The following is a 144,179-nucleotide window of genomic DNA, read 5'->3' on the forward strand; positions in this document are numbered from 1 at the left end:
GTCCAGTGGCTACTGCCATAGGCGGAAAGTTGTCATTTTTCCAGGGCGGGGGAATTGCTTCTAGGTTGGTTTTTTTTTTCTTCTTAATATTGTCGGTCAAGTTGGGCGTGCGGCCCTTACACGGGTGTGACTCTTACACGGATTTATACGGTAAGAATCTCCCTTCGTGTAATTGTCTCATAAACTTCGTTATCACTAATACTGCTTCACTTTTCCGGAAAACTTCGCAGGGGGCTCGGACACCGGAGCCCCCCGTAGTCGGCGCCTATATGGCTACGGCGTTGTGCTGCGGAGCTCGAAGTCGCGGGCTTGATCCCGGTCGTGGCAGCCGCATTCCCATGGGGGAGAAATGGGAAGAACGGCCATACACTTACATTTAGGCGCCAGTTAGAAACACTGGAACCCGCCGTGGTTGCTCAGTGGCTATGGTGTTGGGCTGCTGAGCACGAGTTGGCGGGATCGAATCCCGGCCACCGCGGCCGCATTTCGATGGGGGGAAAATGCGAAAACACCCGTGTACTTAGATTTAGGTGCACCTTAAAGAACCCCAGTGTAAGGTCGCTCTGATTGTTCGGGTTCTTAAGTGTCACGAATCGGCCACGTGCGTTGTGCATAGAGAGGGGGTTCACTTGCCCCCGTGTCAGCCGGGCGACAGTTGCTGTGTTATGTGGGGTCACAGGCACCGCGCGGTGTTGGGTGACGCGTCGCGGCAGGTGCCAGGTGGGCGAGTGCCGATTCCGGGAAGTCGGCATTGTGCGCACGGTGTTGGCAGTCCGCCGACGGTCACACGAGTCCACACAGACCAGCCTTGAAAGGGACCGCTGTACAAGGTATTGTGAGTGTGGCTCCCGAGTGCCTGACTAATTGGAGGCGCCGCCGAGGTTAAGAAGGGCTTAGCAACTCTGACCCCGTTCCGCAGCAGTGAGCATGGACCTAATCTTCTACGCGTCCGGAACGCAATCGCCAGCCTTGTTGTTGGGTGCGACTGCCTGTGTGGTGTCGAAGGCCAGCTTACAGTGCACGCTGCAGGAATGCGGGGCACACGTAAAGAGTGCGTTCGGACGACGGCGTCTTGGAAACACGCACTCGAAGAACTTTGTCTTGTAGACAATAACTCTGAAGTACAAGGAGGGCCATCAGTCTCCCACGCGGACAAACTTTGAGTACGGCCGCACTACGTGGTATCGATGCCCCTGCTTCCGAGACATTTGCGGCCTAGACGCCGTTGGGATTTGAAACGGTCTAGCGATAACTTGTTCGGGCCTGGCGTGTTTTGCTGACCCCGTCACTAACTACGGAGAAATGAGAGGGCATCGGAGTTTTAGGGAAGAAGGAAAATAGCTTTGTTTTCCAATATGTTTATTTTGAAGAGTAAGCCCATCCCTGTGGGTTGTGGCTTAACAAACGGTTGACTCTGATTGGCAACTGAACCTGTGGGACGGGCCAACGGCCCTACCGCCTTTTTTTTTCTTTGTGTAATTGGGCTATAAAAATCGGGACGACATGCTGTCCCTCAGACTTGGCTGAAATCAGGATTGCTGATAGATCAGTGAGGCTCCGTGCTATGTACGTTAAAACGAGTCTGGGCTCTAACAGTCATTGAGACAGTCGAAGAGTGAGACTTTGTTTCTCAATTGTTCAACTTTGTAATGTATTTGTTTTACCTGCCATGTATATAGAAAAGTTTGCGTATAAATATTTCTTGTACATCTGATCTGCATCGCTTCCTGTCTGCGTTTGATCAACAACTGCCGATCATCGTCCGAGAAGCTTCAAGTTCCAACGGTGAAGCGAGGACGGAGAACGAACGAAACTTTACTGGCGCAGCACGACAGGATCGGCAAGCCCCACAACGAGCAGCGAGCCAGGCGCAAGGCATCAGAGGGCCACCAGCGAATTCCGCAAGGGTTGCAATTCATCTGGACGAGGACGTCAGGCGGCGCCCCCAGCAGCAACGGGTGAGCGGGATTCCTTGCGTTTTGTCTAGGTTGGCATGGCTGTTGTTCAGTGAGGTTAATGGTGTTCACGCGCAGAACAGCAAACGCGATTGAGGCTAACGTAAACATTGATACTGCATTTGAACAAAGAGAGGGTCAGAGACGGCAGGAACTGCAACGCGTCGGAGAGACCGAGTCTGAGACGTCGGATACTGAAATGGATAGTGAGACGCAAGGCGCTGCTCAGGCTCCGAGCACGACAGATCCAGAGGCCATGGCGGTGAGACGCCTGGAGCTGGAGCTGGAAAAGGTGCGCCTACAGCTAGAGTGCGAGCGCATTGCTCTACGGAGAGTGGAGCTCGAGCAGTCGAGCAGGCCGCCTTCGGTGTCGGAAGGAAGCGATCGGCGCGGTGCCATCACGGATGGAATAGCACAATGTGCTAAAGTGCTTAAGGCATACCGGTTGCCGTGTGACGCTGACGTTCCGATATGGTTTGATGAGGTCGAAAAGTTGTTTGCATCTTTTCAAGTACCAGCACATAGCCGTGTACATTTGATCATGCCTGCGCTGGCCGAGCGGGTTCGTTATCTGTTGCGTGGCCTCAATGACGAGGAATGTACAGATTATGAGACTGTAAAGAAGGCGGTATTAGATGAACTTAAGCTCACGCCAGCTAAATACTTGGAGAGGTTTGAAAAGGCATCTAAACGAAAGGAGGAAACTTGGGCTCAGTTCGCGTCTCGCGGGAGAACTTATTTGGCCTATTACCTTCAATCTCGAAATGCAAACACCAAAGAAGCTATGACGGAGCTTATGGTCGCTGACCGCATGAAAGCCAGTCTAAGCTCAGAAGCCCTTGAATATGTTCTTTTGCGAGAGGGCGAAGATTGGTTTAAGCCAGTGGAGGTAGCGAAAGTGCTCGAGACTTTCGAGCAAGCTAAAGGGAAAGGACGAGCAACTAAGCCAGCCGCAACAGCCTCACTGCTGCAACACTCAAAACTAGCTAGCCCGCAGAGGACAAACTTAAAATGCCACGTGTGTCATGTACAGGGTCACCTAGCCAGAGACTGCCCAAAAGCTTCAAATAAAGAACAGCAGGGGAAGGCACCGACTGTGCAAAAACAAAGGGTACAGAAGGTTGCTGTTGTAAGTGAAGAACCTCCACCAGAGCAAGAAAGGGTGCTAAGCGCTAGAGTGCAAGTCTTAGCTCAAAATGCTAGTTCAGGGAGGTCAAAGCTGGACCTTATCTCTATCATGTGCGGGAATATAGCAACAGAAGCTGTGTTGGACACAGGTAGTGAGATAACGGTCGTCCGTAAAAGTATGTTGCCGGTCGTTTTACAGGAGCCATCGGGAACAGTAAGGCTCGAGTCGGCATTCGGAAAGACCATTCGAGCTAACCTAGCTACGCTGCCCGTAGGCATGCATCGCCCAGGGGCTGTGATACAACCGCAGAGGATCGATCTGGTGTGCGCGGTTACAGACGAACTTGCAAACGGGGTTGACTGCCTGCTGTCAAAGGAAGATTGGGAACTACTACAGGCGCAGGAAAAAGAGGAGTTTGGAGAGGAAAATATTCCGCGGGTAGCCAATTCCGTTCGGGTCCGATCAGTCGAAATGGTCGATAACACTGAGCCAGACTGCGGTCTAAGTTGCGAAGAAATGACAGATGAAATCCCTAAATTGCAAGGGAATAGTTTGATACAAGATATCAATGGGGTGCCCAGTCAGCGGGAGGAATTTCGAGCTGCTCAGATAGCCGATGAAAGCCTGAAAAAGGCCTCGGATGATGCGAGAAATGGAAAAGCTAGCATGTTCATGTCAGACGGACTTTTGTACCATTGGGATTCCTTAGCGGGAGTCAAGGTCAGACAACTGGTCCTACCAGAAGAAAGACGCAATGAGGTAGTGCCGCTCCGATCCCTGACAGCGAGGGCCGCATGCGAGGCTTTACTGGAAATTCTCAGTCGTATTGGAGTGTCGGGAACGATCTGTTCAGACAAAGGTACTAACTTTAAATCTCAACTGACACAGTTAATGTTAGAAAAACTGGGCTGTTCACCCAGGTTCTCCACTGCCGAACACCTTGAGGGCAACGGAGTGGTTGAGAGATGGAACAGAGTCCTCAAAAATATGTTGTATACTGTAATGGAACGGGACCGAAGAAAGTGGGACAAGCTGATCCCATTTGTTCTGTGGGCGTATCACGAAGTGCCGCATGATACCACCGGGGTGGCTCCGTTCAGGCTATTGTACGGTAGAAACCCAAATGGGTCCCTATCAATATTGCAGCAAACTTGGACGGGTGAAATTGCGGTGCCCTCAACTCTGAGAGAGAACTACGCCGACGTTGGGAGCCCGCTTACAACTTTGACAAGGCGAGGGGTTCCTAATTCAATTCCATGGTCAGAAGATACGCAGTGCACGTTCGAAAGTCAAAAGTTAACTCTCTGTCAGGCTGTCGCCATGAACACTCCTGAGCCTCATCAGCCGTACTGGCTATTCACTGATGCGTCGGCGACGGTGGCTGGTGCCTGTTTAGCTCAAATGTCAGCGGACGGAAAAGAAAAGCCGATCGCTTTTGCTAGCCATCGCTTTAACCCGACACAGGCGCGCTGTTCGACTATAGAGAGAGAAGCCTTTGCTATTATTTGGGCACTCAAGAAATTTGACTACTGGCTTTTCGGAGCAGTGGTGAATGTTGTCTCTGACCATAACCCATTGTCATATTTGACAACCAGCACCCCGCAGGGGGCCAAGTTAGCAAGATGGGCGCTTTCACTACAGCGCTACAATGTAACGGTGCGTCACCGGAAAGGAACAAGTAACGCCAACGCTGATGCATTGTCAAGGCTCTCGAATCGTTCATGGGAGCCAACCGAGTAAAGAGCAGAAAAGAAAGGATAGACAGAAACAGCCATGCCAGCTACGACAGGCGTGAATGTTCCCGTTCACTCGAAGGACGTGTGCGTGGGACAGTTCAGCCTTGATGGAACTTTCGATGGTTGTTGTCGTCCATGTGTGTGAGGGTTATAAGACTGTGTACATACTATGTATATACCCTGTATATGTCATTTTTCTGCTGTTGTGCAGTGCAGCGCGTTGCAAAGTGTTCCTGTACTTACATGAGTATTTCTTTCGCATGCTCACTGCCATGAATGTGTTGAGCCTTCGCCCTTTTCTTTTATCGCTGTGAGAAAATTGTTTTTTTTTTTTTGCGTGGTCCTTTTAGTTCATTTTCCTGTTCCTTACGGGCTCCGCAGCACCCGTGTTGGGCAGCGTATGTCAATTTTCTTTGACGGAACCTTCAGAGCCTAAATTTTACGATACAGCGCCCTTTGGCTCTTGTAGTATAGCTGGGCACATTGTGAGCCCAGTATACTCTTTAGGAGGGACGTGTAAGGTCGCTCTGATTGTTCGGGTTCTTAAGTGTCACGAATCGGCCACGTGCGTTGTGCATAGAGAGGGGGTTCACTTGCCCCCGTGTCAGCCGGGCGACAGTTGCTGTGTTATGTGGGGTCACAGGCACCGCGCGGTGTTGGGTGACGCGTCGCGGCAGGTGCCAGGTGGGCGAGTGCCGATTCCGGGAAGTCGGCATTGTGCGCACGGTGTTGGCAGTCCGCCGACGGTCACACGAGTCCACACAGACCAGCCTTGAAAGGGACCGCTGTACAAGGTATTGTGAGTGTGGCTCCCGAGTGCCTGACTAATTGGAGGCGCCGCCGAGGTTAAGAAGGGCTTAGCAACTCTGACCCCGTTCCGCAGCAGTGAGCATGGACCTAATCTTCTACGCGTCCGGAACGCAATCGCCAGCCTTGTTGTTGGGTGCGACTGCCTGTGTGGTGTCGAAGGCCAGCTTACAGTGCACGCTGCAGGAATGCGGGGCACACGTAAAGAGTGCGTTCGGACGACGGCGTCTTGGAAACACGCACTCGAAGAACTTTGTCTTGTAGACAATAACTCTGAAGTACAAGGAGGGCCATCAGTCTCCCACGCGGACAAACTTTGAGTACGGCCGCACTACGTGGTATCGATGCCCCTGCTTCCGAGACATTTGCGGCCTAGACGCCGTTGGGATTTGAAACGGTCTAGCGATAACTTGTTCGGGCCTGGCGTGTTTTGCTGACCCCGTCACTAACTACGGAGAAATGAGAGGGCATCGGAGTTTTAGGGAAGAAGGAAAATAGCTTTGTTTTCCAATATGTTTATTTTGAAGAGTAAGCCCATCCCTGTGGGTTGTGGCTTAACAAACGGTTGACTCTGATTGGCAACTGAACCTGTGGGACGGGCCAACGGCCCTACCGCCTTTTTTTTTCTTTGTGTAATTGGGCTATAAAAATCGGGACGACATGCTGTCCCTCAGACTTGGCTGAAATCAGGATTGCTGATAGATCAGTGAGGCTCCGTGCTATGTACGTTAAAACGAGTCTGGGCTCTAACAGTCATTGAGACAGTCGAAGAGTGAGACTTTGTTTCTCAATTGTTCAACTTTGTAATGTATTTGTTTTACCTGCCATGTATATAGAAAAGTTTGCGTATAAATATTTCTTGTACATCTGATCTGCATCGCTTCCTGTCTGCGTTTGATCAACAACTGCCGATCATCGTCCGAGAAGCTTCAAGTTCCAACGGTGAAGCGAGGACGGAGAACGAACGAAACTTTACTCCCAGCTTGTCAATGTTTCCGGAGTCCTCCACTACGGCGTGCCTCATAAAGTGGTTTTGGCACGTGAAACCCCATAATTTAGTTTTTAATTTTAGAAACACCGGATGGTCAAAATTAGGCTGTAGTACTTTGCATATGGGGGGGGGGGGGGGCGTCATCAACAGAGCATGGTTTTGGCACCTAAAATCCCAGAAATATTTTTTTTTTTTTTACGCGGACAGCAAGTGGGGTGGGAGCAGGTGGGTAAAAGACAAGAAGAGGGGATAGCAGCGACAACAGAATAGACGGAGGAAAATATATCACTCATTTGCAAGGGAGATACCTCGTCATCGCAAAATATTTTTTCACCTACGGTATCACTTCGGTGAGCGTCACACAATGTTTGTTTACGCAAGGAGTGAAGCGCCCGCACGCCGTCACTGTTTGTTACAGTGACATAGACTGTGCGTTTTCGTAACGACTGTGTCGTCCCGCGTTATTGACAAAATAGGACATACATACGAAAAGGCCATTTTCTGTCAGCTACTTTTCATAGCCGTGGCGGACATTCCGAATTTTTGGCGATAATTGTGGAGTGGAGGACTAACGCCATTTTACCTCATGCTTTAATTTCCCGAATATGATGCTATATACACATGGTCCCTATAGCAAAAGGCTATACGTTGAGTACTGTCTGACCTCGCTTCTGCAACGGCAACAGATCCACTGCAGTTATTGAATAAACGTTTAGGGATATATTGCTAATTAACGATTATACTATTAGATTTCCGCACTCTGTGATAATTCAAAACGGTAAAGTGTTGACTGGAAGGAGCACTAAATTCGGCGAGATATTGAGGCGGTATATAGAGCATACAAAGAAACACGCATTTGCTACAAACATTTTTCATACTTAAAGAATAGTAGTTGGTGTTTAAGTGTATGGAACACCAATTTATCAGTAGCTGAGGCAATAGTGTTGTCGAGAACACACAACGAAGCACAATCAACGTAATACACTTGTCAGATGCACAATAAATGTGCTACAGTTTAACCCTAAAGCGGAAAAGGCCTAAAAATGAAATTGACAGACAACGTCAGAAGTGCCACATGGCGAGAGAAAAAAAAGTTAGCGTTGTAATGGTACATATGTCTAAGAACACAACCCGATATTGTATGCATTTTGTCTGCAGATTTGAAAAAAGTTCGTTTTCATACATATCTAGGGTATATAGGAGTCATTGCACAATCGCATTCGATGGTCAGATCTGTAAGATCCTTTGTCCGTTTCTTTTTTTTTTCAAGGTGATAGGATATTTAAACTGCAACGCTATATATGTCGACTAGCTCTGGATAGAGATTAAATAGTTCCGCGGCGAGGCATCAAAGACAATCCTCGCTGCTAAAGCAGGGGCTACTTATTAAAAAAAAACTATTACTCGCGTGGGCACTATATCGAGGAAATATATTTCGCCTAGACGATGGTTTTGTTAGATTTTCCAGAAGGCAGCCGACAGCGCCCGCTTTCAAAACTGTGTGTTGGGAGGGGGCAATTGACATTTGGCGCACGCCCTCCCCCCTCCCCCCCCGTACTTCTGAAAGAGAGTGGGGGTGCAAATAGTCCCCTTGCCCGCCCCCCCCTTTCCGCGGTTAATGCGCCTATGCGCTCGCTTCGTGGGCATCCCATACGTCGGCGGAGTATATAGTTCCGTTCAGGAATCTCAGACAGTGCTATGGATTGCCTAACGAAAAAAAAGAAAGCTATTTCTATTGCTCACCTCTTTAAAGCGCCCTTTAACAGGTTTCAGCCTTCAATCGGAGGAGCCCCGTGCCTGACGATTCATGCCTGCAAACTACGTATCCAAACTGACGTGCAGCCTTTGTCAAAAATATACGGGCTATTCCGCGCCTTCATCGTATACGTATATGGCTGAGATAGCTGAGGCTCAGGAGAGGACGCAGATGGTGCGTCTCTCTACGACTAGCACGGGTCGGCAGATTCTGAGAGAGTTAGGTGTTCCTCAGGAGAAGATTTCGCAGCCTCATGTCGGTATTACCTTGAAAGTCCGTAATCGGTATCACGTCGAGCCTGTTTCCAGGAACATGCATCCGGAGCGAAATGTTGGTAGAAGAAAGGCCAGGGGGGCTTGCCAGCTGAGACTCATTCGTGATGAGAATCAGAAAGTTGGCTTCGTCGATGCTTCTTTTAAGGAGGAGAGGAAGGTGTTTACCACAGTTGTCGTGGACAATGAGGGCAGTGTCGTTAACACTGCTACCGTTCAGACTCATAGGCCAGAGGTCGCGGAGCAAGCGGCTATTGCGCTCGCCCTGGTTGACAGGCGCAGGTCTTTTGTATATAGCGATTCAAAGTCGGCCGTTAGGACCTTTGAGAAGGGCTCGGTGGCTAAGGTTGCTTTTAAAATTACGCAGACATGTGAGATCTCTCAACACTACTTATGTTGGTTCCCTGCTCACCTTGGGATGATCGAGGGAGCCCCTCCGAATCTCAATGAGTCCGCTCATGAGGCAGCGCGAGATCTTACCCTCCGCTCTGCCCCGCACAACGGCGTGGCGGTACTCCCCGAGAATAGAGACTTCCCTTCCACATACAATGAAATCACGAAGTATTACCTTCTTAATCGCAGGGTTTACAGTGTGCCGCATTCTAAACTAAACAGGGCTCAGGCACTTACATTACGCTTACTACAGACTGGTACTTATCCTTGCCCACGGAGACTGAACATGTTTTATCCAGAGACGTATACAGAGCCTTATTGCCAAGATTGTGGTGCTTTAGCCACACTCGAACACATGATCTGGTCTTGCGAAAGAATTGAAGACTCGGCGATCAAGGATGCGTCCAGGTGGGAGGCTGCACTTCGCAGCCCGGACCTGGATGAACAATTCTGGACTGTCCAGCAGGCTCACGACGTGGCCGTGAGGCTTGGCCTTCCGGTCCCGACGTGGAAGTGGCTCGCTTAGTGGTTAATTGTCACTACTTGCAGGACCAAATAAAGTTTTCCTTCCTTCACCGTATATGTATTGCTCGACTGTGTGGTGCGGTACTCGTGGCGCTCCTGACACTCCGGACGTCTGGTTCGTGAGTTTACGAGAGTTTTCTTGGTTCCTTGGAGGCAATGGAACTTGAGGTATACCACAGAAACCCTCTTAAGCAGCCTCAATTGTAAGACAGGTGGTCGCAGGCAGCATGACCCGCATACTTTTGACAAAGAGTGTATATCGCAGGCGCGAGCTCGGACTTTATGCGAATGCAAGGGCGCCCTTTTTCTCGCAGGAGCCATTCTCCCCGCCAGCAGCGTATTACGTCGCTAGTGCCGCCTCTGCGTCATATAGGCGCAGACGGAATCGCAAAAGTAGCCAGCAGCAACAAAAACATCCTGGGTGCCTGTGAAACGAGGAGCTGGTAAAAGTGCGATAGTAAATGCGCCATGCAGTGAAAAGAAGGAAGACAAACAGACGGGTGTCCAGAGCAGTGCCGGAATCTTGCTATGCGACTACCGAAGGCGAAAGGAAAGAGCTAGCACTGGGCAAAGATGGCGAGGAGGGTGGAGTTGCGTTTTGGCTCTTTGCCGCAAGACGACCACATGTCTGAGTTTGACAAAGTTGCGCGCGTGTTAAAAAAAGGAATTGCAGACGACGCGCTCAATCCGCTTGCTTACACCAATGTTTTCACTGTCGCTACCACCATTAAATAATGTTGGCAGTATGAACAAGCCAAAAGCCGCCGAGTGACGCAGCAGTTCGCACGGCTTCCAAACACGGCTGCAACTTCGTCATGTGACGCCCCCCGGCAGCCGCCCACCTATGACAATGACACGAGCATTTCCCGTCGCAAGCATTGAAGGTGTCTATCCCTCACCCATTCAACCGCCCGTTTTTCCACCGCACACCTACGACCCACCGATGCCGTCGGTATCCGTGATTCAATTGGTGGTGAGACAAGAGTGTGTGAATCTCGGCCACCCATCCATTGGCTCAGTAACGCGTCCGGATGATCGACCATGCACTACGGTTGCCACTCGTCATACCCAAAACCCTCCTTTGCCATTTTGGAATCATTCAGAATGGAGAACGCCCGACGACCAACTCATCTCGCTATTGCCGTCGCCGTTGGAGCTCCTCGACCCAGCCCAGCTACCCTGCCAACTACGCCCTACCAGTTTCAAACGTCCATCCGCGCCTACTTGCCGCTCTTCGGCCTTCCACGAGCCCCTTACCACTGACGCCCCTATCACTGTCAGCCGTTATACTTCAGATCCCCATCGCCTCAATGGCGTCAATCCCGCTCTCTTCAGCTTCGCCGCTTTTCCTCCCGGCATTCTCTAGACGCTCGCAGCCGGAAAACCAGACAGTGCAGCGTATGGAGTGTCGCCTTTACCAATTCAAGGTCATGCCGTTTGGCCTGTGCGATGCGGCAACAACATTTGAAAGCATGATGTACACGCTGCTTTAAGCATTCAAATGATCCACTTGCTTATGTTACCTGGACGACGTGATAGTATTCTCCACCACTTTCGCGACACTCCTTGACCGTCTGTCGACAATTCTGGCTATTTTCCGGCGAGCTGGAGTTAAGTTCTTCAAAGTGTCGCTTCGCTCTTCGACATATTACAGTGCTTGACCATCTGGTTGACGCTTCCGGTGTCCGACCAGATCTGGAGAAAATTCGCACCGTCACGAATTTCCCCGTTGCGTGCTCTGCCAACGATGTCCTTAGTTTTGTGGGGATATTCTCCTATTTCCGGCGTTTCATAAGAGGCTTTACGGCCCTTGTACACCGTTTTACAGACCTCCTTAAACAATACCTTTCATTTTGTTGGGGTCCTACACAAGCCTGTGCATTCTTTCAGCTAATTGCCCTTCTAATTACTGCACCAATCCTCACCCATTTGGACGCCGCTGCTCCCACAGAAGTGTGCACGGATGCTAGCGGCCGTGACATCGGCGCAGTCTTGGCCCAACAACTAGGTATTGACCGCGTTATTGCGTGCGCCAGTCGCCTACTATCAAAATCGGAGCGCATCTACTGTATTAAAGAGCGGAACGTTAGGTGGCGCTGACTTGCTCCGCAGAGCACCGTCACCGCGCTCTAGGCAAGGCTGCTCACCACTGTACGCTCGTCTTTTTCACGGCGTTTCCGCATCGGCACAGGCAGCATTCAATCGACTCGCAGAATATTCATGTGCGCGCGCTGCGCGTTGCTGTCGCTGCCTCCATTGCCCCTAACTTCCCCAACCTGCTAGAGTTGAGTGGTTCTAGGCTACTGGTGGGCTTAGGCTTGCAGTTGCTGCGGGCAATTGCTCCACCGTAGCGATACTTAAAATAAATAAATCACATAAATCAGACACAGACCTCACAATTACAAATAGTCACTCCTAAGGTCCCCACGTGGACATCAAATCCGTGTCCTGCAGGTAAATTAAAAGGCGAGAAACCTGCTTCCTACACAACTGGTTCCCGTGCGGGAAAACAATGTCGTGAAGAGAACTGTAAGGAACTCTTGTCTTCTTGAGGGATGCGAATAGCACACTCTTTTCCGCGTTATACAGAGTATAGCACATAAGGTAATGTTGTATGTCACCGCACACAGCACACTTTGAACATAATGGAGAAAACGCCAGGCCAGTCTTATACTTCCACTCAGGGGTACGAGCAGAGCCCGTGCGAATGCGAAGCAGTAAAGTGCCTTGGTTTCTTTAGAGGCTTTTGGTCACAGAGCTCCACAAAGAACTGAAGTGGCACAACACCGCTTCTCTGAAGAGTCTCTTGTCCTCTTGAGGCACCTTTCTGAATGAATTCCCAGACAGCGCTCTATGGGCGAGGCTGTCCGCCATCTCGCTGCCTATGATACCCATGTGCGAGGGCACCCATGGGAAGCGTATGGAGAAGCCTTTGACATGGAGATTGTGCACCGAGCCTAGGGAGCTAAGACATAAGGCATCTGTAGGGAACCCGTGCTCTAACCTTTGAAGGGCAGAGTTTGAATCTGTAAGAATGACAACAGGTTGAGGCGTACAAAACCGTAGCTTCTTTAGAGCTGCACCAATGGCAACGCTTTCGGCCGATGTGGAGGACATGACTGCAGTGAAGCGAACAAATCAATCATACTTCAAAGAGGGAATGTGAAAAGCAGCTGCACTAGGTCCTCTGACCTTGTCCACAGAGCCATCAGTAAAAACTTGAAGGTGACGTGCATATTCAGTCTCAAGATGTTCCAGTATGAGCGAAAGCGTTGCCGCCAAAGGAGAACTCCGCTTAGCGCGAACGTGAGGAATTGTCAACGAACCATCGAGGCTCGCGAAGAAACAAGGTGGTTTCAACCTCTTAGTTCGACCTTTAGCGTCCAGACCCAGGTAACCAAGAGTATTAAGGGCCAACTAAGCTCAGGACTCAGATCTCTTTCGAAGGCGATGTAGAAGGGCTCGCCCGGTTACTGTCTGTTTGAGGAGTCCAATTTACATCAATACCCTTTGTGAAGCGACTAGGCTAAGAGGTCTCGGTAGATACTCATAAAGTACTGCTTTGTTAGGAACAGTCTGCGGAACGCTAAGAGCCCTCCTTGGGCCCGTTCTGTGCAAAACATCAAGTCTTTCCAGCTGTGATAGCGAGGGGGAAATTAAAGGGAGCTGGTACATTATTCCACTCGTCACCAGTGCATCGTGTAGCCTGATCATTGAAGAAGGGTGATTTCCCATTGCTCACTTGCAACTCTACAGATCACATTGAGACGCGAAGATAGTGGTGTCACAATCGCGTCCACAGCTCGTCGCCACTGTAGACGGTAGTCAATAATGGCGCTCAAAAAGCGCTTGTGCTTCAATTGACGAAGGCAAGATTGATCAAGGTCTATCTTCAGCCGCGCATATCGTCTTCCTCTACCTGGAAACATGATGAAGCCAGATTTTTCCAGGGAGAGAGTCAACCTAACACCTTGAAGGTAATATAGAACTGAAAGTAATGCCTGCCGAGCTATCAGAGCTAAACGCTTGTGTTGATATCCGGCTATACCAAATACAAATAGTTTTGAGGTAGCGGCTGTGAGGATACGGCTCGGCTTCCGAACGCTTTCGTTGCATCCGTATACGTGTCTCCGCGGAAGAAGGTAGCAATGGATTATTTCTCCAGCAGCTTTGTGACTGTGGCCCAGCGCCCCGAATAATCTGCGGTGACTTCCAACTCCGCAACCTGCTCTCTCCACGTGAGCGAAACACCTGCCCAAACCGCCCACACACACACACACACGCAAACGAAAGACCCCCAACGCGTGCGTCCGCACGCTCCTCTCGAATTACATGACGAGCAACCCTCGTCATGCGCATAATGAGCGTGACCCAGTCCGGCGGCCGCGCTGCAGACGTCGTGCGCGCAAGTGCCAGGAGAACGCGCGTCGAGCCCGGTGAGGCGGAAAATTGCGCACAGGATGCAGTCTGGACGGGAAGGGGCCGAGATCGGGTTGCGCGACCCGCAGTCCGGCAGAGTGCGAGGCGAAGGTAGGCGAGAAAAGGGTAGGCAAGAAGTGCTTTACGCGAGTATACAGGGTGCGTGTCCTATAGGGAAAAGAGGTCTGCAGAAACAGGAGGAGAAGCTTCGGCGCGCAATTGTCAGAAAGCCTCGCGCCAAGCAAGGTGCCGAAATGCCTTTTCGAAAGCAGGAATGCTCTAGGTGAAGGACGTACACAACAATGTGGGCCAAATTCACAGATATTTTCGTTCGTAAGTGTTACTTATTTGCCACTGGCCGGTCACCCTACTCCACTAATATGTCCACAATCGGGATTGGCTGGAATTTTCTCTTACAAACAATTATAACGTAAGGAATCCTAGTGAACACCGACCCTAAACGGCGTCGCGTGCAGGCGAAAATCCAGTCTGACAACGAAGTGAACGTGAAAGCTGGACTTAGGCGAGGCATATACCTAATACGTACGTATATACCTATATGGGTAAATTAAGGTTATAAACAGGGACAGGGTGCCTCAGAAAGGCTGGCCAACGTTTCTATAGGGAAAAGTCAGGAAAGTCTCTCCCTTTACAACCAGCCGCCACCGACAACAACCGCACGTGACGTCACTTTACTAACCCTTTAAACTAGCATGCCGAGGATGACGAGCACTCCTTTGACGATGATAGGTCCTCCTATGGAAACGTTGGCCAGCCTTTCTGAGGCACCTTATCCCTGTTTATAACCTTTATACCACAGTGTGCTATTCCATCTGTGAGCCCCTTTCTTGATTTTGGCTACATACAGATTTACAGAGATATTTTTTACTGCTCGCCTTTCAAGTAGCACGCTTTCAGATTGTCACCCCTGTGGGGATATCGCAGGATCGACATGCATACGTTGTGGCTACAAATGGGATTGTAATTATAGATATGGCAGAATCAGTTACTGCCTGCAAGAATACCATGCATCTCAGGTTGATGTTATGACATATTACCTTCAAAATAATAGTTAACGTACAGATCCTATGTTAAAACATTCGTTGTCTTCCGATCGAGTTGCGGGTGCTAGCGGCTCTCTTGCCGAGTATACAAAAATTGGCGGTTCATTCATCCTTTGGAGATGATTGATAGCTTTAATGATATTATCAATATATCTTATGCATGGTGCGCAATTGCTGACGATATGTTATACATGATTATTATTATGCAACAAACCCAGTTATCCAAATGCATCCCAGTTGAATAATGAAGAGCATTACATACCCAGTGGCAAAGAACATGAGGGCGAAGTTGGCGTCAAAGTATGTATGGGTCATTGAAGAGCGACACATAGACAATGTCACATACGCTAATGCCCCATGTATGCGTGAAAGAGGGCCATTGAAGAGCAACACATATCCAGTCACACATACCCGGTGACCGAAGTTGACGTCAGGGAGATTCGTTTAGGAGCACCACATACCCAGAATTACATACGCAGTGTCCGAAGTTCACTTGACGTCGTTTTTAACGCGATTTATCGTTAAGGGCCCCATGGCCGCAGAAAACCCCGAGCCGGCACCGGCGTCACCAGCCGAGAACGTGAGCTCGAACCACGCACCCTGATCCACGCATTAAGGCCCTCCGCGTGGCTCAGAGGCGTGACTGAAATAATTGAATTAACTTACACACAGCCTACAGACATGACAGCGTCGAACTGTAATTTGAACATACGAGAAATCAGAATTCTGTTACGCGGAAACTCAAATACAAACCCCTTTTCCAGTTCAAGAGCGACACAGTGTTCCCATTCCTCTTTCGAGGAGAGTCACCTGGCACGCAAGCTCTCTTTAACAGAGTGGAACACCCCAAAAATAAGGCGCACCAGGTTGTACGCACTGAACCCTGCGCTCCAACTCCGACCTTCACCCGGCCTTCACCGACGTGAGGCATCGCTTCTATACCGGCTGTGGTTGGGAGTGGCTTTCACGAAGGCGTACACTACTTTGATTGGAATGACCGACAGTGCTGCATTCGACGCCTGCGGGGTGGAAGAGAACATCGAACACTTATTGTGCCATTGTCGTCGGTTTCAGTCGGAAAGACAAACATTATCTGTCGCATTGCGACGACTGGACGATCGGCCATTGTCTGTGCAGGTGTTCCTTGAAGGCTGTCCCCATCGCTCGTCGGCCCACAAAGTTATGAAGGAGCTTGTGTCTTTCTCGAGGACGACTGGCCTATGTGAACGCCTTTGACTCGCTCAGGCCCTCCGCATGCGTGCGCGAGCTCAATGCGGGTTTCCTCTCCCTCTCTCTCTCTTATCTTTCCATTCCCTCTTTCCCGTCCCCTAGAGTAGGGTAGCCAACCAGACGCATTTTCGGTTAACATCCCTGCCTTCCCTCTTTATTTCCTCCTCCTCCTCCTCCTCCTCCTCCTCCTTTTCCAGCTACTGTTTCAGGTCTGTCTTAAAAGGAGCGGCGCCACCCACTCGGTTCCTTGCAGTACCATCAAAAAAAGACGCAGGAAGCTCGCCTTCGTGCATAGCGTTCGCTGCCATGTAGGTGAAGAATTTGGAGACAGTGCTATGATCCATGCCGATGTTCATGGATATGATTTGCACGTCACCTCCACGCCAAAGCTCTCGTGGCCTGCAGGACCTGATTAAAGTTGATTTCCTTCCTTCCTTCCTTTCAGTCAAATTGTCGGGTACTGCCAAGCAAAAGCGGATAACTGAAAATAATAATGTTATACGGTTAACTGGAAATATGGGCAATGCTATTTCAAGAGGCGAATGCCATTCAAGCTTCGCCACACTTCATTGGCGGTTGCTACCAGTCGATTTTCGGTCAAATGGTAGCTGGTGGTGATAACTAAAACGAAAAACTATAAATCACTTTCTTATTCTCTCCCATGGTCCCCTTGCCTAATAAATCTTTCTTGATAGTAGTAACTCGGGCCATGTTGATATATATATATATATATATATATATATATATATATATATATATATATATATATATATATATATATATTTCTTTCAAGTCTTGCCTCGTATTTACACCCATAAAATATTTACATCTGAGAAATTATACATCCCACGTGACATGCAACATCCTGCGTGAGGGTAGTTTGTACAAAGAATTATTTAAGAAAGACAATCACATTATAACACACGTAGGTCAAGGAGGTTTGAACTTTCTTGCCTACGGTGACTTGAGATTGTTATTGGTGTAATTACAAAGTGATGCGCTTCGGGCCGGAATGAGATTATCTTTAGAAAAAATCGTACGCTTTTGTTTGAGGGATTAGGCCACCTAAAATAGAAACAGCAAAGACATGGTGTAACGGTGACTGCAGCAGCGCCACAGCGCATACACGGATTAGCGCAGTGTCACTTATTACCGCCAAATTATAGTATCGTGACTGCGCTAAACGCGTGCACTATACAATGTGCATAAGAACAGTAAGAAAAAATTGAAGTTGTAGCCCTGTTGGTGCCGAGCTCAGCGGACGTATCCACGTCGGCTCCCGCGTTCTGAACTGTTTTTGGGCGTCTTTCCAAGAAGAACCCTGGATATATATACCTCACCGGAACCGCCAAGTTTCAAGGAATCCGCCGATGCTAGAGTTTTATCGGTGGGTGGACTTTTCGTCCTATTCTGAGGCTTTTGCTCTACGATCCCGCCGACGAGGGAGCTAGCCCTAACCGGCACAGCCTGCTCTCGGCGCGGCCGTGCAGGCAGGCCTGCCTGTAGAGGCAGTCCCACGCTTGCGTTTTGCCGTCTCTGTGCGCGACTGAAGCGACGACACGTGCGTTCATCGAAAGCGACGCCATGCCCGAAGTCGTAACTGTGGAAGGCATGGACGTAAACCAGGAAGATCTCAACGGTGCTGGGTGGATCACCGCCCTCGGCAACCGTAGAAAGCAGGAGACGAATAGGCCGCCATCACGAGATGGCCAACGTGGTACCGTGAACAAGCCGGCTGGCTGCCGCACTGCCAAGGGACCGGCTAAAAGTCTGTTGTCGCAAGTAACGGCAGCTTCGCGACTTCCGAAGCTCCCGAAGGAACAGATCAAGATTATCGTGCGCCCCAAGGGAGGTCTCGACGTATCAAAAGCCGCCGTAGTACTGCTCGCTCAAGCCCTGGCCATGGCGGCGGCCCTGCCTGAGCATCAAACGAAGGAAGACACCGTGTGCCCGAACAAGGCCCAGAATATTTTAATCATCTCTACTCCGCACGCCGCAAATGCAAGGGCCTATGCGAGACTAAATAAAATTCATACTAAGTACGGCGCCTACGAAGTCTCGGCGTACGTCGCCGCCCCCGAAGTTACGCGCAAAGGCGTAATAAGGCACATCGACACCTGTCACGATGAAGGCACGCTTAGAAACATGATTGTGAACGAAAGAAATCCCACGGCACTAGAAGCCAGAATAATCAAGAACTCGCATGTAGTCGTGATTCTATTCAGAGGCATGCGTGTGCCCAACCACGTGATCTGCGGCACGGCCTTGTTGCCATGTTCTTTATACCGACGCCAAGTCGACGTTTGCCATGCTCGCGGCCACGTAGGCCACCGTGCCGACGTTTGCATCAGCAGCGAGGAAGAGAGAAACAAATGCCGCGGTTGCGGAAAAGCAAAAGCGGAGGACGAAGAACATCAAAGCTCCCCCAAGTGCGAAGCGTACGGCGGGCCCCACGTCACCGGAGACCGAACGTGCAAAAAGCGCTATCAAATTCCATACACCGTACGACGCCGACGCCGAAGACGCCGACAAAGAGCAAGGAAGGCACAACTGGACGAAGAATCTGACGTCACCGACGCAATTGGCGACATCTCGTTGGCTGCACCAGCTGCGCGGAGCGGTTCCATCCTAGGTACCCGATCTCTATCCGGAGGGCGCTCACGCTCGAGAAGGAGAGAATCCAAACCGAGGCAAGGAGAACGCTCCTCCAGATCGAGATCCCGGTCTCGCTCCCAGTCCGTCAAGCGGGCCACGTGGGCCGACAAGGTCAAGGGAGCGACACAGCCGTCTGGGAAGAAGAACGCATCAAGCAAAGTAACGACAGGTGAGGCACAGCCAGAGCATAGGCCGTATAAGCGTGTAAACATTCTCTTACTAGCAAAATAACAATCACAGTGTCACGCGCACATAGGTAAACCTGAACACGTCGCACTCGATAACCGCGCAAACTCGCAATCAGAACGCGGCAGCAGCAGCGAGCAAAGTGACCTTCGTGCTGCCTCTCGCTTCAACGCAAAAGCGCTGCGAACACAGGGCATACGAAACTACCAGCACTCGGTGCACTATAGTCCACATCGCAGTTCGCTCTGAAATGAGGTCCACGCGACCGCGCACTTTGTCCAAATCGCAGATCGCTTTCAAGATACGGCGCCCTCGCCGTACACAGCAGCCGTCGGAGTAGAACGCACCCTCGCCCGTCCTTCCCTCCCCCCTGTACCGCGCGCGCGATCGCCTTCCGCGCTTTCGTCTGTGCGCCCGCGATTTTGAGCCGCGATCGTCGGGTGACCCTCGCAAGTTTCACTCTCACATACAGCATATGGCGCGCGGCGACGATGTTATCCTGCTTGGACTTTATACGGAACATTACGGCGACGGCGATGGCAGAAAAGCGCCTGGAGTGTCCATATAGTTACTATCGCATTAAAAAAAGAAAGTGGTAAAAATGAAGTGTATGTAAGCCATAACTATAAGGTCTGAAACTATAATCTCCAGCCAAAAAAAGCGCAGCCATATATATTTCTCCCCTGGAGCTTGCGACTTTTGCACCTCTCAATTTGTTTGTGTGTGTGCAACTCTTTTACTTCGGAAAGGTCGATCAATAATTCAATTTCATTGCCAGGTAATCCTCTTTTTTCGGTGTTTACAGCTTTAACGTCTCTAGCGTGCTTCCTGCGACGCGGCGGTCACTTTCACGCCCTCTGGCTGCCTTTAGAGGCGCCTCAAGATCCTTAAAGTGAAGCGAACTTTCTATTCCTCACAGTTCAGCCGTGAGATGATAGGCCAGAAATGTTTTGTTATAATATTGCTTCCCTGTGAAGAAAGCCTACACTCTGAGGCTTCTCTGTCGCCATTCTCATTTTCTTCGTTGAAAACGGAGCTCTTAAGTCTTTGCGAACGTCGCTTACGGATATCTGTCATTTTCAGAAACGCAAACCCCAAGGCTTAGGTTGTGTTGACCATCCTCCGAAGAAGGGGAAAAGTCTTTCTATTCAGCACCCCGGAACATAGCCTTCGGATAAAATCTGCGGAGAGGCTTTTCATTCCATCGCAGTCGAATCCTTTGAGAAAAATAACGAAAACGTTCACAACAAAAATAAACGTTATCACATCTGAAGCTGGGCCTTCGAAAAGCCTTTCGAAAGGACTAAAGGAATCCCACCCATATTGAGGCTTGCACCTGCTTCCTCAGAATGTTTTTGTAATCTTCATCTGGTCAACTTTTATTGTGTATATTTCTTGGCAGAGAGCGAACGAAACTTTGTGGAAATGGCGGCGTGACTTCGTCATTACCTTTTACTTAAATTTTAGACATGTAGGTTAACGAGCATTTAGTGCTCAGCACACATTTCCTGTTTACTGTGAGACACAGCCACGTAAACCTTACAACACAGTAACAGAGAGTTCAGCCTGATGGCATCCTGAGCAGGAATAAAAAAAAAACTTCTACATATAAACGATTTCTGTTCATCCAGCACGCAGGAACCAACCGTTCATACAGTGATCGACAGGATAACGGCGCGATTACATGGACAATTGCCGCTACGGACCACGCTTACCTGAGATAAGCTTCGTGAACTTTAGCCTTGGTTCGCTACCCAAGACACCGAGAAAATTAATAAAGAAATAAAATAATATCAGTAAGACTAAGCATATGTTTTTCTTTCCTCTTTTGGAAAGATATACGAATGACACAAAAAAACAAGGTAATTTCATTGCGTACAGCCAGATTTGACGTGTGATGAGCGATACACCTGAAACAGCATGTCTAAGGAAACGTAAGAAAATGAGCAGTCTGCAGGCCCCCTAATAGGATGCCAACATGTTGCGAGAGACATAAAAACCTTGTGAAATGCTTGCATAACAGAATTATCGAGGGAAACATAAGTGTCCTGGGCTACCGACAACGTGTGGCGTTGTGTCTCGTAGTTTTATTGTTGCAATGTGTAGCAATGTGTCTCGTAGTTTTATTGTTCTAGCATTGTGTAGGACAGTCCCCTCCCTTGCATCTTATTGCCGAGGTAAAATAATCTCTGCCAATCCCAGAAGCAAAGTTGTGAACTTTGTGGATGGGCTGATTCTGGTACCAGTGGACGACCCTCACAAGGACTTCAATGTACTTAGTGCTAATATGTGACGCCTTGACAGACTGTGTTTTCCGACTAAAGGCCGGCTTTACACTGAATGGAGTCAGTTGTTCGACGTGGATCTCACGAACAGATGGCCCTACGAAATTGTCTAACTTCACTACAACGTCATGTGAAAAGGCCACGAAATTATTTTCCACTGGTTACCTCGCCATTGAGGGTTCACTGGAAATGATCATGCAGACAAAGCTGCTCGAGTGTCACATGAAGAACTCGGCGTTTCCATTCCTCTGTCCAGGACAGACGCTGCACGGCAGCTTCGTCACCTGGCACGTACGCTCTATTCAGCGGAGTGGAACACCTCAAATACAAGGCGCACCAGCGAATACGAACTGAACCATTCGCTTCTGCTCCGACCTCTGCCCCGGCTTCATCGACATGAGGCATCGCTTCTGTGCCGGCTGTGGTTTAAAGTGGCGTTCTCGATGGCTTACAATATATATACGTCGGCGCGAAGGGAATAACGTGGCTTTATTGTGCTACTGTCACCAATTTCAGTCGCAGACAAGCACTCTCTATCGCACTGCGATGACTGGACGATAGGCCCTTGTCTGTCCACCATCCCCCTCGCTTGTCGGCTCGGAAGGCTGTGAAGGCACTCCTGTGTTTCCCTAGATCAGAGAAGCATCGGTTATCCACTGGAATGCCAGAGGTCTTAGATGTCGGATGCCTGATTTTCGTCAGTATGTATACTCAAACCGCTTCCGAACCATCATAATCTGTGAACCAAAATTATCAAACCCAATCCGGCTATCCGGCTACGAATCAATTATGTCCTCATCCTACAGCAAAAGCCGCAAGGTCGTTGTATTTATTCGTCGAAAGCTTACCTAAATTACCGTTGTAATTATTCGTCGGAAATTACCTAAATGGTAAAGCTTATCAGCATGTGCCGCCTGATGATGAAAACGAGTATGTTTGCATGACTGTTAAGAAGAAAAAGCTAGCCTTCACACTAGTGGGTACCCACTAATACCCATCAACCCGGTTTGATAGCAAGCGACTAGAAGACATCTTGACAGCAATCCCTGGTAGATAGATTATTATAGGAGACTTTAACGCCCACCACCTTATTTGGGAAAGCTCCAAAGTTAACGCAACGAGCTAGAGGCTGGCTTCATTTGTATCTGACCATGGAATGTCCCTGCTTAATGATGGGAGCACTACCTTGCTAGGAGGCTCATCGTACAGCTGCTGCTTAGACTTGGCATTTGTGTCACGTCGCTTCGCTACTTGTGTGAAGTGGTTTTTAGACATTGGGAGTGATCATATTCCCAGTTGCCTTAAGATCAAAGTATTGGCCAGCTGTCATTCGCCAAACACAATCCGGCGAATTGATTCGTCTACATTAAAAACCAGCATGGAAGAAGCTTGTTGCAAAGGCCTCCCTTCTGGCATTCAACAAGCGACCAAGGAAACAACGCAGAATGCGATGTGCACGCTGACATGTGCTCCAATGTTCTCATAATCCGACGCTGAGTTGGAGCGACTTCGTGCAATTCGCCGGTGTGCGGAGCGTAGACACTGACGCGCAAAGTCCATCCATGATCTAAGAATAGCCAGAGGCACGCAAAAGAAGATTCAGTGCCGAATGGACAAACTGGAGTCTCAACGAAAGGCGAACTTTTGTGAATCCCTAGACCCCCGAAAACCTCTCTCTCAGATATGGAGAACCGTGCGATGCTTACGCTTCCTGAACAACGCGTGCCATTCTAAGTCCTGGCGCTTTTCCAATGTTGAGAGGACATCGAAGTAGCGGAAGACTTCTGCAGGAAGATTATAGGTCACTCAATCTACACAGGCTCCCTTGGCACGGACAGCATCATGTCACATTACCTAGATTCACGCATACACCTGCCTTTCACCACTTAGAAGCTCGATGTGGCTGTTGCATTGTGTAATCGATCGTCGTCGCCTGGACTAGATGGCATATCGTTCGCATCTTGTGCGATCTGGGTGAGCGAGCACGAAATGCGTTGCTGGGTATATTCAATTAATCCTGGCGGGATGGAAAGGTTCCCCAGGGATGGAAGACAAGCCGTCTGGTACCACTCCTTAAACCTGGCACGTCACCACTGCTCATGTGATACCGGCCCATCGCGCTGGCTAGTTGCATATGGAAGGTGATGGAACGCATTATCCTTGCCAGATTTGAGTGGTACGTGGATCGCTACAAAGTTTATCCAAACGCTATAGCCGGTTTTCGACGTCTTCGCTGCTCCATTGATAATGTCATCGATCTGGTCACTTAGGTCCAACATCAAAAAGATGTAAACGGTTATCTGTCGCCATGTTTCTGGACGTAAAAGGAGCTTATGACAATGTTGCCCATGGCGCTATACTTTATGACCTTGAATCGGTTGGTCTTGGTGTCCGAGTGTAGCGGTGGACCCGCCACTACTTCCACACGAGGTCTTCTTATGAGCAGACCAATGGCCCGACCTCTCAACACTACACACACCGTGGTGTCCCCGAAGGTGGCGTCTTGAGCCCCACACTATTCAATGTTGCCCTTGTTGGGCTCGTGGAATGCATACCAAGTGTTGTCCAGATGTCCATGTACGCCGATGACATATGCGTGTAGACAGCAGGTGTGACATGTCCCTAGGTGCGGGTTAGGCTTCAAAAAGCAACGACTTCAATATCGGCGTATCTTGACGAACAAGGTCTCCACATTTCACCTGAGAAATGTGCGCTGGTCGCGCTTACGCGGAAGCCAATGACATTCTACGCCATATTTATCACTGAGAAGAATATATGTTACGCCAGGACGTACAGATTCTTAGGGGTTATCGTTAATTGAGAGCTCAGCTGTAGTCCCCATGTGGCCTACCTGAAGAAACGCCTAACGGCCATTTCACACCTTCTCAAATTTCTTGGAGGGAAAGCGTGGGGTACGTCAGTACACGTGATGTTACAACTCTACCGGACGCTGTTTCTCGGATATCTGAAGTACAGCTCACTTGTGCCAAGCAGTACTTGCAGAAGTAATATCCGCAAAATCGAAAGTACAGGCGCGACACTCAGGGTTTGTCTTGTATGGCTGCGCTGCACATCAACAGCGGAGAAAATTATGTTAGGTCGAGATTGCGCAGTCACAACTCATATGAAATTGGAAGTGCTCAGAGCACACATCAGGCACGTTGCCCGCGCCCCTTTCCATCACCTCGCCGCGCTACCGAATGACCGGCCCAGTGCCTCTTTTTGCCAGGAGATATCGACGTACCGTGACTGTCTTAGAGATTATACACCTGCCGAGAGGCTTCTTGCACCACCTTGGTGTTTGGCTCGCCCACAAGTTCGACTCTCAGTACCGGGAATTCAAACGAAAGCAGGACTGTCGTCGCCAGCACTCAAGCAACTATCTCTACTCATGCTGCACGAGACATACCATCTCCAGATTTCCACTGATTGCTCTACAACTGGGGACGAATCTACAGAAGCTGTGATCCCTCCCAAAAAATTCTTGACTATTCAGTTTAAAACATCTCACCGGACAACGTCGGCTGCTGGGGAGCTTGCTGCATTTCGAAGCGCACTTCGCATGATTCATGAATACCTACCTCGAAGATGGAGCATATTCACCAACTCGAAGGCAGCCCTGCATTGTTTGCTATCCGCTCTACGTCGTGGACCACAAGACGAACTTGTGCTGGAAATAAGGCTGTTATATCACCAGCTGGCAAAGAAAGGATATGAAATCACTTTTCAGTGGCTCCCAGGCCACTGCGGCATAAGGGCAACGAAAATACCGAGGAAGCTGCTAGGAGGGCTCACGAAGATGCCATGAAGGAACCCATCCCCCTATCAAGAACTGACGCAACAGCAAAGCTTCGCATACTTCCATATTTTTTGTGAATATGCTGCAACTGTTCGTCAAAGACAGGGGACAGGAACCCCGTCAAGCTGCGATTGTGCAGCTTTTTGTTCCTGCCCTTGAATTTTCTTTTGGTGTAAAAAGGAAAATGTGAAATAAAGTTTCAAAGTTTACTAGCGGGTGATGCCGCACGATCCATGTTGAACACGCCAGCTTTCCAACATTCTCGAGTGCACCGCCTGGACCTATCCCTCAGACCACGCATTCCATCTGGGCTATCCCGAATCGAGACAACTGTTCTCTGCCGACTATGGCTAGGCGTGTCTTTGACGAATGCATTTGCTTGCCGCATCGTAATGACTAACAGTGCTACCTGTGATAGTTGCGGCAGCGAGGAAACAATAGAACATATCCTCTGTCATTGCCCTCGCTACAGCTCCCAGAGACAGTCGCTCGTGACGGCGTTGGTACGCCTCGATGACCGGCCATTTTCTGAGCAGACAATCTTGGAGTGCCGGCTGATGCGACCTTCCCACCAGAAGGCGGTGAAGGAGTTACTGAGGTTTCTCCGGTCAAGCGACCTGCTATAACGGCTGTGGCACTCCAGCGTTCCTTTGTGTGGGTTTCTACTACTTTTTCTTTCCCCTCTCCCGCTCTTTTCAAGTGTGTGCATTTTTTAAAGATCTCTCTGTCTTCCCTTACTCCTTCCCAAGTGCAGGGTTGCAAACTGGATATCTATCTCCCTGTGAACCTCCCTACCTTTCTCATCTATTTTATCTCTTTGTGTTTCCCCCGGTACAGGGTAGCCGACAGGAGATAATCTCTGGTTAAGCTCCCTGTCTTTCATTTCTCTCTATCCCTCTCTTTCTCTTTGTGTTTCTTGAAGGCGACTGGCCTGCGTGAACGCTTGCGACTCAGTGGTGGCCTTCGTGTGCGTCAGCCACTTGGCTGTGTCTTTCCTCCTCTGTCTTTTTTCTTTATATTCCCCATTCCCCAGAGGAGGGTAGCCAACCAGATGCTTTTCGGTTAACATCTCTGCCTTCTCCATTTATTTTCTCATGCCTCCTTTTCGGACTGTGTGAAAACGCTCACAAAAACATTCGCATAATGCAACGAAAGCAAAATTACGGCATACCTACCTCACGATGACTGTCGACGTTAATGCGATTAGCACTAGAGCAATCAAATCAAATTTTATTCAGCATACGACAGATGTCTAAGAAACAGAAAATGTAGCTAGGACTAGCGACACACTGTATTGGTGAAGCCATGTTTATTCAAAAAATTTAGTGGTGATTCTAAGACTTCCGTTGTTTCGGCTATATGCGAGAGAGAGAGAGAGAGAGAGAGAGGCTCTTTATTAGAAAAACAGATACTTTTGCCGGCGCGTAAACAAGCGCTGGCATGCTACTGTGTGTAGGGATGGGGAATCGGAATAAAAGATTTTAGAGTATAATGAAAAAAGCTTATAAAAAGTACAAAAATAACTTAAATGTGCAAGTGTGCCTGATACTAATATTCGCAGGTGAGACGGCGGGTAAATTTAGGTTTGTGTATATGAAATGTTGAATCTTTAAAGCTTTCCAATTAGACCAGTTTCTGACAGGTATTCGAAGAGTAAATCGAAAATCCTCCGTTGTCTTGAAGGACCGGCATTGGACCTAACATGCTTCGTAGCGTTAACAGGTTGTGGCAACCATTTCCATTTCTCACTCGAAAAATTGTCTCTCGTCGCGGTACGCGGGGTACTGAGTAGTATGTGCTCCACTGTCTCTAAGCTGCCACAGTTATCACAGCAGTGATTAGTGGCACGCGCTGTAGGGTACAGAAAATTGTTCATGTATGCCACGTTCAGTCAAAGACGATGGTACAACGTCTCTGTCGAGAAAGTGGTCGTGGAATTTTCGATCGCACTTCGGGATCAAACAATGCAGAAAGCTATCTTGGTGAAGCGGCTGATTCCAGGGGTGGTCTCTTTCTTGATAGGCATTTTTCTTTTGGCCATGTTCGAAGCGTGGGCTTTGGTAAAAAATATTCTTCTGAAATTTCGGCACTGGAGTCCATTTCAGGTAGCTTCATACGCTTTTTTGTTTCCCGAAATACCGGCATGGCCAGGTATCCACCGAAACGTGATGCAATGCTCAGCAATGCAATGCCCAGCAATGCCCCAGGTTGCTTATCACCCACGTATTTGGCGGCTGTTGTCGAAGTACATACACTAGGGCCTCCTTAATGCCATATATCTCAGCTGACGTAGTCATGTCGCTCGCTCAAGACGAAACGAGAACCGTTGCCCTGCAGGGGGCACAGAAGGGCCCACGATGAGCGGCGTTGACTTGTAGAGCAATCTGTGTGTCACGCATACGTTAACGCCTGGTACGCTTGATTGAGCGGGCGGAAGGAACACATGAACACAAGGTGCAGCACACACAACATTCATTCAATATGAACTTTTAACAACAGTAAAACACGGTAACGTTCGACACTTATTGCACACGGAATGCGTCCTCCCTTGCTAAGCTTTGCGCTCGCACTACCGCGTTTACTAACGTCTGTGCGGCGATCGTCTATTCGCTGTGGTAAAGGCGCTTTGAGTACAGGTTCTGTTCGAGGCGGGTATTGGCATCCTCCGGTCTGTGGTCCGTCGTTGCAGTCTGGTCGCCTTCAGTCATCGCTGGTGTCCGGCGTTACCGATGCCCCGGTCGATGTGACGAAGGCACGGTCGCTGAGGAGCTGTCGCGCTCCGGCAGAGCGAGGCTCGTGCCGGCTGGCGGTCCCGGTGCGCGCCGGTCCAGCTTAGTTCTCTAGACGGGACGGTGACTAGCTGTAGCCAGCCTCCGCGCGTCTACGTTCAGCGGCGGAAACGCTGACGTGTCCTGGCAGGTAGGTCCCGGCCAGCAGTAGTTACGGGGACGTCGGACATCAGCTCGCCGAGCCTGGTACTCGGGCGGGACGTTGATGTGTCACCTAGGAACTGGGGCAGGACCCACAGAGGCGATCTCCGGCCGTCTTCTCCTGGAACGCTGCGCCCTGGCCACCACGTCCTTCCCTGCGCGCGCCCCTTCTCCAAGGTGGTGGCTCCACGCGCTCGCTTCACTCCATCTTCCTCGTGTTCTTTCTTTGCTTATGCTTGTCACTCCTGGCAGTGTGAAAATGTATTCGTAGCTATCTATGTAAATGTAATGTAGCTGTGTATTCTCTGTGCATATATTCCAAATCAGGCCGATGGGTCGCTGCTTGTGGCGTTTTCTTTTTCGCGCTGACTCCAGAGATATGGGGCACGATTTCCAGTGCATGGTGACAGTGTCCATGGTGATGTGTTTCGTGGTAGAATTTGTGACACCTGAGCAGGAATCGAAATAGATAGGCTTCCGACGACATGCCCAAAGCTAGATGTAGCACGGTTTCTAGAAGCATCCTTTAAAAAGTGGGTCATCGTATGAACGACGTCTCTAAGGTGAAGCAGAAGTGCCTCCGGCGAAGTTAGCACTTCTAGAGGCAGGCATACAGCTTCTGCTACAGTTCCTGAGCGGGACGGCCTCTTCGGAAGTCCAAGACATACTTGAAGACAGTTGTTTCGTGCTGCCTCAATTTTTCTCTTGCTTGAGGGAGACATTTTGTGCAGGATTTTTGCGGTGGGTAGTACCGTAGCGTTCCATCGACGTAGGGCTTATGGAGGAGCACCATCGATCGACAGTGGCTGCCCCACTGTGAACCGGCTAAAAATCGGAATACGTGCGACTCCGAAGAAATCTTCTCACTCAGTTTCTTTTTTTTTTTACTTCAGGCGGCTATTGTGAGATTCCTATCGATCGCAACGCCAAGAAACCTTTGTGTCTTGACGTATGGAAGGGTGCGACCACCAATTTTGCATACGCCTCCGCGTAAAAGCCATACAGCAACGCTTTTATCGGGGGACAATTTCAGACCCCTTGAATTTAGGTAGGCCGACATATTTACCAGCGCTGTCTGGCGACGTTGTTTGGTCGTAATATGGGAACGCGCCGCGCTCCAAATGCACATCTCGCCCGCAGACAGTGTGACGCTGACGCCAAGGAGCAGGTTTCTTTTGAAGCGGATGAGGACTAAATTAAAAAATAGCGGGCTTAACACAGCTCCTTGTGGCAATCCTCTTTAGATGGCACAAAGCGATGAGGGGCCATCCGGAGTACACACGAAAAGTTGGCGTCCTTGAAGATAGTCTGCAATCCATGCTTAAAGGCACCCTCCAAGACCAAGGGTTTTCAAAGCGTCAATTATTGTCGTATGATATACGGAATCATATGCTGCCTTAATATCCAAAAATAGTGCAATGGGTGTGTTTCCACAAACCAGTTCCTCTTCAATTGGTGAGACCAATGCAATGATATTATCAATTGCGGATCTATTTTAACGGAAGCCATTTATATCATCCGTGTAAACTTTCGTAGTTTCCAGAAACCAATCTAATCATTTGCGAATCATTTTTTTTTTCGAATAGGTTCCCTACGCAACTAAGCAGAGATATAGGTCTGAAAGAGGCATTGTTTGTTGGCTGTTTCCGTAGCTTCAATACAGAAATAACTTTCGCAAGCTTCCATTCCTTAGGAACCTCCCCATTTACCTATGAAGCGTTGTAGTACTCCAAAAGACGTAGGCGAGATGTGCGGCTTAGATTTGCGAGGGCTTCATAAATCACATAGTCATGGCCAGGCAATGATCTCATGTTTGCGCCACCGATTGCTGCCTTGAGCTCTTGAATTTTATATGGTAATTCTAAGTCAAGATGGGTCACTCGAGGTGGACTAGGCTGATGACTTGCAATTTGTAGAGAAGGTTTTACGCTTCTGGAAAGGGGCCTACAGTACTGTTCTGCAACCTCTCTCAGCGATGTGCGCTCACATTACGACAACGCGATAAAAGGGTAAAACTGTTGTGGCTCTTTGCGGATACCTATGACTACTCGCCAGATTTTGCTCAGCGGTTTTCGTAAGTCCAACGCCCCACAAATGTTCCTCCACCTTTTTCGGTCTAGTTTGATGAGGTAATGCTGTATGCGCTTTGTCACCGTCGACAAGTTCTGAAGTCTTCGATATTAGTACACAGAGCCTTCCTTTTGGTACGTCTCCAAATGGCACATAACTTTTCGAATTCTTCGTCGTTAGTAGGTACGTTTCAATGCTTAGTGACAGAGCGGGTACTATGTTTGAGGCAGTGAGCTATCATCGGTATTAATTTTGCTTTCGTAGTCGAGTCTATAATCCCTTTGTCTAGGGCTTGTTGCGGCTGGCGTTCAGGGCGTGGAATCCACTAAGCCAATCGACAACTACGTCAATTGTAGAAAATGAAGGAAAATGGTTTATTTAGCTTAGTTACACGGCTCTACTACGGAAGACCACTCCCTGCAGGAGCAAGTTAACGTCTCAGTACACATCAGGACCCGCTGTCCTCTCTCGGAAAATGTCTGCTTTTAATCCCGTCATCTTGCCTAGGCGCGTCAACTAGGGAATCTGAATACTGTCCAGCAGCAATCACCATCGTCGACTCCGTTGCGATATCATGTCCATGCTATCCATAACCCGCAGTAACTCCGCCTCAAATTAGCTGCTTTGGAATTTGTGGAAGAAAGAAATCACCCGGCGACACCTGGCTCGTTCGTCATTGCCCATCCCGTTCTTGGCTCAGTCTGCAAGGTGAAGTGCGGCCTGAGGGCTTTTCGTGGCGGTCGCGGTTGCGGTCGTCGATTCGAGTGGCAAAACGCGCATAACGGCAAGTGTAGCGTGCGAGCACGCAGAAGAGGCGGAGGAAGCGGCGGTGGCACTCGCCCTCACGGATCCGACGTGCACCATGGTTCTCTGCGACTCGCGACAAGCCGTCAGAAACTTTGCCAAAGGATGGATCTCACGGAGAGCGGCCAGAGTCCTGAGCAATCGACAAGTCCAGCGGGAGCTAGATTTTCAAACCAGAATCCAGTGGCTCCAGGTGCACATGGAAGAAGTATCGAAGACATATAGCAACCGAAACGAGACGGCACACGCCAAGGCGCGCGAGCTTGCGAACCGCGCCGGCGACCGTCGTCCATGGGACAGCACCAAATACTGCTTGACCAGCTACAACGAAATTACCAAGGCCCTCTGCCTGGCCCACCGAACCTTCCCTCTGCCCAGCGACAAGCTGGACAGGGCGCAGGCGGTGGCCCTCAGACAAGTGCAGACGCTCACGTACCCTAACCCTGCACAATACCACAGGCTCTACCCCGGCACATACCCGACAAATATATGCAAGGTTTAGCACGCTGATATAGCCACTTTAATTCACATGCTCTGGGACTTTAACAAAAATCCGCATTGTGCTAACTCCAGAACCCTTCTGCCGCGTGGGTCGCTGCCTTGCGCAGCCCCAGCCTAGGTGACGAACTCTGGGCCGTCCAGCAGGCCAGCGAGGTGCCGGTGAGACAACACCTCGACGTCCCCACGTGGCAGACCTAAGGCCCCGTCGGCGAACGCTCTGTACGACTATAAATAAAGTTGTTGCCAAAAATGGGTTTTATGTGCCAAAACCACGTTCCGATTATGAGGCACGCCGTAGTGGGATACTGGAAATTTGGACCACCTGGGGTTCTTTAACATGCAGCTAAATCCATGTACACGGGTGTTTATCGCATTTCGCCCCATCGAAATGCGGCCGCTGTGGACGGGATTCAATCCCATGACCTCGTGTTTAGCAGCCCAACAGCATAGCCACTAAGCAACCTTGGCGGGTCGAAGCTAGAACGATTACAATGGCATCACGATGATGGTATGACAACGAATGCCTGATCACGTCGGTATGACTACGACGCAATAACGACGACTGCATCACAGGGTAATGAGTACAATGAGACAGCGACGAGTGTATGACGACGATGTTGTGATGTCGACGGCAAGACGAGAGTCGTATGATGATGGTGAAGTGACAGCAATAAAACAACCTAGACGGCATTACGAGGACGGTATGACAATGAATGCCTGTTGACAATATGACGACACTGGCTGCCTCGCCGGCATGACGGTCACGGTATGAAACAAAGGCATGACAACTACTTTCTTATGACGACGCAATCACGACAATGGCATTAGAAAGGTGGCATAATCATGATTTAGCGATGACAGCATGATTAGGCTAGAGTCCCAGTGAAGGAATAACGTCGACGGAATGAATGCACTATAATGACGACGACATGACGTTTGGGAGAACGTTTATGACAATAGGATGACGTTTGCGAAGTGATGGCGATGGTAAAACGACAGCTTTATAACGACGGCGTGACGACAATTGTATGACGATAACTGTGCGACGATGATGACGTGACGACGACCGCATGACGAAAGTGGGATGACGAAGTTAAAATGACCACGATGAAACGACCACGACGGCATCACGGCGATGGTTTGATAACGAGTGTATGACGACGGTAGCGTGACGACTACTGTATGACGAAGGTTCTATGAGGACGATGGTGTCACGACGACGGCGTGAAGAGAGTTGGATGGCGAAGGTGCACTGACGTTGATAAAATGAGCTCGACCGCATCACGACGACGGTATTGCAACGAATGCCTCACCGATTGTACGGTGAAAATGGTTTGACGACGGCGGCATGACAAGAGTCGGATGTCTAATCTGGAATTACTACGATGCAGCGACCACGACGCCATTCCGACTACTACCACATTTGTAAAAAAATCTAAGCTATTATACAACCTCAATCAATGGGTCGGCGTGGAAGGCATGAGGACGACGGCATAACCGGAGTGTCGACGATGAAACGACCACGAGCATAACATAGTGGCTCAAGCGTTGGCCACTGGATCGGTGTAAATAGATAGATAGATAGATAGATAGATAGATAGATAGATAGATAGATAGATAGATAGATAGATAGATAGATAGATAGATAGATAGATAGATAGATAGATAGATAGATAGATAGATAGATAGATAGATAGATAGATAGATAGATAGATAGATAGATTCAACACTTCTGGAGTAGGCAAAAAACTTTAATTGCGTTAAAGAGAACAATCTTAGCCAAGATTAAGCACCTGCCTTGGTAAACTGTTTTGAATCCTGAACGACAGGTTGACTGGCTGAGTGAGTGAGTGAGTGAGTGAGAAGAAACTTTATTTCAGTGCCTTACGTTCGGAATCATTGCAGCCAATCCTAAGAGCTGCAGATACGGGCACCAGTTTCTTCCGCCATAACAAATCTGCTACAGATACAGCGCCCACAACCACAGCACAAGTGCATTTCGTGGCACACCTTCCCTAAGAATAATCAGAAACTATAACACCGTAATCTGGAAATTTAAGTGATCTCTTGAGTACATCCCGGCCTCATTCATGCAAAGGAACTTGTGCCCTGACATGATCATCTGCGGAGGAGGAGGAATGAACGTTTATTGTGAGAAACAGTGAGAAAGTGTTCTTGCTCCGCCCTAGGTGAGCGGCTCTCTTAGTCCAGAAGCCGTTGGCTAATGCCGCAGCCCGGGCCTGGTCCACGAGACTTCGCTGGTCTTCCAGGCTCTGTGCCTTTAACATTGCCTCCCACGTTTCTTTGATGGCTTGTGGCGGTTCTGAGGCATCATCTTGAGTGTTTTCCTCGCGGTGTGAGCACACCAACACCATGTGTTGGAGGGTGTCTGGTAAATCACAATATCGGCATAGGTATGAGAATTTGGTGGTGTGCATCCGGTGCATGATAATTCCATGTACATACGTATTCGTTTGTAGTATGCGGATGGTGGTGGCTTGTTCCTTGCTTATTTTGGATGTGGTACAGGATATTCTCTTCTTTCCCGTCGGTAATGGTGCAATATTGCGGCGTAATTGATGGGAATGTCCTCCACCCTCGTCGCTTTCCGGTGACCGTGCGGCAGTAAATCCCGGCTGGTATTCTCTCGGGCGACACCATGCGCTGCTTCGTTTCCTGCCTGGTGTTCGTGGCCTGGCGTCCATGCGATGTAGGTTCCGGGCAGTTCTTGGCGTCTTGTTATCTCTTTTAGAATCTTCACTGCTGCGCAAGAAATTAGGCCTTTTTGTAGGTTTCTACATGCCGTTTGCGAGTCGCTCAAGATGATTGCTGTGTCTGCATGTGACGATGCCGAGGAAGATGGCCACTTGCTCTGCCGTTTCTAGATTTCTGACCGGTATGGTGGCAACGACTAGCGCATTCCCTTGGTTATTGGTCACGGCAATTGCGTGTGCTCTTCTACCTGGGTATCTTGTCGCATCTGTATATCTCGTGTTGGGGTTCTTTGAGTATTTCTTGCTGAGTGCTGCAGCTCTTGCTTGTATTCTATCTTTGTGGTGTGTTGCATGCATTTTGCGAGGTATTGGACCGACTGAGATAGACTGACGAAGAAGTGGTGGCAATCGGCCTTTCGCGTCTGGGTCTGCTATGATGTTTTCGCTGCATGCGAGTTTGCGAAGTAGTGCTCTGCCTGTTTGAGTCAGGTTAAGGCATTCCAGTTGGCTGGCTCTGTGCACTTCACTCATTTCTTCCCAGGTGTTACAGAGGCCAAGTTTGAGGAGTGTCGTGGTTGAGGTCGTACTGGGAAGTCCTAGTGCGTTCGTGATTGCTTTTCTGATGACGATGTTGAGTTTTTCAATTTCAGCTCTCTTGAGGAGTAGATACAGGGTACCATATGTGATCCGGCTTATAAGGAGTGCTTGGATTAATTGGATCGTTTCATGCTTTTTAAATGTTCTTCTTTGGGTGGTTGTACACCGAATGAGGTGAATTACTTGTGTTAGGGTCTTCTGAAGCTTCGGAAGTGTAACTGCGCCAGAACTGTCATTATGTATTGGGAGGCCAAGGAGGCGGAGGGAGCCAACTTGAGGGATATCTATTCCATTGATTCTGACGCTGGGATCTGGGGCGACGTAGGCTGATGGTCTTTCCCGGGTCCTTGCCTTGAGTATAAGTAGCTCTGATTTTTAGGGGGCGCACTGGAGACCGCATCTTGAGAGGTACTGTTCTATCTGATCAAATGCCTCTGAGGGTAGTTTGCTGTTTTCCGGTTGGGGGACGCTTTTGTCAATACCGTTATACTGTCGGCATATATTGCATGATTTAAACCTTCGATGCCATCTAGTTATTGTCAGGTACGTATTGGTAGGTCCGGATTCCGCAGTTTGTGTCTTGGAGTTCCTGGAGGATTGCTTCATGCTTCACATTATCTAAGGTTCCTTTTACATTTATTCTTACCCCCGAATGCAGAGATCTAACTTGGATTGGGCTTGGACTTGACTTGACGAAGTCGGCCCGAAGCAAGAGGTGGACTTCAAAACGCCCAAGTCGGCTTTCGCGTTTCATAGACGCTCAAGCTGACTTGCTTCGTCAAGTCAAGTCTGTGCTTCAATGCAAAAGCAGGTTGCTCGTCTGTGTCCGAGGTTAACAATAAATTTATTAGCGTAAGGAACGTTGTACAGCAAAAAAGTACGTATCTTTCCAAATTTCCACCAGGGCATAAGTGCTGAAGTATAGCTTGCGTAAATTTATTCCATCTGGCTACGTCTGCCGCTGCGATGGGCAGTGTTGCTCGCGGAAAGAGCGCGTTCCTGGCGGGTTTAGGTGGTCTTCAAGTTTCGGTGTTTTGGCGCGCTTTTTGAGTTGCAGGTTTCACCATTTTTTCAAGTCGCCGCTACACTTTTAGGCGACAGTGTATTTGAGTGCAAATCAATTTTATCGTCACATTTATTTTGGCTTTAGCTTATCTTTAACTCAGAGGTCTTGTTGCGTGTTTGTATAACTCGCCGTAGAGAAGCGAACGAAATGGTTGGTTCGTATGGTGGTCTTTAAATGGCTTTTGTTCTCGATTGCCGCAAGGCGTTCATGCGCCGTCTGGGCCGGCAACCGGATACAAGAGGCCGAGACAAGGCATACGGTCGGTTTCTGAGGGAGCTCGCGCGTCCCTTTTCGCCTATAGGCGTTCCAGGAGGAAGGCGACGGCCCTTGTTTTGCTCGGGCTACGTGACCCTTTCAAGAAAAGACCAACCTATTCGAACGCACTAGGCCGGAGTCACAAACAAGAAAAAAACTGCAACATGTGCCGCGAACGAAGAGTACCGAGCGCCGTAGAGTCTCCTGCCCGGACCCATATGGGTGATAACACCCGATAAAAAACCAAATAAATAAATACAATGACACGTGCGAACGATTTGTCTACTTCGCAAGGAGGGTTTGTCGAGAACGAGAGGGAGAGTGTGGCACAGTCGTAGACATCGCAAATTGCCAGTGCGTGTCGTCCGCTAGGAAAGTGTCGTCTGTTAGGAAAACAAGTTGCGGGGCTCGTGCGACGGCCGCGCGCCTCATTTGGTACGAAATTGCTGTTCTGTCAACAGGCTTTGAAGCTGAAATGTCTCACTCACGTACGCTGTTCTCCCAAGACAATGCGCCGCAACGCAAGACGGCACCCCGTTTTACAGAAGACGAAAAGAGCCAGCTGACGACACTCGTGAACGACTACAAGCATATTGTGGAATGCAAGAAAACTGATGTCGCGTCGTTGACCAAGAAGAACCGGACATGGAAAGAAATAACAAAACATTATAATGCCAACCACGGGATTACGCGGCGCGATCACCTGCAAGTGAAGAAATGCTGGCCCAACCTGAAGCAAAAGTGGAAAGAGGAAGCTGCGAAAGAGAAGGGAAAGCGGCACAAAACTGGTAAGCGCACATGTTGTGCATGACTGACTTATTTGGGCTACTTTTTATTATGTTCATGTACATGTTTCGTATTCGGTGGATGAGTGCGTGACAGTTCGGCATGCTGAGCGTAAATATGGTCGTGAGCGCTAATAACTGGTGATGACATGTGTAGTCACAGGAGATGAGAAAATACGCTCGCAATCAATCTTTCCGCGACTGCGGGAAGCGCACCAGCATCGGGCGCGGGTGCTTCGCGATGAGCAGGGTCACCTTTCCAACTGCGTGGCACACTGTTGACTGAGGAATGCGGACCAGACCTCCGGTGACTGTTTGAAACGTGCCAGCGCCGTAAAACATCACAGCCATCAGCAACTGCAGCATGGGAGGCACACAGGCGGTCCTCTGTTGTCCCCGCTTACCCGGATAGGCAACATAGCGAGAAGTCGCACGGCGTTCTTCGTGAATCTGTAGCGACCGAGGAATTGTTCGTCGTCGTACAGCTCCATCGGATTCCCTCGGTCACGTAGGGTGGGTCGCGGAATTTTCGGCAAGGGCTGCGCCTCTTAAAATGCTGTATCCATGGCGTGGCAAGCAAACTCGAAAGCAGCTCACCTCCGCGCGACCTCCGTTCTAGAGGCTGCCATGTTGGAATAACACACGAAGTCAGTTTCAAGCTAGCCCGGGAGCAGACTTGAAACTTGAGCGGACTTCGACGCAGCCAAGTCGTTCGCAAGTCGTGCGCAAGATCAAGCACGATTTACGACTCGCGGCGAAGCTGTCTGGAGACTGCCAGAAGTCAAGTTCGAGCCAAGTTAGATCTCTGCATTCGGGGGTTAGAATAGATAACTTTTTGTGGCGTTTCAGTTAGCCCAAGAGCTGTAGGAGCTGTAGGAGTATATCTTGTGCTGAGAGAAACTCTCGGAAGCCGAACATTATGTCACGCATGAGTCCTAATTCTTCGAGGTGTTTGGTGAGGCGATCGCGGACCATGTGTTCGAGAAACTTTTCAGCTCAGAACGTAAGGGAGATGGGCCGTAGGTTGCCGATTTGTAGTGACTTGTTGGGTTTTGGGATTACAATGACTTCTCCGTGCTTCCATTCTGCCGGGAGCTCGCCTTTTTCCCAGCAGGTATTCATGTAGTCGAGGAGTCCATTTAGGGCCTTGTCTGGGAGGTTTCGTAGGATCTTGTTGGTCACCTTTTTATTTCCTGGCGATGTGTTACGGGTTAATTTGGCAAGGGTGGCGTGGAGTTCAGAAAGCGTGCAAGGGCTGTCAAGGGTGTGGTTTGGTCCGCCTTTTTACGGTCGGAGGATCGGTGACTTTGGAGGCATTGTCTACGACAAGTTTAAGCTTGATTTCTTCTAAAATTTGTTTCTCAGTTCCTGGATGGGAGTGAATGATTTAGGTCATGTCTTTGTTGGGTCTTGGTTTTGGCTCGCAGTATATGGCTCGCAGAAAGGCTCGCACTATATGTCAGATCTTGGTGCTGAGTGGGCCTTGAAGTTGGTCGTACATCTTATGCCAGTTGAGACTAATGAGTTGATCTGCGTATTCTTCTGCTTGGTTTGTTATGTGAGCGATCTGTTTCTGCAATTTGCGGTTAAGTTTCATCTTTTTCCACCGCCTTAGTAGTCCTCTTTTGGCATCCCAAAGATGTAGGAGGTGGGAGTCTAAAGCCGGCGTTTCATTGTAAGTTGTATGACTTTAGTGTGCTTCTCCGCCGTCTTGGCCACTTCGGTGAGCCACTCTTCAATATTTTCGACGCTTTCTTCTATGTCATGTTTTCGGAAGGCCTTTAAGTCCATCAGCCTTTCCGTTCCGGTTCTGCTCGGCTTCTTATGATGAAGGATTTCAAGCTGAAGGATGGGGTGATCGCTGCCTAGATTTTCTTCCAGTCAGGTCCATTCGTCCTTGGACATTCCTGAATATTTTGTTTAGCGCAAAACAACAGACACAAGAAAGACGACAGGACAAGGCGCCTTGGCCTGTCGTCTTTCTTGTGTCTGTTGTTTTGTGCTATTCATGGATTTGAACATGTAACAATTCATGGAACAATCTATTCATGGTTTCGCATCAACTAGCCCGCCAACGCATTAGACATTCCTATTGTAAAGGTGAGGTCGGGATTTTTATCCCTGGACACACTGTTGCCTATTCGAGTCGTTAGTTTATGATAATTCCAGAGGGTGAGGTGATTCTGTTGCGCCAAATCGTGCACTCGCGCTCCTTTCTTGGTCGTGGGCTGGTAACCCCATGCTGTGTGGGGGGCATTAAAATCCCCCATTATCACGCGTTTATGGCTTTTAGAGAGCCTTCTGGCTTGCGTGATGAAGTTTACAAAGTCGGATAACGGATCCCTGGGTGGACTATACAAGCACAGGACGTATTGTCTTCGTTGTGTCTTCTTCTCAGGTAGCACTTCCACTAGGGTACGTGTGTTCCACGGTTGTTCCCTGGATTGTGTGATCTTGCGTGGTAAAATTTTTCTTCGTCAGGATGGCTGTTCTCTGAGATCCGGTGTGCATATCGTATCCCTGTATGCGCAGATTGGTGTGAAAAATTTCTTGGATAGCGATGACATCTAGTTGTTCCTGTTTGGTCAGTTCCGGGAGGTTTGTTCTTTTGGTTCGGATACAGCGACAGTTCGATTGCCACAGCTTCATTGGGAGTTGTGGGAATCTATTCTTGGTATTACTCGCCATCTTGTTCGATATCGTTGTTTTCGCCCTGGGCCATGGATTCCGGTCTGGCTGCATTGTGGAGGTCTTTACGTGCTTTCTTGCGAGCCGTGTCGGTGTTTTGAGTAGCTTTTCCACTGCGGCTTTCGTTACGTGGTTCTGCTTGGTATAGGACATGAAGTTGCTCAGGTCTTGGAGGGTAGCATGGATATTGGCCAGCTGAGTGGTGATTTATTGTTGTAGCTGATGTGTTATCTCATGTGGAAAAATGGTCATGGCGTCCTGTATCTGCTTCCGCACCTCCATTGTTACAATTTTCTTGATTCGTTCTTCAGTAGAAGGTGGTGGGACGTTTCGTATTCCTTGAGGTTTCGAGGCTTGATTGGCGGTGTTTTCTTCTTTGCACCTTTGTATGCACTTGTCAATGAGGGCTTGCTGATTTTGGAGTTGTGTTCGCAGATCTCCTTCGGTTTACGTGGGTTCTTGTGCTCGTGTTTCCTCCTGCAGCCTCTGCATGCGTGACTCTCTTTTGTGGGTTTCGTGTACGGGATCCGGACTGTAATCTTTACCGGAGTCCTTCATTTGGATGACCGCCTGTTGGTTTGGGATCACTTCTGGATCTGCGTGGACTGTGTAGTGAGGTACTGCTTGATACTGATAGTGCCGGGAAGTCTGAGTCTGAATTTGAGTCCCATCTGTGTTGCGGCTCTTGGATATTGTTTTCCTATTGCAGTCTGATCCTGTACGGTGGCGGATTTGGTTTCAGTTTATGTAGGCACCCTTTTCCTGCGGTCTCATGGGGTTGTTGACAGATTTTACAACTGGGTTGGCAGTCATGGTCTTCCGGTTGATTTTCCATCCCGCATATGTAGCAGAAGTTGATAAGGGGTTTCGGGCTGATATCTTGCCGATGCTCTAATTGTCCGCAGGTTCTGCAGTATTGCACGGATTTCCTGTGTAGTTTGCAGCGGTACCCACAGCATTTATATGTGATGTGGTATAGGACGTGCGGTCCATAGAAGTAGATCATTGCTGTTGACGACCTTCCCAGCATGCGTGCTGCGAGAACCGTGTATCTTGCTGATGCTTGTAGTCCTTGTAGTAGCTCTGCTTTGCTCGTGCCTGGCGGGATGTTGCAGATTACGCCTTTGCTGATGCCCTCTGGTGACTTAGCATGTGCTTTAACTTAGTAAATGTACCTTTCAATCTGGGTGCTGATGATCATTTGGATCATGTCGTAAGCTATGTGTTTGTTTTGTGTACTTACGATGATTATATTATCCACATGGTGCACTTGAATACGGATGTTGTCACAGAAGTATTTCGGGACAACTTGCTAGCTCGGCCGATGGCATGTGTCACTGCCACCAATATACATTTGGATAGTTGTAATGCCGCGTTCGGTATGTATATCATCTTCGTGTCGTCCACTGGCAAAGGTGGAAGTCTCGGTTTTCTATAATGTGGCATGTTCACCGCAGTAGGTATTGTTGCTCCGGCTTGCTGCGTTCTTAGTTGGTCTGGCTCCTCGACTGTAGGTTTTATATACACCTGAGTCTTCTTGCCTCTCCTCTCCCATTTGTGCCATTTTTCTTGGATGGTTATCACCTTTCCGCTGCTCTCGTCATACGTCCACTCCGCTTCCAGTTGTTGCTGCTCTTGTACCGGCTCCACCTGCATTTCAATGCTGTTGTTTTCCTGGTTCAGTTCTCGTGCAGTTCTTGCTGCGTCGGATGCGCCTGTCATTGGTACTCAGCGGCAGCACCGAGTCACTCTCGAAGAGAGCGAGCGGCGGCTCACGAACCGCGGGACACGCTTCGCGGGTCACGGGTCACGCGCGTTCGGCTGGCCGCTAACTCTTGTAGGGTTAGCTCCGTTGGCGTTGGCGTGGCGTAAAACCTTCAAACCGCAAAAAAATGACGCGAATTCCACATACCGCTCATAAACTTGATATCCTCCGGTTCCACTTCCCTTCCGATTCCGTCGATGCCACAGTTTCGACGAATAAAATCATGTATCCGGAAAATTACCACAAAATGCAAGAGCACATGCGAAGTGCGTCAGCACTGCTTAGTTATTGAATTTCTGGTCACCAGAGAGTTAAACAGCGAGCACATCTTACGAGAGCTAGTACCCCTTCCGGCCTGTTTACCACCATCTGTCGAATTGGTTTTAAATTCCTTGGTTTAGAATAACCCATGTCCTGTTAATGAGTGAGTGAGTGAGTGAGTGAGTGAGTGAGTGAGTGAGTGAGTGAGTGAGTGAGTGAGTGAGTGAGTGAGTGAGTGAGTGAGTGAGTGAGTGAGTGAGTGCGTGAGTGAGTGAGTGAGTGAGTGAGTGAGTGAGTGAGTGAGTGAGTGAGTGAGTGAGTGAGTGAGTGAGTGAGTGAGTGAGTCATTCCTGGTAGTTGCCTCGAGTGCTCGCCGCACTACTGCAATCTCCTGCCACTGGATCCACACTGTCATGCTTTGCTGCTGGACACCGGCACCCATACGGATAGACCAAAGTGTGGGGAGCCGCTCGCCCAGCTAGCCGAGGCACCGATGCGTGTTGGCAGGCTTACCATGATTTGCGGAACAGCCGCGATCACTGAGAGTTGGAAGAGGATCGCCGGCCATGGGACTGGAACCACATGCGTCAGAACCTCGGAAGGGAGTGTGCCTGGCAGAGCGCGGCCCTCTCTGATGAATGGGCCTCGAGACGGGAGAGGGAAGCGAGTGAGATACTGACGCCATATTGATGGCGGTTAATTGCCGGGGCCGCCCGCGGCGCCATTTGTAGCGCGGTGTGACAGAAAACGCCGCGCTGCCGATCCGCTCGGCTGGGCAGCACGCTTGCTGTTATAGTACTAGTCTCCCGCTGCAGCAGCGAGACGACGACTTCATTTATCAAAGTCAGGGGCGGCCTTCGGCTGACGTACGCGCGTGGTGGGCTCGAGGCGCTCGCCAAAGATTGCTGTTTCCTCTTACCGTCCATTTCGACGCTTAACCGCAGACGTGCACGTGCGCTAAAGTTAGGCCCACAACGAGTTCGCTGCGATAACAGCACAGATGACAACCATTAGCTGATGCATGTCATTAGCTTTCATTTAAAATACCAAGCGCTAGAGCCGAACCCCTTCGCGTTGTTGCTAAATGTTTTAATGGTTTAATGGTTATAAACACAGGGAACAAACAGCTTCAGCGTTAACTACCGTCCATCTTCAGTGGTTATTTTCGAGACGTTTGTTATCTAAATATATGAGATGTAAGAAGCTCGCGCGCGTGGTATGTGTGCGGACGGGGGGGGGGGGTTTGAGAGAGAGAGAGAGAGAGATACATTTTCAGTGCTGGAGCAAACACTTCTTGCCCGGGAAAGAGTGGTGCTTTAGTTTTTAATTCACATGTTTGCCTTGTGTCATCAAACGTGGGAAGCACACATGATGTATGTACATGTATATATAAACATATTCAGTGAAATCCACTCAGGAATTTATGGAGTGAAACATATATATCCAGAAATGGTACTCACGTATGCAGTTTCGGTATAGCTTAATTTTTTTGTATGTATTGTGGCGCCTTGATCAGCGTTATCCGGGACAACTCCACAAGATCTGAGAGAGCAACTGGAAAAGGTTGAAGAGAGAAGCCGCGCCGAAGACTGACTGACAGTCGAGAGCCCATAAACAGGTTGACAGTGCGATGGACGACACTTAACGGGCATGGAGGTTGGGAAATATGACACATTTCCATTCAATACTAAAGTGATTCGCTAAAGCCGGTCCTAGATTAATTGACATAATCGTGACATTATGTCATGGGCCAAATTTATCGACGTCGTGTTGGCTATGTACGATGGTGTTGCAAAGTGTGCTGAAAATCTCTTTTTTAACTGCGCTCGCGTGTCGAAGCGCATCTGAGCGATCCAATGTATCATGACGTCATGACGCATCTTGCTCCTGAGTACCAAAACTACTTCACAGAAGCAAGTATCACAGTAAATTATTTATTTTATATCATAGTAAATTATATAGATTCAGAATCCAGAGCCATTTGCTGCCTAGTGTGTCAGTTACAAAATAGTCTTCGTTCGGACACTCAAGATTGAATAAGCCGGAGCTGTAACCACACACTTTCACTCACTGATTAATAAATTAATTATTCCGTTCATTTAGAGTACCTCCAAAGGAGAAGGAGAGGAAAGGAGAGGGAAAGACGGGGAGGTTAGCTAGTGTAAGTACCGGCAGGCTGCCCCGTGCGGGTGAAAGCGCTAAAGGTATAAAAGGTGACGTCAGAAATTTAAAAAAATTAAGAGGGAAAAGATGCACACAATAACACAATGCAAAGTGTTACAACTTTCAAAATCTGTGGAACAATTCACAAGTCCTTAAGAATCTGCGCAGCACACGTAAGGCTTTGAGTGCCGATGCACATCTGGACAATGGTGTCTTAGGGCTTTTTTCTAGGTCAAGGGGCGATCGTTCAGTTTTTCGACCACGGTCGCGAGCACTTTTCTTGCCACATTGTAAGGGACAGAATATATAAAATGTTAAGGGTGCGGTGAAGCACAGTGGACGTGATTTACACAGGGTTTGTTGTTATTTTGAGTGCGAATGGATCCCCGCAAAATATTGGTGTATATCATCGTGGGTCTTTCGCGGGTATAATAAGATATGCGATGCTGGGAACAACTGCAATGCAAAACTATGAATAAGTAATTATGTTTCATGTCAAATTCCGCAATGTAGTAGCTTACAGAAGAAGAAATGCTGTGACAAAGAGCATGTACATTCGGGAGCAAAGGCGTCAACGAAAAACTTCTAGCTACTTCTAGCACAACCATAGCACCCTTGAATTGTCTCAGTGCATTTCACTGGTCCAACAAGAATACGTTGGCTGCACTTGGTTGCAGTCTGTATACGTAGGCTGTCAAGAAAAAAATATTGCGACATCTGTGGTCTTCACTCTTGCTCGAGTCTGTACATCCAGTTATTTCTGTTTAACGCTTCTAGTAAAGCTGGTACCGAAACTGCTATTACCAACCACTGTCGTGCAATGTTATTCTGTTCGCCTATCTTAGGATTTCGTTAGGTCGCGTTCAGAAGCTAATAGGAAAACACATTGAGAGGCTAACGAACTCAACATCCTTGCGGAAATAATCGAAAATTGGTTGAACAGGATGGACCCATACTCCCAGTCAGCGGTGGGGGTGCGATGAATCTAGCTTTACGAGCGAGAAAAATAAACTGAAAACGCGGAGCGAGACAATTTTGCGCAAAAGAACAAAACGGAAAGCCGCAGTCATTTTTCATAGGTAGCCAATCTCCGGTCAAGAATAGTATCCAACGAACCGGCGCATACGGAGAGCGGAACGCTTTCATCTGCAGTACTCGATGAACTCTTACGCGTTCTCATAAAGCTCTATACCGGCAGCCAGGCTCCCTGCCGACGGGAGTTTTTAGAGCCGTTCTGCTAATGACACGCGCTCCTCGGCACCACTGTCCACATAGCGCGGCTGTGAAGTCAGTTTCACGGACGTTCCTGCCCGATAGCGAACTCGACGGCCGGGTGTGGTCCAACCCGCGATGCCATGACACGAAACACCAAACCCTATCGAACCACACTTCATTCGGACCTGTAGGGTTCGTTCGCCACGGGCCACAGACCACCTACGTCGTCAGGTGCGACTCTTGTAATGCAGTAAGCTCCATCGGCAACTTCCGCACTCTTCTACACTTGTGCTGTTGTTGAAAGCACATATTGCAGTTTACCATGTATATGATATTCTTGTAAGGAATCGTTGTTCACTACACTGTTCACTGCACACTAGACTGTTCAGTCTTTGAAACATTCATTATCACCTATTCACTCATTCAATGTCCTATATCATTGCCAATGTATATTATCGTATAAGGCCGTTTCTAGTGTTTCTGCTATTGTTGCCATTATATCCCCAATGAGTAACTAATAATTGGATCTACTAATAGTATTTGCATACGGATCCAACAAAAGTGTTTTTACTTCCTGATTAATCTGTTGAAAGGCAAAAAATCGGTAAAAAATATGTGCAGGTCCTACGAACACGTTAGAATCTGTGTATTCGATGATTTAGTGAAGTGGTCAATTAAATTCTTTGCAGCTAACAATGATGAGAACAATGGTGTTTGCTCTTTTTCTATGTAATGTACGATATTGTGCGATGTTTATGAATTATGTTTATCCACCACGTGGTCTTTTGTACGCTTATTTGCAACAAAATGTCCCAATTTCTCGGAGTTGTTTTTTTTTTTTCACTTTGCCCCCTACCGAAAGCAGCCGCTGTGGCATAAATGAAATACGTGGCCTCATACTCGGCAGAAGAAACATTACCAGCCACCACGACTGGCATGCGCATAAGTAAAATTTAGCCTTCCTAACATGTTCGCATCTTAAGTGGCATTCGGTATTCTGACAAACTTAACATCAACATCGGCAAATTTACATTTGGTCACGTTTGAAGGTTGCTGAGGTTGCTGAATGTGCTGATGCATTGGTAGTACCGCCTGAACCAGTTCTACAAACTGAGTAGTGAAGCATGCTCAAGCTCCTACCACCATCTCATGATAGGAATTTCACTTCTATAGAAAACAGCGAACAACGGATTATATTTTAAGATCCTATTGAGACATACCGCAAATGCATGTATTCAATGAATATTCTAACCTATTCAAGTGTACATAGTTCCTGCACTCCGCGAACTGGTGGATTTTACCAGTCGTCCGTTCAGCGTGCCAAGACAGCGCCTGTTCTCGGCTTTATCGCCCATGTGTGCGTTGAGTGAATCTCGTAAGTTGATCCTGTGTTGTCCGTGAATGCGCAAGCACAAGCGTGACGTGCAGGCTACAAAAAAAAAGTGACGAGTTTTGGACGTTGATCTGCATGCTACGTTTACTTGGGTTCCCAAACTGCTGAGTGTGCACGTTATTCGCAGATCCCCGAACAGTTGAAAGATATGATAGTGAGCAAAGCCGAAGGTGAAGCCGCGGGCTACAAAATGACAAACCACGCTTAGATAGGCGAACTTTCTAAACCCGCATTCGACTCATTTTTCCGTCGGTAGTGTCACAGAGCGAAGAGTCTCTTATAGTAGTTCTATTATACATTTCTTGGCAAGTACTACCGTACAAAACTAATAGTTAGCGTATTCATATCCCCGCCAACAGCACACCAGCCTCAGGGGTAACGAGCGTGTTTGGATGCACCATGTTTACAGGAGTGTTTGCTTGTAGTAGGTTATCCCCAAGATACCACTAAGAATCTCAGCACGATCCCCGCATTGGTGTAGCACACGATGTTTATTCTGCAGTGCACCTGGCGATGAAACGTGACTGTCCGAGGGTGTCACAAGGACTTCGTGGATTGCGCGTGCATGCAGATAAGAATTAAAATAGGCTGCTCGTCTCTAGGGATTGCAGAAATATCGGACTGTGGCTTGTTTCTCCGTTTCACTTCGATGCTTGAAAGTGCACATCCTCCTAGTAACACACATACAAGAAAAGGCGAAAGGTGTGGTGGTCGCTTCGCGAGCATTGCAGAGGGATTAATCTTCAGGTTTAGCGAATCAATGTGGAAGACTTCGACAATTGAAATGGCACGGTAGCCAATCATATTTGTCAGCTAACCTCGTGGGACAAGTAAATGGCTTATCTGAGATTGTATCAAACCGAACGTAAAGGAAGGATGGTACCCTTCTTAACATGAACGTCAAGCTGAGGGACTTCTGACAAATTTTTTGTGGTGAATGAGGGTAAGGAAGAAAGAAGGCAGAAAATTTTTCAACGTGAGGGTAAGGTGAGGACGTCAGCGGCATCGTGAGGGCGAGAGAGGAAAACGAGAACTATGGCATTTGCTCTCTTTAGAGGCTGAATAAAAGAACACCCGGTTGACTATATTTACGCTGACTTGAAAGGATGAGAGGGCAGAAAGATGAGAAGGATGAAAGAATACAGCTGGCGCGCTCGCCCATAGGAGCGTTGGCTAAAGCACTTATGAGGTGGTCGTAAAGTTCACTTCATCACGAAGCGCTACGACGATTTAGTTGCGTGCTTCCTATGCGGATTCGTGTCCAGGGTTCTACGATATTTTGTCCCGTGCAGGTCTGGTGCCTGAGCGGCTGAGCCGTTGGCAAATGGAGACGATTTACTCGCCGAAGGATGTGCAGCTATGAGAGACTGTTCTCTAGAGCTTCAGTGGCATCCACAATGAATGCAGGGAGTGCTGTTGTCCATAAAATTTAGAATAAATGCCAATGAATGTCAAGGAATGCCGCTAAATGACTCGCAAGTGCGACGCCCAAAAACAAGAGACACAACTTCTTTTTCTTTGCGCAAGAAAGGAAGGAAGGGTTGAGTGAGCAAAGGAGAAAGTTTGTAACCTTGCTGAATTTCACTGGCATGGGGGGGGGCGCATATTTCGCGATGCGATCACCAAATGACAAGGTTGCAGCCCCACATCCGTTCACGCCTATGCGACTGACCCACGCTCACTTTACTGCTCGGAGCTATGTCCGTTTCTCCTTTACTATACGCCGTCGTGGTCATGCCACCGTCGTCGTGTCGGGTTGTCCTTGTCACGTCCATGTCATCGTCGGACCGTTATCATCATGGAGGGTAGCGTGTCCTTTTGCGCAACGAAACGTTCGGATTTGCATTCCTTCTGTCAGACTCTCTCTAGTTCCTGAAGTCACATTTGAATAAATGAGCTGTGCTTTTTTTTGCATGTAAATATAAGCTTTACTATTCTTTCACAATATCTGAAGCAAGTCGTGTGCAAATTTATTTCTTGGAACAAAGGCTGCCGAAGCCATTTCGTTGCGCTATCTGGTAGAGGAGACTAAATTACTGTTGCATTACGTACACATAAATGTTTACTCAGGTTCTTTATTATTTGATTCTTTGGTCGTCGGCGCATTACATATGCTGTAAACCTAAACAGTATGCTCACTACACTACAGGTAGAGCACAGCTGGCCTTTCAACCCCTAGCGTTGCCTCGGCAGGCTACTCTAAATACGTACCAGAAGTTAGGCATGCAACCCGTGTCAAGTAAGAATGGTGAAACATCTGATGGTCTATAGTACTCGTCATGCGTTGATAGCTGGACGTGTCACAAGAAAGTATGTTATCGCACCAGATATTGTATACCATGTACAGAAGCGCAACTTGTCGAAGGTAATTCATTTGATTACACACATCTTGCGCAATGCTACTACGCAACACTTCGTCTACTCTAGATGTCCCGCATTTCAGCCGGTACGCGTCTGCGTTTCCTTGTATTCCTGGCTCATCCATGCATGATATTGTTTAGCTGGAGAAACAGCAGAAGCCAGCCCTCTACGTAGCATGGCGCAGCAAGCCCGTAAGGGGTTCCGAAACAACGCCAAACTGCTGCTTCTGTAGTCATACAAATAGACATTCATCGGGTTGAGCACGTACACAATCAATGGATGACGCAGCTCGACACCAAGGCAAACACGGGGCACGTTATCCTGCGTGTTTCCCTTTATATGTATGTATGTATGTATGTATGTATGTATGTATGTATGTATGTATGTATGTATGTATGTATGTATGTATGTATGTATGTATGTATGTATGTATGTATGTATGTATGTATGTATGTATGTATGTATGTATGTATGTATGTATGTATGTATGTATGTATGTATGTATGTATGTATGTCCGTGCAAGAACAGGCGCCAATAGTAAGAGCCAAAGAGGCTTGAAAGTGGCGGACGCATAGACGCCTGCGGTCCGCCGTTCCGATTGGTCGTTCCGACGTGTCACGGTGTCCAAGCACGGCCAATGGCCAGGGCACGTTCAGGTGGACGAGCCACCAAGTGTCTCCTGCGAGGGACGCACGTCGCGGGCGCGAGTTGCGAATATCGAGCGCGACGGGAGCGACGAAATGCGCCGCAAAGCGCCAGCGCGACCCCCCGGAGTTAATTACGGCGCAATCAAATTATGAGGCCCTGATGGGCTCGCACGTGGCGTCGGCGGTTTGCCGCGGCACGCAGCAATCGCGACTGGTCCCATCAATTTTTGGGGACGCGCTCCGTGTGCAAAGGTGTACTGCGCTTGAAGCTTCCTACCTTGTCCCCCTCACCCTCGGCCCCCTCTTGACCCCTCGCCCACCTTCGTTCGTCTACAATTTGGCCTTACCGCCTTTGCTTGGTCGGCTCATTTTGAAAGCTCTGTATATCAAGCCGACGTGAGGTCTACGCATGCGCAACACACGTCTCGCCGGATGTCGCGCCTTCGCTACACGCTTTCACTAATGAATCGAGGTTGTGGGGCCGGAATGCCCGCGCTCACTCGTAATACGTGGCCACGGGAGCCGAATGGACTAGAATTACATTCTGGGCAGGTGTAATGTGTCTGCCGTCCGTCTGGAACTCTACGAAGGACTGGTCGAAATGTTTTCTAACTTATTTTGGTTATGTAAGGCTTTAGAATGTTGTCCTTGACGTCCTGCCAAACGATGCTGAAGACTAGTATTGTTCTCACGGGGGCAGCAAGAAAATGCTTTTTCGGCACTTCTAGGTCTCTGGCTACGTCTGTAGCCACGTCTCCCACAGATCCCCTTTATCAGGATGAGACGGAAACAACTGCACGGCTCCGATGGACATTGCGGCGGCACCCAGAACTGCCCGACTGAACGTGGCATACACGAGCAATTATCTGTACCGCATAAGACTTACCACTAACCCATACTGTGATAACTGTCGCAACTTAGAGACAATTGAGCACATATTACTAGAATGCCCCGCGTACCGCGACGAGAGACAATTTTTTGAGCACCAAATGGACATGATTTGCCACAAACCGTTAACGTTACCGAGCATCTTAGGTCCAATGCCCAGCCCTTCAAAACAGCGACGGGTTTTGTATTTATTGTTCAAATACCTGACAGAAATTGGTCAAATAGGAAAGCTTTAAAAATTGCATCCTTCCTGTACAAAAGCCTAAATTTACCCGCCATGTCACCTGTAAATATTAGTATCAGGTCCATTCGGACATTTCATATTTATTTTTATCCTTTTTTTCTCCCACTCTTTTCTGGAATCTTTTAATCCCATTCCCCATCCCTATACAGAGTAGCATGCCAGCGGTTATATACGCGCCGGCAAAATTCTCTGTTTTTCTAATAAAGAGCTCTCTCTCTCTCTCTCTCTCTCTCTCTCCCAGAACTGCCGTCTCTGGGTGCACGCGCAGTGACACTCGCCCCCACTTTCACTGGACGTGAACGGTGCTGTAGGCTCCCTTCTCTTCGTCGGACTTCGGCGCCAAAGTTCGGACGCTACCTCGCCGGTCTTCTTGAGATAGGTTCTCGATGTCGAGGTATGGCCTTCAACGCGGACCGTATGGTGACACAAACGCAGCCCGCCATGTCAGTGTCCTGCATTGGCGTGGCTTCGGGCAGCATACTTCAGCAAATGCTGTATTGCGCTCGTGGCAGCTCGCTCCTCAAGGCGAGTGAAACTCTCCAACACGCATACGTGTCAAAACACCTATAGGCACAGGCACGAAACACATGCACAGTTTTTCACCCTTCCAGTTTTTCCTTCGCTCACGGGAGCTCGCGCCTTGCGACAATTCAAGCAATTTATTTATTTATTTATTTATTTATTTATTTATTTATTTATTTATTTATTTCGCTTATCTCAGAGCCTAAAAACACTAGAGAGAGCAGCGTGAGTTGCTCGCAGCTTCTTTGAAACGTGTTGCGTCGGATAAGGCAACCATGGAGGCAGGAAGATGATTCCATTCGCTAGCTGTTCTTGGTAAATATGCAGGAGTTAAAATAAGCAGTAGTTCGTTCATCGATAATTGCAAACGAAAAAGCGCTTCAAGACAATTAAATAAGTATTTCTGGACTACTAAGCCTACTCTCGACGGTCAGCCACGATTGAGCAGGAGCTACAGAAAGCCTAAACTACACCAGTTTCTATTTTTGAGCTGGTGGGGGAAAAAAAAATCAAAACGACCACTTTACAAATTAATATAGCATATCTACGTTGGAAGCACACGCCAATGGCGTCACCACCTCGGGGTTGAACTTCTGCCTATGCTTCATCGACGGATGTAACACCCTGCCATGGCTCCGTCGTGAGAAAACGCTACACGTAAACACGGAATAGCTTCACAGCTGAAATCTAGCATACGTTTCACGTGTTCAGTGGCACGTGATAAAGCGACATGGCTCCTTCCGAACGAAACGCTGCGTCGATGGTAAATGCAGCTCAAATTAATTGAGTGTTTTCTGTCTCAGCTTTAGTTAGCACTGTTGCGCGACCACTTTAAATGGATTCGTGGTGGGAAAACACTGTATCGGCGGCAAACAGATCAGTGGACCTAGTTCAGCTCCGTTTACCGCCAAAGGAAAGATAAGGCGGGCAGCTTCCTATCGTCTTGAAAACGAACAAGAAGCGCTGTGACCGCCTATACTAGGCGGTCTCGCAAGTCGCGGCATCAATTAAACGTCAGAGAGCCAGGGAGGAAAATTAGGTAGGAAGTAAAAAAAAAAGAAAACTGTTCGACAGCTAGTTTAATCTTCCATGTTTCCATGTAGACAACCACTTCTGTGGCACGAGCACCGGTTCCTTGCTCAGACGCCTGCCTTTCCCACATTCAGTCATGCAAACCTCAACTATCTCACGCATGCGCTGATCTTTGTGGCTGAAAAAGAACGCCAGTTTGGCCACACTGTTTTGGGAGGGGGTGGCCTTGCGCATGAGCGGCAGGGTATGGCAAGGTTGCTGCTTCGAATTGAGTTCTGGGGTTTTACGTGCGAAAGCCAACATTTTGATTATGAGGCAGGCCTTAGCGGGGAACTCCGGATTAATTTTGACCATCAGGGGATCCTTAACGTGCCACGAATGCGTGGGACCATAGGCGTTGCTGCATTTCGCCCCCATTGGGATGTGGCCGCCGCGGCGGGGTTTGCTCCCGCGACCTCGTGCTTAGCAGCAGAAAACCATACCCGCTAGGCCACCGCGACGCGTGTAAGGTTGCTCCTAGGTGTGGTCTTGATGAAACTTTATACTCCCCTTATTTGCGCTGATTCTGTTCCAGATATCACCTGCTCAACCAGTTCAACAGCAAACTTTCTTGAACAACGCAAGAAAGGACATGGTGAATGCAAGAGTGAGGGTCAGCTCCGCGCAAGAAACGGCAACGAGGGAAAAGAGGAACTGTGTGTGCGGCATGTACGTGCATGATTGCGTGATCACTGTACCCCGACCACCTCACCCCCCCCCCCCCTCCCTCCGTCCTCCGGGCACGCGATCGTGCGCATACTGCTTTATCCACGGCGCGACGATTCTGCACCCATCGACGTGCGAAACTACTGCGCTCTTTGCGCGAGTCGTCTAGCGACTGGCGCTCTCGGGCATGGTTCGGTCGGGTACGGTGCTCGGCATTGTTCCGCCACGTCTTTCGAGAGCGACGCGGCCACCCGCGTTTCACGCCGAAGCGGCTGCCCCGCATTGCAGAGACGACGACGCACCGTGCGGTAGGCGGCCGAAGCGGCATGCACCCAGGCGCGGCATGACTGGCTACCCGCCGGGCGGGGTGCGTTATAAATTCAGCGCCGCGCTTCGCCGGGCACGGACGGGTGCCCCCCCCCACTCTTCAATGCAAGGAAGCTGCGAGCGCGCAAGCCACTCGGGGGGAGGGGGGCGCCTGTCGGAAAATCATTCATTAGGCACGCTATCGTGGGCCGCTTCCAAGCGATAAATCGGCTCCGCTCACTCTTACTATCCCCGTTTGCTGGAACCCACTGGGGAAAAGGGGGCGGAACAGGGCAAGAGACCACCGGGTTTAGAACAGCGCAATAAAAGTAAGTAACACAGCCAGCCGCGCGCTCACGTACTCTTCCGTTGCACTGTTTGTAACTCGCTTAAAGAACAGTGGTGCCAGGCCACCTTGGCACGTCTTGTCTCCCCTTAGTCCCTCCACGAAGCCCTTTCCCTCTTCAGCTACGAATGCCCCAACCCCCTCTGTCGCTCCCTAGAGAGACCCCTGGCGCCAATCACACACGTCTGTGTTTGTGTTTGCAATGATTTATACTTTTGCTTTACTCTCAGGTATGTCTCATTTCTAAACTGGGCCGTAGTACTGTTAGGATGAAATTGTGAGTAAATTGGGAAGTCTGCTGGCATAAGATTGTGTCAGCTGTCGCAAGACAACGGGTAATTGGAGATCGATGGGGGAGACCTTCATTCTGCAGTTGACATATATAGGCAGCTGCTGCTGCTGATGTTCATGATGATGACGATTTCTCATAGGTTTCTTCCTTCTCGCGCAGTCAATTTCTTCAATTTTCAAGTCATATTATCTTTGGCAAGATGTTTATTCAACAGTTATCTCACCTTTATCAAGACAGCTGTTCCTTAGCGGTCCCTAGCCGCCCTTGCAGCCTTTCTTTTCGCAGCCGTATCAATCTTCGCAGCTTTATTGTTGACGAGCCTCTAGCTTACTTTGATTGTGTCTAAGTAATGCCTTATCCCAGAGGGCAACATCACTAAGTTCAGGTGGCGCTGTCACATGCATTTCGGCAAAAAAATGAAAACTCTATTGCCGCAATTTTTTCTCGGAGTGCAAGCGTGATAAGCTTGGCCAAGTTTTCGAACTGCACGGGAGTGCTCTAGATCGAACATACGAACTGTGACTCAGGCACGCATTGTGAAAGACAAACGGAATGTGCACTAGTAACTGAAGTTTATCGTATTACGCATGTTCATGCAGGCAATATAAATTCATTTGGCGCTCTTTGACCTTAGCTGCCGTTGCGTCAATAAACTTCAATCATCATCATAACTTCATTTAAGTGTTCATATAGGCGCCAGAGAGAATCTGTTACTATATCTTATTTAAAACATTTGCTGATAGCACAACGCACTCCGTGTACACTGATAGAAAAGTTGAAAAAGAGCTTTGTATTTAACCCATATTCTTCTTGCTTGTCAACGGGTCACTAAACCAGTAAACCAGCTGCTGAGATCCTGCCGTGGGCTCAAACCACGAATAACTTTTTAAGGATTCTTTACTCCGTGTCCATAGCATCAAATGTCATTCTGTGTTTTAACGTACTTTAAACAGGAAACTAAAGTAGTATCACAGTAACGTATGTCATACTTTCACTCATCTATTTCATTTTTATTAGGACGTAGCAGGCGTCCAACCTCGCTCCGGTACTGTTAATATCCTGACATGGACACCAGGTGAACTCCTGGTATCCTTCTTCACAATCGCATAGCGGGGGACATTTTGATATTCTTCCTCGGAGTCATTCGTGGCTGTCGTCAAAGATCAGCCTCGCTTGTTCCGACGGCGGCATGCTTTATTCTTCTCAATCGGCCGGGATGACCGTAGTAACCATGGTATTGCGCTACTAAGCCCGAGGGCACAAGGTTTCGGCGGTGGTGAAATGCAAGAACGTCCGTGTACCGCATAATGGGTGCACGTTAAGGTAGCCCAGGGGGTCAGTATTAATCCGGACTCACTCACCACTATGTACCTCATAATCAAATCGTGGTTTTGGCACGTAAAACCCCAGCATTTTTTTAAAAACTTTATTGTTCCCAACAGCCAAGGTCACGCAGAAGGGGCACTAGTATACGCCCCCGCTGCACGATGACTGGTTTAGCTTGCTTGCACCACACCCAGGATTTCAAGGGAAGTATAGGAATAAGTATAAAGCTGAAGGGAAGTCCCCGAGTCGTAAGCCGCATAACAGCAAACAAGAGACGTAATGGCGAACGATTTCTAAAGCGAATAGCATTGTAAGGTACTTCACGCACTTTCCTGGGGCTGTCTGTCTGTTTGCCTATCTCCCTGTCTATCGGCGCCTCTAACATTTTTCCCCCACCTAGAGTCACTGGTCTAGTGGTTAGATCATAGCGCTGCTGTGTTGAGAGAACCGGGTTCGAAAACAAACATTCGGCCAACTCGTGTCATATGCATAAGGCATCGCATATGTACGTGACGCACATATTGTATACATATTGTATACGCACATATGTATATGACGCACATTTCACCGTTTCACTTTTGTTACTGGGTTATGTACAACCACCAATGTTGCCGTTAATTGAAAAGCTAAGTTCGGTCGCTCGGCATGGGGAACTGGGTACGTGTCACACTTCATTAAACCTCTGTGCATATGAATTTGAGTCCACGGATATGTGCAGCTGGGTATCGGACGCTTTTCAACGATAAATGTTACCACAAGTTGAACCGTTGGGTACGTGCCACTTCATCATCATCATCAGCCTGGTTACGCCCACTGCAGGGCAAAGGCCTCTCCCATACTTCTCCAACAATCCCGGTCATGTACTAATTGTGGCCATGTCGTCCCTGCAAACTTCCTAATCTCATCCACCCACCTAACTTTCTGCCACCTCCTGCTACGCTTCCGTTCCCTTGGAATCCAGTCCATAACCCTTAATGACCATCGGTTATCTTGCCTCCTCTTTACATGTCCTGCCCATGTCCATTTCTTTTTCTTGATTTCAACTAAGATGTCATTAACTCGCGTTTGTTCCCTCACGCAATCTGCTCTTTTCTTATCCCTTAACGTTACACTTATCGTTCTTTCCATAGCTCGTTGCGTCGTCCTCAATTTGAGTAGAAGCCTTTTCGTATGCCTCCAGGTTTCTGCCCCGTAGGTGAGTACTGGTAAGACACAGCTATTATACACTTTTCTCTTGAGGGATAATGGCAACCTGCTGTTCATGATCTGAGAATGCCTGCCCAGTGCCACTTGGTGTGTGCCAAAAGGTATATGTGCTGCTCTCTCTCTCTCTCTCTCTCTCTCTCTCTCTATATATATATATATATATATATATATATATATATATATATATATATATATATATATATATATGCATGTATGCTCCCTCCCGCTTCCCTCTGGGTAGGCAGCGTCAACTGCCTACCCAGAGGGAAGCGGGAGGGAGCATACACGCCTCATACTAACAGCGATTGCAATACGGTGCTTTGCTGCATTGCTTCCATGTTAATCGCAGGAACGTCGACATTCGTCGTGAGTTGGGTTCTGCCTGATTTCGGTTTTTTTGTCGTTAGCTGGCTCGGTTTGCGCAACGTGACAAGTCGTCTTCCGTAATGCAACACAGTTACACAAAGTACAGCTTCCCATCCCTGGCCGCACGTTGGCACCGTCACTTATTACATAATGACGGTAGATGCGCTAATAGCTTTACTCTGTTCACGTATTATAGCAGTAGGTGGAACCACGATTTCTTCTTGTCATTGTAGAGTTTTTCGGTTTAGCAACTCCTCTGTTATAACGAAGCCAGCCGAGCAGTGACCTCGAGTCACCGAGGCATTCACTAGCTCACCCGTGCATCTGCCTGTCAATTACTCACTCATAACTGACCTGTCCATTTACCCAATCACTGACTTGTTAACTCACTCACCTACTTACTCGCTCATTTACTCACCCATCAATTCATTACCCAACTCGCTCGCTCACTCACTCACTCACTCACTCACTCACTCACTCACTCACTCACTCACTCACTCACTCACTCACTCACTCACTCACTCACTCACTCACTCACTCACTCACTCACTCACTCACTCACTCACTCACTCACTCACTCAATTACTTATTTTCGGTCCAACAACTCTATCTCTCAACCACTCGCTCACTTACTCCCTCACTCCTCACTGACAAAGACAGAAAAGTCTGGCATGCCGTTTGAAGCACGCGTAAAGTTCGTCGCGAGGCGTTTTTGCACCACCACTGTTGGCGGTGCTGATGTCCAGAAACAAAATGAAGGAGAGTCTGTTACACTAACAAGAGCTGCACACCGCGTGGTTGCTTCGAGTCAAAATTAACAAGCAAGCATATTCACGTCGTTCCTGCTCATCTGAAAACGCGGGTTCAGAAACAGAGGTTGCTATCGCGCTCGCCGCAGGCCTCGCATACTGGCCCCGTGGCCGCAGCAGCGGGCCTTTAGGCAAAGACCACTGCGCAACTCGGTTCGCGCCCGTCGCCACAGCCATAACTCAAGCCAACCATGCGATCGCTGGCTGCAGCCGCACGCGGTCTTGTCACGCCGCTGGCCCACCGCACTATGGCCGGTCGCCGAGCGTCGACCGCAGAAGTAGAAACAACAGTGCGCTTCCGCGCACCGCACTTATGAATATGCCCCCACCCTTCCTCCTCTTCCCCTCCCCACCAGCCCGCTACCCCCGAAACCACACAACACGCCGACTCGCTCTTGGCACGGCTGGTCGAGCACAGAGACCGGTGTGAGCGAAATACAGTTTTGCAGCGCAAGCAATTGCGTGCAGCACAAAGGATAGGAATGGTCGGCCACTCGAGTGTGCATAGGTCGGTGTATTAAGTTCAGTCATGTTTCATGAGGGAGAGGAAGCTGTAAGTTCGTGTTAAATATCAAGTGGTGTGAACACGCAAAACGAAAGGACTGCGCTGCCGTGGAAGGGCAGCGGATTGTCCGTAGCTATTACTCCTCTTGTCTCACGTGTTAACGTGCGTGCTCTGAACACTTAGACGATATATGTATACTGACAGAGCAATTTTCGCACCGAATGCATGGAGTCCAAGCATTACTTCCTTTAATTGAGAACGTTTTTAAATAAAAACAACTAGAATGCTCGTACGAATAACATCATGTTTGTTCAAGCACAAAAACAGAAAATGAAAAGAAGAAAAAAAAAAGCCGGCAGATCCCACGCCCTGTGGGAATCGATGTTTTGCGAAGCAGCGTGAGGGAAGCCTACCAAGTTAACGAAATGACCATGAGAGCACCAAGACGTAGGCGTCTGTTTCATGACCTGCATGACACAGGCGTCATGACATTCATGTCATGACCTATCATTTATGTTCGTCATACACCCTTGTCATACAATGAAAATTTTGTACCTACCAAGTTAACGAAATGACTATGCGAGCACCAAGACGTAGGCGGCTAGATAGATACTGTCAAAGGTGACAAATCTTCACCAAGAAATGCTTCGCATTTAATGTTGGCCAACGATTACGGTACTCCCTAATGCGAAATTTCAGCCCAGCTCTATACGTGTTTTCATTCCCCCATATATTGAGGGAGAAAAATTTTGAGAGAGATATGTAGCAGAGTCGGCGATCGTCGAAAATCTGATACACCCGCCATGGTTGCTCAGTGGCTATGGTGTTGGGCTGCTGAGCACGAGGTCGCGGGATCGAATCCCGGCCACGGCGGCCGCATTTCGATGGGGGCGAAATGCGAAAACACCCGTGTACTTAGATTTAGGTGCAGGTTAAAGAACCCCAGGTGGTCGAAATTTCCTGAGTCCTCCACAACGGCGTGCCTCATAATCAGAAAGTGGTTTTGGCACGTAAAACCCCATAATTTAACAAATCGTGTCACGCATACAATCAGATTACAAAACAATCATAAACCATGACAATCGAAACAAGCGCGAACGAGACCAAACCAGGGGCGCTATAACTTAAAGCTATTCCAAACTTTTCTATTCCAATTCTGCTATCAGCCCTCCACGATTGGTCAAAAACTTTTTTCGACCACCCCCATTTCATCTGTCTGTCACGCGACGTCACGAAAACCGCGATACCTCCCCATCTGATATGATGTGTACACACTGATTATGCATGATTTGACAGAAAAAAAGAAAAACAGTCATTTCTGATTCGACCCCTTTCCGCCATTAGCCCTCGGCTATTGGTAAAAAGTTTTCGGGCTGCAACCACTTCCCCTGCCTATCACGCGACGTCACAAAACCGCAAGCACTCACCGCGTCAAAGTGACGTGTACGCGATAAAGATGCATTAATATGCCGAACAAAAGTGAATTTTCTTCGGAATAGCCGCAGGCTGCCCCGTTCCAAAAGGAATAGAAGATGGCTGCCGCCGATCGTTCAGACGCTGGCTACTCACACCTGCCGGAGAGCATGGGTGTATTTGCGTATAATAAAGCTTCTTGCGTGGCCGTGTAACGTTTTCGAGCACTTTCGGCACGTTCGCCCCCTCATTCTGCCAACTCTTCTTTGCTGAGGGTCCGTTTTAGCATCATTCTTGAGCTTTCGTTGCATGCCGCCGCGATTTTCGACCAGCCACCACAAGCGAAGTAAGGGAAAGCCGACCAATCGTAGACGCCGGCACCACCCTCTTCATCCGGTTATCGACTTTCAGTGCAGTGGCTCGGCCCCATCGAATCCCTCTCCACTTGAGCGTTCTCCTCGCCTCTTCTCAGCCAATTAGATACGACAAGCCGATCAGTGTAGGCAATGTTATTCGTTTTTCAAGCAAACAAAAGTGACTTCCTATGAACGAGGAGGGCGTTTGATTGGTCTGTTCAGACAACCCTGCGGGTAACGCCCGGTGCTTGCGTTGGTGGTTACGCAAATTTGACGTCAGGAGATTGGAATAGAAACATATTGGAATAGTTTTACGTTATAGGGACCCAGGCTAACCAAACAAGCTCGAGCGAGAGCTGACGGGAGCAGACGATAGTACGAAACGAACGGTCCGGCTGTGACCACGTGCGTGCGAGTACGCATCGAGCGGTCGGGCGTGTCCGTATCATGCAGTTTCTCACTATGTTACTTAGAGGAAAATCTGGCGCTGCTGCACTGTGGTATGCATGGGAATGCCGCTATATTGTCACTTCGGATTGGCATCGTTCTCGGAGAGTCAGGCAAGCCCCGTTCCGTCTTTCACAATCGTTAATTTTCTGCTAAAACTGCACGTAAAAAGCTGTTTTAGCTGTATTATTGCACAATAACACATTTTGTTTAACTATGAGAACTTGTTATTTCATTTCCAATTACATAAAACGTACAAAGTATCAGCGGGCCGCTAAAGTTGGACGACAGACGACGAGATTCGTGCTCGCTTTGGAACGGTTTGTCGTCTGTTCTTGCTTTTCTTCGCATGGTCATGCATTGTAGGTGAGTAAAGAAGCAATATGCATGAATGGAAACATTTTATGAAGATTTTACTTTAAGAACCCGTTATTTGTGTAGCCATATCCACGTTTTAGACAAAGCCTCTTACAACACCAGCCAACACAAGCCTCGCAGACACATATACCATCATTCCGATGACGGCACGGCGCCCCTTAAGAAACTCCCATAGACTGTGGCGCCAGTTTCCCCTTTAGGAGTTATAGTGAGAAACTCTATGGTCCGTATGGCACCAGTTTCCAGCGCATATATCACTGAAGGGTGACGTACGTCACACGTCATTGGTCTCCACAGTTCGCAGCTCGCGTCTTTGATCTCAAACTCCGCGTTCGTCCCTTCATCTTTCGCTGCGCTCGTTCGCTCGGTTACGCCACCAGCGCCGCCGCCGCTCGCCGCAGGAACGGGCGCCTATGAGCTGCGCTCTAAATAGTAATATCTGTGGTGAACGCACTTACCGTAGACATCAGGACCGTTGAGTCCGTGTTTTGTTCGTGTTCGAGTGGAATGGCTGAGAGCGCCGAGTGCAATGTCTGCGGTGTCGAGGAGACTATAGAACATCTGCTGCGCTACTGCCCATCTTTTGAAGAATAAAGGCATGACCTCTGCTCAGCCCTAAATCCGTTAGATAGAAAATCATTCACTTTGAACAAGACCTTGGTACCATGGCCTCGCATCTCGCAGCTACAAAAAGCCAAAAAAGCGCTGCTGCGATATTTGAAAGCTACCGCATAGAGTCACCATCTGTGAACCGGATGGAGTGGCCGATGGATTTCCCCAATTGACTTTCTCTTCTTCTTTTAATCTTTCCCTCCCCTTTTTACTTTCCCCACTGTAGGGTAGCCAACCGGGCTCCGTCCTGGTTAACGTCTCTGCCTTTCATTTATCATTTGGTCTCTCTCTCTCCTTCATGGGACGGCAAACATTCCTAATATAAGCATGGACGTCCTTCTCCAGATTTCCCCATATTTTATCCATTGTACCTAAATAAGTTTGGATAAATCTGACGAAGCGTTGAGTCCAGTTCGTTGCTTCCAGGTTCCAGACACATTAGGCTTAATAAATATGTGTTCGCGAATCAAAAGGACTACGAGAAATAAAAATAATTCATAAAATAAGGCTTGAATAAATTGACGTCAGGAACGGAGGAAGCCTAAAAGCAGTGAAGAAGAAACTAGGAACGCGCAAGAATCGCATGTATGCGTCAAGAGACAGAGCCACCAATATCATTACTAATATGGATGAGATCGTTCAAGTGGCTAAGGAGTTCTATAGAGATTCATACAGTACCAGTGGCACCCACGACGATAATGGGAGAGAGAATAGTCCAGAGGAATTTGAAATCCCACAAGTAACGCCGGAAGAAGTAAAGAAAGCCTTGGGAGCTATGCAAAGGGGGAAGGCAGCTGGGGAGGATCAGGTAACAGCAGATTTGTGGAAGGATGGTGGGCAAATTGTTCTAGAAAAACTGGCCACCCTGTATACGCAATGCCTCATGACTTCGAACGTACCGCAATCTTGGAAAAACACTAACATAATCCTAATCCATAAGAAAGGGGACGCCAAAGACTTGAAAATTTATAGACCGATCAGCTTACTGTCCGTTGCCTACAAAGTATTTACTAAGGTAATTGCAAATATAATCAACAATACTCAACAATAGACCATATTCACACAATCAATCAGGTGATAGAGAAATGTGCGGAATATAACCAACCCTTATATATAGCTTTCATTGATTACGAGAACGCGTTTGATTCCGTCGAAACCTCAGCAGTCATGGAGGCACTACGGAATCAGGGTGTAGACGAGCCGTATGTAAAAATACTGAAAGATATATATAGCGGATCCATAGCCAACGTAGTCCTCCATAAAGTTAAAGCAACAAAATCCCAATAAAGAAAGGCGTCAGGTAGGGAGATACGATCTCTCCAATGCTATTCACAGCGTGTTTACAGGAGGTATTTAGAGACCTGAATTGGGAAGAATTGGGGATAAGAGTTAACTGAGAATACCTTAGTAACTTGAGATTCGCTGATGATATTGCCTTGCTTAGTAACTCAGGGGACCAACTGCAATGCATGCTGACTGACCTGGAGAGGCAAAGCTGAAGGGTGTGTCTAAAAATGAATCTGCAGAAAACTAAAGTAATGTTTAACAGTCTCGGAAGAGAACAGCAGTTTACGATACGTAGCGAGGCACTGGAAGTAGTAAGGGAACACATCTACTTAGGGCAGGTAGTGACCGCGGATCCGGATCATGAGGCTGAAATAATCAGAAGAATAAGAATGGGCTGGGGTGCGTTTGGCAGGCATTCTCAGATCTTGAACAGCAGGTTGCCATTATCCCTAAAGAGAAAAGTGTATAACAGCTGTATCTTACCAGTACTCACGCACGGGGCAGAAACCTGGAGGCTTACGAAAAGGTTTCTACTCAAATTGAGGACGACGCAACGACCTATGGAAAGAAGAATGATAGGTGTAACGTTAAGGGATACGAAAAGAGCAGATTGGGTGAGGGAATAAACGCGAGTTAATGATATCTTAGTTGAAAACAAGAAAAAGAAATGGGGGGGGGGGGCATGGGCAGGACATGCAATGAGGAGGGAAGATAGCCGATGGTCATTAAGGGTTACGGACTGGATTCCAAGGGAAGGGAAGCGTAGTAGGGAGCGGCAGAAAGTTAGGTGGGCGGATGAGATTAAGAAGTTTGCAAGGACAACATGGCCACAATTAGTACATGACAGGGGTAGTTGGAGAAGTATGGGAGAGGCGTTTCCCCTGCAGTGGGCGAAACCCGGCTGATGACTATGATGATGAAATTGACGTTTCCCTGCATGGTAAGAATGCTTCGGCCATTTAGTACACTAGGGGAAAAATCCAACAACAGCTAAGGCCCAAACAATGAAACCTTCTTCCCTTCCTTCGACGGCTTTCTAACCTTACGCGAGGCCTCCTTAAAGGGAAGAACCGATGGAGGAAGAAAGCGCACTCTGAAAGCTCCCTTGGCCTGTCCTCACGTAAGGAACGGTTACCGCACGCCTGGGCTCGAGAGCACCTTTCATAAACTTTACGCGAACGCCTTTACTCAATAAAGAGAAAGTTGGATGGTCACATAATCTTTAAATTTAATTGCTAATATGGAGACGCGGGGACGCTTTCTTCCACTTTTTACTCAACGCTAGAAACCGCCGCAGTCGAGCACAAAACTCGCAATATGTTCCAGCAACACTAGCACGTGGGCGTTCTAAGACGCCACTCATGACGTACGTGCGAATGAAACGAACGCTGACACATGGCATAGTGCTCGCGCTTCCTCGCAGGCATGCGCAAGCAAACATGGCGTGGGCGAGCAGTGAAGTGAAGCGCTCGTTCAGGGCCAGGAGCAGCGTAAGGACGCATGAAGGTAGCTTCGGAGCAACCTTACGCTGAGAAAGCACCAAGGAAGCCTTCGTCAAGGGCCGCTCCATAAGGAAGCTTTCAGAGTGACCTGAGGGGGCCTTATAGCAATGAAGGCTTCCTTACTGAGGTAAGGAGGATATCATTGTTTGGGCCTAAGCACTTCTTATGAGTTGTGAATGCGAAGCCATTGTAGTCCAATTGAACGCTGCTGTGCGGCCCTTCGAGTGATGAACTCCTCGCGGGCAAGCGAGCAGGTTGAGACGCTTGGTGCGTTTGTATTAGGCCTTACTAAGGAGCATTTAGAACCCAGGCGAGGGCTTGCGTGAACAAGGAAAGCGCAGAGAACACAGGCTTCCGAAAGCAAAAGCGAGGGTGACGTGGCGTCGCCCCGATGACCTCTCCCCTGGCGCAATAACGAGGAAGCAGGTTTCCCTTTCGTCTTCTCTGCTCCGTCGAGGCTCGAGCACTGCCCGAGAAAGCAAGCGCGAGCAAGCGTCACGAGGGTGCAAGGCGTGCTCGTGGCGTGGTGTCGCAGCCAGTGGGAAGTTACGCCGCTACAGACACCGCTGGCTTTTTCACCCAATGGCACATTTGACGCTCGCATCAAAATAAGGCGAAGCAGCGTCCCACCAGCATGGATTGTGTTGGTGGTGTTGGTGGTGGTGAAAACCGTTTATTTTGCTCTATTTACATATGGAGTTAGCGGTTCTTCAGATGGCTTCTTCCATCTTGATTTGCAGGGTTGGTGCCCCTAGTCCAGGGCCCCACTGAGGGTAGCTGCCGTGCGAGCACGCCTTACTAGCCCTTGCTGGACTTTCAGGATGTCGCTGGAAAGCATCCTCTCCCACTGTTCCGTACTCGGGTTTTCTATTATGGTTATTTCTTTTGCTTTTTGGCAGGCCCACGTGATATGCTATAGCGTGGGCTTGTCCCCGCCCCAGGGGCATGTGTTCTCATATTGGGTAGGGTAAATTTTGTTTAGTGCGTACAAGTTCGGGTATGTGCCCGTTTGTAGTTGCCGCCAGATTACGGCTTCTTCTCTGTTGAGTTGTTTGTCCGGTTCCGGGTATCTCATTCTGGCGCCCCTGAAGTAGCTAAGCGTGTCAGCGTATGTTTGGCCTACCGGTCCTGGGTCCTCTATGGCGGCAGTGTTCTGGGACGCCCGGTTTGTTGCGTACCGTCGAGCTATCCTATCTGCCTACAGATTTCCCTCGACCCTCGTGTGTCCCGGTATTCAAACTATCGCGTGTTTGCTTTGCTTGTCTGTGGGTCGGCCGTTAGAGCGGAGAATGTTCAGCGCTTTGCGGCTGATCCTGCCATTCATGTATTCCGGCATGCTGTTTGCGAGTCTGTTAAAATCGTTAGGGATTTGCCTAGTCGATAGCCCTCCACTGCCGCTAGAGCTACGGCCGCTTCCTCGGCTTCAACTACCGTGCAGTTCCGTATTGACGCGCTGGTGATTTCCCTGAGGTCCGAGCCAATCACCGTCGCCACTTTATGCTTATTGCCTTCTCCTTTGCCGGTGTATGTTGCGGCGTCAACATACACCGTTTCGTTCCGGGTGGCCAGTGTCCTTTGCACGTACTCTGCCCTCGCCTCCCTGCGTGCCTTGTGCAGGTTCGGGTCCATATTTCTGGGTATTGGTGCTACCCTGATGGTACTGCGGTACTAGTCCGGGATCGTCATGTTATCTTGTACTTCTCGTAGGGTTGATTCGCCGCCGTACCTGACTAGAAGTCTTCTACCGGTTTCAGTTTGCTGTAGTCTTCGGAATTGTGCGATCCTTTGGGCTTCTTGCAGTTCCTCAAAGCTGTTGTGCAGCCCTAGGGCTAGCAGCTTCTCGGTCGACGCTGTTTGGGGTACTTGAAGCGCCGTCTTGAGTGCTTTCCTTAGGACGGTATTGATTTGCTGGATTTCGCTTTTGACACAGTTGTAGTATGGTAGGCTGTACACCACTCTGCTGACTACTAGGCTTTTTATCAGCTTGAGTGTGTCTGCGTCCTTCATGCCATATCTTCTTTTCGACACCCCGTTTATCATTCTGGCCATTTGGTTGACTGCAGTCTTGGTTAGTGCCAGGGCGTATGTGCAACGCTGGTTTGTTTGCACCCACATCCCCAGTATTCTGCATTGCGTCACTTCCGGGATCTGGTGTCCCTCCAGGTAGATATTCAGGGGCTCGGCCTCGTCGCTGGCCTTGCGTCTCCGGCGTACTCTCAGGAGCTCAGATTTCTCCGTTGAGCATGCGAGTCCTCTTGCCCTGACATATGTTTCTACGCATACTGCGGCCTCTTGCAACTTGTTCTTGGTATCGTAACGGAGCTTTTTCTGCCCAGATGGTGATATCGTCGGCGTACATCGCATGACGTATACCCCCAATTTCCTCTAATTGTTTGGCCAGTCCTATCATTGCCACGTTGAAAAGGATGGGCGAGATAACTGACCCTTGCGGTGTGCCTTTGTTTGGAGTACTGAACTTGTCTGATCTTAGCTCTCCTAGCCCGATGGTCGCTGTTCTGCCCGACAGGAATGTTTTGACGTAGCCGTGTGTCTTTCTGCCGCAGTTCAGGTTGTCTAGGCCCGTTAGTATGGCTTCGTGACCGACGTTGTCAAAGGCCCCCTTGATGTCGAGTGCCATGATGATATTTTCTCCGCAGCGTGGGATTTCGCTAAGTATTCCTTCTTTTATCTGCACCACCATGCCTTGCGTCGACAGCTTGGCTCTGAAGCCGAACATGCCGTGCGGGTATAATTCGTTATCGTCCATGTAGTCTTGAAGCCTCTTCGTAACCACTTTCTCGTATATCTTGCCCAAGCATGATGTGAGAGAGATTGGTCTGAGGTTCTCTACTTGGAGTTTCTTTCCTGGCTTTGGAATCATGATGATTTCAGCGTGTTTCCATTCTTCTGGAACTGTTTCCGCTGCCCAGTGTTTGTTGAGGTAGTCGGTTAATTTTTCGACTAACTCGTCACTGAGGTTGCGGATAAGTGCGTTGTTAATTTTGTCCGCACCCGCTGCCGTGTTTCTTGTTGCTCTTCTTATTGTCGCATAAACTTCTTCCTTAGTTATGGGCCTGTCCAATGCTTCGTTTTCTTCCCCTTTATAGCTTTCTGTGTAAGCGGCCGGGTTGCTGTCGCCAAAGCATTTCTTGCGTACTTTTTCTAGCAGTTCTTCATTCGTCCCTTCATACTGGTGAACCAGTCGATGGATGGCTTTGTTATTCTCTGACGTGGTTTTGGTCGGGTCTAGCAGGGCTTTGAGTATGCTCCACGTCTTTGCTGTGTTCAGGGTCCCGTTCAGTGAATTGCTGAACTGCTGCCAGTTTTGTCTCGCAAGCTGCTCCGCATACTCCTCCGCTTTCCTTGTGATCTCTGCTATTTTTATTTTGAGCTTTCTGTTGAATTTCTGCCTCTTCCACCTCTTCGTGAGTCCCTTTCTTGCTTCCCATAGTCTGAGTAGCCTAGAGTTCACGTCCGGTGTTTGCTGCGTGTGTTCTACTTCTTTTTTGAACTTCCTTACTTGTTCTTCGAGTTTTTCTCCCCATTCGGATATCGACTGGATTTCCCCTCTGGTCGTATCGCTGTCCGACTCTCTGAAGGCTCTCCAATCCGTGATTCTGGCTTTGCCTATTTGCCGTCTGATTTTATCAGATGTCGTGATTTGTTTTCTAATTATATAGTGGTCGCTTCCTAGGTTTTCCATTAGGTTTTCCCATTCTGCTTGTTTTGTTCGCAGGACGAAGGTGAGGTCTGGGCAGGTACCTTCGGTTACGCTGTTCCAGGTTCTTGTCGGGTTTTCGGCGTCGGTGATTAGCTCGCACCCCGTGTTGTCTGCCGCGTCGGCTACTGTCCTGCCTTTTATTTCTGATGTCTTGTACCCCCAACTTTCCTCTCTGGCGTTGAAGTCGCCTAATATAACCAGCGCATTTCCTTTTGCGATTTTGTTTGCTCCTCTAAATAGCTCTTCAAATTTGACCTTCTTTTGCTTAGGAGAACTATATACATTGACTATGAATTGACTTCATAGTCAATGACTGGGTTTACTCTTCATCTTTTCACAAAGACTTCCGCGACCAGTGGACACCATCCGCATCCCGGTCCGACGCCAGGCTGGCCTTCCAGGCTACTCCAAAACTCCCAAGCGGTGCGGCGCCGCGCTAACCCTAACTCGCCGCGCATGTACCTCTGGAATGAAGCGTCTCACGAAGACCCTGCAGCCGATCCCCACCAATGCCCCGCTGGCCTCCTCCTCTACAGCCGCCGGTGCCACTGTGCCTACTCTGTCAACGCCCAATGCTACTAGCGACGCGAACATTTCTAAGCCGGCAGCCCTGTCTCAACCGGCTGCGTTCCTGCACTCCGCGCACGTCACGGCCACATTCAACGCTGTCAGCAACGCTGAGAGCTCTGACTCGACAGCCGCGTCGCAGTCGGCGTTCGTCGCCTCAATGTCTCCTACGACCAAGCTCTACGCTGTCAGCGACGCCAAGAGTCTCGGACCCCTAACCGTGTCGCAGCCAGCAGCGTTCACCATCGCCGCCACAAATGCCGCCGCGTCTATTACAAACACATTGGCGCCTGTTGCAAAGAGCTGCAATCTAGACATCTGAATCGCAGATGACCGCACTTGTTGCAGCCTGCCTCCACCGGATACATCACTTCTGCCGTGCTGGACAGTGCAAACTCTATGCCCGCTGATAACATTCCCAATGTTTCGAGCTGTGTTTCTGTCGCCCCTACCTCCTTGACCACCGTGTATCCAGCTGACGACTCGTCAGGGGAGATGGATTTCACGACGTCACCGGACAACGACCATAACATGCCATCATTGGAAAGCTGCTGGAGCACGGTCAGTACCAGCCGTAAACCTGCCTCCGCCGCCCGCCCTCGTACCAAGCTCATCTCAGTTGGGATCCAACTTCCGCCCGGTACCCTCACTCCCAAGCTGCCTCTTTACGACTTGCTCGCCGCCATCATCTCCACCGCACATCTCTCCTCCAAAACCAGTGCAGAGGTCACTCTTCAGGCCAAGCCAGCTCAGAGCCTTGTATTTCTGAAAACACACTCCCCTCTCACCGCCCAACTCCTACTCTCTCTCACGCATCTTCAGCTCCATGGTAAGCCAATCACTGTCAAAACATATGCCCCCAATCCTCCCATTTCATGCCTTGGCGTCATTCATAACGTCGGCGGTCACTTTACTCCGGTTCATCTCATGCATGACCTTGAATCATTCACAATAGATATTCTCGCTGCTCGTATGATGGAAAGCAATGAATCAGTGCTCATAACCTTCGCTGGCACCGTCATACCCCACTTCGTGTATTTTAGGCGCGTCGCTTTCCGATGCCGCCCTCATAAGCCTAAGCCCCCACATGCACCCGTTGTCTTGCTCTGGGGCACCGTGCTCACCAATGCCCTCAGCACAACGTTCCGGCCAAGTGCCGCCGCTGTGCTGCTCCTCTAGCCGCAGATCCTACCGCTCACGTGTGTGCCCAACCATGGTGCCTTCATTGCCAAGTAAACACACATCCCTCTCTCGACCCCTCCTCTTGGCGCTCTTTCGCCAAACCTGGCCCTTGCGCCATAAAACACTACACATCACCATCGACCCCACCTGCCCCTTCCTCCTTGCTAAACAACGCGAGTGTGCAAAAGCAGCGTTTCTCCGTCGCACAGCTTTGCGCCGGACCACGCAGTCCACCCCTTCTTCCGCCTCTTTCGCTAATCATGCATCTCCTTCACCTCAGGCTCCATCCCCTCCGGGTTCCTACGCCGCTACAGTGAAAGGGCCCTCGGTGCCAGCGTCGGTTTCTTCCACTACTATACCCTCCCCATCCCTGATTGACGAGATCCACTCATTCGATCTCCGGCTCACAATGCTGGAGCGTTACCAGCGCGAACAACAGCGAATCTCCCAAGATTTACAACAGAAAATCCACGCATCGACACGAACACTCCAGACAACCACCTCCTCTCTTATATCCCAGCTTACCAAGCTAAATGAACATCTCGCCACGTTCATTACCCTGTCCTCTAATGCCCAGGTCACCCCATTGGCTGACCTGGTAGAAACCACCACCAACGCACACTACACTCGCTTGCTTCAGCTTGAAACTTCGATTGACGAGATACTCACCACCCTCCAAGCCCAATCCAAGCAATTGGAATCCTTCGCTTCTATGCGGGGCTCCCTCCAGGAGTCATTCCCTCCGGCCAAAAAGAAGGAACGTGTCCCCGGAAACTCTTCTACCTCTAACCTATCGTAGATGGCGCATGGAAAGGACCTCGTGAATGTGCAGTGGAACTGTCGAAACCTTCGCCACAATTAGAGCCCCTCCACCAGTATCTCCTCACCCGTCCCTCCCTGTCCCATTTTCTCCTTCACCAGGAGACGCAGACGGCCCGCACCGTCCCAGATTACCGCGCCTACCATGCCACGAGAGGCACGACACTTGCGTTCATTTATGTACGCAGTGACGTCCTCGTCAAGCCACTTGATATCCCCTCCAGCCTCCATATATAGTTGGTGCGGTGTATTACCAACCTTCTTCTCGTATCTCACTCGCCCTTATGTCTTTCTACAATCCCCGTGTCACATCCTTTTTATGCACTGCTTTGGGCAAGTTCCTTCATTCTCTTCCCTCCACCACCCATCTCCTCCTTGGGGGCGATTTTGACGCCCCTCACACGCTTTGGGGCTACCCCTAAACCCTCAAGCCCGGCCGCCTAGTCCACTGTCTCGCCCAGGAACGCCACCTCACCCTTAATACTCCTGGCTCCCCTACTCGAACGGGCACTGTCTCACAGCGCTCCGCAATACCCGACATTTCTTTCTCTCGGGGCTCCGTTTCCTTTCACTGGGAGGTCACAGCTGAAACCCTTCTCAGAGACCATTTCCTCATTCATATTAGCGCCTCACTTTCCCACATCTCCCGATCGCACTCAAGTACTCACACTGACTGGCACGCATTTCGCACTAATCTCCTTTCCGCATCCTTTGAATCTTCCGACGACTGGACGTCACGCATCTCCGCAGCCCTTTCGACCAGTAACCATCGCGTTCACTCACGTCACCCTATCCCAGACTCGTATCCTCACTTTCTCCGTTTATGGCGTTGGCGGAAACGTCTCCCACCCTCCTTGTGCTCCCGACCCCAAATAGCCAATCCTCCCGGATTGCTGCTCTGCGGGCCAAGATAGTCGCCCACGACGCCTTCCTCGAGCATTCTCGTTGGAGTGCGCTTTGTGACGGCCTCGACCTCGCATTGCACTCGCGATCCACATGGTCCCTTTTTAAATCTTTCTTAGGTACGAAGCCTGCCCTTGCTCCCACTCTAGCAAAAGCCCTCACTCAGTGGACTCCCTCCTATGTCTTTGACAAGCTCACTTCTTTGTATCTCCTTCCCCCTCTCACACATTCCTACCCAGCCTACTCGGGCATTCCTAACTTAAAGGTCGACCGCCCTTTTATTCTCCGGCAGCTCGAAGCTGCCCTGGCTGCTAATGCTACTCGCTCGGCTCCCGGTAAGGACGCCATCACATACGCCACACTCCGCAACTTCCCCGAGCATGCCAAGGAATTCCTCCTTCAGACTTTCAACAATGCCTGGGACAGCGGCTGCTTGCAGAGCTCTTGGACATCGTCCCTTACTTCTATGATTCCGAAGCCTGGCAAACCTCCCTCCCTTTCTAACCTTCGCCCTATCTCCTTGACGTCGTGTGTTGGAAAGACCCTTGACCGAATGGCTTTGACTCGCGTCTCTGATTTTCTTGAGGCGTGAGAATTCTTCCCCCATTTTCTTATCGTCTTTCGATGCCGCGCCTGTGCACATGACGTGTTCCTGATCCTCCAGCACACCTTTCTCTCACCCACCCCTAGCCAGATACAAGCTCTCGTGACTGTTGATGTCCGCAAGGCCTTCGACTGTGTCTGCCACGACCACATCCTATCTCAACTCTCCTCCCTGAACTGCGGCAACCGCATGTACTCTTATCTCCTATCCTTCCTCTCTAACCGAGTGGCTCGTTTTCGAGTGGACACACATCTGTCCGACCCCCACCCGCTCACCGGTGGCACTCCTCAAGGTGCTGTTCTCTCTCCTACCCTTTTTAATCTTGCTATGACCCCTCTCGCCTCCCAACTAGCATTAATTGCTGACCTCCGCCACATTTTTTATGCCGAGGATATACCCTCTGGTGTTCGTCTGGTTCTCCCTGTCTCGTACAGGACACCCTGCAAAGTGGCCTCGATCTCATTAACTACTTTGTCTCCACTGCTGGCCTGTCTCCTGCTCCGGAGAAATCTGAGCTTCTCCTTCTTAACTACTCCTCGTACCAGCGCTCCCACAATGCTCTAATCTCCCTCCATATTTCCGGCTCTCTGATTCCTGTTGTCCCCCAATGCAAGGTTCTTCACTTCCCGTTGCATGCAGCCAAGAATGTGCAAGCCCTCCACCACGCTGTCAGGACCTGTCACTCGGTAACTCGCCTCCTGCGGCGCGTGGTCACCCGGTGCTCGGGCCTCCACGAGGCTCATGCGTGCCAAGTTGCCCATGCGCTCGCCCTCAGCAAGTTCGTGTACTTTGTACCTTACATTTCCTTCACCCACACTCAGCTTAACACCCTCGAGACCGCCCTTGTGGGCCTGTACAAGGCAACTCTCAACCTCCCTATCGCCACCTTTACTGCTAAGCTCTTTGCCGCAGGCCTCTTCCATGCTCTTCGTTCTCTTCTCTCTCTCCACTGTAATTCCCAGCTTGCCCGGCTTTCTCTTACCCGTCAAGGTCAGTGGTTACTGGACCAGGCGGGTATCTGTCCCATTCCCGTGTCCACCTTTCCTCTCCGAAATCCACCCCGGCTCCCAATCTCCGCATCCTCTTCCTTCCGTCCAATATGTCCCCTGTCCTGCATGCCAGCCGTCGTCACGGGGCCGCGCAGCATCATTCCCCCCTGTTTACTAGCCAGGGAGTAGCCTACACGGATGCCTCTTTCATAGCTCCTCGAGGTTGCTGCGACAACGCAATCTACCTTCCCCACCTCCCAGCACCTGAACCTCACACGAGCGGGCCACATCTACACCCTCCGGACGCACTCTCTCTAGAGGTCCTTGCCATTGCACATACCCTACAATCATTTCCCTCCCTTCCCTCGCTCGCAGAGTACACGATATATACCGACTCCCAAGCCGCTTTTCACCACATACAAAATCGCACTCTACCCCATTCACTCCAACAGGAGGTCGAACGAGCAGTCTCCGCACTTCAACCTTCCACCATTTTTCTCCGCTGGGTCCCGGGCATTCGGGGATTGACGGCAATGAGCTGGGCCATCAGCTCGCCCGTGACGTCTTTAACCGAACACCGTTGATTCCCTGGTCCAGGCCCTAGGAGAATTCTGGAGGACTCTCCCTGTGCCGCACTATCAAAGAAGTTTACCTCCAGCTCCCTCTCGACAAGCGGCCCCACCCTCCCCTCATCCATCGCTCACTGTACCGGAGGCTCGCCTTCTGCGGCACATCCAAATGAATGCACTGGCTACCCCTTCCCGCCTCTTCCTCTATCGCTATCGCTCCGACCCCTCCTGTCGCAACTGCCCCTCTACTTATGCGGATCTATCCCACTGCCTATTCTAATGTCCGGCTGCTCAGCAATCAATTTCCTCTCGTCCCCCTTCCCTTTCCATCACCACCTGGCTCGACTGGCTTGGCGCTGAAGGTGAAGAAGAAGAGCGTCGACTGGCCACCCAGGCAGTCGATATGCTCGGCCTGTAATTTTGGGCTGAATAAAAGTCTTATACTACTACTACCACTACTACTGCTACTACTACTACTACTACTACTACTACTACTACTACTACTACTACTACTACTACTACTACTACTACTACTACTACTATACTTATGCTTTCGTAACTAGTGGTCGTGCTATAATTTCAGCCCACTGAATAAAAAGGAAAGGAATGCGGGCAGTCATTGCATTCTACCCATAGTGACAGTCGGGGGACATGGTAGGAGGTTAAACAAGGAACTTGAGAAGAAGTTTAGAAGTGCACAACGGGCAATAGAACGGAAAATGATCAACGTAACGTTAAAGACATGAAGACAGCGGTCTGGAATTACAGATCAAACAGGGGTGGTCGATTTTCTCGTTGTCATTAAGGGGAAGAATTGGAGCTGGGCAGGCCATGTAATGCTTAGGGCAGATAATGGGCGGTCTGTTACAGCTACAGAATAGGTGCCAAGGGAAAGGAAACGCTGTCCAGGAAGGCAGTGGATTAGGTGGTGTGATGAGATTACGAAATTTGGAGGCATAAAATGCGGTCAGCTGGCGCAAAACAAACGTAATTGGATATATATATATATCTACATATATATATATATATATATATATATATATATATATATATATATATATATATATATATATATATATATATGTCTCCCGTTGGAAATCTCTGGAGAGGCCTTCATCCTATTGTGCACACAAAAAGGCTGATGAATACGATGGTCATGACGTTGGCCCCGCCCTCCTCGTCCGGTTAACTAATTTCAAGGCACATTTGCGCAGCCAGCGCGTGTTGTCAAGGTATAGACGGCGCACATGCTAATCGCGCATGGAGGGTTCGAAGCTTTCCACAGACGCGAGAGACGCGCAGTGCGTTTGGCTGCAAAAACGACAAAGTGCACGCACCCTCACGCTCTGCTCAATCGGCTCTGCATGCAACAGAGCAAGGGAAGCCTTGTGCCTTCCGCTGGTGGCATGGGCGTTGTGCGCAGCGACACATAGGCCAGACTGTGTTCTGTCAAGCCAGTATGTGGTCAGTGCGAGGTTTTCATTTTAATGGGTCATCAATAGGAGTGCCAAAATGGAAAGAAGTGTGGGAATTGTGGGAAGCCGGTCAGGTGGGGTAAATAGGGGATGAGAGAGCTTAGAAGAGCGTCTATGGGCATGTATGTGAAGCCTTCCTATGTATATACTGATACATGCTTATTGCGTGTTTCTTGCGGCCGATGCACGCAGGCGCCCATACGAAGACGACGAACGCTCCCTGGCTCTCGAGCTGTCAGCTGAACCGGCCAGCGCTGCAGTTCTCCTTTATAAATATACTTTGTAAATAGTTTTCAGTTCTTAATCCTTCGTTCGCGTTACATTCTGGTGGAGCATGCCGTTCCCCGTCCTCGTCACGGAGCTCCGAAGCGGCCGCACCGTCTTGCTTTACGCCATGGCTCCCGGTGACGACACCTCGTCTCCTTCTACCGCTGCGACCCCGACAACAACGTACGTTACCGTTACCAATCCCCGCGATCCTGGCATATTTTCCGGCCAAGATAATGTTGGCGTTGAGGATTGGATCACCCTGTATGAGCGTGTTAGACAAAACAACCGCTGGGACCCTACCGTTATGCTAGAGAATGCCCTATTCAACTTGGACGGAACGCCTCGTGTCTGGTTCCGAACACATGAGGACGAGATGTCTAGTTGGGATGCTTTCAAGGAGAAGCTCACCGACCTCTTTGGAAATCCCACCGGTCGGCAGCTGGCTGCGAGGAAAGAACTTGCTACCCGAGTTCAGTCTTCTACTGAATCGTATGTCTCGTACATACGAGACGTGCTCGCTCTTTGCCGGAAATTCAACGACCAAATGGCCTAAGCTGACAAAGTTGGCCACGTACTTAAGGGGATCGCGGACGACGCGTTCAACTTGTTGATCTTCAACAATGTGTCCACCATCGACGTCGTTGTCAAGGAATGCCGCCGTTTTCAGCTCGCCAAAAGCCGCCGTGTCATTCCACAGTTCTGCCAGCTCCTTAACACGGCTGCGACGTCTTCTCGCATCGACTTTACCGCTTCACCACACCTAAATGAGCGCGTCACCTGTGTTGTTCGCCGCGAGCTCGAGGCTACAAGTCCTGCGCCGTTCCATCCACGCCCACTTGACCCCATCATTGACGAACCAGCCCCAGTGATCTCTCTCATTCAGGCAGTTGTGCGGCAAGAATTTGCCAAACTCGGTTTTCCTGCTGCCTGCTTCGTCTCCCGACCTGATGCCCGACCGGTGCGGACACCTACGCCTCACAGCGATCGGTATTCACCTCCCAGATACCGCAACCCTACCGAGTGGAGAACTCCGGACGACAAGCCCATTTGCTTCCATTGCATCCACATTGGCCACGTCGCTCGCCACTGCCGCACCTCCTGGACGTCGCCGTATTCGATCCTCTTTCCCCCGTCTCCTCGCCTATATGCCGACCCATGCCGTTACTTGCCTCGCCGTACGCCTCCTACCGCAGGCGTATCCGTCGATGACAGTCGTCGTGCTCGCTCGCGTTCACCTCAACGCCGTCGGTCCCCGTCGCCCAACTCACGTCGCTATTCGTCGCCGATCAATTATAAACCCTCCCGTACGGAAAACTAGACCATGCAGCTCCTAGGGCTAGTGCTGCATTATCTTCGTCGTGTAAAAATCCTCCATTGACGCTCCCAACGAACCAGAACTTACTTGATGTTCACGTCGACGTTGTCCCTTTGACGGCGTTAATAGATACTGGAGCCCAGATTTCCATAATGAGTAGTAACCTCCGTCGTCGACTGAGGACGGTTCTCACGCCTCCTACTACTCGAGCCGTACGCGTGGCCGATGGTAGCACTGTTTACGTCACTAGAATGTGTACTTCCCGTATCAGTATCGCCGACCGACAAGTTCCTGTTCTTTTTACAGTGCTTTCATCGACTGTTCTGCCGGTACCCTTTGCCTCGAACTTCCTCTACTCGCGCATATTTGTGCCGAACTGCCGAACAACTTTAGTACGACCGCCTTCGTCCGCCTGCCGCCTAAAGCCTTGACTTTAGTCGATTTGCTATCATCTTTTCCTTTGCCCGATGGTGATTACATCGCCACACCTGTTCCTGATTTCCTTTTAATGCGCAGTGTCACTGTACCCCACTCCGTCGTCACCGTTGCCGATAACCGGACATGCCTCCCCGTCGTCAATTTTGGCCTGACCAAGGAAGTTCTACCCCAAGGCATATCGGCTGCAACGCTGCGTGCTCTAGGAGATGACCACGTCACGGCGGTTTCAGTTGACGTGTGCTCAGGTTCTTCACCATGTCCACAGGATGCTATTTGCCCTGACGCAACATTTCGTCCCATGATTGCTGAGGACCTATTGCCTGAACAAGCAGCAGCTCTGTGCCGCCTTTTGGGCTCCTACCACGACATCTTCGACTTCAACAATCGCCAATTGGGCCAGACTTCAATTGTTAAGCATCACATAAATACTGGCGATGCCAGTCCTATTCATCGCCGGCCCTATCGAGTTTCTGCTTCAGAGCGTAAGGTTATTCATGATGAAGTGAACAAGATGCTTGCCAAAGGTATTGTTGAACCTTCCTCGAGCCCTTGGGCGTCGCCTGTGGCACTTGTTAAAAAGAAAGATGGCACATGGCGTTTCTGCGTAGATTATCGTCATCTAAAACGCATTACCAAGAAATACGTCTACCCCTTGCCTCGCATTGACGACGCCCTCGATTGTCTCCACTGTGCCAAATACTTTTCATCAGTGGACTTTCGGTCTGGTTATTGACAACTTTCTGTGGATGAAAAGGACCAAGAGAAGACCGCGTTCGTCACCCCTGATGGCCTATATCAATTCAAAGTTATGCCATTCGGTCTATGCAACGCCCCAGCAACGTTCGAACGTATGATCAACCCTTTACTTCAAGGGTTCAAATGGTCAACATGCCTCTGCTACTTAGACGACGTTCTTGTATTTTCACCTACATTTGAGAGACACCTTCAGCGCTTATCAGCTGTTCTTCAAGTCTTCTGCGAGGCTGCGCTGCAACTAAATTCATCGAAATGTCACTTCGATCGTCAGCAGATTACAGTGCTGGGCCACCACGTCAACGATTCCGGTATTCAACCAGACCTGGAGAAAATTCGTGCTGTCGCGTCTTTTCCTGTATCTCAATCTGTCAAAGACGTCCGAAGTTTTGTAGGTCTCTGCTCCTACTTCCGACGCTTCGTTAAAGCGATTACCCGACCACTTACTGATCTTCTGAAGAAGGACGTGCCATATACATGGGGCCCCGCTCGAACTGCCGCGTTTGCCCAGCTCACCAACATTCTCACCACGCCACATATACTGGCCCACTTTGATTCGTCCTAACCTACAGAGGTACGTACCGATGCTAGTGGTAACGGCATCGGAGCCGTCTTAGCCCAGCGCCAACTAGGTCAAGATCGTGTTATCGCCTACGCTAGCCGTCTCCTCACAGCAGCGGAGCACAACTATTCGGTTACAGATCGTGAATGCCTGGCTCTCGTCTGGGCGGTTTCCAAATTCTGCCCGTACTTGTATGGCGCGCCCTTCTCTGTAATCACGGACCACCACGCGCTCTGCTGGCTTTCCTCACTCAAGGAACCTACCGGCCGGCTTGGTTGCTAGGCTCTGCGGCTGGAAGAATATTCCTATGCAGTAGTGTACAAGTCGGGCCGATTACATCAAGACGCCGGCTGTTTATCAGGCTATCCATTGGACGAACCAGCCGCCGACCCTGATCCCAATGGCTACGCTTGCGTTTTCTCCGTTTCTCAGCTGCTACACGTTGTCGACGAGCAACGCCGTGATGCCGCCTTACGCACCATCATTGATGGCTTGGAATCTTCGTCTTGTGATTCCTCTCTTCATCTGTTTGTTGTCCGGGATGGTACATCATATCGCCACAATGTACGCCGCGGCGGTCCTGCCCTACTCCTCGTCATTCCTAAGTATCTCTGGTCAGCTGTTCTCCAAGAACTTCATGATTTGCCAACGACAGGTCACCTTGGCGTCTCCCGCACCTACGACCGAATTCGCCGACGCTTCTTTTGGCCAGGCCTTACCCGCTCCATCCGGAAGTACGTTGCGGCGTGTGAGAAATGCCAGTGCCGAAAAACACCATCGACGCTCCTTGCCGGGTGCCTTCAACCGCTCGACATTCCTTCGGAGCTGTTCTTTCGCGTTGGCTTGGACCTACTTGGCCCTTTCCCTCTATCCACGTCTGGCAACAAGTGGGTCGCTGTAACGACAGATTACGCCACGCGCTACGGCATTACCAGAGCGCTTCCAACAAGCTGCGCCACAGATGATGCCAATTTTCTTTTACGCGACGTGATTCTGCAGCATGGCGCTCCACACCAATTGCTCACTGACCGTGGTCGGACATTTCTTTTTAAAGTCATCGCCGACATCCTGCACTCCTGCTCAACGAAGCACAATCTGACTACGTCTTACCATCCACAGACTAGTGGTCTCACGGAGCGTCTGAATCGTACCGTAACAGACATGCTTGCAAATTATGTTTCTTCCAACCATACTGATTGGGACCTTGCCCTACCTATGTAACTTTTCTGTATAATTTTTCGCGTCACGACACTGCCGATTATTCCCCGTTCATTCTCTTGTTCGGTCGAGAACCTACATTGCCATTGGAGACATCCCTCCCATATACTGCAGTATACACCAGCGAGTATGCACTTGACGCCATCACCAGAGCAGCCCAAGCACGCGAAAAAGCTCGCGCTCGCCCCCTGACCTTCCAAGAGAAGTAACGGCGTTTGTACGATCGCCAACACAGAGACGCCCACTTTATGCCTGGATCCCTGGTACTCCTGTGGTCCCCGATTCGTCACGTTGGCCTGTCAGAAAAACTCCTCTCTCGGTACACAGGCCTATATCGAGTGCTGCGTGCCGTGACTCCAGTTACGTACGAAATCCCCCCAGTCAGTACCAGTGCCGCATCTGCTTCAAATTCCACTGACGTTGTGCATGTCGCACGCCTCAAACCACATTACTCTCCTGTTATCACCGATACTTAGACGCACCGGCATGGTGCTTCCGCCGCCGGGGATAATGATGCATGCGTAGTGCGTGTTTCTTGTGGCCGATGCACGCAGGCGCCCTGACGAACACGACGAACACACTCTGGCAACTTAGTAAATAGTCTCCAGTTCTTAATCCTTCGTTGACGTAATTATATATATATATATATATATATATATATACGACCGGAATTCACCCAATATTCAATATTCACCCATTCACCTATAGGTGAACGGGTGAATATTGAAGTTGATGGAGGTTTGCTTCGGACAACCGTCAGTAGCACCTCGCTGCTGCAAGAGGCAGTATACGTGTGTCGAGTGAGCTCCTGAAGAAGACTTTGCAGTGTGGTGTACGCGGTTTAAATCATGCATCCGGAACCTGAGAGAAGTGCTACGTAAAGTTAACGCATTTGGCTCGCGTTTACCGCTAAATCACCGCTGGGTTTTTAAGTTTGAGGTCATATGGGAACAACGAGGTGCTTGTATAAAGGATTCTAGTATCTTGATCGTAGTGGTGCTCCTCCTTATCGTCCTTGCCCGCTAGGATCGGGCAAGGAGCACTGGCCAAAAAGAAAGCTTCTGTTCCGCAATAACTTAGTGGCCTTATTAGCGTTGCGGCTTCATCAGATTAGAGAACTGTGCCGTGTCGCATGAAATTTTACGATGAAATACGCAGTCAGCCCTTTATTATAATTTTTTTTCGCAGATAGAAAAATTCCCTAACCCGTATAGCGAGGCAGCGTGAAGCTTGGCATGGAGCATGGCGCAAAAATTGTGACAAATAATCAAGTTTTAAGAAACACAGTTGGGCAGACCATTCGCATATATTGAAAACACGAAGGTTCCCAGCATGCTACACTTCAGTACCTCAGACGTCTTCTTGACGGTCTGGGATAGCGCAGGATATCATGGTGCACCGTCGAAGTGAGATCAGCCTTTTTCATGATCGATTATTCCGGTGTACGCTGCTGTAGCTCTCCTTTATTTTCTTTCTTTTTCTTTTTTTTGCGGAATGAATTGCCTATCCCCTAGAGAGAGGCAGCATATTAACGTGTCATGGAGCATCGCGTAAAAATTCTGTTGGTGCCCCCAGCGCATGTAACAGTACGTATAGTTCACTTAAATCTAATCTACTTCTACTTAACCACAACAATGGCGAGCGCGCCCCATATTTCATTACTAAAGCTTTATTCTCATTATATCGTTGTTCGCAGTATCATTAAACTTAAATAAGTTGCCAGAGTATTCTGTCTGCGTAAATCCATGGGCGCGCAAGAGTCCCGCGAGTACATATTCAAAGCCATGGTCCTTGATAAAATTCCATTTCCGTCGTAAAACACGCGTAGCGTAGTTCGCTTCCTCGGCCCTGTTGCGTTTCGCCTGCGACACGTGGTTTTGCCGGCGCGACTGCGGCGGGGCGGCAGACATTTTGGCCCGATCGTCGTCGCCGCAACGCTCATCGGCAGGTGTTTCCAGGCGCGACTGCGGCGATGCGACCGCAAAGGATCACCCTCTCATTCCAGTCATTGTGCCCGAACCAGGCGAAGCGAAAGCAGGGATCATCCTCTCATTACAGTCATTGTGCCCGACCGGCAGCGCTACGACAGGGTGCTACGAGATCGTGCTCGACATGGTGCTACGGCAGCGCTACGACAGGGTGCTACGAGATCGTGCTCGACATGGTGCTACGGCAGCGCTTCGACAGTGTGCGTCACCATTAGCCCATTGTACATTCACGTGCTCGTCTTTTGAGGGGTTCCTTCTTGCCCTCAACTGCGAGAGTATAAAAACAGCTGCCCCCGGACGCCAAAAGGAGGGCTCCGATTTCTTCTGTTGAGTGAAGTGCTCTCCCGTCTCTCTACTTCGGTCAACCTGACCGCCAACTCTTTGCGATGTTAAAATAAACAAGTTGTTTTGTTGTTACCAGTCGACTCATGCTTTGCCGGGACCTTCGGATGCTTCCAGTTGTACCCCAGGCCGCCAGGCCAACGCTACCCTTGGGGCTTGCGACCCAGGTACAACCACGGGCGTCAGCGCCGAGTTCCCAACAGATCGTACCAGCGGTGCGATCCAAACATCTGGTTGGCAGCGGTGAGATCGCCTCCGACTTCAAACAACTGTCTGCCAGCGGTGAGATCGCGACAACGGAGACCAGCAGCGAAGAGATGCAGTTGACTGTATGCTGAGCAGCTCATCGACGATCCGGGAGCAGTGCAACGAGCCCTGTGTGATGACTGGTTGCCTGCAGCGGAACGACTGCGCTGGACTCTTGGCTGCGAGGTTTGGTGAGTGCGGGACTTTCTTCTTCTGAGCTTTGCCAGGCTTTTTGTTAGTGTCAGAAACAGAGCTGGTAATTGTGGTTGTCGTTGCTGCCGGGTTAGTTTGCGGCAAGACAATAGTAAGCAGTAGAGAAAGCAGCATTCAGAGCAGCCATGGATTTGAAGTCGTTGCGCAAACCGAAATTGTTGGAGCTTGCAAGAGAGTTGGGTCTGGATGTCTCAGACAAACTAAGAAAACCTGAACTGCTAAAGGCTATTCTTGAGTTAGAGGCTGAGGATGACGAGCTGTCGGAATGCCTTGAGACTATTGAGGAGAGGTCAAAAAGACAGGAGCGGGAACTTAAAGAACAGAAAGAAAAAGAAGAGCGTGAACGTAAAGAACAGAAAGAGCGAGAGCAACAAGAGAAAAAAGAAGAGCGCGAACACGCTTTGGAAATGAAGCGTCTCGAGGTAGAGATGGAACGCGCTCGTAATGGAAGTCAGGCACACGGTGCAGGAGAACGAGTATTGTTCAAAATGACTGACCTGATGCGGCCGTTTAAGCTTGGAGAGGACATTGGTTTGTTCCTGGTTAACTTTGAGCGAACGTGCGAGAAGCAGGGGTTCTCTCGGGAAACGTGGCCACAGCGCTTGCTCACTTTGTTACCCGGCGAGGCGGCCGACGTAGTCGCTCGCTTGGATAGAGAGGAAGCAGAGGATTTCGACAAAGTAAAATCGAGTCTGCTAAAAAAGTACCGGCTGTCTGCGGAGGCGTTCCGGCGGAAGTTTCGGGAAAATGAGAAAGGCAGAAGTGAGTCATATACAGAGTTTGCGTATAGGCTTATGTCGAACATGCAGGAGTGGCTCAAAGAAGAGAAAGCGTTTGGTGACCACGATAAAGTTCTGCAGTGTTTCGGGCTAGAACAGTTTTATAGTCGGTTACCGGAGAACGTGCGATACTGGGTCTTGGATAGGCCAGACGTTTGTACGGTGGCTAAAGCCGCTGAGCTAGCCGAGGAGTTTGTGACGCGTCGGGCTCGCGGAGCTAAGGACGGTCAAAAGGGTGAATTTGGCTCGAAGTTTGAGAGGCCGAAGTTCACACCCATGAGAGCAAAGGGGAACACGCGTAGTGCGGATGCGAGTGGAAGCAGTGCGACCGAACCTAAGGAGACGGCGGCAGCCGAAGCCGAACGCAGAAAGCGGTTCGAGATGAGGCAAGCGCGCGTTTGTTATACGTGCCAGAAGCCGGGTCACTTTTCGGCGCAGTGTCCGGAAACAACACCAAAAGTTGTGTTTTTTTCAATAGGCAGCACTGACGAGAACATGAAGCTTCTCGAGCCTTACATGCGAGACCTCCTCGTGAACGGGAAAGAGTGCCGAGTGCTTCGCGATTCCGCAGCTACGATGGATGTAGTTCACCCGTCTTATGTAGAACCCCATATGTTCACGGGCGAGTGCGCGTGGATCAAGCAAGCCGTGGAAGCTCATAGCGTGTGTCTGCCGGTAGCAAAAGTGCTTATTGAAGGACCTTTCGGAGCGCTTGAGACGGAGGCGGCAGTGTCATCTATGCTGCCCCCCCAGTACCCGTACCTATTTTCAAACAGGTCCGATCACCTCCTGCGCGAGAAGGGGCTTTTGTTTGGTGAAGCTAGTGTTCAGGCCTTAACCAGATCGAAGGTTCGGGAGCTCGCTGCAAAGGCGGTAGTTGCGGGGCCGACGTTATCAAACAACGAAAAAGGGTCAGAGGCGCAGCAAGCTGATATTCCGAGCACGCCCGAACTGAATAAACTTGAGTCTGTAACGTTAAAGGCGCCAGATACTGGAGAGGAAACGCCCGACGCGGGAAAGTTAGAAGAGCTATCTACTGATTTGCTCATCGCGCCTACGTCAGACGGACTTGATAGGTTGCTAAAAGTCAGCCGGACGGCTTTGATAGCCGAGCAAAAAAAGGATGGCAGCCTGGAAAACGTGCGCTGCAATGTCAAAGAAGGTATCGCCAGGAAAACTGCGCGTTTTGTGGAAAGAGGTGGAGTCCTGTACCGGAAGTATCTAGATCGCCGAGGAGTGGAGTTCGATCAGCTGATCGTGCCTCAATGCTATCGTCAGGATCTGTTGCGCTTGTCACACGGGGGTTCGTGGTCCGGACACCTAGGAGTTAAGAAAACTAAGGACCGTCTCTTGCAAGAGTACTATTGGCCAGGGTGTTTTCGGGACGCAGACCATTTCGTGAGGACATGTGACACTTGTCAGCGGGTGGGCAAACCAGGGGACAAATCAAGGGCGCCGTTGAAATTGGTACCTATCATAACGGAGCCTTTTAGACGGCTCGTTATTGATACAGTGGGACCTCTGCCGGTAACAGCCACGGGGTACAGACACATTTTGACTGTGATCTGCCCAGCGACAAAGTTCCCTGAAGCAGTGCCGCTTAAAGAACTCAGCTCAGTTGAGATAGTTAATGCACTACTGTCCATATTTGCGCGAGTTGGTTTTCCTGCAGAAATTCAATCAGATCAGGGCACAGTGTTTACTAGCGCTTTGACGACAACTTTTCTCGAAAGGTGTGGGGTAAAGCTGCTACACAGCTCAGTGTACCACCCACAGTCGAATTCCGTTGAGAAGCTCCACTCCGTCATGAAGCGCGTGTTGAGAGCGTTGTGTTTTGAACATCGAACTGACTGGGAGCTGTGTCTGCCTGGGGTGATGTTTGCTTTAAGGACCGCGCCGCATGCGGCTACGGGGTTTTCGCCAGCTGAACTGGTGTACGGTCGCTCGCTTCGATCTCCGCTTCGCATGCTTCGAGAATCGTGGGAAGGTAGAGGCGACGACCCAGTCGTGGTGGAGTACGTGCTTAAGCTCCTCGAACGCTTAAGAAGGGCACAGGAGTTGTCAGGTGAAGCAATGGCAAAGGCCCAGCAGAGGGCCAAGGTTTATTATGATCGGACAGCCAGGGCCCGTCGTTTTGAGGTTGGCGATGAGGTCATGATATTGCGCACATCGCTAAACAACAAACTAGACGTGCAGTGGGAGGGCCCAGCACGAATTGTTCAGAAACTGTCGGACGTTAACTACGTGGTAAGTCTGCCAGGAAAGCGGAAAGCACAGCAAGTTTACCACTGTAATCTGCTCAAACCTTATAGACAAAGGGAAGCAGTGGTGTGCATGATGGTAAACGTTCCTGAAGAGCTTCCGGTCGAGCTTCCGGGACTAGGCTCAGTGACGAACAGGGAAGACACCGGTCAAGTCATTAGTGACCTTATCAGTAAAGCACCGCTGTCGCCCGAGCAGAAAACCGAACTACACCAGCTATTACAAGAGTTTCAAGGTCTGTTCTCTGAGAGGCCTGGTAGGACTTCTGTACTTACTCATGATATAGAACTTACCTCCACAGAGCCAGTACGATCCAAGGCGTATCGGGTGTCACCCCGCCAGAGCGATATTATGGAGGCTGAGGTAAAGAAAATGCTACAGCTCGGTGTTATTGAGGCAGGTGAGAGTGATTATACCTCCCCTTTGATTTTAGTTGAGGTACCGGGCAAGGAACCTCGTCCTTGCGTCGACTACCGCAGGCTTAATTCCATCACTAAGGATCAAATTTATCCGATCCCTAACATCGAGGAGCGCCTTGAGAAAGTTAGTAGCGCTCAGTTTATTTCCACCCTAGATCTTGTCAGGGGTTATTGGCAGGTTCCACTTACAGAAGAGGCTAGTAGGTATGCGGCGTTCATTTCACCAATGGGAACATTCCGTCCTAAAGTGTTGAGTTTTGGTTTGAAGAACGCGCCATACTGTTTTTCAAGTCTCATGGATAAAGTGTTGCGGGGACAGCAAGAATTCGCTTTACCGTATCTAGACGACGTAGCGATATTCTCCGCATCCTGGTCTGAGCATATGGCACACTTGCGGGCAGTGCTAACCCGCCTGCGCGAAGCGGGCTTGACAGTCAAGGCTCCTAAGTGCCAGTTAGCACAGGCCGAGGTTGTCTACCTCGGTCACGTGATTGGTCAGGGTCGTCGCCGCCCCTCTGAAATAAAAGTGGCCGCTGTGCGAGACTTTCCGCAACCGCGCACCAAGACCGATATTCGGTCGTTCTTGGGTGTCGCCGGCTACTATCAGAGGTACATCGCTAGGTACTCTGATATCGCGGCTCCCCTGACGGATGCTCTAAGAAAAACAGAGCCTCAAACAGTCGTCTGGGACGAGACAAAGGAAAGAGCTTTTAGCGCCCTAAAGAGTGCCCTAACAAACCAGCCTGTGCTACGATCGCCAGACTATACAAAAGGGTTCGTTGTTCAGTGCGATGCTAGTGAGCGAGGCATGGGCGTTGTACTGTGCCAACGGGAAAATGGAGAAGTAGAACACCCCGTCCTGTATGCTAGTCGTAAGCTGTCCAGTCGTGAGCAGGCGTATAGCGCCACCGAGAAAGAGTGTGCGTGTCTCGTGTGGGCCGTTCAGAAATTGTCATGCTATCTAGCCGGCTCGAGGTTTATCATTGAGACGGATCACTGCCCTCTCCAATGGCTGCAGACCATCTCTCCCAAAAATGGCCGCCTCCTGCGCTGGAGCCTCGCTTTACAACAATATTCCTTTGAGGTGCGTTACAAAAAGGGGAGTCTCAACGGTAACGCCGATGGCTTAAGTCGAAGCCCCTAACGTAGGAATCAGCCTCAAAATTGTTTGTTACTGATGTTTTTCTTCCTGAGGCAGGATTTTTTTTAACATATTGCGTTTGTTTAGTGTTTCAAAGTGATGATATGCTTTCTAGTGCAATTTTTCAATTTGTGGACGCGTTCTGAGTGATGCTAGACTACTGTAAGGAACTAGGCAGTGGTATAAAAAGGGGAAAGAGCCTGGCAGGGCTTAGTGAGGGTTGTGCCGTGCTTGCTGACTGAGCGGTTGAGTTTCAGCGTAGTTCTAACGCTTGCCGGGAACGAGAACAAAAATGTGAACTCTCCCGAAGTCACTTTGCAGTGTCCCGTGCGAACCTGAACGAGAGAACGAGGCCTTCTCTGTGCGCTGCGCTCAAGAAACGTCGAGGGACGCCCGACTTCGGTTATGAGCATCATCAAGCGACATCCCTCCGGACAGCGGATGCAGTCCCCTGTCCATCGGGATCTCCTTCCCCCGGCGGGGCGGTCTGTTGCGTTTCGCCTGCGACACGTGGTTTTGCCGGCGCGACTGCGGCGGGGCGGCAGACATTTTGGCCCGATCGTCGTCGCCGCAACGCTCATCGGCAGGTGTTTCCAGGCGCGACTGCGGCGATGCGACCGCAAAGGATCACCCTCTCATTCCAGTCATTGTGCCCGAACCAGGCGAAGCGAAAGCAGGGATCATCCTCTCATTACAGTCATTGTGCCCGACCGGCAGCGCTACGACAGGGTGCTACGAGATCGTGCTCGACATGGTGCTACGGCAGCGCTTCGACAGTGTGCGTCACCATTAGCCCATTGTACATTCACGTGCTCGTCTTTTGAGGGGTTCCTTCTTGCCCTCAACTGCGAGAGTATAAAAACAGCTGCCCCCGGACGCCAAAAGGAGGGCTCCGATTTCTTCTGTTGAGTGAAGTGCTCTCCCGTCTCTCTACTTCGGTCAACCTGACCGCCAACTCTTTGCGATGTTAAAATAAACAAGTTGTTTTGTTGTTACCAGTCGACTCATGCTTTGCCGGGACCTTCGGATGCTTCCAGTTGTACCCCAGGCCGCCAGGCCAACGCTACCCTTGGGGCTTGCGACCCAGGTACAACCACGGGCGTCAGCGCCGAGTTCCCAACAGATCGTACCAGCGGTGCGATCAAAACAGCCCCCTTCGCAGAAGCAATCGACAGCTTCGAGGTCTCCCCGTCCCAGAACGTAACCTCTCCGGCCGCGATAAACAGCAACAACTCAACCTGAAATATGTAAACGCTTCGGTATGTTTCAGCTGCACTCCGACGATCCCTTTGACGCGCTCGCTTCTTTGTCCCGCAGTGAACGGAACTGGCCTAGGCAGCTCGCTGTACACGAACCATCTGCGCACCTCGCTCGACGGTGTGGGGCGGCGAAGCCAACTTTCCTCCCGCGGCAGCGGGCCAACTCGACCGCGAGAGCCGCCGCTCGCCGACCAAGTTTTGGACGGCGTCTCCACGCGCGCGTGCGTTCCGTCCAAGGCAAGCACGGCGCGTGCGGACCCTTGATAAGAACACCCCTACCCCCCCCCCCCCGCCCCTTCCCTTCGTCCCGACTACCCCCTCGTCACTGCTCGCCGCATCCCATGGCTCGGCCCGCGGAGCCAGAGGAAGTTTCTTCGTTCCTTTCGTTTTCTTTCTTCGTTTTTCTTGTGTTTTTTCTCTAGCTCGCCCTGTCTGCTGGCCGCCACCGGTGCCAACCGCAGGCTCCGCGCGGCTCAAAACCACGACGAACGCGGAGCACGCCTCGCTTGCGACCGACAACCTCCGTTCGCCTGTGACGCGCCTAGGCTGGAAAATGAAAGTAATAAAGTATTGAAGAAAAAAAAAGACCAATTGCGGAGAGGGTGCGAGGAAACCAGTGGAAATCCGAGAGTGTAGGGAACCCTGTAGGTGAATGGGGAAGGATGAGTGAGGGTGAGCCAGTGAAGAGGCGCAGCGGCGCGTATCAACCGCAAAACCGCGGTGGGCGCTGAGAGAAGTAGAAAAAGATGAGGAAAGGAGGACCGCAGGGCGGGGTATTGGCGCTGCGAGGAGGCTGAGTGACGCGTCTTCGTCGACGTAGACGGCGCATTTCGGCGCACCCGCGCGCGTCGCGTGCCCGGCGCGTGAATGTGGTTCGTGAGAGATATGACTGAAGCTGCTGGGACCGAGTTGAGGATGTATGAGTGTGATGGAGGGACGCTTCGTTTTATGCGCCGCTGATCACGGCCCGACCTGCCGCCGGCCGGTGCGGGTGGGCACGTGTTCTTGCGCGACTGTTGATTTCGAGTCGTGCATTCGCGTTGGTCTGAGCGAGTGGGGCGTGCGATGTGTTCCAGCAGGTTACTCGTCACCGTGCGTGCGCTGTGTAATAAAAAACGTTGCTACGCCTGTCGTACGTTCCGGCGACAGTGACATTGTCATTCTTTCCCTCTGTTAAGGAAGCGTCTCTGGGTGTGCTGGAGGTACCATAGAATGCTGTTCTTTAGGAGCGAGCAGGAGGGGTGTTGCGAGTCCAGAAGAGTCAAAATGTAGCCTGTAGGAATCGCAACCAACAAATGCTCCTAGCACACTCATCTGCGCTAGGAGGATAGCACCGATCGTCACGTGTGCACCGCCAGGCGGCGCCACCTCCATAAATGAAGACGACTCGGTGTAGACGCCTCACCAGCCTTCTTCTTCTTCTTCTTGTACTTCTACTTCTTCGTCGTCGTCGTCGTCGTCGTCGTTTAGCACGCTTCTTTGGATTAACTCGGGAGCGATGAGGGCGAAGGAGACGTCTAGCACGCCTGCGCAAGGACCGAGCGAGCGCTGAGAAGCAAATGCCGCAATTCGGAGCGTCAACAACCAGCGCCCTTGGCGGTGGCGAACTGCATGCAAGCGCAGTTTCTGTGGGAGAACGCCGTTTTTCGTTAATGACCAATCACAGGGGCCATCGTTCATAAATGTCCGGAGAGGAGTAGTGGTATGAGGGGTGCTCCTGGAGTGCCACTGCTGTTTGTGGCCGAAAACCCGTTCCCAATTGTGTCCGAAGTTTGATGTATGGGAGCCCTTAAAAGCTGTGCTTATTTGGAGGTATTTTTGCGAAGAACGACTTGCGAAGTGGCGGCGGTGGTTGACTGGAATGATTGAATGGTTTCGGCGAAGTTAAAAACAGCGTTTTCATCTTGTTTTGACCGGACAGTGACAGAGTTTCTTTCGTGGTTCACTTTGTTCAGTACCTTGAACTTCGACTTGCTGGTTCGGCATTCGGTGTATACTTAATTCTTTATTCAAAAAAACCTCATAGGCTCCAGCAGGAGTATTGTGTGAGGGGGGAATCATACAATATATATCTTTATAAGTGGAAGCATTATACAAAGAATCTAAAGAGATAACAAGTATATGAGGTGTATAATAAGATACATGAAACGAGGCGACGTTACATAATAGTTAGCGGAACGCGATATACACTATCGGAATGAATGGCGATATACACAATGTAAGGGTACATCTCTTGGCATTGCCAAATACAGAAGTTAGCGAGAAGCGTGTACATAATTAGGAGAAAATAAGGAAGGCCACTGGTCACGAAAAAATAGCGGTTACTTCATGACGAAACTTAACGGGGTCATGAACGTGAACAACATTATCAGGGAGACTACCGTATAGTTCAATTGCTAGTCGTAACGCTGATGAATTGAAGGCGTTTGTGTGCCCAAAGATACCTTTGAAAAATCGGTTGTTGTGCAAACGGTCAGACGTCCGTAACGGTTGGGAGAGAGGGAGGGCGGTTTGGTGCTGATGGTTTGTTATTTTATTAAATAAGCAGATTAGAGCAACATTCCTGCGCGATTCTAAGGCGGAGACTTTCTCCACCAACCGTCACTCAGTTCAGCTGTTTCACTATAGCTGTGTTATTGCAGGAATTTCGAATAATAAAACTCACATATGCGTCGCGTTGTAGCAGCGGCGTCAACCGCTACTCGACAGTGCCTTTGATTTTGTGGAGCATTGTGCGCGGACGCTGCATTACGGGGAAACTGTAGAAACGAATAGCAACCATACAAAAATAACTAGTGTTAAAAGCAGCTTCGACAAGAAGGAATAGATTTAAAAGAAATAGTGCTTTCTCTTGGTTTGGTTTAATGTTTAGGCAAGACTGTTGTTCCCTCGGAAGCACCGGAAGCCAAACTGCGGCAAGTGTAAGAGCTGTGCAAAAACACTATAACAGTACCCTATTCAAAACCAAAGGCCGGACCACCTCTTACAGCTTTAATTTTACCAACCTGTAGACGACTTTCATACCTCATTTCGAAATGATTACCTACAGCATTTTATCTAGTGCCTATGCGTAAATACAAAAAAGATCCAAAGCTCCAAAGCACGGAACTTTCGGTGTGGGTAGATCTTTTGGCATACTTTTTTTTCAGTGAAATCTATTATTTTGCATGCGAAGTGGTTCAAGTCTACAAACATTTATCCCATATATAGTCGTGCGTTCACTTTTGTAACTATATCAGCCATAACCCTCTATTCCAGCTGTGTTCCTTTGAGGTCGTCCGTAAAGTGCCTCTTTGATGATACCCCTCCCAAATCGAACGCCAAGATCAGCCTACAATTCGGTCACCAGAGCTGCTGGTGCCGAGCACTAATTCTCCTGGTGACCCCAGAACGATCCGCACCATCCACAACGCGTTTCACTGAGTGAATGTGGGTTATGACGGCCCCGACGTGGTGCACCAGGCTTTAAAGGAGTACTGCAGCAATATTTTCCACTTTTCCTTTCTTGCGTTAAATGAAGGCCGGGAACTTTGAAAGCTAGAGAGAAAAAAAAAACTGACAAGCCCCTCAGCGCCCTAAATAGTTTACTGTAACAGTCTTTCTGCAAACCAGTTTCGGTTTCCTTTCCCAGGTGAAGTATGTGTCGTCATGTCACGACACAGAAGGCACATGCAAGCAAGACATTGCGACATCTCTACACTCGCTCTGACTCGCGCTCGGTAGTCTGCTTTGCGGCCAGTAGTTGCGCGGCGCTGTGTAACAGCGTGACAGACCACCTAGCTAGCTAGAGCGGCTGCCAAAACATCGTGATAGACTGGTCCCACGTGACTACCTACTCTATCATGACGTCGCAACACATACACCTCCCGATTGGCTCTTAAAGAAAAGCTATCGTAGCAAATTACTTAGGGCTCTCAGGTTTGAACCAGTTCTTGCTAGGGTTTAGACGACCCCCCCCCCCCCCCTAGAACTTTGATTTACCGAAAAAAAAAAGAATAACGATGACAACTGGAAAAGCTAGTGGCAATGTTCTTTCAACTCTTCGCTCGCCATTCACAAGCGAGACAAATTTCGTCCGTGCTGCCCATTTGGCCCTTTCCCAGCGTCAGGCTGGGCACATCTACAGCTACCAAACGGAAAACAAGCAAATAGCAAGAGCGTGTTCCTGAGCAGCAGCTCACGCGTCGTTCGTTCCCTCGAGCGCTTTCTCGAGAATCCCTGGCACGGCAGCCCGTGCTCGACCACCGCACGTGTGCTGTGGCGGCGGGCCTGAATTTATTTCGCCGGTGCATCGAGATGAAGAGGAGCACGTGCCTTCCCCTCCCTCCTCCCGAGGGGCCAGGCGCACGCCTCTGTACTGTAGAGAGGTGAAAAAGGAACAACGATGCGAAAGAAGTGAAAAGAAAGAAAGATGAAGAGCGCCGGCGTTGTGAACGAGGAAGGCAGCGGAGAAGGACGAACGAAGAGATACGATGGCGCGCACGCGCGGCAGTATAGAAAGCACAAAAGCAAAATAACGCAAGGCCATTACGTGTTCGACGAAAATAGAAGAACAGCAACAATAAAAGAGAGAGAGAGCTACGAAGGGAGATCTATACTGTGGAGACATGAGCCTGCCGCCGAGGGCCTGCGGTCAACCCAGGAGCTCCAACGCAGAAGCAAAGAGCGGACGCGTCCCGTGTCTTTCTTTTATACGTCTATGGCCTTACCTTTCTTTTTTGTTCTTCCTCGTCTCTCTTTCAGCGGGCGAGCCCTTCCCGGAAAAAGTCAATCTCTCACGCGTCCCCGTCTAGTACCTGGACGGCGCCCGGGCTCAGCCGGCCAGAAAGACCTCGCGATGCATCCTCGGCAACGCGGCGCGGGGTCGCCTCGCACGCGCGCACTGCGCCTGCGTTGGTGTTCTCGTCGTCGTTGTTGTTGTTGTTGCTGGTTCCGAGCGCTTCTGTCTGGCATCGCCGGCAAACGCGCTCCGACGGACCCGTCGGCCCCATGCGGTGAAGCCCTCTTCTATCGCTGAATACGTGAAGGACGCGCCCGGACGCGGCTGCTGCACCTCTCGTCTCGTCGCCGGATCGGCGGCAACTCTTGCTTCACTGTCGGCGTCTTCTCCATGCCCAGGCAAGCTGACCCGAGCAATCGTTGGCTGTCGCGGAGAGCGCGAGGACGAGAGAGAGAGAGAGAGAGAAGCTGTCGGTGAAAGTGAGAAACGTCCGCGGCAATCATGCGGAAAGCAGTATAAGGAAAACAACATACGCGGAAGCGAGAAAGGAGCGGTGGCAAAGGAAATAGAGGGTTGAGCGAGGTTGGCATCGTCTGGAAGGAGACGAGAAGACAATGCTATGTCCATTGGCACTCCCGTTCTGCGAGCAACCTTTTTTTGTATCCTCGTATCCTTATGCCTTCCGCAGTGCCGCCTTCAACTGCGTAACAGCGTGATCCTGACACGAAATTACTTGACGCTATATATTCGTATCCAACTTTCAGCAGGGTGCTTCTATATACTGTTAGCAGCGTATAAAATCTTCTGGAATGTACTGCTACGAGAAGTTGTCTTCAGGGTCGACGCATTGCTCGGCCACGGACGGGAATTAAGCATAAGCAATCAACCGGAGCTCCGACAGAGTTTCCCACCACGCCTTTAACGCTTAATGTGGTTGGGCTTAGTATTTAAAAATAAAGGATACATTTTAAATCAGTAACCCAACAGTGGTCAGTATATATGGCGAGCCGTCTTCGCAACGCCAATGACGACGAAGCTGCGCCTGCTCCCCGTGCTCGAGCCAGGTGGCAGGCAAGCTAAATCATGTGGGCATCTTGGCATCAACGCACCGGCTCGTGGTAGCCTATCTCTGTAAAGTAATTACACCCTTTAAAGTGCATAAGGGTGTAAATTTATCTACTTCTCACACCCTTTCACCGAAAACAGGTGTGAGGGTCTGAGTTCTAGACATATTTACACTTTTTCTCACTTTCTATAGGCGTAAATTATTTTTTACAGCACACATTTAAGCGACGACTTAAATAATGACGCCGGAAACAGATCGCCTCACGCCTTCTCTCATATCTATTATATGACCAGCCAAATGTCATCGCCTTCAAATCGTCTTAGGCTGGATTGTGCAAATCAGTAATTTGGTTAGCTACAGTCCAGTAAAATAGTTATGTTGCGCTTACTCTCGTCATTACTGCTTTTTTATTCGTTCACATGAGAACAATGCTTCACGCGGAACAAGAACACGAACAAGGAACGTAAAGGCATGCCAAATATCAGAAATTACTGGTAACGAAAAAAAAAGCAAATGACCGCGCAACATAGTAAAATTTTAGCAAACGAGGATGAGCAGTTTCTCTGAAGGGTCGCAGGGGATTCCGACACTATTCCAATACGAAAACAATAAAATTTCGCTGCCATATCTTCAGCTTGAGGAACGAGCTCTCGATATATTGCAAATAATAAGGTCGTTACGGGTTCACATGCTGCCGCCTGCATCAAAAACGCTTGCATGCCGGGCTGGCAGTACGTCGTACTTTGGCTCCTTGGGAGCGAAAGTATCGTGCTAAAAAAACCGCAAGTACGGCGACATGACGGCTTGTCCAGAATCGACGCGGCGCGTGGAGGTCGCAACGTGCAACGGCCGCGAGGCATAAACATGTCCGGCGGTGGCGGACGCGTCGGGAGCAGCGGCTGCCGCATCTTCCGAGCAGCAGCAGCAGCAGGAGCGATAGCCGTACTATACAGTGGCCACTCGAGAGTCGCCCGGCATCCCTCGTTCCGGCTTTCCATTATAAATCCTGCGCCTTCCTCGGCAGGGCTGACGAGCTCTTCTCGTACGAAGGTACGTGAGGGCCCTTTGCGTTTTACTTCTCCGGTGTGTTGTGGGGTGTAGTTCCATCCAGTGTAGTGGTGCAGCGTTGAAATGCCGTGACTAATAACCGGTGCCTGCAGTCTCTCGGAACATATTAAGCAGCGCTGAGAGCAAACTTTTTGTTTGGTCTTGCGCTTTCGTCTCGCTCAGTTTGTTTTCACTGTTCGGGGTAATGACTGAGGGAACCGTGAGTGGAGTGGAGTCGATTGCTCCAGCGACATCGAGAATGAGAATGATGCGAGTAAGCCGCCCAAGGTATATAAATTAATTTGTATTGATTGAGTGATGGAGTATTTGTTGACAGGAAAGGCGGATGGGTCGGCGAGAGCACACGCGTATCATATCAGCTGCCAACTTAGCACTGGGAAAGGTACAGTCACGAATGGTGACTTGTAGAACGGAAGCAGTGATTGCGTATTACTTTCGCGCTCAGCATGAGCTGCAACACGAAAGCGTGTGACAATGCTTTCGCGTGATGTAGCCACATATGCCAATCGAAAACACCAATACAAAACATCCGAAGATAAAAGCGAGAAGAAATTGAGCCTTTGCCAACTCGTGATCGCGATTTGATGCCGTGAAAATATGAAAATTGCTGTATTCTTGATGTGCTTGCATGCACGTGTCCGATGGCTACTGTTCTATGTGTTAGAGGTGCACTAAATATAAGCACTAAATTAGTGTATTCTGATAAGTATTCCTGAAGAACTCCAGTTTCGTTAATTTCGCAATAATGTGTTCATTATTAGAATAGAAAATTGCAGGTAAATGGTTTATTTGTCGAATTTCGCGCGGAAGCCCCGTGGTTAGTACATGAGTGTGACTTCTTGAATTTCAAAGAACATTTTAGATCTTGGGCCACTGTGGTTCACTAAATGTTGCTGAATATTGTTAAGTTTAGCCTGTGACTTCTTTTTAGAACACACTGTAGTCCATTTTTACTTATAAACATTTGACTATACCCGAGCAGACACCATCAAATCGCTTACGTTTTTGAAGCTGGTTCACCCGCTTTTTTGGTCGTTGGTGCAACGGTGGCAGGTCGGACTTGTGCGAGGCAAAATCGAAACTTTGACTAGGCGGCCCTACTGCGCCCCTTCAGAAGCGGCCCCGCTGATGAAAGGTGCCTTTTTGCGGCCGCGTCGCGGTGCCACTGTGTGTTGTCTCTATATAGTAGCACTCATGTTCGTCTCTCGTTGCTCGCGGCGCTCGGTCGGCGCTGCGCGTGCTGTCCGAGTTGCTCGTGGCGCTCGCGCTGCGCGTGCATGCACTCTCTCTCTCTCTCTCTCTCTCTCTCTCTCTCTCTCTCTCTCTCATCACTTGGTTGGGGAACGGCATATTTAAAATAAGGATAAATGGTCTTTGTTTCAGCGACAGGTGCGAGCAAACGCTTGCGCCCCTTATATGCAATGCCTCACGACTTCAAGTGTACCAGAAAGCTGGGTGAACGGCAACATTATACTGATCCAAAAGAACGGAGACATTAAAGAACAGAAGAGCTATAGGCCCATTAGCTTGCTTTCGGTATTGCATAAAATATTCACCAAGATAAGTTTGAATAAAATCAGAGCAACGCTTGACTTCCGTCAACCAAGAGGCTGGCTTCGGGAAGGAATATTCTACAATGGATTAAAACCGTGTCATCAATAAGGTAATTGAGTAATCTGCGGAGTACAATCAACCTGTCTATTTCGCTTTCATAGATTATGAAAAAGAATTTGATTCGGTAGAGATACCAGCCGTAATGAAGGCATTGCGTAATCAAGGACTACAGCAGGCATGCGGGAATATATGGGGAACATCTAAAAAAATTCAACAGCTCCCTCCACAATTAATACACTTCTCCACAAGAAAAGCAGAAAATTACTTATCAAGAAAGGGGTCAGGCAAGGTGGCATACTCTCTCAAATGCCATTCACTGCATACTCAGAAGATGTAGTCAAGCTATTAGTCTGGGAACGCTTAGGATTGAGGGTCAACGGCCCACATGAATATCTCACAACCTTCGCTTTGCAGATGACATTGTCTTTTTCAGCAACACTGGAGATAAATTGCAACAAATGATTGAGGACCCTAACAAAGAAAGTGTAAGAGTGGGGTTAAAGATTACTATGCAGAAGACAAAAGTATAGTTCAATAGTCATACAATGGAACAAGATTTCAGCATTTCCAGTTAACCTCTATAGTCTGCACAGTAGTAAGTTTATCCAGGTCAATTACTCACAGGGAAACCTGGTCATGAGAAGAAAACTTACAGAAGAATAAAAATGCGTTGGAGTGCATACGGCATGCATTACCAAATACTGACTGGGACCTTACCAATGTTGTTAAAAAGAAAAGTGTACAATCATCGCATTCTACCGGTGCTAACGTATGGATGCTAAAGAAAGAGAAGTTCGAGAACAAGTTAAGGACCGCGCAAAGGGCGATGAAACGAAAAATTTTGGGCGTAATTTTAAAAGAAAAGACAAGAGCGGTGTGGATCAGAGAGCAAACGGACATAGCCGATGTTCTAGTTGGCATTAAGAGAAAAAAAGGAGCTGGGCTGGCCATGTAATGCGTAGGGTAGATAACCGGTGTTCCATTAGAGCTATGGGATGGATGCCAAGGGAAGGGAAGCGCAGTCGAGGACGTCAGAAATTTAGGTAGGGTCATGAAATCAGGAAATTTGCAGGCGCAAGTTGGAATCAGCGAGGGCAAGAGACAGCAGTAATTGGAGATCGCTGGGAGAGGCCTTCGCCCTGCTGTGGGGATAAAAATAGCTGGTGGCGGTCGTATGACGGCGACAACGTATCGATGACGGCATTATGACAATGGAAATCACTGCGACAAAATAACGACAATGAAACGACGATGACGAAATGGCCACGACTGCATGACGTCGATGCAACAACGACATTGGCATCACGACGATGGTGGGACAATGACGGCGCGACGACAAGGAGTTGCAGATGCTGCAGTGATGAAGATGTTGTGACGAATTGAATAATAATAATAATAATAATAATAATAATAATAATAATAATAATAATAATAATAATAATAATAATAATAATAATAATAATCAGCAGCAGCAGCAGCCTGGCTACGCCCAATGCAGGGCAAAGGCCTCTCCATACTTCTCCAACTACCCCCGTCACGTGCTAATTCTGGTCATGTTGTCCCTGCAAACTTCTTAATCTCATCCGCCAACCTAACTTACTGCCGCCCCCTGCTACGCTTCCCTTCTCTTGGAATCCATTCTGCAACCATTAATGACCATCGGTTATCTTCCTGCTCATTACATGCCCTGCCCATGCCCATTTATTATTGCGAAAGCAATACTGCTCGCACTTTCGGCCCATCGGTGGTCGTGGCGCCTCTTTACACAGCTGCGCGTCACGTGACCGTGTGACGTCACGCCAGACCGAGAGACGGGGCCCCTGCTGGCGGCATCGATGGTGGAGGCGCAGCCTTGCGCGCCGCTGCTGCGGCGCTACCGAGAGAGGGCGCTCGCTGGTGTGACGTCACGCTAGGAGGATAAATGGGGCTACAGCTCCTCGCAGTGGTCGGCGCGCTGCCTTGCGCTATGTCGGATGATGTGTACAAGGCGAGGCTGGAACGATCTGCTGCGGCCAAGCGACGGCGCTTGGCTTTCGCAATCTTCCAGGCTTAACCAAGCTAAGCCTTCAGCCAATTTTTTTCTTGATTTCAACTAAGATGTAGTTAACTCGCGTTTGTTTCCGTACCCAATCTGATCTCTTCTTATTCCTTAACGTTACACCAATAATTCTTCTTTCCGTAGCTCGTTATGTCGTCTTCAATTTAAGTAGAAGCCTTTTCGTAAGCCTCCAGGTTTCTGCCCGTAGGTGAGTACTGGTAAGACACAGCTGTTATACACTTTTCTTTTGAGGGATAATGAAAACCTGCTCAAGAGAAAAGTGTATAACAGCTGACGAATTGAATGACAGGTGCTAAAATGTTTGCAGTGATATGACGACGGCATAACGAAAACGCTATGGCGGCAACTGTATGACGGCGATGGCATGTCGCCAACGGCACGCATGGCTACAAAGGCCTGACGACAAAAATAACGATCATCAAGCAAACAAGATGGTGTAACAGTGAATCTTTCACGATGACGCAATGACGACAAAGGCTTGGCGACGATGGAGTGACTACGACGGTTCGAAGATGGCGGCGTGACGACAACGATATGACAACGCAGTGGCAGTGACGAAGTGAAGACAGTGAAAGGATGATAGTAGCTCTTCAGTGAAGAAATGATGTCAATGGCACGAAAACGATCAAATGACGACTATGGCATGACAACGACGGCGTGTTGGAGTTGGAGCTCACGTCTGCGCCTACGTGCATTATCTGTCGCCGCGGGCCGCTTGGATCGGCACGTTATATGGCATTTCTTTGTACTATGTCCGGTGCCAGCCAATCGTTCGTCTGCAGCCAGTAGGGACGACAAATGTACACTGACGACGGCTTCACAACGACATTACGTTCGGTATGATCCACGCCTTCTGCACTGCAGCCATCAGCAACAGGAAAGTCAAAGAGTCAATGAAAGTTCCACTTTAAGAGTGGGAGAGCGTAAAATAAAAATGCGCAGGAGGACTATAAACGGTCACTCAGGCCTCTCTTCTCAAACCGCACAAGCAATAAAAGGAGCGGATATATAGTTGTCTAAGAGCAGGAAATGACGGCTCAGATTTTTTATCTGATGATTGGTACCATGAGGTACAATCGATAGCCAAGTTTCCGGAGTGAGACGTTATGGAGTTCTTGCTGGTGTAGTAATCATTGAACGTAGCACAATATGATGACTGCGGCATTTCTGGAGGTGATGTTGGGCTCTGCCGGCGCAAGACCAGCATGCTGTGTCGGCTATGGTTAGAGGGACCTGTTAGCTTCGTGCGCGACCAATGACGGCGCTGCGAACGGCGCTCCGGTGACGTCAGACGGGGGGACTTGTCCTTGTCTTCTGCTACTCTGCTGCTAAAATAGCTTCATTTTCACGCGTTTGTTTGCTCGCGCTCTGACTGCGTGCTTGCATAGCGTGGCGCCCTCCTATTAGTACCTGTGTATTTTGCTAATGTTAACATTATAAATGCCAGCATTAGGAGGACGACAAGCGTTGTATATTAAGTACACTTTATTTCCGCCTATTAAATGCAGAAATAAAGTGTATTTTTTATGTAACCATCCGATGCGTTAGCTCAGTGACTGCGGCATTGCGCTGCCAAGTTCGAGGTCACTGGTTCGACCCTGGCGGCATTTCAATGGGGGCGAAATGCAAAGACGCTCGTGTATAGTTAGATTTAAGAGCACGTGAAAGAGACCAAGGTGGTCAAAATTAATCCGCAGTCCTCCACTACGGCGTGCCTAATAATTATAGGATGGTTTCGCCGCGTGAAATCCCAGAGTTTATTTTTTTTTTATGTGAAGAAATTTCTTATTGTATAACCACGCGGGCAGAGACAGTCTTAAAACTCGTAACTCAGTCATAAAACATCGCGCAGAGTGAGTAAATGAGAGTCTGTGCACATTTGGAAAGGAAGCCCAATCGCAGCGCGAGGATTTGCAATAATTCGAGTCGGTTATGCGGTATTGTAGTTAAATACAAATTTTAGATTTCACACAACCTTGTCCTTCATTTATCATTTTCTCTCTTTCTCTCTTTCTCTAGATTTCGCACATAATTCTAGTCACTTGGTGTTGCAAACATCAAATTTTTTCTGACAAGAAAAATATGGTAAATTTACTGACAAGTGGTTTGTCTCGAACATTAGATGCACCACAGTCTATCATGTCATTGCCATTCCATTTCATTGTCAGTGCCGCCCCTCTTTCCCATTTCCCCCTTTTCCAGAGAAGAGTAGCTGGCTAGAGGAATCTACCTCAGACTGATCTCTCGGCATTTCACATCGTGAACTTTTCTCTCATTTTCGCTATCTGCAGCAGCAAATAAAGTGGACTATGTCATCTCGTATATCGCATGCAGGGCAGGGTATTGATCCCATCCACTTAATCTCGTAAAAGTATTTTGCATTGGCAATGCTCAAACAAACCTGCTCGCGCAAGCTTGCCTATAAGAGACAGGGTTGAAAACTTGAAGAAGGTGATCGACTCGCAAAACGAAAAAGCACTCTTATACAGAAACGATGCTGAGAAGAAGGCTATATCCCCTCCCCCCCTCCGCTCTCCCCACCTTCCATTTCACCGAGGCGGCTGAGCTGAGGCCGTGCAAGCATCGATTTCGTTTGGGGAGAACTCTTCGGCAGCACGGGGCGTGTATATAGGGAGAAAGGGGGGCGCGCATCAGGGGCTGGGATCTCGGTCGGCCCATCCTTCATGCCGACAATCAGGCTCGGGTTTAACGGCCACAAGTGCCCGGCTTGTGTGACGGGCACGCGAACCCCGAGACCCGAGGAAAGGTCATACGATAGCGTAGTGTGGGAGAGGAAAGGGGAAGAAAAGAGCAAAGTGGCGTCGGCGGTGTCTGGGAGCAGGCCCAGGGCATTGCCTGAAATGGAGGTCGACGACGATTCTCCGCTTGATCTCTGCCCGCCCATTTTCCCATTCCCCGCGACGCTCTTGTTTCCCCTCGGTCTTCTTTCTTTTCTCTTTGTTATCAATGCCCTAATGCTTGCTATCGCGTGGGAGGTTTTAGCTGCAATAGCTGCAACCGGCTGCAGCAAGGAGGTCGCTGGCATCCCTACAGCTTATGGCAGCTAGGGTCCTATAATGTTTCATTGCATCTGAACCTTTTGTGTAGACGAGAGAGTGCGATATTAAGTTAATCCACATTATTAGATTACGCCTCTGGAATCGCGATTAGTGTTACCATCAACTGAGAATTCTTCCCTCAAGCCGGGGGAAGAAAAAAATGCAGAAACCAAAGTCCCAGCATGGGGGCTATAACTTGACAGTTCTTTTTAGCGGTCGAAGCCTGTGTGGTAAAGGGCTTATACGGAGATACGGGGATCATTGCGACACCCGCATTCCCATGTAACCTCACGAGCTCACAAGTTTTGACAGCATATTATCGGCGCTGGTAAGTTCTTCAATCGAAAATGATTAAATTGCATTTGTAAAAAAAATTATATCTTGCAAAAAAGTAAGCAAGAATTGAACATGGCAACTTTTGTGGAATCCCAATGAAAAAACTTCAACATCGCCAAACGTGCTGCTTGATTCGTATCGTTACTATGCTACTATCGGTGCCGTAGTTTGGGGACAAAATTTACAAAGGAAAGCTTATCAACCTTGTAGTGCATACAAAGAAATACGGATGACCTTCTCTAAAGAGACTATATCGTTCTATCCAAGCTTATGTTTACCGTAGGCTAAACTATCATTCTTTTCAAGCTTAATTAGCCTTTACTCTACGTGTTCACAAGTATAATGACGTATAAGAATACGATTTTGTTAAGTAAGCCACAGCCAGACTTGCGGTTGTTGAGATGCTGAGGCTTAGATATAAGGCAACTCACAAACCTGACTTTGAACGCTTGTGTAAACGATCACTAAAGGGATAACATTCTGGAATCCTTGTTCAGGCGTGCTTGCATCCTACACCCAGCATCTCTGATGAAAAAGTAAGATTAGAGCCTCGTGGTAAAACAGTGTTGCCGCAATCAAGTATTCGACGAGAAGCGCGAACAGCGTCGCGCTCGATTCTAGTCGTCGAAAAGACGTAGCAAACAATAAGGGAGAGCAGGCGCTCGCATAGTTTCGATGTAACAATGCGCAGAGAGTGGTTTGCATCACCACTCAATGCATCACGTCTGCTTATGCCAACCCAGCTACAGAGCGCATGGTACACGCATCTAGAAAGCGGTCTTTTAACGTCGTTCATCAATGGAGTAGTCTTCCAGGGTCATCGTGACTTACAAAGTTTTCCTAGCCCTCGCAGACTTTGCTGACCCACACGCAGTACAGCACGCGTATAACAAATAAGCGTGTTTAACCACATGTACTGTACCCCTGCAGGTATGCCGGTGACCACGACTCTATCCTCTTTCGAACTATGCAACGGTACTTAAGTGTCCTCCCTGTTGCAGCAGCAGCGGTCGGCCTGGCATACATAGCCGGCAACTGTTCCGCGTCAGCATCCTATGGGTGTCACTGTGTGTGTCACAATTTGTCGAAGAGCCCCGTGCCTCGCATGAAGGCAATCAGTACTCGTTGCGTCCTTTTGCTGATTGCCACAGGCCCTCCGATGAAAATGATGTCTTCAAAAATCCTGTGCGAAAGAGCATTCTTTTCTAGGCTGTCGACCATCGCTTTCCTTTCTGTGTCGAACTGCGGGCATATCCAAATGAAATGTTCGACGTCGGCGATATCACCGCAAAAGGCACAGAACGGGTAAGCGCATCGTCCAGTCTTGAATAAACAAAGTGGGGTGTACGCGGAGTGGGTTTGGATGCGGTAAACAGCGTTGCTTCTTCCCCGAGTAAGTCCATGGATCACACAGGCTGGGTGTGGGGTCTGGTGAATCGCACTTCATTGAATGCGGATTGCATTGTTAGGGTTCTGAAAAATCCTTAGCGCTCGTACTTTCTGGGACAACGGTCAGTGCCAGGTGTGCAAGAGCTTTTACTTTCCTTCAATTACTACGTGGGACGACATCCTTTGTAAATTTACGTTCAATCCCTTGTTTATCCTCCTTGCAACAAACATACGCCAGTTGGTATCTGGTTGGGGAAAGTGGGCTAATTCCGGAGACGGTGTAATCACCGGTCACGTGGATTACCGCGTCGTGACGTCTCGCTGGCCAGACACGTAATTGCTTTGCCGCAATACGGGGCGCAGAGAATGAACAATGACATGCGCGTTATCGCAAAGACAACTGAAGGAAAACTTCTGCAGTTCCTTGTGCAAGGGCGCTCAAGGAATCGGTTCACGTTCTTCTCAGTGCACCTTTCCGTCCAAGTGCACACGTAAAATAAAATTGCGGGCCTCGTGTCTCTTTTTGCCTAGCACTAATCGAAACATTTCACGCAAACTTCGCTTAACGTTGATGGTAACACGCCCATATCGGGACCTGTTGTATTTATTTTATTTCTCACGTTGTCACTGAAGCAGTCCTGACGAAGCAAGTGCAACGTGGATTGTGCTCAGCCAGGCTTGCTTTTTTTTTACTTTTTTGCGGTGCAGTAACGCAATCGGTCTTCGTTTTATGTGCCAACGCGGAAGAATTTTCCGGGCCACGCGCTACGTTCTCTCACAGGGCAAAGCACACACTTTCTCCTCTTGATGACGTACTCGAAGGCATCCTGACGCACTATAAATAAAAGACTTATTGCGTAGGACTGACAAGCAGGAAAGGGATTGGGAGGAAGGGGGGGGGGAGGTGGCAGTTGAGCGCCTCGCGTGCACTTTTCAATGCCAAGAAGAGAAGTTCTAGAATTGTCAAAGCTTGCCGCAAGGGCATCAAGAAAGGAAGCGAACCTCGCGGGTCTATAATGAGAAGTTGATGGAAAAAAAAGTTGACCCTGATGCTCCTCAGTTCTCCGCATACGTAAGCACTGCATACGTGACACGCCCACTTAGAGAAGATGCGTGCACGCTCCGTTCCCGTTAGCGCAACCACGCCGCCGCGTTGCCCCTCCGTTCCGTGGCAGCAGTGTTGTTCCGTTTCACGCGTACCTGCACCGCTGCATGCGTGCACCGTGGTAGAGGTTGCCTCCCGGCGTGCGGCGCTAGTCGACGGGGCCGTAATGGAGACGCGCCTGATGGATGGTTCGGCTCATGAGCAGCCATAAATCTGCGGCTGCCTTCCATCGTGATGCGCGGGATGCGGCACGACGATTTCGCACGGGTCCGCTGCAGGTGGGACGGTGAAACTGAAGCAGGAAGAAGGGGGCGGGCCGAAAGATGTAAGCGCACCGCGCCCCGTTATAAGCGGTGCTGCGGATAAGCGGCTGGGTCACTCGCACGACCGCCGGCGCTTAGCGCAGGACGCGGGGCTGCACAACAGCCGCGCACAGCGCGCCCAGATCGTAGCCGAAAGGAGATGAGCCCCCGTTGAAGAGTAGTGCACTGCCCAGTATACTATACGCCCGGCAAACTGTCTCGCACTCGGGCAAGTATGGGGCTCCGACGCGTCAACATCGCTTCGTGAAGTTTTGTCTAGCACGTACGATAGGGGCGACAGTGGACAGAAGCTTGGGAATTGAAAGTTTTTGCTTAACTCACTTTTATTCTTTATCGCGTGCGACGAATCCTTCCTAAAAAAAAAGAACATAAAAGAAGCTTGGGAGACTACAGCCAACGTATGTTGTACACGCGCTGAAAGAAAAGAAGGCGGAGAGGTTAGGCTGCGAGTAGAAGACGAGGGAATGAAGTCATAGAAGTGCATGTGCCAATTTCATGAAGTTTTTGGGTGGCAAGCGCTGTTTCTTATTGGCTGGCCGCCTTCGCCGATAATGTGATCATGAAGCGAAGCTGTCTGCCTCACCTATCAGCTAAGATTCACCTAAGAAGATCCGAAAAAGAAAGAAAGAAGAAATTACGCCAATAATTACAGAGAGTGGTGGCCTTCTTCAATTGAATGTAAGCAAGCAATGCCATATTCATAGGCACACAGCAACTCAGGCACACATACTTACTGCTTGACACGCACACATAAACATGCATACATACACACACGCAAACGCGCGCCCACGCGCGCTCACATACGAGTTTTAACCATGACTGCTTCGAAAGTTTGCTATAGCTATTCCAAAACGGCAGTTAGGGTTTTTCAGAAGGGTTGCATCGCCAAGCAAGCTGCTCGTCTTCTTAGCGGCTCGAGTTCATACGCTCTCACGCATCATTCAATCCCTTGGTTTCCCGCTCACGTAGGGTTGGTCGAGGGTGCTCCCCCGAACCTCAATGAGTCTGCTCACGAGGCTGCGCATGACCTAACCGACCGCGCTTCCTCTGCAAGGAGCGCCAACTCCCCTCCTCCCTACGGCCACGGGGACGTTCCCCCTACTCACAACGAGGTTAAATTCTTCTACCTGTCTAGAAGGGTCTTTCTACCCTCTTACCCCAAGTTGAATAGGGCGCAAGCCGTTTCGCTTAGACTTCTAGAGACCAGCATATATCCGTGTATGTCCGTTCTCCACGAGGCTTACCCCGACGTGCATCGCGACGACGCCTGCCCGTCCTGTGGGCAGACCTCCACTTTAGCGCACATGCTCTGAGAGTGCGGGTCGACATACCCCGAGTTATCAAGGAGGAGTGGGACTCGCTGCTGCGTAGCCCCACTCTATGAAAGCAAATCCTGGCTGTCCGGCGTGCCCGTGACCGGGCTGGTGGGCTAGACCTGCCGGTCCCGACGTGGGACTAGCCGGGTGCGCGACGAGTTCGCGTCCTCGCCGCACTCACTCACTCACTCACTCACTCACTCACTCACTCATGAGCTGCTATGAGCAGCTACCCTTCAGTGATGGATTAAATCAAGATTGAATCTGCCAGAACATAGCTTTCGCAGGCTCCTTCGAGCAATCTATTCATTTTTTATTTTCATTTAAAAGCTTTACAGCCTTGAAATATAAGATACACAACTTTGCAAAAGGAACGCGCAATCCACTTGAGCTGCTGCAATGAGAAGTGTAAACTTAGTTTTCCTTATATCCGCTTTCATTGGTTCAACAAAGCGCGCTGGAAATTATTTATCCAACTTGGACCCATATCTGGGGCATCAGTACTGGGAAAGGTTATCATACCGACGGTCACGATGACCAAATGAAAATGAAATGGTCCGATTAGATGTGCTAAAGGAATCCAATGACGACCGTTAATTGTTCCGTCACGTTGAAAAAGATGGTGACAAGTATAATACAATGGACACCACTAAAGTGTCCATGAATACTTTGTTTAGCGCAAAACAACGGACACAAGAAAGGCGACAGGACAGTTTCTGCTGTCTATAAAGGAGTGACGCAATAAAATGATGTCAGTTGAGAGTAGCGCCTTGTCCTGGGTCGCCTTTCTTGTGTCCGTTGTTTTGCGCTAAACAAAGTATTTATGGATCCGCACCAACTAGCCCGCCAACGCATTGTGCTGAACCACTAAAGCGAACACCACTCGCCTGCAGCTTTATAGTGCAATCGCCAAGCCACGGATGGAATGGCCACGGGATTATCGCCGAGCTACTGACACGGAACGGAGACGCAAACTTGGAAGTGCCCGACTCGTGCTCGGTGGCGTCCACCGCGACTCAAACCGGCATGCTTATAGCAGCAGTCAGCAACCTTGGATCACCGCCACTACCACCGCCCTACAAAAGACGGGAAACTGCCACGCCTCTCTGGGGCGTGGAACCGGCAGTGCTATGGCAGTGCCACTCGCGCACTTACTGCGCCTTGTGCATGTTAGTTAATGTCTATCTTATGGAAAGTTTGTCGTTTTTATCCTGCCGGTTTCACCCCGTGAGTGTGTTAGAATGTACTCCAATGTCGGATGCCGTTGACGGCGTGGCATTCTGTTGCGTCGTTTAGCCTATTATACCTTGTTGATAATACTCTGTGGTGATGTGGAAGTCAATTCCGGTCCTGTATAGTTGGTCTGTCAGTACAGAAAATTTTGTATGGACAAAACGTGATCGTTGTAAACTTAGTGCTACTGAGGCGAATCAAGCGAAACAGAGACAGGTATATCAATGATCTGACTGCACGTGTGTCGTCAATGGAAGGAAAAATGTCATGGATGGATACAACTTTCTTGTACGTCCGGCAAGGTTCAACGCGACCCGGGCTCAGTTCTCCCACGGGGGAACGTCAAGGCCCTGCCTCAACGCCGCCTCACGGGCTTGCTGTACTGCCCACATCTGGATTCCGAGGTCTGAGCTGCGCAGAGTGGCGGCCCACCTCGACGACAGGTTTTCCGGAGTAACTGCCATCCCTCCTATAACTACATTGCACTCCCACAGCATGTGTTTGAGTGTTGCTGGGCCTTCCTGGCACAATTTTCACGTGTCGTCCTGATGCTTATCTGGGAAGATAGGTTTCAGACGGAATGGATTAGGGAAGGTGTTCGTCTGGAGTTGCCTCCAGGCGACGGCCTGCCTCCTGTTGAATTTGGGACTCGGCGCTGGGTATATCCTTCTGGCGTTCAAATATGCACTGGTTATGTCGTTGTATCTGGTGAGCCTGTCCCGTTCTGCTCGAGAAGCGTTCGCTATCGTGCGAGAGGCGTTGCCCTGTTCGGCGCGGCGGGTCATGTCTCGCGCCGTCCGGTGCGCCGTCTCGTTTAGGTTCGGGAGCGCGTCGCCTTCCGTGGTGACGTGCGCGGGGAACCATATGATCCTCGAGCTCGCGGTTTTGGATCTGCCCGCTTTGGCCAGAATGGACAGGGCTTCCTTAGAAATTCGACCTTTGGCATAATTCTTTACTGCCGTTTGCGAGTCACTTAGTACGACTTCGCATTCCTGTTCTGTGAGGGCCAGCGCAATCGCTACTTCCTCCGCTATTTCCGAGTGTTTGGTGCATACACTGCATGTGGTTCTGATTTTTGATTCTGCGTTTATGACTGCGGCGGTGTATTTTTGGCCGTTCGCATATTCGGCTGCGTCGACAAAGCGCGCGTTTCTCTCCCTGCCGAATGAACGGAGCAGAGCCTCGGCTCTTGCCTTTCTTCTACCTCGGTTGTAATCGGGATGCACGTTTCTTGGGATGGTTGCCACCGTAATGGTCTCTCTGATTTTGTTGGGTATTTGCACTTTCTGGCCGTGCTGGTTGTGGTACGTTATGCCGAGCGTGTTCATAATGTACCTTCCGTCGGGGTGGTCGACAGGCGTTCGAGCTGCGAGATGCGTTGTGCTTCGGCTATTTTTTTAAGGTGTTGTATATGCCTGGCTGAGCCAGGAGCTCGGTGCTCGTCGATTCCGGGAGGCCCAGGGCTATCTTGTACGTTTTCCTTATGAGCGTGTTGAGCTTGTTCTTTTCCGCGACGTACCAGTTGTGGTAGGCGGCTACATAGGGGATGTGGCTGACAACGAATGAGTGGATCAGTCGAATGACATTTTCTTCCTTCATGCCCGCGTGTCTATTGGTTATTCTCTTTATGAGTCTCGTGGCGCTGGTGGCTTTGCCTTCGATCTTCCTCACGGTTTCGCCGTTAGCTCCGTTGGCCTCAATGATCATTCCGAGGATTTTGATCTTGTTTACTTTGGGGATTGCGTTTCCGTCTTGGGTGTACAGGCCGATTTTCTCGTACTCCCGGGGTCCTGTGTAGCTCTTTGGTGGCATGCCTCTGCGCGTGGGCCGGCAAAGGAGTAGTTCGGACTTGCTCGGGGAGCATTTGAGGCCCGTTCCTTGGAGGTACTCTTCCACTTTGTGAATGGCCGTTTGTAGTGCGTGTTCAATTTGCCCGTCACTGCCGCGGTCTGCCCATGTCGTTATATCGTCTGCGTATATAGCGTGGTGGATTCCTTCGATTTCCCGTAGTTTGCTGGGGAGACCCAGCATGACTAAGTTGAAAAGGAGCGGAGATATAACTGAGCCCTGGGGGGTACCTGCACTTCCCTGGGTTCGTTCTTCGGACTCGAGGTCCGAAGAACGAAGGAGAGGAAGGAAGGAGAGGAAAAATGTCAGCGCTAGAAAATTTACAATCTGTCATTACGGAGTGTACAACATGCTATGGTGACCAGCAGAGACTGTTACGATTTCTCAACGATTTCTCAAGAATTGATGACTTAGAAAATCGTAGTAGGTAGCACAGCCTTGCGTTCTACGGCATGCATGATAATAATGTCGGCGAGTCTTGGTCTGCATCCCCCTGAATCACTTCTCAAGGTGGTATGCTCGACTAAATTGCAAATTAGTCCTGAAGCTATAGAAAAAGCACATCGGCTTAGCAAATTTCGGGAAGCCAAAACGCGGCCTTTGACCGCTAGGTTAGGGTCGTTGAAATAAAAGCACTCGATTCTAGGAAAGGCTAGGAGTTCGAAACCTACTTGGACCGGTATGTATGAAGATTTCTCCGACCTAAAGTACGCAAGAGAAGGCGAAATTTGCGGAAGCTTGCTCAGAAGAATGAAAAACGACCCTCATTCAACGAAGTGAAACCGTATTTCGCGTGAGCGTAGTTTCTCTCATTTCTGTCGTCATTGTTTATCTAGTTATTCTCTTACTGTTTATGTAATTGTTTATATTATTGTTTCTCTATATAATAAGACATCATTAAGTAAGGCATTCGTACTCACGACCTTTGGGGAGAGCAGAACCAACTCGGAGATATGGCCGGCTCTATATCTCCGAGTTGGATACCAATTGATATATTGAAGATGGAAAGTCGAACCCCCGACCTTGGTGAGAGTCAGACATCGACCTTTGGTGGGAGTCGTATCCTCGACCTCGGGTGGTAGTCGAACCCACGACCTTTGGTGTTAATTAAGGTAGAGTTCAGGCACTCGAACCCACGATCTTTAGTGGAAGAAAACAAGTAATAGGAAGTATAACAACGCATTAGAATGGATGTGTCTAGTAATGTAATGAATGTCTCGTGAGCGGACAGCTTTTCGACTTCATCCTCTTTAGCGTGCGCTAAAGTGGCTGTCAACTTTTTACGCGTGAGTGTATATGGTCCCACTTTGAAGATTCGCGATGCGGGTGCATGAAGCTCGTAAAGTTGGCGCAGCGCCAAGAATTAGGTCAGCGGCGTAGCTGTCACGGCGGATGATGGGTTACCCAGATAAGAAAGGGTGAGCGACGCTGCCGATGACGTCATCGGCACGGCTGGCGCGGTGCCAACACGCACATGTAGCGCTGTGCGGAGCGGATCGCTTCGTCGCCCGACCTAACTCGGCGCTCGAAGCACGTAATCATTTTCTGTTATGGGCGCTTGGAAAGAACAGTGGCTGCTTCGTCGCTGTGAAGTAATATGGATGGAGCGGGTCATCCTCGTTATCGCACAAGAAGAGGGGCTGACAGACTGAGAAGAAACCGTATTGGGAGGAGATGAAGAAGAGGACGTGAAGGTGTGTGGGTCTGAAGATGACGCAGAAACAGCAACAGCAGCAGATCCTATTGAACGAGGTTTCAAATAAAATAGCCACCTAATAATGTACGTAATTGAGCTGCCTCGAAGTGGGCTAAAAAACAACAGACATGAAAGTACAAATGTAATAAATCAGCCTTTAGCAGCACTTCTTTTTCCGAGAACCATCCGTGAATGGAATAGCCTGCCTTCCCCACTCGTAATATTTATTGCAGCAATTTTTTTCTTTATTAAAAAAAACGATTGTGTCTGTTTACCACTAAAGATTCATACATACCGCCGGATATGCGTAAGACCACCATAACCTATCTATAATTTTAAGGAAACTGTGCTTTTCCATTTGTTGGTCATTGCGTTTTGTTGCGCATTGGTGCTGTAATCAGTGCCATTCTTTTACGGCCTTTTGTTATCGTATCTGCGGCGTTCGCTTTCTTTTGATGTGCTTTCCCCCTTGTCATTCTTTACATTTATGCTATGCACTGGCTTCCTAATCTTCGAATGCCCTTTCATTACGTTTATATCATCTCCTTTGTATTGCCATTCTTATCCTTCTATTCGCGTGCTTGTAAATTTCCTGCAACTTATGTTATCTTTTAGTTGTAACATGATGCCCCCTTTTCCGCTGTAATGCTTGAATAGACGCCGTGGGTACGAAATAAAGAAACAAAGTTGCTCTTTGGCATGCATTTTACACTTAAGTGTTCTTCAGCACATGAGGCATCGTAGTAGCTTTTTAGGGGAGCTGTTGGCGAAAAAAAGGGCCGCTTGTCGAACTGTTCGATCAGGCTGAAGCTTTCTTTGTTCGCCAAGGGTTTATTGAAGGCATTCTATTCTATCCTTTGTTTGCTGTAAAGCATTCGTGCAGTTTTTTCAGGCACGTCAAGCGTTAGTCGTCACCAATTCTATCACTTACCTTGCAAACCTTGGGGCCCTATTTAACCTCGCTAACACTGGCTTGACTTCGGACAATAATTTAGTTGTTTAACCATAGTATAAGCCCATTCCAGGCAGTTGTAGGAGGGGAACTTCAACACATGTGACATTCCTCGGAACAACACGAGTGAATACATACATGTTTAAGTGGAAAAAGAAACACAACACATATGACCACATAGTTACGATATTCAAAAGAACATCCAACAAGAAAAGCGAAGCTCTCGCATCCCAAACCACCACAATTTATCAGACAAGCTATAAAGAATATTATCAAGAACGAAAGGCACCAGAGGCATTTCATAAGACAACTAGAAGAACATCACTTTTCTGGGAACAACCGGAAGTATGATTCAACACTTTTTACGAACTCGGCTATGGCGCCTCATGACCACATAACAGCATTATGCAATCGTGACAAAAAACAATCGACCTTGACTCTTCTGTGCTGGCTCTCAGTTCTTTCCACGGCATCGAACGCCACCCTTAACGACAGCTTCCTGAAGTAATCAGACACGTGGAAACAACTGCTACTTTTCAGTGTGCCGGGTGCGCTGGCGGCTTTGTTTCCTTAAACTTGTGAGCTGGCACAGTCACATGTTTAGAACAACTGATTCACGCACTGCTCCGCACGCCGCCGAAGACGACTACGATCGTCATTGCTCGACACCCACACCCAGTCTCTCTAAGTTGCCTAAATCTTTTTTTACGATAGATGCGCGGATATATGCTTTGCCAAGTCGAAAGTGTTATTTTTACTGTATTCTAACGCGCACTTCTCTCCGCAAAAAGAAATTACTAAATGTAGACATGTGCGTTAGAGCCTATAGTATTAAACCGAACTGTAATAGTGACAAACTATCGTCATTGGAATTAAAAAGTCAACAATCCAATCACATCTACACATCGCTGCAGCGATGCTACTGTCAGCGCTGTGTGTTCTCACAATAGCACCGAAGTGGGCTGCAATGCACGCCGTGGCACGGTGGACGTTCGAGCTAGATTTTTTCGCATTGGCGTCAGCACCATTCCTGTTGCGATTGTGCCTACCAATGGAAGTTCCATCAGGATCACGAGCCCACAAGCTGTCCAGAAGAAGCTTTAGCTCGGGCCCAACTCCGACGCGGCCTATTCAAATACATGTAAAAACGCAAAAACGTTTTTCTGAGGTAACCCCTGGACCGATTTTAATGAAATTTGTTGCATTTGAGAGGGCAAGTGAAATACTAGTGACTGTTGGTCGCGGAATTTCTATTTAGGTCCTGAATTTTGTTAAAAAGATTTTCAAAATTCGAAAGTTTGAAAAAAATAGAAGCACGAAGTTTACAAATTCATAACTCTGCATCAAGAGCAGATATCGCGGTTCTGTAAACGAGATCCATCAGATCATTGAAAGCGGACAAATTCGATACGTCATTTTACATCTCACGTGTATTTGTTACGTTGTTTACATTCGGTTCTGCAAAACCTATATTTCCATTTTACTATATTTTTTGACATTCATGTGTAATATATCAATTTTGTCCGCTTTAGATGTACTATTAGGTGTAGTACACGGAATTGTATTATCAATTTTCTTTGCTGAGTTACAGAGTTGTAAACTTGATAGTATCGTTTTTTGAAAATTTTCGATTTTTGCCAATTTTTAATAAAAAATTGACGACCTAAATAAAAAATCCGAAACCAACAGTCACTAGATTTTAAGTTTTTCTTTTAAATGCAACAAATTTCGTCATATTTGGGGCAGTGCTTGCAGAGAAAAACGAATTCTGCTTTTACATGTATTTAGATAGGAGCACCCGAGCTAAAGCTTCCTCTTAAGACCATGTCCGACCACTTCTAGACTATCACTGACGTGCGTGCGTTCGGACGGGGTGGTATAGTATGTCGGTCACCGACCAGACCTGTGTTGAAGACCTCTTGAAATGCATGTCATTCGCTTCCACCCCGGTGAATGCTTTTATTCCACCTCGCCTTGCTCGCACCAAGAGTCTCGTACGGGGCGTAGACTCCCGATTAAGTCTAACTGAAACACTGGACAAGCTCTCCGCAGCAGGCCTCCTTGCTATTTACCGTTGCAGTCGACTGGTAAATAACGAGTGGATTCCGACGGAATCAGTAATTGCAACGTTTGTGGCCACATCATGTCCGTCAGAAATAAAGGTGTGGCCTCTTGTGTTTCGTGTAGAACAACTCGCGTCGCGTCCAATCCAGTGTCAGAATTGTTGGAGATTCGCTCCCAGCGCAGGAGGATGTAAGTCTAGCTTGCGTTGCCACTCCTGTGGAGATGGTCATTCTTCAAGTGAATGCCCCGCACAATCTCAAAAGTGCTGCCTCTGTGGGGGAACACACCCAGCAGACTATTCGAACTGCTCAGCTCGCGCTCAAGAAATACAAATTCTTGAAATAATCGACCGCCGTCGCTGCTCTCGAAGAGATGGAATTGTAGTTATTAAAGATGGTGCCTTCGGATACTCTGGTGTTGCAGCGCGCAATACTCCAAGAATTCATATTATTCTCTCGGACGCAATTGACTGTGCTGTGGAAAAAGCAATGGCTAAAACTATGGATAAATTGATATCCAATCTGTCTGATTACTTAGCGCAAATCATTTCCAGTCAAGTGGCGCAAATAATGCAGACCACTAAGACGCCGATGCAGTCCCCAGTATCTAACATCACACCTCGAATACCTAGCGACGAAGTAGAGACGCCTTCTACATTTTGTTTGGATCGCACCGCTGGTACGATCTGTTGGGAACTCGGCGCTGACGCCCGTGGTTGTAACTGGGTCGCAAGCCCCAAGGGTAGCGTTGGCCTGGCGGCCTGGGGTACAACTGGAAGCATCCGAAGGTCCCGGCAAAGCATGAGTCGACTGGTAACAACGAAACAACTTGTTTATTTTAACATCGCAAAGAGTTGGCGGTCAGGTTTGACCGAAGTAGAGAGACGGGAGAGCACTCCACTCAACAGAAGAAATCGGAGCCCCTCTTTTTGGCGTCCGGGGGCAGCTGTTTTTATACTCTCGCAGTTGAGGGCAAGAAGGAACCCCTCAAAAGACGAGCACGTGAATGTACAATGGGCTAATGGTGACGCACACTGTCGTAGCGCTGCCGTAGCACCATGTCGAGCACGATCTCGTAGCACCCTGTCGTAGCGCTGCCGTAGCACCATGTCGAGCACGATCTCGTAGCACCCTGTCGTAGCGCTGCCGGTCGGGCACAATGACTGTAATGAGAGGATGATCCCTGCTTTCGCATCGCCTGGTTCGGGCACAATGACTGGAATGAGAGGGTGATCCTTTGCGGTCGCATCGCCGCAGTCGCGCCTGGAAACACCTGCCGATGAGCGTTGCGGCGACGACGATCGGGCCAAAATGTCTGCCGCCCCGCCGCAGTCGCGCCGGCAAAACCACGTGTCGCAGGCGAAACGCAACAGACCGCCCCGCCGGGGGAAGGAGATCCCGATGGACAGGGGACTGCATCCGCTGTCCGGAGGGATGTCGCTCGATGATGCTCATAACCGAAGTCGGGCGTCCCTCGACGTTTCTTGAGCGCAGCGCACAGAGAAGGCCTCGTTCTCTCGTTCAGGTTCGCACGGGACACTGCAAAGTGACTTCGGGAGAGTTCACATTTTTGTTCTCGTTCCCGGCAAGCGTTAGAACTACGCTGAAACTCAACCGCTCAGTCAGCAAGCACGGCACAACCCTCACTAAGCCCTGCCAGGCTCTTTCCCCTTTTTATACCCCTGCCTATTTCCTTACAGTAGTCTAGCATCACTCAGAACGCGTCCACAAATTGAAAAATTGCACTAGAAAGCATATCATCACTTTGAAACACTAAACAAAAGCAATATGTTAAAAAAAATCCTGCCTCAGGAAGAAAAACATCAGTAACAAACAATTTTGAGGCTGATTCCTACGTTAGGGGCTTCGACTTAAGCCATCGGCGTTACCGTTGAGACTCCCCTTTTTGTAACGCACCTCAAAGGAATTTTGTTGTAAAGCGAGGCTCCAGCGCAGGAGGCGGCCATTTTTGGGAGAGATGGTCTGCAGCCATTGGAGAGGGCAGTGATCCGTCTCAATGATAAACCTCGAGCCGGCTAGATAGCATGACAATTTCTGAACGGCCCACACGAGACACGCACACTCTTTCTCGGTGGCGCTATACGCCTGCTCACGACTGGACAGCTTACGACTAGCATACAGGACGGGGTGTTCTACTTCTCCATTTTCCCGTTGGCACAGTACAACGCCCATGCCTCGCTCACTAGCATCGCACTGAACAACGAACCCTTTTGTATAGTCTGGCGATCGTAGCACAGGCTGGTTTGTTAGGGCACTCTTTAGGGCGCTAAAAGCTCTTTCCTTTGTCTCGTCCCAGACGACTGTTTGAGGCTCTGTCTTTCTTAGAGCATCCGTCAGGGGAGCCGCGATATCAGAGTACCTAGGGATGTACCTCTGATAGTAGCCGGCGACACCCAAGAACGACCGAATATCGGTCTTGGTGCGCGGTTGCGGAAAGTCTCGCACAGCGGCCACTTTTATTTCAGAGGGGCGGCGACGACCCTGACCAATCACGTGACCGAGGTAGACAACCTCGGCCTGTGCTAACTGGCACTTAGGAGCCTTGACTGTCAAGCCCGCTTCGCGCAGGCGGGTTAGCACTGCCCGCAAGTGTGCCATATGCTCAGACCAGGATGCGGAGAATATCGCTACGTCGTCTAGATACGGTAAAGCGAATTCTTGCTGTCCCCGCAACACTTTATCCATGAGACTTGAAAAACAGTATGGCGCGTTCTTCAAACCAAAACTCAACACTTTAGGACGGAATGTTCCCATTGGTGAAATGAACGCCGCATACCTACTAGCCTCTTCTGTAAGTGGAACCTGCCAATAACCCCTGACAAGATCTAGGGTGGAAATAAACTGAGCGCTACTAACTTTCTCAAGGCGCTCCTCGATGTTAGGGATCGGATAAATTTGATCCTTAGTGATGGAATTAAGCCTGCGGTAGTCGACGCAAGGACGAGGTTCCTTGCCCGGTACCTCAACTAAAATCAAAGGGGAGGTATAATCACTCTCACCTGCCTCAATAACACCGAGCTGTAGCATTTTCTTTACCTCAGCCTCCATAATATCGCTCTGGCGGGGTGACACCCGATACGCCTTGGATCGTACTGGCTCTGTGGAGGTAAGTTCTATATCATGAGTAAGTACAGAAGTCCTACCAGGCCTCTCAGAGAACAGACCTTGAAACTCTTGTAATAGCTGGTGTAGTTCGGTTTTCTGCTCGGGCGACAGCGGTGCTTTACTGATAAGGTCACTAATGACTTGACCGGTGTCTTCCCTGTTCGTCACTGAGCCTAGTCCCGGAAGCTCGACCGGAAGCTCTTCAGGAACGTTTACCATCATGCACACCACTGCTTCCCTTTGTCTATAAGGTTTGAGCAGATTACAGTGGTAAACTTGCTGTGCTTTCCGCTTTCCTGGCAGACTTACCACGTAGTTAACGTCCAACAGTTTCTGAACAATTCGTGCTGGGCCCTCCCACTGCACGTCTAGTTTGTTGTTTAGCGATGTGCGCAATATCATGACCTCATCGCCAACCTCAAAACGACGGGCCCTGGCTGTCCGATCATAATAAACCTTGGCCCTCTGCTGGGCCTTTGCCATTGCTTCACCTGACAACTCCTGTGCCCTTCTTAAGCGTTCGAGGAGCTTAAGCACATACTCCACCACGACTGGGTCGTCGCCCTTACCTTCCCACGATTCTCGAAGCATGCGAAGCGGAGATCGAAGCGAGCGACCGTACACCAGTTCAGCTGGCGAAAACCCCGTAGCCGCATGCGGCGCGGTCCTTAAAGCAAACATCACCCCAGGCAGACACAGCTCCCAGTCAGTTCGATGTTCAAAACACAACGCTCTCAACACGCGCTTCATGACGGAGTGGAGCTTCTCAACGGAATTCGACTGTGGGTGGTACACTGAGCTGTGTAACAGCTTTACCCCACACCTTTCGAGAAAAGTTGTCGTCAAAGCGCTAGTAAACACTGTGCCCTGATCTGATTGGATTTCCGCAGGGAAACCAACTCGCGCAAATATGGACAGTAGTGCATTAACTATCTCAACTGAGCTGAGTTCTTTAAGCGGCACTGCTTCAGGGAACTTTGTCGCTGGGCAGATCACAGTCAAAATGTGTCTGTACCCCGTGGCTGTTACCGGCAGAGGTCCCACAGTATCAATAACGAGCCGTCTAAAAGGCTCCGTTATGATAGGTACCAATTTCAACGGCGCCCTTGATTTGTCCCCTGGTTTGCCCACCCGCTGACAAGTGTCACATGTCCTCACGAAATGGTCTGCGTCCCGAAAACACCCTGGCCAATAGTACTCTTGCAAGAGACGGTCCTTAGTTTTCTTAACTCCAAGGTGTCCGGACCACGAACCCCCGTGTGACAAGCGCAACAGATCCTGACGATAGCATTGAGGCACGATCACCTGATCGAACTCCACTCCTCTGCGGTCTAGATACTTCCGGTACAGGACTCCACCTCTTTCCACAAAACGCGCAGTTTTCCTGGCGATACCTTCTTTGACATTGCAGCGCACGTTTTCCAGGCTGCCATCCTTTTTTTGCTCGGCTAACAAAGCCGTCCGGCTGACTTTTAGCAACCTATCAAGTCCGTCTGACGTAGGCGCGATGAGCAAATCAGTAGATAGCTCTTCTAACTTTCCCGCGTCGGGCGTTTCCTCTCCAGTATCTGGCGCCTTTAACGTTACAGACTCAAGTTTATTCAGTTCGGGCGTGCTCGGAATATCAGCTTGCTGCGCCTCTGACCCTTTTTCGTTGTTTGATAACGTCGGCCCCGCAACTACCGCCTTTGCAGCGAGCTCCCGAACCTTCGACCTGGTTAAGGCCTGAACACTAGCTTCACCAAACAAAAGCCCCTTCTCGCGCAGGAGGTGATCGGACCTGTTTGAAAATAGGTACGGGTACTGGGGTGGCAGCATAGATGACACTGCCGCCTCCGTCTCAAGCGCTCCGAAAGGTCCTTCAATAAGCACCCTTGCTACTGGCAGACACACGCTATGAGCTTCCACGGCTTGCTTGATCCACGCGCACTCGCCCGTGAACATATGGGGTTCTACGTAAGACGGGTGGACTACATCCATCGTAGCTGCGGAATCGCGAAGCACTCGGCACTCTTTCCCGTTCACGAGGAGGTCTCGCATGTAAGGCTCGAGAAGCTTCATGTTCTCGTCAGTGCTGCCTATTGAAAAAAACACAACTTTTGGTGTTGTTTCCGGACACTGCGCCGAAAAGTGACCCGGCTTCTGGCACGTATAACACAAGCGCGCTCGCCTCATCTCGAACCGCTTTCTGCGTTTGGCTGCCGCCGTCTCTTTACGTTTGGTCGGACTGCTTTCGCTCGCATCCGCACTACGCGTGTCCCCCTTTAATCTCATGGGCGTGAACTTCGGCCTCTCAAACTTCAAGCCAAATTCACCCTTTTGACCGTCCTTAGCTCCGCGAGCCCGACGCGTCACAAACTCCTCGGCTAGCTCAGCGGCTTTAGCCACCGTACAAACGTCTGGCCTATCCAAGACCCAGTATCGCACGTTCTCCGGTAACCGACTATAAAACTGTTCTAGCCCGAAACACTGCAGAACTTTATCGTGGTCACCAAACGCTTTCTCTTCTTTGAGCCACTCCTGCATGTTCGACATAAGCCTATACGCAAACTCTGTATATGACTCACTTTTGCCTTTCTCATTTTCCCGAAACTTCCGACGGAACGCCTCCGCAGACAGCCGGTACTTTTTTAGCAGACTCGATTTTACTTTGTCGAAATCCTCTGCTTCCTCTCTATCCAAGCGAGCGACTACGTCGGCCGCCTCGCCGGGTAACAAAGTGAGCAAGCGCTGTGGCCACGTTTCCCGAGAGAACCCCTGCTTCTCGCACGTTCGCTCAAAGTTAACCAGGAACAAACCAATGTCCTCTCCAAGCTTAAACGGCCGCATCAGGTCAGTCATTTTGAACAATACTCGTTCTCCTGCACCGTGTGCCTGACTTCCATTACGAGCGCGTTCCATCTCTACCTCGAGACGCTTCATTTCCAAAGCGTGTTCGCGCTCTTCTTTTTCTTTCTGCTCTTTAAGTTCGCGCTCCTGTTTCTCTTTTTGCTCTTTACGTTCGCGCTCCTGTCTTTTTGACCTCTCCTCAATAGTCTCAAGGCATTCCGACAGCTCGTCGTCCTCAGCCTCTAACTCAAGAATAGCCTTTAGCAGTTCAGGTTTTCTGAGTTTGTCCGAGACATCCAGACCCAACTCTCTTGCAAGCTCCAACAATTTCGGTTTGCGCAACGACTTCAAATCCATGGCTGCTCTGAATGCTGCTTTCTCTACTGCTTACTATTGTCTTGCCGCAAACTAACCCGGCAGCAACGACAACCACAATTACCAGCTCTGTTTCTGACACTAACAAAAAGCCTGGCAAAGCTCAGAAGAAGAAAGTCCCGCACTCACCAAACCTCGCAGGCAAGAGTCCAGCGCAGTCGTTCCGCTGCAGGCAACCAGTCATCACACAGGGCTCGTTGCACTGCTCCCGGATCGTCGTTGAGCTGCTCAGCATACAGTCAACTGCATCTCTTTGCTGCTGGCCTCCGTTGTCGCGATCTCACCGCTGGCAGACAGTTGTTTGAAGTCGGAGGCGATCCCACCGCTGCCACCAGATGTTTGGATCGCACCGCTGGTACGATCTGTTGGGAACTCGGCGCTGACGCCCGTGGTTGTAACTGGGTCGCAAGCCCCAAGGGTAGCGTTGGCCTGGCGGCCTGGGGTACAACTGGAAGCATCCGAAGGTCCCGGCAAAGCATGAGTCGACTGGTAACAACGAAACAACTTGTTTATTTTAACATCGCAAAGAGTTGGCGGTCAGGTTTGACCGAAGTAGAGAGACGGGAGAGCACTCCACTCAACAGAAGAAATCGGAGCCCCTCTTTTTGGCGTCCGGGGGCAGCTGTTTTTATACTCTCGCAGTTGAGGGCAAGAAGGAACCCCTCAAAAGACGAGCACGTGAATGTACAATGGGCTAATGGTGACGCACACTGTCGTAGCGCTGCCGTAGCACCATGTCGAGCACGATCTCGTAGCACCCTGTCGTAGCGCTGCCGTAGCACCATGTCGAGCACGATCTCGTAGCACCCTGTCGTAGCGCTGCCGGTCGGGCACAATGACTGTAATGAGAGGATGATCCCTGCTTTCGCATCGCCTGGTTCGGGCACAATGACTGGAATGAGAGGGTGATCCTTTGCGGTCGCATCGCCGCAGTCGCGCCTGGAAACACCTGCCGATGAGCGTTGCGGCGACGACGATCGGGCCAAAATGTCTGCCGCCCCGCCGCAGTCGCGCCGGCAAAACCACGTGTCGCAGGCGAAACGCAACAATTTGTAGAACATTCGACAGACACTACTCCGCTAGTCCAACCAGGCGAGGATAAGCCATCTTATTCAGACACTGTTAGTGTCACAGATATGGAACTTGACACTCGAGCTCCCAAGCGCATGGGATCCCCAAGTTCTACAATTATGAAACCAAAATAAAGAAAGAGCCAACCATCTCCTATGATTAAAGAAAGTACTCTAAAGGTGGCAGTTGTCGCTGCTGTGCATTCAACACCATTGGACAGTTGAAATTACTGCAGTGGAATTGTTGCTCTGTATTTTCAGCTTTAAGAGATTTATCTTGCCTATCTGTTCAACTTAATACAGATGTCATACTTCTTCAAGAAACTTGGCCTTTTCCAGAGAAATTTTTCATTTAAAATGTTTTCGGTCTCGCCGATTAGATCGATACTCGCGAGGTGGAGGATTACTGATACTTGTTTCAAGTAAAATTTGTCGCAAGGCGAAAATTTCTTTTGAAATCATGGATTCAGACTGCAAAATATTGGCTATAGGTTCACGTCCCCCTGGGTTTCATCCATTTTCAATTATAAATGCTTATTTCCCCATCGGGGTGCAAAGTACACGTCAACTTGATAGGGCTGTGGCTGTTTGTAGAAAAGAAATTTTGTTTGCAGGGGATTTTAATTCGCATCAGGTGTCGTGAGGGCTAAAACATATTTGTGTGGTAAGCGACTATGGGAGGGGTCTATCGATAGTCGCCTTTCATAACAGAACACAGGACAAGTAACTTTTGCTAGAGGTCACTGTCGTTCGGTGTTAGATTTAAGATTTTGTAGCGCTGGCATAAAGGTTTCGTCGTGGGTAACGGTTGACTCAGCAACCAACAGTGATCATCTTCCTGTGTCGTTCAAAATCATTTCTCCAATAACATCTTTAGAATACCGGCCATGCACATTTGTGAACCATATGAAATTTAAGACTGCCTTGCCTTCAACCGTTTTGCAACTTGCCAATGCCAGTGAAAAGGAAATCGCTTCAACCATTTTCTCAATTCTAGAGGGTTCCCGGAAGCAAGCTGAATTTGTCATACCTTCAGCTAAAGGCACCGCTTTTCGTTGGTGGAATGATGAGTGTACGCAGGACTATAGAAAAAGAAAAGTCGCTTGGCAAATTCTTCTGCATAACCAGTGCCCGACAAATTGGAAGAATTATCAGTTGCACGCTGGTGTATTTAAGCGTACTGTTAATCGAGCCAAAGATGAATATGACATTAGGCATTACAATTATCTATCAAATTCAAAAGACAAGCGTGCTTTATTTGCATTTCTTCGTGCTAGGAAGGTGCTACCAACGCCCTCAGCATTAGACTCAATCGTTTTGACCCTGCAAGAATTGAGCGTCTGCCTAGAAGAGATTTCCAAAGGCTTAGAAAATCGATTCACGGCCCGGCTTCCGGCTATTCATTCTGCATTAGAACCTTCGGATGGCTTGGCTCTAATTTCCTTATCTGAGCTAAATGAGACTGCATGCACTATGCTTGCGGAATACAGCCCCTGGCGCTGATGGTGTCGCAAATGCAATGTTAAAAATATTGTTACAGGAATCGCCTAACGTTCTGTTAGATCTGGTAAATTATTCATTTAAGTATGCTTGGGTTCCGTTGCATTGGAAGCTTGCTAAAGTAATATTGATGCTTAAGAAACAAGAAGGAAGGTATGTATTGGAAAACATTAGGCCCATTGCGCTTACATCAAACGTGGTAAAATTAATTGAGAGGCTTGTTCACCTTCGTGTCATGAAATTTGTTAATGATAATTCCATTCTTAGTACCTGTCAGATTGGTTTCAGGGCTGGCTGCTCCATCTGGCATAGCCATGTCGACTTAGAAAGCCGAATACAACTCGCTCGACGTCATAAGCAGCACGCCGCCTTAGTGACGCTCGATATCGCTATAGCATACGACACTGTGGAGCACACTGTTTTGATAAATCGGTTAACATCCTGTGGTTTTCCTGGGTATATAGTAGCGTGAATTCGGTCATATTTAAGTGAAAAAGAATTCTATTGCTACAAAAGCGGCTTTTCTTCTTCGAAGTACAAACAAACGAGAAGCGTACCACAAGGCTCGGTCCTTTCCCCTGTGCCTGTTAATATTCTCCTGAGCACACTCCCTTGTCATCAAGAAGTAACTACTTATGTTTATGCAGACGATATTGCGTTTTTTGCATCTGCATACGACATCCACACGATATACCAAGGACTGCAAACTTACCTTTGTGCTCTGAAGAGGTGGTTAGATATTAAAGGGAAGCTGAAACGGTTTTCAATTTCCATGAATTGCTGTGGTTGGGAAGAACAGACCTATTAATTTACGGTTCTGAAATTTTTTCTTTGTAGTGTCAATATAAAGGGCAGAAATCACTTTCTAAATCGCACCTCCCTCCCCCCCCCCCCGCGGACACGCCCCCGTCGCTTCCCGGAGCGCCGAGTGAGGAGGCAGCCGGAGGAGAGAACCGGCGAGAGTGACGTCATTCCCGGGATCCGTACTGCCGGACTGGCGTGCTGGCATGTGCTGGCATGTTTCTTTCCGTCCTGCGCTTTACTAAACGACGCTACGAGAAATCGGCCCCGCTCACGTTTTTTTTTTGCGATTTTCGTGAACTGTGCTTCGTTTCTGTGCTGCGTGAGTGCCTAAAGCCGAGGGCCCCCAACATGCCCTCATTCTGTGCAGCATTCGGCTGTGCGAACACAGGCGGGCGAGACTATGCGGTGTTTCACATGTTCCCGAAGGACAAGAAACTTGCAGCGCAGTGGGTCCATTCGGTGAGGAGAGATAATTTCTTGCCAACGAAACCAACTGTGCTGTGTTCGGACAATTTCCGCGACAGTGATTATCATCGGAGCTTAACAAAGATGCGGGCTATCGGTATTCCAATTAATCTGGCGCGACTGAAGGCGGGGGTTGTTCCGTCTATATTTTCCCGCAAGGGAAACACCACGCCACTTCCAAGAGCGGCCTTCGCCAAGTGGAGAAAGGATGAGGTAAGGGTTTTAATGTGCACACGGGCAATTTCTTAAACGGATGGTCACCTGAGTGTCGAACAAACGCCTTACAGCGGCCTATGACGAAGCGAGGTGGAGACACAGTCGGGAATATGCACATGCGTGCAAAGTGCTTGCCGTTTTCATCCTGTTTTGCCACTCCGCTTTTTCACGGAACACTGTACTACGGCTGTTTGTTCGGCGCTGTTTTGATACGGGGAAATAACTGGCCGGGGGTACGCTTGCGCATTCAGTGATATTTGCTATTCGTCCTGCCACACGGTGCCCGCAGGTTTAGCTGTTCAGCATTCGTGTTCAAATCGCACGACAAGATGCGTTATACGGTAATATTTTCGTGCTCGCGTTAGAGTAGTTGAACTCGTCGTGTAAAAAATTCGTTCCGTAGATTTTGCACTCACAGCTTGCTACCAGCAGCGAAATGCCGCAATAACCAGCGTCGGCACAGCCGCGCCCGTGGCAAGGGGAACGGGCTCAAATAATGAAGTAATGTTGTGAGGTACTGAACTTGTCACCGTTCGACGTGGTCTAGCCCAATACAGGCATCGCTGCTGGACAAAAAATGTTTTCTTGCCTTTAACTAGCTATGCATCACGCATGGCAAAATTATTATTTGAAAGTAAATATAATACATTACTCATTACTTTCTTATTACGCTCATTGATTTGAATTACATTACCTATTACCGCTTTCAAAAAAGTGATGGTGCTACTTTACGATTGCTTCCAAAAAGTTTTCGTGCACGCAAAAAGCAAAGTATAAAGGGACGCCGACCTTTCTTCAAGGTAACATACGCTTGCCAACATTTCATGCCCTCCCCCGATGTGCCTCCACGACACCTCACGACACTACCAGCGTTCTGGCGCCGTACACAGCTTACTGGTGAATTTTTAACGCAATTAGTAAATTACTTTAGCCATGAAATTACAGACACCAAATAATTCACATTACTAAATCACTAGACAACTAATCCATCACATAAATTACTGAAAGAAGTATTTCAATTACTGTAAGTAATCCAACTGTTGTCATGTTTGCTGATATGCATGATATGCTGAAATCCATGGCATCCATGCCTTGCATTCTTTCAGATTCTAGCAGAGCACCTTGAGAACCGAGCCCCTGATGAACCTGCTCCACTACCATTACCAATCGAAGAGTTTGAAGCAGCCAGTGTGACACAGGCAAATAATGTTGAAAAGTTTGAAGTAGCCAAACGCGGCACTTATGTTCGCGATCGTGTATCAACACGCAAAAAACCACGGAACTTTAGACAAGCAACGGCAAGGTGCATGACATCGCGGAATTGCACCCGTGTTTAAAATCTAATGAGATGTTAGTGCTTCGGCATTCTTCCAGCAGCAAGTTCCCAGTGACACTTTAGCGCGTTTTTTCTCCCGTCATGGGAACGTGCAGCTACATGAAAGGACATATGCACTAGCTAAGATTTCCAACGCGTGAGAAGGTGGACACATCGCTCTCGCTGTTGGCACACTCAACATCGTCGTTGCCCCCGTTGCCGCCATCGTTTTCTGTATCGGCTGTCGGTTCGAACATGTACGGCGAAAATACAAGCTCTCCGAGACAGCGAGAACGTTCCATAATGCTTACAACTCAGCCGTGAAGCCAGATCAGAACAGCGTGCTACGCTCTGAAACGGCGGCGCCGACCGGCGATCCCCGTGAATGACGTCAAAGCGGTCCCGACCAATCACGGGCAACAGCGGCTTTCGCGCGATGCCCTGAGGCGGTGGTGCGCGTTTTCATGCAAAAAACAGCCGCTTGCGTTTGTTTCCGCCCTTTTTAAACGGGATATTCGTGTTCAGTGGACTCAAAACTGTAGAATGCCGCAGGGAACTCATTTTTTTCGAAAAGTGTTTCAGCTTCCCTTTAATCACTTCATACTCAATGCCAGCAAATGTGCTATTCTCGTTTTTCCAATACATGGCACAGCGCGCATCTCATTGTCTCACCACCTTCAAGACATACCACAGGTAGAGTCTGTTAAATATCTTGGAATTATTTATAACGTCTCTCTCAACTGGCACACACACATAGATCACGTGACTGGAGAAGGTACCCGTGCAACTGGCGTATTGCGTTGGCTGAGCAGTTGTCGAATAGGATTGAGAAGAGATAAACTGCTAATGATATATAGTATGTACGTTCGCCCTGTATTAGAATTTGGTTGCGTGCTCTTCTCTGGAGCTCCAGCCTACATATCCCGACCTCTACGTGTTCCTCCTCTTTCGCGCAGGTTCCGGCTTTTGACAGTGCAGACGTTCTTAAGGATTTAGGAATCACCGCTGCGACATCCCTAAACAATCTTTATTCCACAACCTGCGTTGTTTTTTGGTGTCAACTGGCCGCGATCACATACTCCGCAAATCACATTCGTTCAAAAATTACTTGACTCTTTGGACGTGCGCATATGCGATGTACTTCCTATTCCCGACAGAGCTGTTACCACGGATATACAATACGATGACATTTTTCCTAATAATGCAAAATTACTTCCACATCGTATTCTAGACGCTATAATACAAGACGCTCTGAAGAACCTTCAAACCAACATTGCAATTGCGACAGATGCTTCACAATGTCAAGATAAGTCAGGTGTAGGAATATTTTCCCCGATTCTTGATTAAACATTTTCTCTTCGGCTGCCAGATGTCATAACGATATATTTAGCCGAATTCATGGCAGTGGTGCTGGCATTACGCAAATTAGGACCATCAATTACGTCAGCCGTGATAGTCACTGATTTGTTACCATTGTGCTCGTCCCTCACTGCTTCCCGTGATTCTCGCGTGATGAAGACGTTTCATTCCTTGGTAACTGGCTACTTTAGAAGCGTGCGCTTGATTTCGGCGCCTGGCCATAAGGAGTAACTATAAATGAAATTGCAGACTCTCTAGCCAAGGCATCGATAAGTGGCCCGATTCTCCCTTATTGCCCTTTGACTGCTCATGTTACTGCTCCTAGATTTCGCAGGAGTGTCATTATGCAGGTAATATTAGGCTCCGAAATTACCAACTCTGTGGACTACCGACATCTTCTATACCTTTCGCACAGAGAGTTTTGTCAAACACGAAAAATTGAAGTGTCCATCACGAGGCTGCGCTGCCGCTGCCGTATAGCTGCGTTGAACTTCTATCTACACAGATCTGGTCTGGTCCCTTCACCATTATGCCCATTCTGTGACGAAGCGGAGACCATAGATCATTTCTTGTTGTCTTGCAGGCGTTTTTCTATCAAAAGAAAACGACTACTAGAAATTCCGCTTCGAAATATTGGCCTAAATTTATCAGTGCCGGTAATCTTATCTTTTGGAGCCTTCATTATTGTGTTCAGTCACAGAAATGTTTGCTTGGCATTCCAAAATTAATTAATTGAAACCAATCGATTACCATGTTAGACTGATAGTTCTCCCTGCCCGCCATAGCTTTTATTTCTCATCTATTATTGCATATATTTATTTATACACGGTTTTCTACTGATTATTTTTTTCTCCACACACAAAACGTTTACGTTTTACGCTCCAACGTTCAAATTGTTAACTCCCTTGTTTTTAAACACCTAATTAACCACCCGAGTCATCGCCAATCCCCCACTGTGGGTGTGAAATAAATAAATAAATAAATAAATAAATAAATAAATAAATAAATAAATAAATAAATAAATAAATAAATAAAGTTCGTGTAAAGAACCAAGCCCGTCTCCATGGCTGCTTACCAGATCATCGCGGACAACCCGCTTTTCCAAGCCCGTTCTCTTCCAGGACAGCCCTAGCGTAGCCCAGTTCTTGATAACACTGTAGAAGAATGCCCGGACAAGCATACTCTCCCGTGTTGTACGATTTACCATCCTGTCGTCTCTGACTGGCTCTAAACGACAACATAACGAAATTCCACAGCATCGAGTAGTGTACAAGTTTACCACTATACCTAGCAGGCACTGCAGCTGTAGGAGCTGCGGTAGCCTTTCGCCTGCTCCGGCAAGTTAGTTAGGCTGACATAGGAGGCTTTTCGGAAATGCTGTGTCTGAAATCTCGTTCACGACACTGAAGATGAGACGCTCTAGAACTACTGACAATGGCAGAAAGGCGTACGACTGCGACGATGATGTATAGCCAGTTAACTGTGGCTTGGATGCAATAAATTCTCTGCTTCCAAGTGAGAATTTAAAGAAAAGATCATTACTACCTCTTTTTTTCTCTATCTCTCTCTTTTACCACGAAAACCTGGTGAGCGGAATGTTAGGGACATTGCATTTATCATTTTTTTCACGCATGAAAAAACACGGTGTGCATTAAATTCGAGGGCGCGTTGGAATCAAATATATATGGTAATATCGTGGCGTAGTGCCAGAGCTCCTTGCTAATCATAACTACTGTCAAGAGGTTGATTACTGTCATGGCACTTTTCAGTAGCCGCGATGGCGTTCAGTTTACAAAGTGTCAGATTGACAGTTGCTGAAATCAGAGCCCGTAGGAGGGTCGCGACTTAGTTGGTACGGCATTTTTCGAAAGGCCACGCACAGGCCCTCACCTTGAAAATAAATGCAACGGGTAAGTGAAGCTTGTAAGTGAATAAGTTTAAGAGCACCAGCCACGACGAATAGGTTGGATGCCACACGAACAAAACCCATGAACCCAGGTGCTGAGAAATTTTTATACAGTCTAGATGAACGAGCTTGTTGATCTAGACCAGTGACGTACCGAACGCGCCAGTCAAGCATAAACAAATTATCAGTCGACACTGCGGCAAAGCACGGACAGTGGTTACACTACCGAGATTGGCGTAGTAATACGGCAAATATACGTACGACGCTTCGCTGTGCCCCACCATACAACCTATTTGTGAACCACGGATATTAGCGCACGGCCTGTAGGAGCAAAACATCGACGATTGTCACCTGACGCTTCGATACACCGAGGCTGTGCCCTTCACTGTCTACAACAAACCCTTCCGCAAGCTTCGCGTAAGCTTATGAACCCTCGGGTCGTTACAAATATATTCTTATTTGACTCAGAGCGCGCGCATGAGGATCATGCTGCTGCCATTAACAAGCCCATGAGTTCTCGGCCACCTCGACACCGTATACACAGTGAGTGCGGCCATACCAAACCATGAGGCCCACGAAGTCACATTCAAGAAATCATCGGTCGTTCTCACTGTTCTTTTTTAATGCCCAAATTGTGGAATTATTTTAGTCAATTGTTTCATCTGTCCACGTTCGAACGTATATATATCAAGGACAGCGGCGACTCCATATTTTGGCCGACTAACCTCAACCTGTTGCTTTTATTCATTCGCCCGAAGGCTAAAGCCTTCGTGTAGGGTAGCAAACTGGGCTCAGTCTGGTTAACCTCCGTGCCTTTCCTTTCTCCGTTCTCTCTCTTGCAGCAGCGATGCAACGGTGAGCATTGTTGAAAGTTTCTGCGTGTGATTCCGGAACCGATAACACAGAAGGTGGATGCGAGACGCGTTCAGCTGTCCGGCGGGCGATGGATATACCTCGATTATTCACCATCATCCCCAGCTACAGTAAGCGCTTAACCTTGGCACTCCAAACTTGACCGACACGAGGAAAGAAGAGGTCGCGAGAACACAATTGCAACTTCGCCATTCAGGTGCCCGTATGTAGGCCACCTAACGTGGTCCTATGCGAGCATATAAGCGCGCACCTACACCAAGGCGACGCTGAGCCATCTTTCTCGAGCAGGAAACACCGCTATGCGGTCGTTGTCAGTGCGCGTTTGCTTCGAAATGATCACGCAAGGTGTTGCTTCATCGCGAAGCCATTAGATGTGTCCCTGCACGCCGCAGAATAAACTGCAGCGGCGTTCAATTCGTGTCGCCGATGGGGCGCACGTGTGCACGTGTGGCGGAGCGCAACAAATTTCTCGCGTTCGAAGTGAACGCCTCCTGGTCGCTGTGCTGCGACGAAAATGCTGTGGTTTGTCAAATGGACGCTAGACGTCCGTGCGCCTCCGTGCACGCAATCACTTGTGCCCTTTCCCGTGTCTCGAGTCACGAAACACGACAAAGAGAGAGAGAGAGAGAGAAGGAAGGTTTGCGTGCCTCGAGAATAAACAATAAAATCCTTATCGAAGTGACCAGCGAGAGAGACGTACCGGGTGCCTTTGAGTGCACCGCCGTGTGCGACAGACGCAATAAATCACTCGTTGCCTGCGTTTAACCGCCGAATACGGTCCTGAGTCGCGCCTTAAAAGATGCAAGGGGCGAACAAGTGCGAACGCTGGGAAAATTGATAACGCAGCGGGAGGGGAGGGACGCGGGAGCGACCACACCGGAGTGTGCGTGTCGGACAGCAGGGGCGGCGGTAATAGCGTCGACCGTTTCGCGCCACTCTTGCTGGACGCGGAGTCCAACGTGCGAAGGGCGTCGCACTTCACCACCGGCCACGCGTTAACGACAACCAGTTTCAGTTTACACGAAGGCATGTCTTATACTGTTGCTGGTATTCATATGGAAGTAATGGCCTTCCTGAGTGCATGCAGGATAATGAGTTAGCACGAAGTGATATGAAGTGATAACTATCACGGGCAGGGAAAAGGAAAGAAAATGCCCGAGGGTGGGGCAATAATGTTTTCTGGATGTTGTCAGTGGTGGTGTTGGTGGCAAACGGATAAAATATCACCCATACCTTCGGTAAGGACAAACCTGGGCGCGGTGGCATCATCCGTGGAGTGCCGAAGAACGATAGCTGATAGGCGCAAGGGTCCAAAGTCGCAGGGGAAGAACGCATATAAAGACAAGCTGCAGAGCGTGACGTCGTGGCGATGCAGTGGCGCTGTCGGTGCATTCAGCGCGGGCAATAGAAAAAAAAAACAAAAAAGAAGGAAAGTAAATACATGATTAAGTAGAATAGCATGACGTTTCTTCTCAGGCAAGATCAATAGACGTGGCAAGGTATTCGAAATCTGTTGTCCAAAGATCCGCCGCCTCGTCGGCGACAACTTTCCTTAATCCTGTAGATGAGTATGATGCGTTTGTGCCATATAAAATAGCGCAGTCGATGTGAAACTTGGGACCGCTCAAGCTGTAGACAGTCTACCTGGCCGGGAAGTGACGCGCAACTGACGGGCTCCGACAGACCGTTGCAAAGCATCGTTTATAGGTATGAATTATTACCAACGTGATTAATCGTGACAGTTAACGATGTTTAGCACAAGGTCGCAGAATCATTCCCCGGGCACAACGGCCGCATTTCGACGGGGCCGAAACCCAAAAAACGCTCGTGTGCCTTGCATTGGGGGCAAGTTAAAAAATCCCAGGTTGTCAAAATTATTCGCATTACCTGATTTTCTGCAATACGGCAGATTTCGATTCCGCTGCTACCTCAGTAAGTGAGCAAGTTAAACTTTATGGAGGAGGATTAAAGTTTACCAAGGAATTTCCTCAGCGACGCGTAATTCAGTTTCTTGACATTTTCTTGGTCTTCGAAGAAAATCACGTTTGTTGGCAGTACACCCCAAGATCTTCGAAGCCGTTGCTAAATTTTCAATCCAAGCATTCCAAAGTAGGTAAAAACGGAATTGCCATGTCGTGCCTTAAGTCTTCTCTCACCAGATCCTGTATGCACAAAATGAGCGCCAGTTTTAATGCGCAGGTCCGGCGCCTATTAGAAACAGGTTATCCTAGTGTAGCGGTGGCCACTGTGACTGAGCGCCTAAAGAAGTCGGTTTCGAGAGGGACGGACGTGATTACGGAAAGCAGTAGTAGCAAAAAAAGAGTAGTGGCTATTCTGTATATTCATTCGGTGTCGCACAGGCTTAAAAAAGTTGCAAGTAGATATGATGTTAATGTTGCTTTCACTGCTCCCAATAAGCTAGGTAAGATATGCGCTGCCGTACAGACGAAAGAAGAGCAGGTAAAAGGCAAAAAAAGAACAGATATTTGTCCAGTGAAGCACAATAAGAACAACTGTTTTACTGACTGTCGTATTGGTGTGGTTTATAAGATTCCCCTTAGCTGTGGCCAGTTCTACGTAGGACAAACGGGACGGTGTATCAACCAGAGGCTAATGGAACATAAAAGGTCGTTAACCGGTGTATCGCCTTCTAATCTTTCCCTACATTGCCAAGATTGTAACTGCACGCCAGAGTTAGATGAATGCGCGATATTGTACAGGCATAAGAATGAAGATACGGGTCTTATGGTAGAGGCATGGCATATCTCTAATGCTTAAAGTGCATGCGTGAGTCAGCCTTCGATTACTTCACATAAGGAAGAGATTAGGTGCCTCAACAGTTATCTCTCACGTATAGACCGGCACATGTACCCGACTGACATGTGGTGTTAGCGTTCCTGAGCTTGCGCAGATGAGTTTTGTGTCTTCTTTCTTTTTTCGCCTCAGTGCTCCCTTCAGTTGATAGTCGACGATCGTGTTGTCCACTTCTCTACTCTTGTGTCCTGTCTGCACACCTCACCTCTTTTTTGCATTTCAGTCAGTTGTTGCGTGCTAAAACTGGGCAGAAATGTACCCTCGCGACACCTACATTCCTCAAGGTTCAGACGCTGAATGTGCTGACATATTAGTTTATTGTAGAACAACTAAAGTTGTAGAATGACTGTCGCGTACTGCGGAACTCAACAATCAAATGTACCAACGTCATTGTGGAGCAATTGTACAAGCCCCACGTGACTGAGTGTGCGCTATCCCCACGGTTCACTGAATATCCTAAATATTCTTAATGTGGTAGAGCGGGTGCTATATCTAAATTTGTTCGCAGCCAATTAAACGCGAAGCAGTCGGATTTCTCATACGCACAATCAGGACACTGACTTAAGGAAACCTCCCGTGGATCATGACGATGCAAGAACGTGGAGGCCTTTGGTAAAATTTAACAAAGTTATTCTGCGCCGTAATCAGGTTTTCCACAATAACCACGCTTCTCCCTTCTGTGCTTCAACTGAACTTTATCTAAAACTCACGGCGAGATAAAATTAGATAGACAGGTACTTATTTCTCCATACTCTCGTCCCCTACGTTCTTAATTACTGAGTTTCTGTCGCGTTTCAAAGCGGGATGGTTTGCAGAGATAACCAAACTGGTTTGATTGCTACATTCCCGAAAAAATAAATGTAACGGGAAAAAAACGTCACAAATTCTTGATGACACAGCAGGGTTTCGGCGGTGGTCGAGCACTTTTATTCTTTTTTTTCTCTCTCTTATCGTTTTGCATTTCCACTTTCACGCTAGAAGGCTGCTGCCCTTGGAGGCCGGGCTTGGCCATTCTCTAATGCACGGGCGGTGGTGCGCCTCATTTGGCTGCGCAATGATTTATCGAGCTGGTCCACATTTATTCGATTTCTTCGATCACATCCAAAGGAAAAGGCGCAGCACACGGCCACGCCACGCGGGGGTCAGCAGCAGCTGTAACTACGTAAAGCTATATAAATGACTCGCAAGTTTTTTGGGGTTTCCTGCCCTTCCCGTTTTTGTGTGTTTTCGTATCCAAGAAACAGACAAACGTAGTGCTGTTGTTTTTTTTTTCTTTGTTACTTTTGGAAACGCAGGAATCATCTGGCACCTGCAATGGTTAAAAAATTTAATAATGGAAGGTAAGTTATGAGTAAATGTGCTTTACTATAGAGAGGGCTGTTATTGCATACTATGTCCAGTCTCCGAGTTGATTCTATCTTATGGCGATTCTTCGGTGGGCGACAGGTGCTCTGACACTAAAGTAAAAAGAAAGCACACTTCTTTCTCGCCAACTTCCTTCTTTTTTTTCCACGAACTCGCTTTTAACCATCATTCGCGCGCTCTTTCATTTCGCTTCCAGGACAATTCAGTCACAGCCTTTCCGACAATTAATGCCAACCGAAGCGCGGGTAATCAAGGAGGTTTGAAACGAAAGAACAATTCGGGGTGAACAGGTTCTAGCAGGATGAGGAGGAATACTGTAATAACTTATCGTTTCTACACTTTAGATAGGAACGATAGAAAACAAACAACTTCCCTAACGCTTTTTTCGCCTTCATTATCTGTTGGCTTCGTGTGATTCTGAGTAAAGAAAATTGAGGCACTTGGTTTCCTTCTTTCTCGTTCACAATAACTGATGGAGTTTAGCGCCTTAAAGCGTATAGGACGCCGTAGAGGGGGCGTGTCGGTTTGGGTTGACCACCTGGATCCATTTAATTTGCCCGTTTGCCTATTTGCAGTTCCAGGAACGTTTATGCATGATTAGCCGCCTACAGGAATGCGGCCATCGAAGCCTGTTCTCGATGCATGCCGTGACCGCAGAGTACACAAGGTGATCAGTTTGAAGTTTTATGGAATTTAAAAAAATAACCTGTTGCAGTTAACACAATTCTGGTCTTTGAGCTGGATTATTCAGAGAGGCGTACAAAACTTACACGACATACCACAACACATATTCAACAAATTAACAAAAACCCATTAATCATCTTTATAATTAATTACATTACGGCACGTATTGCAATTCATGAATTGTAGCCTGTGACTTTGCAAAGCGTATGCACTTGGAATGAACTTCCAGAATGACGCCAGTTAGGAGTTATATAGTGCGGTGATTTCGGTCTCAAGTTGTTTGCCTAAATATATCGCTAAATGAAAACACGCATCGAGCTGCACTCACATTTCACATCAGCGAGTGTGGTATTCATTGGACACATTTACAGCGAAGCTGTTTATGGCTAGGATCTGGAAAAGAAAGGGTCCGAAGTGTTGACAAAAACACATCATCATGTGGGCCGATCTTGGTGATAGCGCCGTCAGGGTCGAAGTTGAATGGCACTTCCCCTGTTGGCTCGGGGACATGTAAGGCGCCCTTAAACTACCCTTGTCATACGTGGGACCCAAAGAGGTACTGGGCGCAAGGGTAAGAACAGATGCTTTTGAACAAGTTGTTTTGTACAACTTATTCAAAAAGGACTGTTAAAAAATGCTCAGCTCCAAGCGCGCAAACGCCCTATAGTGCCACTGCTCGCGCGTTCCTCGCCGTCCTCTTCCACAGTTGTCTATGTTGCCGCTCATCATTCGAGCGTACAATGTCACTCAGGACTGTCGCTGTAATGGGGAGGCCGCGTTTACGGGGCTATGGAGCCATTGCTTAAGTGGGTATGAGCCGTTCATTGTCTTACATGACGGATACATTAAATAACAGGAGTGATACGCGAATATGTGTGCATACCTATATGGCCACAATGACAACACAGATTAGGACAATAAATATCTTCGTACCTTTCTTCAATATTCTGGGTCAGCTCTGTGTCGTGCGCTAAACAGCTTCGCTGTCGTCTATCTTCACATAGAGGAAGGGCTCTGAATTTTTTTAACGCGACATAAAAATTGTTACAGCGCAAACACATGCAACCACAAACAAAGTATTAAGAACGGGACCCAAGCGCTGACTGTCAACTAAATTTTATTGACGGAAGATGGATACCTCAGCAAGGATACCTCAGCAGCAACGGATACCGCAGCAAGTGCGTAAGCACCCCTTCTGTATCGCTTTTTGCGGCAGAGCTTCATTTTTTGGAAGCGACTGCTTACTGATTTCATTGGATGTTAGTATCACTCGCCTTTTGCTAGTGTTTTTCTAGTTTTTCGTTTTCTTGTTTTTTCTGCGCCTGATTCCGTTGACTGCTGGTACGTTCGTTCATCGATGTGCATTGTCATTTTCCCCGATTGTATCACTCCCTTCCCCCTTCACTTCTGCCTTTCCCCTTATATAAGGTATCCGTCTTCCGTCAATAATATTTAGTTGACAGTCAGCGCTTGTGTCCCGTCCTCCATACTTTGTGGTTGCATGTGTTTGCGCTGTAACAATTTTTAAGTCAAGTATGCACCAACTCGCCCAGAAAGAAGTTTTAATGAAGTACCATGTTTTAACGCGATAACGTTAAGGGCCCCATGTCGCAGAAAATCCGGCGTCGGCGAAGTTTTCCGTGAGCGAAAATTGCCGTGTATATTTAGGTATATGTATATGCCACGCCTTGGTATATGACATGCGCTGTATGCGGATTATATTGCCACATCATTTTATCACTAAAGTTGGTCATACCTTGTCTCAGATTCTTGACAAAGTAATTCCTCGGAATTTTGAGAATGACAACCCACAAACAAATGTCATGAAATAAAACACAGTTCATGCCTTTTATGCTAAATTTTGTCAGAGTTAAATATTAAAGTGCGGAACAATAAGAGAAACCTGAAAATGCTCAGATCTTTTTGGCGCGGCTGTGCACTAACTTCCAGGATTGACCCACGCAAGGGGCCACGTTTCTCACCAGGAAGCTCGCCTTCGTGCATAGCATTCGTTGCCAGTGTTTCCCGGTCAAGATTACGGTTAAATCAGCTCCAGTGGCCGGGATGCGTCAGAAGCAGCCAGGGATCTTTGAATGCTATTGCATTCCACTCTTAGCTAGCTTGTTGTGTGTGCGCGTGTGAGCGTCTGTGCACGTGTCCCTTGAGCGAGCTTGTGTGTGAGCATCCTTAGTGCTCGTTGGTGCATGTGTGCACTCGTGTTGGTGCGTGTGCCTATCTGTCTGCATGTACACATACGCAGTGTGTACGTATATACCTGTCTGTGAATAGGCACGCGTGCGTGCGCCCGTTTATTTGTGGGTGCGTCTTGTGTATGTGTGCTTATGTGCGTGTGTACTGGTGCCTGTGTGTCTGCGTGTGTGTCTACGTGTACAAATGCATAGTGTGCACGTGCGTGGTGGCGTGTATGCGCGTGGATATGTTCGTTTATGCGTGTTTGCGTGGATTCGTTGTCAGTGCGTGTGCACAAATTTGGGTGTGCACATGCGTGTTTGTGTGCGTGCATGTGTATGCTTGCGTGTTTGTGGTGTGTTTGCGTGTTTGTGCGTGCGTGCGTTTTTCTATGTGTGTGTGTCTGTGTTGCACGTACGTCCGTGTGTGCTTCTATACGTACGTGCCAGTGCGGGTTTCTTTGTGTGTGTGTGCGTGCTTGCCAGTGTAATTGTGGGTGGGTGCGTGTTTGCGTGTTTGTATGCGCGTGTGTGTGTGCGTCTCCTCTCTGTGCATTTGTGCTTCCGTGTGCTTGTGCATGTGTTTCTGTGTGTGTGTGCATAAGTATTGCATATAGTCGGCAGTTTACATGCAATAAACATCACGAAAATCGTAGCCGTAGTTGCAAACAAAAACGATTTTTCCGTTCACTGACATATATATAGGAGTTCCTGAACAAGCCTCTCCTTAAATGCCTAAATTTATGTTAAAAATTGTCTTTCGAATATATTGGCGAGCGGAGCACTTCCTTTAACCAAATTTCGAATTATGGCTCACTTTTCCCACGCAAATATGCGGAGGATATTGCAAAAATCTCGACGGCCTTCGTACGCGCTCCAAGGCGGCGCGGCGAAACGAGAACCAATATGGCGGCGGCGTAGACCGTGTCCCTACCCTGAAAGCCGGGCATGTTATTGAGGTACGCTATTACCAGCACACAGAACTACGTCGCTCGCAGCGACGCACGCGCGGCACGGTGTGTGGGGAGCCATATTAAGCCTTGCGTTTGTGGACTAGTTCAAGTACAGTGATATGCTCGCATTTTTTTACTAATTTGTTTATTGCACGACGCCACGGAAGCCAGAGACTGCCCGCGTGGCGCTGTGTGTGTTTACCGTCGCGTTAGAGAATACCGCTGTCCCCTGCCGAAGTCCGCTGTATAATCTGTTGCTTATAAATGCACCAAAATTTACTACTGCAAGCGGGTCCCTCCCCCTCTCCCTTCTTATGGAAGTGGCTGCTAAACTACGCGATTGTGTATGTTGGTATGCCTTTACTTAAGTTACATTCGTTAATAAACGACTGAAATGGAAGGCTGTAAACTGTCTTGCGTCTGCGTGCGTTCAGTACATCTCCGAGAGAAAATCTCATGCATAACTTTGCTTATTTAAGCGCGTTTTGTATCGTGTCGGTGTTCATGAACTTCAATTGACCGCATGCTTCAGCTGACATACGAGTCCTGCGACCATGATAACATCTCCAGCGACAAAAAAAAAGAGCTTTCAGGTGTGTTTTACACACACCACTCATTCGTCGAATGGTGGCAGCAGTGCCCTAAAACTGGCAGCGGCACACCGCAGGCCCTCAGGAACATCAGTACACTTTAATTTTGTGCTATAACTCTGCTTAAGGTAAGTGTAGTTCTATTCAAGTGACGGTCGTTAATGTAGTAGCAGACTGGCCGTCACGAACAAAGCATTTCTTGCTGTTTTCAATTAGCTGAGTGCCCGTAAGCCCGTCATCAGAAGCCAATACGACGCCACTGTTCCACTCAAGCGGCGCGCTGCTCTTGCCTTTATCCCTGCTAGTATAGAAGCTACGGGTCTCATCTGCCACACAATAATTTTTCGCTCTTGGAAAATCGGCTGATCATATCTTTGCTCGTATCCTCGCTCGTATCAATCGAAAAATGCGCCGCAAAGATGTGCCGCTTCAAGCGGCGACGGCAACAGAAGTGCGCGATCCGGTCACCTAATATTTTGATAGTTGAATAGGTTCTCGAGACGTTCGTTTCTCAACTTGACTGACTGCCGCACGGCGCGCATATTTGACAAGCGGAGCTAGCGCAAAATGAAATGGAGGAGAGTGCCGTCGAAAGCCACGATGACGTGAGGAGGTGAGCTGAGGCACAGAGTGCGGCAGATTACAGGGCACCTGTTATCGCTGGAACATCAGTTGGCCGCGCCAAATGCATTTCAGCATAGGCGAGTCTGCGCTCCTGTATATTTTGCTCCGCGCCCGTGACCTTGTGCTTAGAAGTAGAACTCCGGAGTGATTTTACCAACGCAGAAGAGACGGGACACAAAGATAACATTCAGATACCATTAAATCTAGTGTCTGCGTCTTCACTTTGCGTGTCGTTTGTTGTCGCACCGGTAACATGAATCAATCTTCGAGCAATCAACTAGCCCGTTAAACAGCCTTAACTTACAGCAAAATGGCACGTTCGTACTGCGCCACTGTGGCGGGTGCCGAATGAAAAACTGCTTTGTTTAACCCTGCCGAACAGGATTATGTGAAAACGTTTGCCTGTGATTGATGAGTGGCTTCCATATGCTTACCTGACCTTTCTTTCTTTTAGTTGAACAGCCTCCCTAGAAAAAAACAACAAATAGTGCATCTTTTATGTACAAATATTAGAGGTGTTTCTGTTCAATAAAATCCATTAGTGGTCTATAGCGTGGACCATAGATCTGTTGATTTTATGCAATTGTTGAATTTTGCTGAGGACAGAAAAAATTCACCAACGATTGCGATACTTAATGCGAAATTTGAGCGGAGCTCTATACGTATTTTCATTTCGTTATACATTGGCTGGCGCGGAGAAACTCTCGTGAGGCACGTCACAAACGTAGCGAAGTGTGCGCGACTGCCTCGCTAATCGGGAGCTCGTGTGAGACAGCGCGGGGCTGATGCATGGGCGCGATTCACAGCAGCCGCCGCAAACGGACTTCCGCTAATGCAGCGCTTTCTTTTCATATATAGCATCGTTGGACGCGCTCGCCGCATGCCATCGGTGAGCAGACGACGCGCGCTACTCTGGCGCCATCTCGTTATCATCGTCGCAGAGCGACACTACGCTTTTCCTCTCACGCTTTCGCCATACCCTCCTCCTCCACTTTTCACCTCATGCTTTCACTGTAGCTTCCTCCTCCGCTTTTCTCCTCGCGCTCTCTTCGCCTTTCATCCCCCGCTGCGCTATGCGTTCGCTCGGTTACGCCTACGATGACGACGCCGAGGCACGCTGACGCGCAACGCAGGAATGGGTGCTCAAGCGCTGCGCTCAACAAAACTATCGCTAGAACACTTACAGAATTTCTGCACCTGCTGTATTCCTGGAGCTGAGAATGGTACCTTACCCGACGATTTGAAGTTTCATTAACAAGGTTGGGCTGTCGTATCCCTCCGCTCAAATTTAACTGGCACAGACCTGATCTATCCGTGCGACATATCTGCGATGGGCTGAAATCTATTCATATCTTTTTGAAGACGATTCATCTCTTTGTGAAGACAATGTGTTCCTTAGCGAGTTACCCTCCCCCTTTCTTTTCTGCATCGGGTATCTGGGTTTGCCTTCCTCCTCGCCCTTCGCACCGGTTCTGTGTGGCCCGCCGAGCGGCGGCATCGACTGCGTGGAGCCCCCTCTCCCCTTTGCCGCGACTGCGGCGCGATCGAGACACTCGAGCACCTGCTATGTGAGTGCCCCAACTTTTCGCTCGCGCGCGCGTCCCTTGCCCGTGTTTACCGTGGGCACGGCCTGCCGTGCGACACCGTGACTGAACTCCTGCACCCCTCGGGCTGCCCTTCACGCCACAGGACACTTCTACGTGCGCTCCCGACATTCGCCGAGGCTGTCGGCCTCGCCGACCGCCTTTAGCTCCATCACATTTCCGCGGCGTGCTGCTGTTTCTGGTGCTCTTTCTCTCCCCCTACTTTCATTCCCTACCCCCTGTGCAGCGCGGTTGAGGTGTCCTCTGCTGAGAGACAGTTACTGCGCTGCACTTTACCCCAACCTTTCCTTCCCATATTCAAGAATCTCCTTCTCTCTCTCTCTCTCTCTCTCTCTCTCTCTCTCTCTCTCTCTCTCTCTCTCTCTCTTGCTTTGTTTCGTAAACCGATTCCAAAGATAGTGCATTCTAAAAGTGAGGGCTGATCCCCAATGTAATGCAGTATAAGAATGCTAGTCGTTCGTGTGGTTATGTGCATTCTAAGTATGTGGCCGTTGCCGAAGGTAGTGCAGCCTAAAAATGTGGCCTTCCCCGGAGGTAGTGCAGCGTAAAAATCTGGGGCGTTCCTGTGGTTATAGTGCACTCTAAACATCTCGTTCCCGAAGGTATCGATGCCTAAAATTGTTTGTCGTTCCCATCGGTATGTGCTGTTTCAAAATGTGAGCTGTTTCTGTGATTATGTGCATCACAAAAATGTGGGCTGTTCTCGAAGGTCGTGCAGTATAAAACTAATGGGCGTTGCAGCGAGTATGTGCAGTCTAAAAATGTGGGCCATCCCAGCGAAGGCCGTGCAGCATAGGTATATGAGCCATTCCCGTGGGTATGTGCAGTCTAACAACGTGGGCCATTCCTGAAGGTCGTGCAGTCTAAGAATGTGAGCTGTTTCCGTGGGTACGTGCGTTATGAAAATGTGGGTGTTTGTTTCCGAAGGCAGTGCAGTGTAAAAATGTGGGGCGTTGCCATGGTTATGTGCATTCTCAAGATGCTGGCCGTTCCTGAAGGTAGTTCCGTCTGAAAATGTGGGCCGTTCCCCGACGTCGTGCAGTCTAAATATATGTCTTTCCCGTTTATGTGTCTTGTAAATATGTTGAGTGTTGCGGTGGTTATTTGTGTTCTAAAAACGTAGGCCGTTCGCGAAGGTAGTCCAGCATAAATATGTGAACAGTTCCCGTGGTTATGTGCAATGTAAAAAGATGGGCCGTGTACGAAGGTAGTCCACTCAAACTTCTCCCACTTCCCTCACGTGGTGGGTGACGCGATAGAACGCCTTGCGCGTTGACTCCGTCCCATTGTCACCCCCCACTGGCTCAGGAATACATCGTCAACTTCAACTCGAGGTTCAGTCGACTTGCAACGTTTTTTGTCCTGCCGCCAGTGTTGAACTTCACGAAAATACCTTTTGGAAGTTCGTCTCGTATTCTTGGCTAAGCTTACTTAATATTGTTGTACTCTCCCGTGGAGTAATGAGGCTGTATGGGCTACAATCATATCAACCTTTGCGGAGCCGTCTATGGTGTCCTCTGCGAAACAAAAAGGACCACCCTGTTAATGTTTCTGTGTCGTAATAATTAACATATCTCCCCAATTTATTTCAACGCCGTGAAAATATCCATTAAAATTTAAAAACAAATTCAAATTCTAAGAAATTAATTTCAGCATCTCTGATATCCTTTCGCGCACACCTTTGCTTCTCTGAATTATTAGTGATAGCATTTTGCTTTTGTTTGTTTTACTTACACTTTTCGCAATGCTGTCTTAATTTTACACTGCGCACTACTTTACTTCACCCTCCGTGGTGGTGAAGTGACTATGAGGTTCTGCTGCTGTGCACGAGCTGGTGGCCTTATTTCTCGGCTTCGGGGCTCAACTTCGTTGGGGGGGGGGGGGGAAAAACCGAAGCGCTCGTGCACTTAGGTGTACTTGGAGTTGGTAGCACGCTGAGGAAACACAGATGATCAAAATTAATCTGAATCCCTGCACTTCGGCCTTTCTCATAGAGCCTCACATTTGCTTTTGGAAGTTAAACACAATCAATCAATCAATCAATCAATCAATCAATCAATCAATCAATCAATCAATCAATCAATATTTTATTTTATTTATGATTGGTATCTTTTCCATTTTCGTTTAATCTCTTTGATTGTAATACCGCTAGATCATTGGTCTATCGCAGACGGTGCGTTTCCGTCATTACCAAGAAACTAACTACCGTCAACATTATCAGCGTCTTCTTCACGCCCAAGAATGATTCCTCGTTTACCTATAATTCACCGAGGCTGGTTGTATACTTTCTTTTGAGCATAGTTTGCTGGATTTAACACCACAAATCTTGGATATGGGCAATTCAATTACAATCTAATTTATTATTTAGAGAAAGCCTTTGTGAAACAGAATTAACGTTGCTCGCCAGAGTCGGTGGCACTGATAGCAAAAGCAGACGACGAGCTGCCTGCTTAGCACGCGCTGCATGCCCAGAAGAAGCCCAGTAAGCGTTCTACGAGGCCCAGTTCCCGCATCCTGCTCTTCGAAGGCAGCAGTCATGGACGAAAGGTCGACCGAAGACAACCAGTCCAGCAGAGCGACCACTGAGCCGGACGCCTCGGCGAGCCCGTCTAGGCAGGGCGGCCGCAAGGCCTCCGTCCGTGGGCGCAGCGTCGCCGATGAGGCCATTGCTACCAGGTCCAGGGAGGCCGACCCCATTGACTCGAGCATCTCACTCGCGTCCTCGGTAGAGCCCAGCTCCCGCGTCTCGCGTGCAGGTGCTAAGACTTGGCCAAAGAAGCAGCCTACCAATGAAGCAGCCGCGCCTGGGCCCACGTGCCATTCTTGTTTGGGGACCCCTGGCTTGACAGCTGGTCTGTCCGGTTCACGCGTCGCGCCTCCGTCTTTTGCCACCACGGTGATCCAGGAGGCGACCGAGTATCGCACGACGCGCGCAGGCGTTTCAGACGCGGCACCCCAGGAAGGGGCCGCGGCCCACTCTGCGAGCCCTCCCAACCTCGGCGGAGTTCTTGCTGCCGTTGGCTCCGCGGCCGCGGTCAGCGTCGACCCGGCCACAGCTCAGGCGACGAGCTCTCGACGCAGCTCAAAACCCGAGGGATTCGCAACTCCTGGTAGCGTCACGAGGGGCCTAAGCAGTTCTAACGGCGCCTGTGATCCGGTCGTATGCAGTGTGGACAGCGGCGTCTCGGTGGCATCACCTGGAGGAAGCTCAAACTCGTCGCCGGTACGTAAATAAATTTTAGCAAGCTACTCGCAGTGAAGTTAATAAGGGCTAGTTCCCCCAGGATCGTGTTCGTGTGTAGACACAAAACTCCCAATACGTGGGCCGATCCCAAGTGTAATGCGATGCCTGGCCGACGCGCGGCGGTGGTGAAGTAGGCGTTAAGCACACCCCATACGTGGGCCGATCGCGAAGATGGTGCAATGCCGGGCCGACCCGCGGCGGAGGTGCAGTTCGCCATTAAGGGGCCCGCATACACAGCTTCGCCGGTTATCCTGCTCCACAGAGTGGAAGCGCACTGATTCTTTCTTTGTTTCAATTTATTTCTGCACTTCAAACATCACAAATGCACGGAGCAGGGACAGAACGCATTGTCAATCGACAAGCTTGAGGGTATCTTTGTACCCTTGCAGACAGTCATTGGCAGTGCGACAGTGGTTGTTATCAGTAGTAGAGC

This window comes from Dermacentor variabilis, chromosome 3, assembly GCF_050947875.1.
Source record: "Dermacentor variabilis isolate Ectoservices chromosome 3, ASM5094787v1, whole genome shotgun sequence".
Taxonomy (NCBI): Eukaryota; Metazoa; Arthropoda; class Arachnida; order Ixodida; family Ixodidae; genus Dermacentor; species Dermacentor variabilis.